The sequence below is a fragment of the Teleopsis dalmanni genome, chromosome X (assembly GCF_002237135.1).
Source record: "Teleopsis dalmanni isolate 2A chromosome X, ASM223713v2, whole genome shotgun sequence".
In the NCBI taxonomy this organism is placed as follows: Eukaryota; Metazoa; Arthropoda; class Insecta; order Diptera; family Diopsidae; genus Teleopsis; species Teleopsis dalmanni.
This window is the reverse complement of record NC_051848.1, coordinates 7,659,454-7,791,893: the sequence shown is the minus strand read 5'-3', so window position 1 is coordinate 7,791,893 and position 132,440 is coordinate 7,659,454. Positions and strand designations below refer to the sequence as shown.

The 132,440-nt window shown below is 29.9% G+C and overlaps 9 protein-coding genes and 2 long non-coding RNA genes across 11 annotated transcripts; 7 read left to right on the top strand and 4 right to left on the bottom strand.

Annotated features, from left to right (window-relative positions):
• Positions 1-18,971: 18,971 nt before the first annotated feature.
• Positions 18,972-21,999, top strand: LOC119662638 (nuclear valosin-containing protein-like). The gene is made up of 4 exons (XM_038072300.1): positions 18,972-20,956; positions 21,158-21,490; positions 21,562-21,783; positions 21,846-21,999. Exons 1-4 carry the CDS (start codon positions 19,034-19,036, stop codon positions 21,918-21,920), a joined length of 2,553 nt encoding a protein of 850 aa, XP_037928228.1. The 5' UTR covers positions 18,972-19,033; the 3' UTR covers positions 21,921-21,999.
• Positions 22,000-45,504: 23,505 nt separating this feature from the next.
• LOC119687501 (transcription initiation factor IIB-like) lies at positions 45,505-46,336 on the top strand. The gene is made up of 5 exons (XM_038101835.1): positions 45,505-45,512; positions 45,566-45,668; positions 45,741-45,969; positions 46,034-46,146; positions 46,202-46,336. Exons 1-5 carry the CDS (start codon positions 45,505-45,507, stop codon positions 46,334-46,336), a joined length of 588 nt encoding a protein of 195 aa, XP_037957763.1.
• Positions 46,337-52,742: 6,406 nt separating this feature from the next.
• Positions 52,743-53,495, top strand: LOC119690216 (40S ribosomal protein S19a-like). Its single transcript, XM_038105229.1, has 2 exons — positions 52,743-52,920; positions 52,995-53,495. The coding sequence occupies exons 1-2, from the start codon at positions 52,820-52,822 to the stop codon at positions 53,437-53,439; spliced, it is 546 nt and encodes a 181-aa protein (XP_037961157.1). The 5' UTR covers positions 52,743-52,819; the 3' UTR covers positions 53,440-53,495.
• A 3,208-nt stretch (positions 53,496-56,703) lies between these two features.
• Positions 56,704-59,648, top strand: LOC119687494. Its single transcript, XM_038101832.1, has 5 exons — positions 56,704-56,808; positions 57,313-57,600; positions 58,275-58,363; positions 58,879-59,260; positions 59,315-59,648. Exons 2-5 carry the CDS (start codon positions 57,509-57,511, stop codon positions 59,646-59,648), a joined length of 897 nt encoding a protein of 298 aa, XP_037957760.1. The 5' UTR covers positions 56,704-56,808; positions 57,313-57,508.
• On the top strand, positions 59,609-60,307 carry LOC119662701 (sentrin-specific protease 1-like). The gene has a single exon (XM_038072394.1). It carries the CDS (start codon positions 59,648-59,650, stop codon positions 60,209-60,211), a length of 564 nt encoding a protein of 187 aa, XP_037928322.1. The 5' UTR covers positions 59,609-59,647; the 3' UTR covers positions 60,212-60,307.
• Positions 60,308-76,039: 15,732 nt separating this feature from the next.
• On the top strand, positions 76,040-76,384 carry LOC119687493 (RING-box protein 1b-like). The gene has a single exon (XM_038101831.1). It carries the CDS (start codon positions 76,040-76,042, stop codon positions 76,382-76,384), a length of 345 nt encoding a protein of 114 aa, XP_037957759.1.
• Positions 76,385-84,591: 8,207 nt separating this feature from the next.
• Positions 84,592-87,583, top strand: LOC119662347 (cytosol aminopeptidase-like). The gene is made up of 8 exons (XM_038071947.1): positions 84,592-84,792; positions 84,858-84,973; positions 85,067-85,202; positions 85,904-86,409; positions 86,474-86,693; positions 86,765-87,014; positions 87,073-87,146; positions 87,249-87,583. Exons 1-8 carry the CDS (start codon positions 84,676-84,678, stop codon positions 87,414-87,416), a joined length of 1,587 nt encoding a protein of 528 aa, XP_037927875.1. The 5' UTR covers positions 84,592-84,675; the 3' UTR covers positions 87,417-87,583.
• A 2,364-nt stretch (positions 87,584-89,947) lies between these two features.
• On the bottom strand, positions 89,948-91,700 carry LOC119687491. Its single transcript, XM_038101825.1, has 3 exons — positions 91,566-91,700; positions 90,028-90,482; positions 89,948-89,965 (listed from the first exon to the last, which is right to left on the bottom strand). The coding sequence occupies exons 1-3, from the start codon at positions 91,639-91,641 to the stop codon at positions 89,948-89,950; spliced, it is 549 nt and encodes a 182-aa protein (XP_037957753.1). The 5' UTR covers positions 91,642-91,700.
• A 12,916-nt stretch (positions 91,701-104,616) lies between these two features.
• LOC119689993 lies at positions 104,617-107,039 on the bottom strand. Its single transcript, XR_005253529.1, has 3 exons — positions 106,969-107,039; positions 105,018-105,522; positions 104,617-104,942 (listed from the first exon to the last, which is right to left on the bottom strand). It is a non-coding gene; the product is annotated as an uncharacterized LOC119689993 (long non-coding RNA).
• A 735-nt stretch (positions 107,040-107,774) lies between these two features.
• On the bottom strand, positions 107,775-108,846 carry LOC119687490 (calmodulin-like). The gene is made up of 2 exons (XM_038101824.1): positions 108,426-108,846; positions 107,775-107,857 (listed from the first exon to the last, which is right to left on the bottom strand). The coding sequence occupies exons 1-2, from the start codon at positions 108,844-108,846 to the stop codon at positions 107,775-107,777; spliced, it is 504 nt and encodes a 167-aa protein (XP_037957752.1).
• A 1,240-nt stretch (positions 108,847-110,086) lies between these two features.
• Positions 110,087-111,235, bottom strand: LOC119689817. The gene is made up of 6 exons (XR_005253496.1): positions 110,769-111,235; positions 110,622-110,696; positions 110,497-110,555; positions 110,369-110,441; positions 110,219-110,296; positions 110,087-110,143 (listed from the first exon to the last, which is right to left on the bottom strand). It is a non-coding gene; the product is annotated as an uncharacterized LOC119689817 (long non-coding RNA).
• Between the last annotated feature and the right edge of the window lie 21,205 nt (positions 111,236-132,440).

Here is a 132,440-nt window from a genome sequence, read left to right as displayed (position 1 = left end):
CTGTTTATTTCACAATAGCAGGACGAGCGATCATCTCAAAATGCTTTTCACACAATGTTAGCATGGATATAGTGTATAAGAAATACTCAACTTACTAGTTTAACGAATGTCTAGTCTATGGTATTAAATTCGAGTGACAAACTGAACATTTTTACTGAAGGTCATCTTAATTGTTAAAAGATGGTATCTCTCATAATAGACATAAAAGATCGGAACAAAAATATTTGGACAACTACTAGCTGATGTAGTTGAAATTGCAAATATTTAACACACGTTCTGAATTTTAAATATCTTTCACAATATCTTTTACTTGTATCATACCAATCGTATACGTAACTATCTATAATACATATGTATGTTTTGTAGCCAAGTGAACAATTCTATTTACATACATTTCGATCAAATGTAATGCTCTTAATGCTTTCTAATAAAGGAAGGCAAACGCTTTACTCTGACTTATAAACAACGAACGCTAGATAAAATCTACTCAAGTTCTGATTACCTTTGCGCGTCACTATTGAATAACTATATCATCCTTTTAGTGCTGTACCTGCACATTAACATTTGCTTGATTTAATGATATTAAATGGAATTGTTGCGTCAGTACACGCTTCCATACCAGGCATACTGCAAATTACAACCAATAGTTAAACAACAAATTGAATTTGTAACTAACCACTTCTTGCTAAGAACGAATGTATAAACACGAGTGCGTAAGTGCATAAGGACTCTAAAGCCAACAACATCTATGAAGTATCTATTGTATTGAATGGAGTACAAAACAGAGTGGGATACATCCTAGCTGCAGCTCACTATACATCCACAAATTTATCACTATTTGGGAGCTTCCAATCACGTTAAGTTGTTTACAGGTTGCAAGCTTAAAACTTAATAAACCTTAATAGTAATATTAATTGAGTGTAATAATATAATTATAGATAATTCAGTAATTATTTATGTAACCACTATTATTATCTTAATCGAATTCTAATAATTATAAGGCATAAATATATTTCTTTAAAAATATTTAAGATATTCGAACTTATGTATTTGATATTCAAATACATGCGTATATATCATTATCAATCTTAGGGTTTCTGTAAAACATTGTTCTGAGAGGCCATACTATAACACGTAACATTTGTTAGAGTTCTCGATATTTCTGATTTACGCAAAACCAAAAGCAGCTTTAATTAATCCGGCTTTTATGTCTGTTTTGAAGGCAACGTCTTTAGCTATTATACTGCTGAAATATGAAAATGAATCTGTCAATTTAACGCGTTAATTCTTTATTATGAGGTCATCAGACACTACTGACATCAATTTTCAATAAGTTTTATCTATATTTTGCAGTATGACCATGCTTAGTTGTTTCTTGAACCAAATCGTTTAGTTTGTCCTTCTCGTCGTTATTAGGAAAAACGGTAAATAGACATCATCAGCATAATCGACATCTTCCACCGTTTCTTGGAGAATATAATCGTTGATAATAAAAAACAGGTCGCTAATAACTGACAAACGTAACATATTCCAAAACTTAGAGAGATGCTCAGTTAGAGATTTTTATGAAGAGGCCTTCATTATATTAAGAGTCCTCATAATGTGCCTTTATGAGTCTTATCCCTTCTTGCGAAACTCTTTTATATTTATTAATGAACGTATAAGCATATACATGCAATAAATAGGGTTAATTAATTTATTAACAATGATTGTCTTTTAATGTATACATATGAACTAGGTCGTAAATACTAGTGATAGCTCCTGTAAATTACGAGACTGACTCAAAATAATATAAAGATTTGAAATATTGTTACTTCATGAAAATCATATGGGTTTGTTCGTACTGATTTCATATATCCATACGTAATGCTACAAATTTATAAAGTGACATAATATATGGGATATACACTTAACAAAAGATGAAGAAGCATGAAAAATGAAAACTTCCTGCATTTGTCTTTCAAGGATATAACCTAATAATTATATAAAGAAATCATAATGGCTAAAATTAAAAATAAATAGCTTTTATATACACCGCGAGTGTGTCAAGTGGTCTATTGTGCTATCCTTGGTGAAAGATTAAAAACCTTTGACGGTTCAATATTGTGAGATGAACAAGTTAGCTGCTACTCAGTTAAGAGCATTACTGCATTCAGCTGTTTAAAGCCTTATTTTATTAAAATGGTTGTTTAATAGATCCCGTCCAGAAGTCCACTGAGTATTTTGATGTCCTCTCTACTCAGCGTAACGAGTCTATTGCAGACTGCTTTAGATGGGTTTATAAATCTTTAAGCCAGTTTTTAACATTTACAGTTCATTTAGTAGTTTTCAATTTAAAAATTTTCCAGTATCTTAGTTTGTCTATTAAATGCTCTCTTTTTGGAGTACAGAATAATTCACGTCCAATTAATTGAAGTTGAGTTTCTCAATTATCAAAACAGTCAATTCTGTTGTTGTGTTTTTGTTGTACAAACCCTTGGGTTCCATATAAAGTAAAGTTGTTCTTTACCTTAGTTCATTAGGGAATGTTAAAGACTTGTCCATCACATCTACTTGAATTTTGAAAGAATTTCTGGACTGTTATATCGCGAACCTGTAGTTTTGTTATTTGGTAATCAATTTATATCTCTCTTCAGATGAGTTATAAATTAAAAAAAAAAATTAAAATTATTCAGAAAAAGTATACTAATGCCATCTATTAACAATTTTTATGTTTAATTAATACAAATATGATAAGCAATTATGATGTATACCTTGGCATTAATTTTCTTTTCGCTATTTGTGCTTGTACTCTAGGTCTTACTGGGGAGTCGAAATATAGGCGAAAAATAAAAAAAATTTATTTACATATAACAAACTAAATTCAATTATCAAAGGAAACCCTTAAAGTAACATCTTTTATACTGTGACAAAATCAGATTTTATTTATAAGTAAACAAACTGCATATTTTCTATTTGCTTATTTACTTCATCAAAATTATTTTTCTTCCGAAATCCAAAAAAAAACTCAACAAATTTTAATCATTTCTGTTCTTTTCCAAATTCCAGGAAATAAAAATAAAAGCACTGCAAATTACAATACCTTTTCTTTCTTAAACTTGGGTGAAAAATGAAAAAAAGCAATTTAATAGAGTAATTTACAGTGAATTTTCAGTTCTACCACACAGAAGCACTTTTCAAAATTGGTTTTAAGCTAATTTTGGCACTATAAGGCGTAGAAAGTGAAAAAGTGAAAAAGTGTAGCACAAAAAACCTTCAGAATTATATTTTGCACTTAAAAGTCCTTAATACATACACTTAAGTATGGAATAAGGGGGGCATAATAAGAAAAAAATTAGTAATTGAAAACTTTTCACAAAAAAGTAACATTTTCCATAGTCTTTTCATTGATTGTAAAATAACAGTAAAGTACAAAGGGATATAAACAGATATAAACAGATATAAATAGATATATATGTCGACGCTTTGGTGTAAACTACTCTTTGAGTTTGAGTATAGTCGCTATGCACTGCTAGAGGGCGCTGGTTAAGAATTGATAATTAGCATTATTGTCTTGGAGAATAGTTCATGACTTGGCAGCACAGTTCTGTCAAGGTATGTAAAAACGTGGAGACAACAGCGCAGTCGTGTTCAGTTAGTTAATGTAGAGAGAACACGGAAAAGTTGAAAGGATAAGTCGTGTACGCGAATTTACTGACACCACGGCAATGGCATACGATAAGCCACCGCCGACATCAGAAGTGGGATTCTAACTCACAATTACCAACTTCAAAATAAAAATAAAACAAAACGAAAATTTTAGTGAGTTAATAAAAGTTATGCAGTCATCGGGTGCGAATTCTCAGAATAGCACAAATGTTACTTTGCCGAAATTCAATCCAGATTGCCGTAGCGCTGATGTGTCAGCATGGTACACAACCGCTGATATTATATTAAGTGAAAACCCTTTAGAAGGAAGTGTTCTAGTTATGGCGTTGAGTAAAGCCTTAGACGGCAGTGCCTCAAATAGAAATAAAAACATATGGAATAAAATGCAAATTATACATGCATAAGAATAGCAACGAGGATGGATAATAACAACACATAACAACAATGTAAGGAAGTGAAGTTTATGATGTAATAATGTGAACGGGAAGACGCAAGAGGAATAGTTGGCGTTATTTTAGTCCTATAGCGGGTGGAATAGAATGCTGGGAGCTGTGGGAAGATGAGTGTAATTAAACTGGACAGTAATATAGAGGGGTGGTTCAGCAAGATAAGTATGAATCATAACATAAATTTGTGACACAAAAATTCATGATAATAAGTAAATATGGAAGATAGTTCATAGAATTGTAGAGGCTGAGTCAGGATTTTAATGTTGTTGTTGACTCAGACAAATTTGAAATCGTTAAAACTAAGACGGTTAATGTATGTTCTATTTCTGAACATTGTGTGAAAATTTGTGATGTTGATACTGAACTGGTTGGTGATGACAAAGATGAATTAATTACTTTGTTACAAAATTATTCTCAGGTATTTATCGAACGAATTCCACGAACACGCGTTTTCACTGGCGAAATTAAAATTTGTCTAGTCGAAAAAACTGTTCAAAGGCGTCCATATATACTCAGCCCAGTTGAAAGAGATGTATTTAGTGGCAAAATAAAAGATTTAATAGAAAGTAATATTATTAGACTTGGTTGTTCTCCATATGCCAGTCTAATGAGTAAACCCCATGTGGTGGAATATTTAAGTAGGAGAACTTCGCCAGCGGAGTCAAGATATCACTCATATGAGTTAGAGACATTGGCAGTGGTAAACTCTGTAAAGCATTTTCGACATTATCTCCAAGGTCGAGAGTTCTTAGTGGTTACAGATTGCAATTCCTTTTACTTCTTTTACTAAGATTAATCTAACACCTAGGGTACACCGTTGGTGGTCATATTTACAATCACTTAATTTCAACATTCAGTATAGAGAAGGGAAGCGTATGGCTCATGTAGACTTTCTATCAAGAAATCCTCTCCCTTCGGAACCAAATTTGGTTACTAATAAAATCCCCGAAAAACGAATTAATTTAGCTGAAATTTCGAATAACTGGCTTCTTGCTAAACAGGAACAGGATCCAGATCTTTGTAATATTTTTTCTAGATTAAATACAGGTGATATTTGTGAGAATCTGGCAAAATCATATGAATTGAGGGCAGGTGTACTTTATCGTAAAATACAAAGGAATGGTAAAACACGATGCTTACCAATTGTACCGCGCTCCTTCAGATGGTCAGTGATTAATCAGGTACATGAGTCTATTATGCATTTAGGATGGGAGAAAACACTTGATAAGGTTTATGAACATTACTGGTTTGACGACATGTCAAAGTATGTCAGAAAGTTTGTAGAAAATTGTATGACGTGTAAATTGGTGAAACCTCTTTCGGGTAAAGTTCAAATTAGATTACATCCTATTCCCAAGGTCAATATACCTTGGCATACTGTTCACATTGATATAACCGGAAAGTTAAGTGGTAAGAGTGACCTCAAAGAATACGTTATTGTTCAAATAGATGCTTTCACTAAATATGTTTTCTTACATCATACTCTTAAAATCAATTCAGAAAGCTGTATAAATGCTTTGAAATCGTCAATAGCTCTGTTTGGGGTACCTAATCGTATAATAGCCGATCAAGGAAGGTGCTTTGCCGGCAAGGCTTTCCGTGAATTTTGCTCTTCGCAGAAAATAGACTTTCATTTGATTGCAACAGGAGCGAGCCGCGCAAACGGTCAAGTTGAACGTGTCATGAGCACATTAAAAAGTTTATTGTCTGCTGTTGAAACGGGTCAGCAAACATGGCAAGATGCTTTAGGTGAGGTACAACTAGCTTTAAATTGTACAATGAATCGTGTTACCAAAGCAAGTCCCTTAGAGATGTTGATTGGTAAGGAGGCGCGGCCGATGGGCCTAGTTTCTCCAGCCGATACGGAGAGTGAAGTTGATATTCGTAAGGTCAGAGCTCAGGCTAGTAAAAATATGATAAGTGCAGCTTATTACGACGAGTCAAGATTTAATAGAAACAGGGCAAAGGTTGTTAAGCACAAAGTAGGCGACTTTGTTTTACTTAAGAATGAAGAGAGAAATCAAACTAAGTTGGATACTAAGTTTAAAGGACCATTCGTGGTTATAGAGCAGTTAGATGGAGATAGGTATACCTTGAAGTCGCTGTCTACAAATAGGTTGTATAAGTATCCGCATGAGTATGTAAGAAAGTTGCCAAATGGGCAGGTTTTTGATGATCTGGACATGAATAATAAAAATTCATGCGTGAATGAAAATGATGAAAACGTTGAAACAGACGTTAGGAATGAAAATGATGGAGACGTTGAAACAGACGTTAATATCAAAAATGTAGAAAACGTTGAAATAGACGTTAATATTAAAGATGATGGAGACGTTGAAACAGACGTTAATATCAAAAATGTAGAAAACGTTGAAATAGACGTTAACATTGAAGATGATGGAGACGTTGAAATAGACGTTAATATCGAAAATGTGGAAAGCGTTGAGATAGACGCTAGCGAAGTAGAGAAATACTAAGTAACAAGTTCTACACGCATCATAGTACAAGCACAAGTGCAAAACTCAGGTTTTGATCATGGCGTGTGGGGTGCTTGGTGGTGTAGTGGAAACTTGGGTGGTGACGGAATGGTATTCGAATTGTGAAACGAAACTTGTATAACGAATGAATGAATGAATATGATTTGTGATGAATGTGATTGAAAGGCGGCGATGCCAATGGCTAGAACTAGAACATGAAAATTTAGTCGAACAATCTTATTTATGTTACATTCTGTAGGAAGCCATCAGCTAGAAACTTAGGTATAAAGTCTTGTAATAAAGGGAAATAAAGATGATTTCCCAAGAAAAGGGATAAAATGTAAATGTAAAATTGCTATAAGAAGAAAAGACTAGATAAAAATAATTCGAAATGTGTTATAGCTTGTAAGAAAATAAAAATTAAACTGTAAACTTTGTAAAAAGAAACGACGATAAAGTTGTATGATAGATTAAACTTTGGTAGTTGAAAGTTACACGAGGACGTGTTAAAGTCAGAATGGCCGTGTCGACGCTTTGGTGTAAACTACTCTTTGAGTTTGAGTATAGTCGCTATGCACTGCTAGAGGGCGCTGGTTAAGAATTGATAATTAGCATTATTGTCTTGGAGAATAGTTCATGACTTGGCAGCACAGTTCTGTCAAGGTATGTAAAAACGTGGAGACAACAGCGCAGTCGTGTTCAGTTAGTTAATGTAGAGAGAACACGGAAAAGTTGAAAGGATAAGTCGTGTACGCGAATTTACTGACACCACGGCAATGGCATACGATAAGCCTCCTCCGACATATATATATAATATAATATCTAAGTAAATAATTCCAGTATTACATACATGATATTTTTTAAGTTTAAATTAGAATTGAGTTTTTACAGTTCGACAATATATAAAATATCTTTACTGATACTTTCTATACAACTCATAACCCATCTAATATATCCATAAAAACACTTCTAAATTTTTTGATTTTTCACACCAAGGATGGAAAGGGTATTGATCTACAACAAAATGCAATAATTATATTAAAAATAATTCTTCAAATTCGATTTAGATATGACACACGCCTGCATTTATATACTTTTTCCAGTAAATTGTAAAAAGTGCTACCGCAGCACTTTTAAATATACCAGAAAATGTGATCAATTAAGTATTAAGCAGAGTGATAAGCTGTGAACCAATCACCCCGTGGGGATATAGTTCCGCTTTGATATTGTTTATTACGAATATATGTATATAAAGATTAGTCGATGAGTAATGAGTTTAAAGATTATGGTTACTTTTTTTCATTAAGAGTTCTAGAAGAGTTATGTGTTCTCACTTACTTTCTGAGACGCTATGATATTCCAAAAGCCATTTAGACTAGGTGGTCGCGTTCCCTCCTCCTGTTTCAACCGGGCCAGAGACCGGCTACAGCAGAGTTGAAATATACAGTATGTGAGTATTTTATATAAATTTGATTATTTCTTAAGTGTCACTTAATATTTCTGTATTTAAATCTACACTCAAAACAATGAAATTAAATTAAGCTCAATAATCGCACTACAGTGGATAAACGTTAATTACAATAGCTCTCTTATCAATCAAGTTATTTGTTTTAAAAAAAAAAACTTATTAAATAATTTATAATTACAATGTGACATTAACATTAAATGAATAAATTAATTTGTAATTATTTATAAGTATTCTTTTATATATTATATGAATTAAAATTTACAAAATGCTAAATAAGTAATGCAAATAACTACGCATGAGATACTTAAACATAATTATTAAAAATAATATCTCTAAAAATTAATGATTTAATATTTTTAAATTATTCTACATATTTCAGATACATTTCAGTATTTCTAAAAAAAATATTTTCAATAAAATAAACTATACACCAGGGTGCACGCATCGTTTTCAAGTTGTTAATATGAAACGTAACTTGCGAACGGTTGAAATTTTATAGCGAAAAGTAAGATTAGATTAAAGATAAAAACTCTCGCTATATAAGGTTCCATTCTGATCGTTCTGTTTTATTTTAGGCAGAGATATATTTTATAATAGAGTGTGTATACGAAAAAATTTACTTTTATGTCATCGCAAGTTTTGATTTGAATTTTCAAATTAATCCCACACGCATATTTTTAAGGCGATAAAGAAAATTGCCTTATGCGAAATTTCCTAAACAACAAAAGATAAAAGCAAAGCATTTCTAAGAACTAATAAAATTACCAATGCCAGTACATCAAAGTATGCCAAAGTATGGAATTACAAAAACAGCTACCTTGTATGAGAAATGCATTTTATATTTTCGTTTCAAAAATATTCGGCAGGCCAGCGGCATTTATTCATGATTTTTATATTTATAAAGCGAAAATAACAGTTACTTGTGCGTTTTAAAAAAAAGCAGAAATTTAAGAGTTATTTCTGCGCGAAAAAAATAAAAGGCACACAAAATAATTATTTTTGAGGAATAAAATATGAAGCAAATTTAATTATTATTTTATGAATTTTATTTGAAAATGTTCATATACAAAAAGCATGCATTTTATTAATGATAAAAGTTGTTAAAATGATAACTATATATTTAAACATGAGTTTAGACAACTTTTTGTTGCTGCTTTTTTCCATAAAAAAATTTGAAATAACTGTTATTTTCGGTTCCTGCAACAAGATGCTTCAGGACCTCACTCGAAACACCTAAGTAATCTGCGCATATCGCTAATATCACGTAAACTGTTACTGAGTTCTTTCTGTGCTGAAATTTTTAAAAAAAGATTGGAAGACTCAATGATATGTAGGCATCTGTATGCAATCTGGTCACGTTCCGATAAAAGGCAATCCAAAATTCTCATTGAGATACCCCGTAGAGATATCGGTGTTTCGGTAGGTTTACTTACAGGTCAGTATAAACTACCATGCTAGAAGATTTGGTGGCAGCTGTGGAGAAGAGAATGAGAGCGTCTCTCATCTACTACGTTTTTACGCAACTCATATACGGCGGCGACTAAACACTTTAGGAGCCCTCTGTCTTGAAGATCTTAATCAATTATAAGACCTGACACTAAATAGACTTCGCCAAAGGTTCTAGGTGGTTTTAAACCCTGAGTTTTTCCTATATATGCGATAACACCATGGGTCAATAGGTCTAAGTGGATTCACCAGGGATCGCCGGTATGACCTAACCTAACCTAACATCAAATTTGATTCTTATATCTACATACTAATTTAACAGCAGTATTATATACTTATATTAAATTTTGTGTTAGAAAGACATTTGAAATGTTACTGAAATAACTGTACTTTTATATTGACCAAATGCAATCCAAAATACAAAAGCAAACAATTTTTATGTGTAAGAATGATAACATTATATATAATTCTTTTAAAGTTATGCACTTATTAATGCATGTTTTAACAGAATTATATATAAAGTACCATAATTTATTGTTAATATGCGATTTACGAATAGTATTGTTAAAAAAACTGCAAATTTAGATATACCAAAATTTTTAAAGAAAAGAAATTGTAAAACATATCATTCGTGTTTTTCATCCATCTGCAATTCTAGAAAAAGACGCTATGTGCCCGTTATTGAAGCCAGGTCTAGGGTGCACTTAATTTGTTTGCGTCTTCAAATTTTCGAACTTCTATGGAAGAATCGATTTATGTAACAAGAGCCTTCTGTCTTCGCCAAAATGTTTACTATTTAATGCTTTTCATGGAATAATTGTTTAGGATGTCCTTTACTCGTTGCCAAGTAATATTGGCTTACCAATTCACATTAATACCAGTACTTCCGTATGAGGTTAAGATATAGCAATTCACCTAAGTGGCATTATTCTCATGCAACGTCAGGATTTAGCAATTCACATAAATGCCAGTACTCTCATACAAGGTTAGGATTCAGCAATTCACATAAATGCCAGTACTCTCATATAAGGTCAGAATTTAGCAATTCACCTAAATGGCAGTACTCTCATGCAACGTTAGGATATAGCAATTCACATAAATGGCAGTACTCTCATACAAGGTTACGATTCAGCAATTCACATAAACGCCAGTACTCTCATATGAGGTCAGAATTCAGCAATTTACATAAACGCCAGTACTCTCATATAAGGTCAGAATTCAGCAATTCACCTAAATGGCAGTACTCTCATGCAACGTTAGGATATAGCAATTCACATAAATGGCAGTACTCTCATATAAAGTTAGGATTCAGCAATTCACTCTCATATAAATACTCTCATATAAAGTTAGGATTCAACAATTCACATAAACGCCAGTACTCTCATATAAGGTCAGAATTCAGCAATTCACTTAAATGCCAGTACTTTCATGCAACGTTAGGATATAGCTATCCACATAAATGGCAGTACTCTCATACAAGGTTAGGTTTAAGCAATTCACATAAATGGCAGTACTCACATATTAGATTAGGATTCAGCAATTCACATAAACGCCAGTACTCTCATATAAGGTTACGATTCAGCAATTCGCATAAACGCCAATACTCTCATATAAGGTCAGAATTCAGCAATTCACCTAAATGGCAGTACTCTCATGCAACGTTAGGATTTAGCAATTCACCTAAATGCCAGCACTCTCATACAAGATTAGGATTTTTAAGAAAAAAGGTGGTTCTAACGATATACTATACACAATCATTCTTAAGTCCAAACCTTACAAAAAAATTTGTTAGCGAAAATAACGATTTAGATCCTTAAAATGTTGAACCCTTGAGGTGTCACTAAATCCACGAGTTACATATGATGATTTTATAGTGCTATTTTTATGGTATCCTAGTAAGTATTGCAACGGTGTTTGTGGTAGGTTTGTTCCAGTAGTTCTTTCCAGTAGGGCGTTCCGGTATCTTGCTGCGGCGGCAGGTTTCAATGGAACTGCTTGTGGTACACACTGTTTGTTATATAGTTTCTCTAATTTGTAGAAGCCTCCGGATGACATGATTTAGAAATTTCTTTAAAAATGATGTTTGATGAAAGGCCTAAAGTTTTGTAGTAAAATTTATATGTAAATTATAATTTTGTTTATTTATGTTATTCGAAATTTTCTGAATTCAAATATACTTTAATGTTTACTAAGAAATACTGATATACATTTTTTATATTACTGACTTAAACAAGTAGTTTTTAATTATTAGTTTTTCAAGTAAAAGTTTATCAAAGTAATTGCATGCGATCCTATAAAGTACATGAATTTCATTTCTAGATCCATTAGACAAGATAAATATTATCAATGATATATGTACGTCTGTCAGTCCGTCTAGCTTTTTCTTTTTTCATTACATTTGTATTAGCGTAAACTATTTACTTTACCTGCCTTTTTAAACATACGTACCAAAATAAATAGCTTATTGAAAAAAATTATGCCGGTCGCAATTGAATTTATATGTTCAGATATAATTTCTTCCTTGTTGAAGAACAAAACAGTTCTTTAAGTCACAGTAACCGCTTGAGAAAATGCAATTCCATATAGCGTAAAAGCATAAATGCAAACCTTTTCAATGCGGTCTTTAGATGTTAACCGCAGCCACCACGACACTCCCTTGCAAAGTTAACCCAATATCTAGGACAATCGTAGTTATGGGCACCTGAATATTGTAGTATTAGGTAGACACGTTGGTGTCACAAGTAAAACCCATTTGTCAGTTTCACTCCAAAGCAGTAAGTTGTTTCTTAGTGGATTATTGTTGACTTCAATGGCAGGTCTGTCTGATACCGAAAGGCTTGTCTGACACCATTTCCTGTCAGTTTCACTCCAAAGCAGTAAGTTGTTTCTCAGTGGATTATTGTTGACTTTAATGGCAGGCCTATCTGACATCGGAAACATTCTAAACCCTACACAGAAAGAGAGTCTTAACTCTTGTTGTGTAAAAATTATATATGGACAAAATTAAACCTATAGACCACATATGTTAAAAGTTTGGTAGTCTCAGAAACCGGTGTTTGACCAACACAAAAAAGATGCTTTAATTAAAAATAACACTTTTGAATTCGAAATTTTTTTAATTCCTATTTTAATCACCTCCTATTCTTATAACCTCCTATAATTGAAATCAATTTATTTATTTATGAAAAAAACTTGAATTGATTAAGAAGAACCAACTTATATTTTCTATTAGATTTAAGTTTAAAGTTAACAGAATCTCGACTGGAGGACTACATATAACAGCAATTCTGTTGAAGTTACTTGATACTTGATTGCTTGCATAAGCAACTGTTGCACACAGACTCTAGTAAATTATTATAAATTCATTAAATTTACTCTTGCTCGAGTACGTGAACCATTGTGCTCCTGGAATACATCATATTAGCAAGGACTTCTGTGCCAGTTCTGCTGGTGCTCCTGCTGCTGTTCCTGCTGGTGTTCCTGCTGGTGTGTTGCATGTAAGAAGTGAAGTACACATATTTGAAGTGCACACATGGAATTTCAGTTTATTTTATTTCAATTTATTTGAAATATTTTACCTGAGTTAGTTTGAATTTATTTGGCGACAGTAGTAAAAATGGAAGCAGTTCCATTTGGGATTTCAATGTTTCGGTAAATGCTGAAATTTAAAAAAGATATGTATGTACATATACAAAATTAATTTAAAATGAAAATAAAAATTTAAAAATTAACACAAAAATTACTTTAAATTCAGTTTTGTTAACATTTATTTCGAGCGTTAATATTTTTAGTATATTTCTATACGCATTTCGGCAAATTCGTTTTTGCCCTCATCAGGAGAATATTCAATATTCCTAATATTTAATATTTAATTGGGCAAAAATTCCTAAATAAGTTAGGTTTATCTTACAACTTAACGTACTTCAGATTTTTTCATAAATGGTAACATAATCTTTAATGAAAATGTCAATAATTACTAGATATAGTATAGCTGTATAATACGATTTTCCTAATAGTAATTAACTTAGTCATCACATAATAATTATCTACATAAATTTAAAAATAAAAATTTTTTTTATGTTTTTTAAGTGGTAATTTAAAAAAGTTCTTTCCCGAAACTGTGCTGATTCTGCGGTTATGCAATATTTATCTTTTCCCACCACAATGTACGTTAAATGTGTAGATACCAGTCACAATATTGAGATACTCGCACATTTATGCTAACCATACATCAACATTTAGGCACTGAACGACCAATTTGACTGTTGATCCAAAACGCCTTTATTTACGTTTCAATTGCCCTGCTCCTGTTCTGCTCCTGTTTCTGCTTCAGCTCCTGGTAATCTAAAACATTACGTTTTTCCCAAAGGAGTAATAACATTAGAAGCCAATATTCGTGATTTATTTGCGATATTTGAGCGAATAACGATATTTATTGCTTTGCCAGTGTGCGGAAGTAAAGCATTAACTTATAAGCTTTAAAGTTTTCAAACTGATAAAGATGAAGATTTCTGAGAAGAAGTTTTTTTATATTTTTGAAAAGTATCTTCTTTACTAAATGCAATCAAAATGTGACTTTGGCGTGAACATAAAAGTAGCTTTAATATGCGACATGCGTAACCTTAATTTATAAAGTGTCCTGTGACTGTTGAATCTGTGTACGATGGCGGTTTTCCTGGAGATGTATCTACATATGCAGCAATACATACATACCATATACTCGCGTACAGATGAACTCATCTTATCCACAGTTTTGATTGGTATTTGTATGTACAATGTATTTGTTTGTGGTCGTGTGTGTTATGACACTTGCAAAAACGTGTGGCAAAATTTAAATATTCATGGAAAATACAAATAAAAAATATTTTTTTTAAAAGATTTATGTATCTATCTGGTAAAATACTCAAGCACCTGTAGTTGCCTAAGAACTTGAATTATGCGACATACTCACGAAAAATGAATATTTTTAAGTAGTAGCATCTTACTACCCTTATTGTATCTGCTGCATTCGATATTTATTTATTTTTGAAATATTGAATTTATTTTGAAATATATAAACATATTGTCATTTATCTTTAGTAGAAAATTAAATAATAATTAAGTGCTACTACAAATTAATAAGCCTCGAAGCAGCAAACACATGAAAGTGCGAAAACATTTTAGGTATGTTATATGCGATATATTTAAACCAGCTGTCAGTAACACTCTTAGTTATGCTAACAATCCGTGAGATACTGCATACAAATAGATACATCTACTCGTATGCGCTCACATGTACATTCGGTATCCGGAATACAGAAAAGCATTAGATATGTCTGACATTTTGACGGAATTAAATTAATGTTAATCATGCAATGAATAAAGCATTGTAACGCTCAAATGCACACACATACTAATTCATCTGCCACTGCCTAATTCGGTAATGGAAAACTTCTATGCATTTTGGTTTGCTTCATAATTCTCTGCCCGCCCGCCTCGTACTTCGCGCTTCCCGAAGTGATAATTACTTAAAGCTTAAATTTGAACGTGCAGGAATGCTACTGATTTAAGCTATGGGTTTCATTATTTTAACATTTATTTTGAACGTTGTTAGTTCATGATAGAAACTTTTTTCCGTACTATGAATCGCTAAAATATAGAATTGTTTTTTGTTGACGAACTATTCAAGATATTATTCAAGATTTTTAATTTTTTTTTCTTTTCTTTTAGGTAACAATAAGATTGTTTTCACAAACATTTAAGTTACTTATTTTGTGACTGTGATTTTGGCAGCCCTCTTAACGTGAAATATGTCAAACAGAACTGTTCTGTTACCATTTACCATTTTACAATAGCTCTGTTCCACGAGCTACTCGTAGTAACTTTTAGTAACACTGTGTATACACAAGTGCGTTCCACCAGCAAATTTTCAAGTAACTAAGAGCAACTGAGAAAGCGTAACATCCCTGTCGAACACAGACTTTACTTGTACATTTCATTTCAAGTGAAATTTGTGTTGATGTGTGAATCAGCTGTTTTGGTTTGAATTTGAATTTTTGTAGCGTTTATTTGCGATGCACTGGTATTCTTACCAGACTTTATACAAAACTGTTCCATGAAAATGAAAATCTGTGTAATCTGTGCGTAATTTATAACTTTTTTATGTTACGCTCTTAGTTTGTACTTTTCTTGTGTTTTACTTGAGTTTTACTACCAGTAGCTCGTGAAACGGACCTAATATGAATCGATTAATATTCGCTGAGTGCAGCAGAATTATAAAAACTTACTAAAACGGATCACTTTATGCATTAAGCGTGTATTACACATCAGATTTGGTTGTACAACTTATCTGAAATTGGATGTGTAATAGCTGTGTTGACAACAAGTTGGATGGATATCAAAATATTTTGATTTTTCGTCAAAATTGGTAGTGTTTTTTGGTTTACCGTCGGATTTTATCGACTTACATGCAAAATTTCATAAATTTTAAGGAATAGATGCGAAAATATCGTTTCATTGCGCAAGTAATCTCGTTAGCAGACGATGTAATTAAAAAAACAGGGTTCAAAACGGGTTCACTCCTTTGCAACTATAAATGAATTATATCCGAACTTAAGATATAATACTTTATATTGTAATTATCAATTTCTTTGTTTTAAAAATAGGTTTAAAAATCATAACCAAAATTTAATATATTAATAACCTTATGCTAACAAAAATAAGTAGATTATCACACATCTTAAAATACAATGAATCCTTTATTTTAAATATAATTTGTATTGTCTGTCTAGAGAAAATTTCTTAATTATTAACAGATACCATCAAGAAGATTTCAAATATTAATTTAAATATAATAAGTAAAAATAAATATAAATCTATATATTAAAATTATAAATTAAATATAATTTTAAAACAATCGCCTGATGAGCAAAAAATGTTTGTATATTTTCCTGAAAGTATGTTCAAAATAATCTCGACTGTGTTCATCTGGATAAGAAAGCGACGTCAGATAAGTTGTACAACCAAATCTGGTGTGTAATACTCGCTTTGCTTTACAAAAAGATTATGATTATATTCTATTTTGCATTTGAGTTTGTATCACCAATGTTATAAAATTCAACTTACACAAGAACTGAAATAAGCTCTGATCATGCAATCTCTAAAAAATACGTTGATTGGGTACTCGAACAACAGGGTTTGGACGACGAAGAAATTTCTCACATGGAGTTTTCTTCAGTGTTAAAGGTTATTTTTTTGTTCACCAACAAATCAAATCATCACATTAGACACAATAAAAATCCACAATTGTCTGTAGACCATATTCATCAAATGAATATTCATTATGGCCAAACCATTATCAACTCTATAGAAAATTATATTAAATTACCTGAATGATGTTATGTAGTGCAAACAATTTATTGAAATAAAAACAACGTTCACTTTCGATACTAGAAAATCTATATCAATTCACTTTATTAAATCACATATCCTCTACTTTGATATAATAGCCATATTTCTGAGATGAGAAAAATTTTGTTTATTGCTGGCAATTCGAATAATCTAGCATTTTGGACATCCACCCTTATAGTGCAGGTCTTACTGCCCCAACATTTTTGTGAAGATCGGAATAAGTGATAATATATGCTAGATCTGAATATGGTGAGAGCGGTATGACAAGCTATTTGACTATTTAAAAACCTGTACAAAGTCCCAAATTATCTTGTTAGAACACTATACCTCTCCAGTTGTTGTGAAGTTGAATGCCGCTTGATCGGCGCTGACGACGAGTGGCTCTGGGACATAGACCCGGCCGTTTTGGGAATTACAATAAGATTGATCATTTAGCGCGGTGTTACCTTGTAGAAACTAAAACAAAAATTTATTTCCTCGAAATCCAAAGTTTTTTAATGTATATATTGGCTTTTGAGGTGCTTCCATCCGGTAATCCTTGATCTCTAGCTTTAAGTATAGCTTTAGATAACCCGATACAACTCAATAATTTATCATCTTTAATATTTGAAAGCAAATCACAGATGTCAATTTGACGCAACAAATGTTTATTTCGGAGAACTCTTGTGTAACATATGTCAAGATTTGATACTATCAAGCATAAAGAAAAACAATAGATTATCAAACATTAATGATAACGTAATCATTAATGTTTGAATTCGATAAATAGCATATTTTATTGATCTCACGAATTGTTATAAGCAAATTGTTTGTATCTACTTCAGTTGGCTTCTCAGAATGTAAGAAAAATTTAAATAAAAACTTTTGTTGGCAAAAAACGAAATCACTTTCTGAATAATTCAATACAATAAATCTATCTTTCTGTACATTTAAAATTTTATCTCAGAAAAAATTCAAGTTTTTCGTAAGGAATATAATAAGCTAATGTAATTGCACTTTAACAGTACTAAAGAACATTCTTAAGACTTTTCCTTTTAATTCGATTTCATTTCTGTTTAATTCATTTTCTCTTCGTATGGAGTTCGTAAGTAATCCCTCCAATGTTCATTGTCTTTATACTAACTTGCAGCTCCAAGAAATTGCTCTCCATCTATAGTTCCTTCCAATTAAATGTAAAGAAGAATGGAATAAGTTTTCTTATTATTGTCAATTATCAAATCATTTGCACAAATTGCTTACTAATACTATTTTTATATTTGTGCACATAAAACGCACTTAAACTTGATTCGCTATCGATTATTTGTATGCCAGCTTAATTCATCGGCTTATGATATTCATTAGTGCCACTGGCTAATCTAAATTCCAAGCGATACAACAAAAGCATAATTAATAAAAAGCAAATTGAATTAGCCTGATTAGGGTTAATATCCCTTATACGGGACTTAACTGAAACGCAGGCGGCTCAATCCAATCGTATCCTGTTGACTTGCAGGCATAAAACGTTCGTCACACATGCTGCTTCTTGCCTCTCGTTTTGTGCTGTTAATTATTTTTCGTTATGTCTTTGCACATAAGCGCAATTATACGTCAAAATAATCAAGGAGGAAGGCACGAAGGTAATCGTGACCAAAATAAAAATAAATGGAAGAAATATCCTGCAGCGAAATTCCTTAGGAACACAATAAATTTGGCGAATATATTCAAAGGACTCACCAACATAGTTAAGTTCCTATTTTTTTTTTTTTTTGAAGTTATTTAGTTAGTTAGTGTTTCAGTTAACACTTATATTTTAAAAATATTAAAGAAATCTATATACCCACAGTAAGTATATATATGTAATAAAACAATTGGTTAAATATATGCTAAATATAAACCAAATATTTTGTGAAACATAATTATCAGTTTTGTTAAAATTAAAACCAACTCCAATATTAATGTTTATTGGTAGTAAAAAGGCATTTTACAAAATGTTTGATTTGTTAAATTTAGAAATCTGGCACCGCTGGTTCAAACAAACTGTCAAACTGACAGTTTGACAGTTTAGATAAGTTGGAAGTAGATAAGTTGTAAGTAGATAAGTTGTGAAGTACAGATAAACTTCCGCTTTCTTGAGAGTGAACACGTACATAGCTTGTGTTGACTGCAGAGTTTTTATAATGGATCAAATATTTATCGATAGAGTACGAAAGTATTTACGTGATAACGTTGAAAAGACCTACATAAATCCAACAATAATAAGTAAGTATCTACAAGACAAATTTTCTGAATATTCTTCAGTAGAGGTCGAACGTTTGCGTATATCAGTTAAAGAAGCTTATCGTATCATATCTGAAAACTTCGATTTGTATGATGAGTTTGTAAAAGTTGGTTGGAATTACTCAGAAAGTGATAGTGCATTGAATAACGAATTGTACTCAAAAAACTCTACACAGCCTGCAAAAAAAATAAAAGTTGATGCTGACTTTGTAGCGAATGATGCCGACTTTGTAGCGAATGATGCCGACTTTGTAGCGAATGATGCTGACTTTGGAGCGAATGATGCTGACTCTGTAGCGAATGATACTGTCTTTGGAGCGAATGATGCTGCATTAAAAATGAAGCAAAAAGTGCGTAAATATAACAAAAACGTTATATTGGATCAGTCAACCCAAAATTTCAACACTCTTTGTGGTATGGAAAATACTTTAAAAAAGTTATGTGAGACTTTTTTATATCTCAAAACACCAAAAATTTATAATACAGTAGGTTTGGATACACCAAGTGGAATTTTACTACATGGCCCTAGAGGTTGTGGCAAAACGCATCTTGCATATGCTATAGCCGGGGAATTTCATTTGAATATTATTAAATTACATGGGAGAGAACTTATATCAGATACTTTAGAAGAAACTCAAACAGTAATTTCTGATGTTTTCGATCAGGCTCTATTTTGTGCACCATGTGTACTTTTTATTGATGAAATTGATGGTATATGTGGGAATAGTTCAAAGGCACAAAAGGTTATGGAGCGACTAGTAGTTTTAAAACTGATATCTTGTCTTACTGAGTTAAACGAATCTGAGAACGGTCATAAAGTTTTAGTTATTGCAGCTACTTCTCGACCAAATGAATTGGATCCAGATTTGTATCAAGACGGATGCTTTCTTGTCGATATCGCGTTACCATTACCAAATCGACGTAATCGCAAAGAGATGTTAAGTGTTATCTGTAAAAGTCAAACTTTAAAGAAGAACTTTGATTTTAATAAAATAGCTGAGTTAACACCCGGTTATTCTGGAGGTGATTTATCCAATTTAATATCATGTGCAGCTACAATTGCAGTAAAAAAGAAATGTTCAGAACAAATTCGTAAGCTCCGAGAACGAAAACAAGAAAACATAACGATTGTGAATTTGGATAACAAAGAGAATGAAGAAACTGAGAAAGCAAATAAATCTGAAAAAGAAGCTAAAAACTCAGTTGAAAAAACAGCAACAGAAAAAGAAAAAGAAACATTAAAAGAAGAAAAGAACGGAATAGAATCAAAAAATACTGAGAATAAGAAGACTGTTGATGTGGAGAAAACTGCTATGGACAAAATGAAAACTAATGAAGAACAGGCGAAAGAAGAAAAAATTAATGCTAAAACTAATATAATAAAAGCAAATGACGATGATTCAGAAAAAAAATGTATTAAAAAAGAAAACATTCCAGAACTATCTTTATTAGAAATGAGGAATTTGCTTATTAATCCATCTGAAGAAATAATGATGCCAGATAAGTTTTATATAACGCATGACGACTTTTTAGATGCTATAAAATTAATAAAACCTACTGCTAAACGTGAGGGTTTCATAACTATTCCTGATGCGACATGGGAAGATATTGGGGCTTTACATGAAATACGTGATGAGTTAAACTTAGCCATTTTAGCACCTCTCAAATTCCCAGAAAACTTAGAAACACTTGGTTTATCTGCACCCTCAGGTGTTTTGTTATGCGGACCGCCTGGTTGTGGCAAAACTCTTCTGGCTAAAGCAATTGCTAATGAGGCTGGCATTAATTTTATATCCGTACAGGGACCAGAACTAATGAACATGGTTAGTATGATCATTAATAAAAATAAAAAATAAACAGTAGCAGTTAAAAATAGTATAAATTCATTAAAAATATTAATGTATAATATATATAATATAATGTGTATGTTATAATATAATGTATATACTACAACATAATATATATAATATGATATATTTAATAAAAACATATTTTTTATTATATCTTCTATTACTTAATTATAGTATGTTGGTGAGAGTGAACGTGTAGTACGCGCAAGTTTCCAACGTGCAAGGCACTCAGCACCTTGTGTACTTTTCTTCGACGAATTTGATTTACTCTGTCCAAAACGCTCAGAAACTAACGCAGTTAACGGATCACGTACAAGAATAGTGAATCAATTTTTAACCGAAATGGATGGTGTTAAAGATCGTCAAGGTGTTTACATTATAGCTGCAACTAATCGCCCTGATATTATTGATCCTGCTATATTACGTCTTGGCCGTTTAGACACAATATTGTATGTAGGTTTACCAAACGAAAGCGATCGTGTAGAAATTCTTAAAGCAATAACAAAGGTGAAAACATAACACTAACATATATGTATATATGTATATCTTTACGCAATTAATTATGATTTTAATTATAGAATCGTACACGACCCTTGTTGTCAGAGGAGGTCGATTTTGTTGAAATAGCAAAAAAGACTGATGGATTCACAGGAGCTGATTTGGCAGGTTTGATGCGGCAAGCCGCTATGCTAGTACTTAAACAATGTTTAAGTACCAAATTAAGAGGAGAAAATATGTGTGTGGGAAATAAACATATTGAAGTAGCACTTAAAATGTTACGTCCATCGATAACAGAGAAGGTATATACTGCATGTTTATTACTTTGAATAATGTTTTAATGATTTTTGTTTTTGATTGATAGGATCGAAAAATTTACGAAACTTGGCGTTTCAAGTATGCTGCTCCTCGTGTTCCAGATTTAATAGAAACTGATTAGATTAACTGATTAAATAATGTCTTTGAGATAAGCGAACTTTTGTTAATCTCAAATTGAAACAGAACAGAATTAATTTTAAATAACCATTTTTATTATTGTTGCTGTGTATATATATACAATGTATATATATACAAACATGACAATAATACATATGTTATAAATTTTTGATACATATTAAATTAAATGCAAATTTTCACTTTTCAAAATTATAATACTTATTCTCACAACACTATAATAATAAAAAAAAATTTTGTGGTAAACCACATACGGGAATTACAATTTGTATTCTTTTCGAAATCATATAGATAAGAAATTAACTTAGAAGTGATATACCAATCTCAAGTAAAAGGAAAAATATTTAGCGTTAATCTTATAACCGCTTTGAAAGCTTCAAATAAAATTGCAAGTTCTACAAAGAGACCGAGAAGACCGAAGTTTATGCTGGAGAGCTGCACTGAAAGAAGGGCTTAAATATTTAACATAACATATGGTGATGGAATAGGATTGAGTGAGTCACTTTAATATATCTAAAGATCGCGATGCAATATCCTCTGTTCATAATAAGAATGACAATAAGAGTTATATTCACAAAAACTGTTTTGTTAAGAAATTTGAAAAAAAAATTGTTGGTTTTTTTTTTCGAATTGCTTATGGTTTTATAAACTCAACGATATCTTCAGTATTAGCATTGGCCAGACTCTCGCTTTTATAAATGCTTCTAACTGGTTCTATTTCGATCTTCTTCTTATACCCATTAATACGACTAAAGAAGAAAAATTTGCGTGCCATATTCCGCTTTTCTTTTGCTGAAAAATCATGTGTAGGTGTTTGATGCGATGTGAAGGATAAATTAATTTTTTTGAAGTAATTTTAAGGACAATATCGTCCTGAAATTTTTGAGTTCGATATAGAATTTTATTACTAATCGAAATCAATATAAATATTATATAAAAATATTTATAGTATATTCTTTGATTCATGGAAACTCATTCAGTGGAAATATAGTACGCATGTGCTTGATGTGTTTTGCGGGAGAAAAAAAAATTTAAAAAAATAATGCCGTTCTAAAAATTTTTACTTGGCTGTAAAATTTAAAACTATCTAAATAAAATATAAAAAATTAAAACTATTTTGGAAATGTTTTGAAAAATTTTTGTATATTTGTATGCAAATATAAACAATCTTAACAATCTCTTGAAAATTCAATAAATTATCTTTAAAAGGCAGCAAGTTTCATTGTTCTACCATTTATAGAATCTGAGCTTTAACGTTTCGAAAATGTGTCTACAATGTCAATTCTTAAAACCCCACGGGTTTTTATCTCCTAGGAAAAAAATTACAAGATACGGGTCTATTTATTTTATGAAAGGAGTACATAAAAAATTTTAGACAAATCGAAGATCATGAGGTCAAAAAGGTGTCCGATTTGTAAAAGAATGACCCATATAATAGCTTCAGTTCCTTTCACATATCAAAAGACAACAAATTGGACAATATGTGCGAAATTCTGATGTTAATATATTATAGAGACAATTCTGTAAAACATGTTATGAGCTGGATATCACAAATGTATTGTAGATATATCTATATTTCTACATTAAAAAAATTACTACATATTGGTTCTGTCTGCTTCTAAAATTTCTATATCATTCTTACTTTCTTAAAAGTAACTAAAGAGAAATTGTGTTAATAAAGGAGAATTTGCGTTTCCTTGTTCAGTCAAGGAAAAGCAATTCTGTTAGAGAATCATATTGTGATATCTCTGCATCTATTCTGAACACTTCTTATACTTACTTTTAAGTAGTTGCTAACTAATTTTAGATTAGTGCGTTTATATTATCTTTCTGATTTTATTTTAAATATTTTTTTGTTTTAAAATTTCTTCTCAATATGTTATGTGAACAAAAATTACGTTTTCGTTTCGTACATTAATTGAAATTTTTTTTAAAAATTTACATATAAGTTTTTAAGCTTGTATAAGACATTGAAATGTGAATTTTTACGAGTATATCTAAGAAAGAAACACATTCAAATACATAAAAATACTTTTTGTAAAAGTTCCGTAAAATGCTTATAGGCATTACATTGCGCAAGTTGCTTGCAAGTTGCTCACTGGCGTATGGCAATTTTGTTAAAATATCTGAAAATTGCATGTTTATTTCTTGTTTCATAATTCCTTTCATACTCAAAGATTGCCTAAAGTATATTAACAATCGCTGCTGGTTTTAATTAGAGCAAAGTTAAATGCTTCACAAAAAGTTTTCAATGCACTGAAGATGAAATCCGCAAATAACTTCCGGCAGTTTATGTATGTCTAAGTTCGAAGAAATGCTGAAAATAAACTGTTTTTTTTTTATTTTTTTATTAAAAATTAAAAATATATATTTATAATTTTTTCATATTTTTATTTTTATTTTTTAATTAAGACAATAATTATTATTATAGTACTTATTTTATTTATTTTTATTGCATTGAATAAAACTTCAATAAGTATTATTAACAACCTGTTCACTTGCTCTAACCAGCTCTACCTTAAATACTTTTAAGCACAATTGTAAGTTGAAATATCTCACATCCATCGTGTACTCAAATACATCTGCAAAAGAGTCCATAATAGAATTACTGATTTCTAAAGAATTCTATTATTCCCAAATATTAATTTTAATTAAATACACGAATTTTGCATTTCTCACAGATAATTAAACTACACATTTTAAAAGCAGCTTAAGTGATTATTTCTGTTCTTTCATATTTTTCTGTTATTCTCATGATTTTGGTGAATTTTAAATTAATTTTCAACTTTACATAAATATAAAAATAAAATTCTTGAATTAATTAAAATACTAAAATCACTAATAAAGCAGATTAAATTTTATAATAAAATTTTCTCATTTATTTAGGAATAATAAATGTTCTTGCTTCCAGCTTCTTGCTTGTTATAACAATTGAATTAATATGATATCATGTCTTATTTTATATATGTAATGTACTTCTTATTATTACGATTTTTAATGCTGAATTATTAAATAAAATAAATGACATTTTTCTATAAAAATCAACTGAAAAAATGTTTGAATTATGTATGTAAAAGCATAAAAAATTAAAATTTCTCTTATCAGAAGGACAAAATGGTGAAAGAATTTGCCATGTGTAGAATGTATTAAAGCAGATTAAATTCTGACACATATTCTGACATTTTAGAGACTTAATGAAATGAGAATAAAAGCTAAAACATAACGAAATATTAAATTAAATTCTTATAAACTTATAAAATCTCAATTAAATGACAGATATATGATCTTTTTTCTACTACTACCATGCATATGTAAAAAAGTATCTCAACAGATGAAAGTATAATGGAAAAGTGATTCATCCATTTTAACTTTAATTTTACATACGAAATCATGCGTAGATAACTAAAATGAAAATAATAAAACTCCAGAAAAATGTGCGAACACAAAAAGTCAAATACGGCTTTGGGTCAATTGGTTAAGGTGCGCTGACTCTGAGCTTCAAATTTGGCAGGGCACAAGTTTTATTCCTAGTACTTGCAGTCTCAAAAAAATATTTACAAATACTTAAATACAAGAATTATTTCCAAGACCACTGATGATGGGTATTTGGCAATATTCGAAACAATTGTATGTCCAGCCAAAAATTCAATTAATTAAAATAATACAAAATGAGTTTTTGTTGTTGTATTACATTAGTGTTCGAAAAAAAAAAGCTTTTTATAAGCTCAAAATATAAATAATGAATATGTATGTTATTTGAGAAGTTAACTTAACAGCTTTAATGTTTTATTCGAAGACACTTGTTTTTAAGCTTTGCAGATACTTCAAAGATAGAATGTAGAAACCTATCTGCCAGTAGATATCAGAATGAATTGATTTTCTATATATTGTGTATTAACTAAAGTGAATAAAGAACCATATATTCATATTAAGGCCAAACCATGCTAATTAAATTTTGTATGATAATTAATCTCAAAGGAAACCCATATCTTGCATCATTAAGTTGATTTAAAAACTTTAATCAATTTGATTTTTAACACTTAAAATATGGAATCTACTTAAATAATGCTTTCTGCAAGGAGTAAGAAGATGAGGTCATCCCATAACCACTTGGCGGAAAACAGTGGCAACCGCAACGTCCAAATCTTTAAGAAGCTACGGTTTGTATGCTAGAAACAGAGACATATGAAAAAATTATGTAATAACTATCTGTGAATAGATTAAATTCTAAATCTAATTTTTAAAAATGAAAAATATGTAAAAGTAATAATAATACTTTCTCCGAGAAAACACAAGTATTGATGGAACGAAATAGAACATTTACAGCTCAGTTTCGGTTTTTCATCTATACCGCAGTGTATAGGTAGCAAAATTTTATCACTTTATATAATTAGTTTATCTCTACTTCAAATAAAGTTATTTTGTAATACCTACACTCAGAAAAATAATTTCTTTGATTCAACTAGATTTTAACTAAATCGCAGGTTAAAATAATCTTGCTCGACGCATCGTGTCACTAGTCTCAAACGCGCGTATGCGCTTTAAACCTATCCCCTTTACCGTCACCCTAATCCCCTAATTTACGCCCCTGCTTACTGGCTTAGATGAACCAAGCTCGCTAGGTATTAAGCCTATATGGTAACATCTCTCTCCCCTGTGGAAATCTTCACCATTCATTCCTAAGTGGTGGCTCAGTGGCGGTGGTGGAGTTCAAGTCTCACACTGTGACTTTCTATGCTTTCCACTTACTGCAAAAAAAAAAAAATTACTATCTAAGCATTTGGGTCCAATTTGAGTAGAAGAAAGTAAACGAAAGTAAACGTTTTTTTGGAAGAACCTTGTGAACAAACACATATAAATCAGTTGAAATTAAACACTTTTAAACGCAACTAAATTTTGCTAATATTTTAATTTAAAAAAAATTTACAAATTTTACAATTTGCTGTAGTAAAACAAAATACTCAATTTTTAATTCCAAAGAAACTTGAAATTATTTTCAAATTATCAAAGTAAAAATTATTTTCGCCCGCTTCTCCTCGTACCAAATTAACAATTTAAAACTTTTTGCATTATTTTTGCAACTTTGCGGATTTTTTTCATTTTTCTTCTATTTTGTTGAAATAAAATTTTCGTAGTTTTGTAGTTTTATTTAATTTCTTTTTTCGTTCCATTATTATAGAAATTTCTTTGTAATATTTGTTGTAGTTTTTCTTGCTTCTATTGTTCATTTATTTTAGATTTCATTCAGGACGGACTCAGGACTCTGCCACAATTTGAAGACCGAAAAGCGACCGTAAGAAAGTTCAGCGCAAACGTCAACTTCCTAAATGAGGTCAATGCTGTTAGGATCCAGAAAGTTTTCTGTGGCACATTAATGCCAACCCAAAGTGGAACAACAAAAAGTGTTGAGAGTGAAATCGTAATTTTGAAGAATAAAAAGTGAAAAGTGAAAAATGGAAAATGAAAAACAAATTTAAATTATCGGAGATAGAATTCGTTATATTCATTTGAGCAATATTTACGCTTTGTTTAGCTTAACTGGGAGCACATACGAGTACGACTCGATAAGTTAAATTACCTCAACATAACTCATATAAAATTTTACGACTATAGTGCCACTGTTCCTTATTTTCAATCTCAATGTTCGAAACCAGAGTTTTCAGAGTTTTCCGAGTTTTCCGAGTTTTTATTTTAGAATTTTGCATATTGCATTTTGCAAAGTAAACGATTTTATGGCGAAGACCTTAAAAAAGTATTTACTTTTATGATTTACTTAAATTGTATGCGATATATTTTGTAGCTTTTAGTGCTTTATGTGCTTATGACTTTTCGGGATTTTTGTTTTAAAACATCCACACCAAACTGCTCCTACCTACCGTTCGGTTAAATTGCAAATAATATACGGATATATGGAAAGAAATTTTTTTTTCACGTTTAAGTGTGAAATTGTAGCTGCTATGGATGTACACACCTAAGCCCTGTGTTTATCATCACCACTTCTGAGTAAAACATTTCAACATTTCAACATCAAGGGTGGTCTCTAGTACGTAGTATTCACGCTACTTTTGTGTGTTCCATGGAGGAGGGCGCACATCTTCTAAGCTACGCGTAAGTAGTTTTAACTTTGTGAAGCATTGACTTTTGAGCATTTATTTGAAAAGCATATGAATTCATAGATATTCGTGCATGCAACCGCACTCGCATTCGCATTCGTATTACAATATTAAATTATCATATTTTATATTCATATCAGACACCAAATATGAGTGAATAAAAAACAATTGAAAATATCCTTTAATATCCTTAAACGCTATGCGAGCACAGCCATTTAAGTGAGCCAATGGTATTAGGCTTTTAAATAGCTTATTTTGTAAAAGGGAAATTTTAAATTTATGTTGGTTTACATGCTGAGCCCCTCTCTTTCGAATACATTCACGTATTTATGTGAATCGGTTGGATATGCAAAGAAATTTACATAATTTTTTGCATAAATACACTTAAAATATTTTTTGCAACTTTATATTTTTTATATATCTATTGGTTAAGTTAACCTTCATTTGTTATTAAAGATCATCAACGATTTGTTTGAAATTTATTTACTAATAGAATTCACTCAAAAGAAAATAGAATAGAATTTAATAGAATTTACAATAACAACACTGCAATCCATTGATTAACACAACTTCGATTTCCCGACATATCTATTTGACAACGGATTTTAGTGAAGTCAACTATAAATTGGAAGAGTAGAGATTTTGGCCTATCCATAAATATCAAAAAAATCAAATACATGATTATCAGTAAAAAACGACTACCACATAACGATGCAACTATCAAAATTGGAACTTAAGCTATTGAACAAGTAGCTAAGTTTAAATACCTTGCTTGCTGGCTAAATGAAGAGTGGACATCAGATCAAGAAATCAAACGTCGAATAGAGATGATTTATAACTCTTTCCACTAATTCGAAAAAGTGGTATACAATAGTAACATCAGCATCAACTTACGTATGCGCTACATTAAATGCTATGTCTGGTCCATTCTACTCTATGGCTTGATATCTTGAACTTTGAAAATCCTAACAATGAACAAACTCGAAGCGTTTGAAATGTGGTGCTACAGATGTATTTTGAAGATTCCTTGGACGGACAAAGTTTCAAATGAGGAAGTTCTAACAAGATTAAGAAAAGATAGAAAACTCCGAAAAATTATCCAAAGTCCAAAATATGAATTGCTGAAACTGATTGTAGAAGACAGAATCGAAGGCAATGAGAACGATTAAGAACGATTGGAGACTTGATACATACTGCTAAAGACAGAGAGAAAAAGATTATTTCTAACATATATTGTAATTTATATAATTGTATAACATTCAATTTTTGAATAAACAATTAAAGAAGTGTTCTATATAAATTATATTTCGCTGCGCTACCTAATTAATCTAATGATTGACACTAAACCGAAATTTCTGAACAACGTTTTCCAATACGCTATATCTTGATACAACTTAGTATTTATGATATCGGGCTTAAATCTAAAATTTCTACATGGAAACCACTGACACATCTGGTCATCGCCTTGTTGTAAGATGGAGCTGTGTAATATATTTGAATAATGCAAATTAATTCGTTATATAAATTACAGATCATGCCAACTTTGAATTAAAAAAAAATAAATGTTAATAAATAATGTTACTTTTATATAATATATACGGTAAACCGCAACTAACCGCAATAATTTTCAAACTGGTGGCAACAGTGCATTTCCAAACTTGTCTTAGAAATGAAATTGTCCGATTTTCTGAACATTTACTCTTTGGTTTACACAAGCAAAACCCGTACTCTCCTTGATACTCGTTCCTTTCAATCAGCGTAATACAATCAAAAATTTTGAGCACTATACATTCGTCCAAGACAAATATTAAAAAAATTGAATAATTTAAACTAATAAGTACCGAAAAGACAAAGCCGTAGTAAAAGTTCACCTAAACCAATATTATTATGTTAAATACTTAAATAAATATTCTCAGTGTATCTTTTACCTAATAGAGCAAAAGACTTTTTAAGCTTTTTATTTATAAATTTATATATGTATATATTTTTTATTTTTTTTCATATGTATTCTTTGATTTTTTCAAAATCTGTTATTCCAAGTTACGCGCTCTTTTATGACGCCAAGTCATCGAAAATTTATTTATTCACTTTTTGTGTGAGTTCCACATCCTTTCGACAACTTTATACTTATGTGGAGAAAGTATAATGATGCCATTGCCACACTTTCCATGGCACTTTCATTGCCATGGTATGCCGCATCATCGATGTATATTTCATAGTGTGTGAGCCAGTGGATAGATGGAGTATTGTTCAATTTATTCATGCCAAAGACGTGCGCAACATCAACAAATATGAGCAATCAATCTGACATGTGAGTAACTTTCTAATTTTTTTTCAACAATTTTTGTTCAACATTCTTGAATTTTTTGAAAACTTTCCTTTGCTTCCTCCTATATGTTACTAGTGAAAGGCATTTAATATTATTTGCTACTTTTTATTACTGAGCTTACTTTTAGACTGCATCCTTTTCTGTTCAAAAATCCTTTAAGCTGCTGGCAATGTAAACGGATTAACTGATTTAGTTTTTGTATTAAAAAACAGCACATCGAAGTGAAAAGATATTCAAAGTAATTGAATCCCTTCTCATATATGGTATATTCGTCGGAGGGTATAGTACAATATTAATTATTAAAATATTTGTCAAGTATAGAGAAAGATAATATTAAAAACTAAAAGTGAAATTATTTCATTTTTAATAGATAGAAAGCCAATACGTATTTCAATACATAAGCTAAATTATAATTGTATTTAATAATCAATCAATTAATAATCAATTAATAATTAATTGTCCTGTACATGAATTGAAAAAGGATGCCTGAAAGCATTTAACATTTCTATTTTATGTTCTGAAAATAAATAAAATAGATACAAATTTTTGTTAAAGATAATAAAAAAATGTTATTAAGCTTATTATATGAACAAACTAGCCAGAAAAGGAGCAGCCACACCAATGATGGGGCCGGAACCTTTTTGTGGACTAGGACATACTACGCTTCTTTCTCTCATAAATATAAAGGAGAACCAGCATAAAAAGTATTACTGGGATAATATACCAGGATCACCACAATCCAAATCATTTATTGGTATCCATATCAATAAGAGATATCAGGATTGTATGAACCTATCAAAAGAAAAACTTAGAATCATCACAGGAATCCTAACTGTTAACTAAAATAACAGCTTATAAGAGTGAGTATACTTACGAATGCAAACTGGAGATTCTGTAAAGAGAATAAGAAATCGGCCACACATGTGCTGTTAGAATGCCCTGCGATAATGCACATACGGAATAGGCTCTTGGAAATGTATATTCTTACGGAAGATGCAATAAAACTCTGTAAAGTAGGCTCTATACCAGTATCTATTGTTGCAACAGGGCTTAGAGGCACAATAGACCCAACGGTTTATAATAATAATAGACCGTTTAAACCGTCATTTGAAATTGTATTTGGCCAAAATACTTTAACAATTTTGCGTAATGACTGATTTACGAAAACTTATAGTGCATTGATGCTGTTTGCCGCAGTATTTCAGGATTGACATCTATATAGAAGGCAAGATTTTATGTTCGAGTTAAATATTCGTATTTTAGTCCGGCGTGATAACTGAGATGATCGCCAAACTTTATTTAAGCGACCAAACGCTTGTTTTGCCTTCTTGATACGGTTCTCGATGTAAGCACTGGATCCACCCATTTGTTGATATGATGCTTCATTAGTTAAGTCATTCATTAAGTCATTAGTCAGCTTAAATTGACATTATAATTTAAGACGTATCGTTTGCAGGTTGCAGGCATAGCTTATTCAAAATTACATAAGTTACTTGAAGTCCGGATTGACATAGTTACTTCATGATTTCACAAGTAACTTTGAGTTGATTGATCTTGAGGTTTATCGAATAATTTGATATAATATATATAAGCAAGAAGTAAAGCTAAAAGCTAAAAATGAGAATATTTTTTCTTACTGCTTCACCCCAAAAATTTAAGTACTTTTTTAATTTCTTGTTTTGTATGTTTACTCTTAGCTATTTATACATATTTCTTTCTACAATATTCTATAATAGAAAGAACAATGAAATAGATCATTTAGAGCATTTATTTGTTTCTTAAGTAGAATTTCATTTTAACTGACAATCAAATTTTACAAATGTCACTCACACGTCTGCAGCCTATGATGCCGCTGTCACTCATAATTCGCATATTCATAAGTAAATGGTTTTTGCGTTTACACTTGACAGAAGTCGTTTGATAAAAAAAGAATTTATTTAAGAATTTTAAAATTAAAATATCGAACTTTTCATTAATTATTCAGAGGATGACAAGCGTGTTTCTTCAACACTTTTAACTACTAACTGTTAATTCGACATTTTCGCTTAGAATTCTTAATATTTAATATTTGCATAAAAATCCCATGGAACCAAGTTTGTGTTTGAGAGAAGTAGTAACTAAATTTAACTAAAAACTTTCTAATACATTCCGTTAATGATATAAGATACATGATTGACAAATCCGCACACACATTATATGTGTACTTCCGTCGAAATCCCATTAGTCACACAGGCATTATCGACTTTAATGAATTTGGCTTCCGCTCACGGATGTTTAGGAAGATGCATAACATCGTTAGATGGATTAGAAAAATTTCAGCGTTAACGAGCGACACTTGGCTACAATCATTAAGCAAGAAAAGGCACTTTCTTTGCCTGCGGTTGGTATATTTCATCTTCAAATTAGCTGAAGCACATACGGAAATTATTTAAGTGCGTTTGACAATGGCAATAGCACAGGCACAGACACAGACACAGACACAGGCAGAGGCACTTGTGCCTCCACAGCCTATTTGTCAATGAAATGTAGCATCTCACCGCAAGAGCGGGTTCACCTTTTGTATTTGCATTTGATTCATGCTGACAGCTTTCACAGGATGTGTGAATAAATTCGTTATATACTTATATGATACTGTAGAGTATAGGAAGAAAATGTGAAACAGAGTTGACTGAAGTTAACTGAAGTGACATAAAGTGAAGAACGAGTAGCGGCAGTATGGGTTCCTTTATATCGGAGACTGTAGTTGACATCTTTTATTTGTTGTTGTTGTTGTTGTTTTTATATCTGTAAACTCTTGACTTGTGTGTGGAATATAAACAAAAAATGATGCCATCATATATCTAAACTGTGAAAGAGCACACAATCACAAAACGATTTCCACCAACAATTTGTATTGTTGTTGGAGTGATAAGTTGAGTGACAACGCAGCTGTCATTTTGTCTAAAATTTCATTACGAAAATCATATCAAGCGAACTCATTACATTTAATCGCATGCATGTTTCACAAAACGTGCTAAATACGTACTCTTCTATATGATTACGGCTCATTCGCCAAGTGTGAAGTAAAAGTATCTGGTAGATTATGAGATTTACAAGAGTTAAGAGTTACGAGTTACGAATGGGTACGACTTGCTCCATTAACGTTTGATGCTATGTCAAGTAAAACGTCGCTGTTACTAATTTGCGGTAAACGAAAGGAGCAATCCATTCACTTGTGCCACATAATGTGCTCACCTTGTAAGCTAGGAGCTTTACACAATAAAATCACTTTTTACTTTTATTATATTAAATGAGTGAGCCTATTTGTTTCAATTTTAAAGAAAAAAAAATTAATTACAAGTGCAAAATAAATTTTTAAAAAAAATTAATATATAAAATTTAAGCAACAGTAAAAAAAAAAAATAAAAATTCTTATTTTCGTTCCAGTAAACAATCTTATAAAAATAGTTATAAAATACAAACTCTTTTTTTCATAACTATTTTACAAGAAACATAAGGTGCAAATCTTACAACTTAAACCTGCATAAGGGAGACCATGATACGTAATTGTTTATTCCATACAACTTTTAAAGAACTTATTGTGTCGACAAGAAACCACCATCGATTTCTGATTTACCAGTTTTATTAAAAGCTATGCTCCTCTGCATCGGGCACTACGTCAGATATTAGCAATCCAGCTATTTTTACCTGTTATTACTTCAGTGTTGAGGTAATTCTGATTGAAAAATTCTACAAAGTTTATTATTATAAAAGCTTGAGAAGCTAAAGGTACACTTACCACCCAGCAAAACAGTATCGCGTAGAAAACCTTAGAAAGCCGCCAAATTTTAATTGATTACTTGTTGCTTATAGTTTGTAGATGTAAAAAAAATTATTCTTGTAGTTGCTCTTGTTTGTATATATAAAATTTACACGAAAATTATTCATCCAACAGTAATTAAAGAAGGCATAAGAATGTAGCTAATAGAATATATAATGACAAGAAAACAATTAAGACACCATGTCTTAAGAGGCATGTTATGTAGACAGTCATATGGGTTCTGACCTAAAAGAAATCGGAAATTTTTCGTATTTACTACTACTACTTTCTTACACTACTTGCTTCTTTGTTTTTTGCTTAAATTGGAGAGGTATTTGTGTGAATATGGCTACATATCCAAATTTGACGGCCCTAAGCTTAGCGATCTAAATGAGCTCTTGACATGTTACAAGACAAGTATTGTGGAGTGCACTAACCGCCGGATACTGTAGTAATTTTGGCGCTATCTTAAAATGGTTCAATAAAAAAAGTTCACAGGAAACTTATGCTTTCGATTGCATTACACGATGTCACACAAAAAATGTAGTGATAGAGGTAATGATTCTAACCAGGGCATTGAACCGGAATTTTTTCCGTTCCGGTTACCGTTTCTGTTCAAGACAATAAAAAAAATGTCGATGCCCTGATTCTAACTATGATAGTGATAATAATGATATTCATAATCATAATGACTATGACACTGACACTCATAATGACAGCGATAGAGATACAGCAATAGTAATTATGATTGTGATTTGGATGATGATAATAGTAGTAATAGTGTTAGTAATACAGTAAAGCTCACTATCAATAATGATGGTGATAGTGATCGTGGTAATAGTAATAATTTTGGTTACGATAATAGTATTCATAGTGATACTGATAAAATTTGAATCTCATGGCGGGGATATTGTGTTGGTTGTAAATACTGTGATAGTCATAATTTCTAATTCGTGAATTTCTTATTTGTATTTTTGTTTCATTACTTAATTAATATTTTTAATAAAATTTTAAAATTCAAATGAAGCCATTTTATTTGTTATTTTACCTCATGTTTTTCTATGCGGATGGGACTGGATGGGAAGAATGTACCAACCGTTATTACAGAAGTTTTAAGCTCATCGAATTAAAGACTCAAAATTCACAAAACAAAGTTAACTTTTATGTAACCATCAACTCGGGGGTATTGAATTTATATTACAGTTACTCTCTGAAAAGAAATTTTACTTATGCATTCCAAAGCGTCGCACAATAAATTTAGTGAACTTGTCACAACTGCTGTTGGCGTATCCTTGCAGCGCAGAAATTTATTTAAAAGCAATAAATATTTAAATCGATTTGGAAACATTTTATGCTCAATTGCAATAAAAATCAACATTTCACACTACTCAACGGTTAAATATGAAATGCGCTCCAGAGGAAAGAAGTTGAGGCGGTAGAAATAACAAAAAAAGGAGACAGAAGAGGTTAGACGAAAAACGAAAAGAGAAAGTAGTTATAACTTCGCCCACAATTTATAACGTTCAACACCACTAAGTGCAATAAAAGTAATTCTCTAATGCAATTACAACAACACTAGCACCTGTGCTACTCGTACTGTAGTGTGTAGCAACCACATAGCACAGCACAGCTCAGCACAGCACACCACAGCAACGGTACAACCAACAACATACACCGGTGGCAGAGGGAACACATGCTACGCGACTTCATTGTGCTGCTATAATAATTTAGAAACCATCATTAAACTCCTTAGAGCAATAACAGTAATAACAACAACAACAATAATAATAATAACAACAACATTTGAAAAAGTAAGTAAGTAGTATTACAGTGGCGTCATCGTAGGCAGCAGCTACATAAAGCATTCGGGCACTATTGTACAAGAAGCAATGCTTGCAGCGGCACGAAAGAACTTAAATTTATGAATGAAGTGTAAAATGTTGTAAACCACATGCCACAAACTGCAGTTCACGATTTCACACAAATGTACCCACACAACACACACACACACAAAACACACATACACACACACAAAACACGCATCCACTTATGTATATATATAAACGCAAATATTTTTATTTTAAGTTTATAGCCATGGCTGCAGCACAAACACAAATATAAGCAAACACTCATATATGTGTATGTGTGTATATGTGTATTCGGAAACGCAAATGTACAACGTCGGCAGCAAGCAGTGAAATGAGTGCAATGCACTTGCTCCTTAGCGCAAAATACTTAAGTTTACTGACTGACATACACAAAAAAAGGGTGAAGCGCCAAAACACAAATAAAACAAAAAACGTTAAAAAGAGAAAAAGACAAAAAGAAAAAAAGAAAAAAAAAACAAACAAACAAACCCAAAGAAAAAAAACTTTATTTGGAATAAAAGAAAATTTATTGTTTGTTGCCCGCACTCGTCATACTCGAAGCATTGCCAGCGTTGCGAGCATTGCGAGCATTGCCAGCATTGTGAGTACAATTGAAAATGTTCCGAACTTACGCTGTAATAAAAATAATGTACACAATTGTTACTTCTTTGGAAAGCGCAATACATCACACGCTTCACTCCTTAATGATAAAATATACACTAAATTAAATTGCAAATGGATGAGAAAAGCGATGCACACCTAACACCTAAATTTTTGGTGTTAAATAAATGAAGTTGAAATTTATGATGAGAAATTCAAAATTCCCATTTTAGATCGAAAAAAAAAACACCACCAAGCACGAATATTAAATATTGGTTGTGTCTTTAAATTTTAACATTGTATATTGAAAGCTAGATGAACTACACTGATGCTAGTGTATATGAACCCAGAACACCAGAATTTTAGAGACTTTTAAGCTGAAATTCACGCAATCAACTTATGCGTAAGAATCAATATCATCCAAAAAAACTATCTGGCTCAAAAATTGTTATTTACTCTGACAGCCAGGCTGCTCTTAAAGCTCTGTCTTCTTGGACTTTCAAGTCGAGACAGGTCCTTAAGTGTTATGAGCTCCTACAGTTACTTGTAGCTCGAAATAAAGTAAGTCTTTACTGGGTTCCAGATTACAGGGAAGTTTTGGAAAATGAACAAGCTGATGAGCTAGCCAGGATCAAAAAAGAAATCAAAAAAGAAACAATAAGAAATTATAACTTAATTTAGAAATTAAGTTATTTTTAAGTAATTGTATAATGTCTATAAGTTATACATATAATTATCGAGCACAATCGAACTCGATAATCTGAATTAGCATAAGCACATAATGAATTTTGTATATTATTATTTACATATAATAGATCACAAATAAATTCTATACTATAGGTATAGATATACGGACCTATTCTGTGCACTTGACAGAAGTACCTAGGTATTTCAAAGCTCAAGTACCTAGTACTTCTATGGAGTAAAGGGTTTTGTATAGAAAACCGTTCGTAATTGTTCGTAAAAAATGCTTGTAAAGAGCATATATTTTAAGTTGTCAAAAGCATTTTTCATGCATTCAAATAACAATAAAGAATATGCTTGTAAAGAGCATATATTTTAGTTAAGAATATTTGTCATGCATGCAAATAATAAAAAATGCTTAAAAAGAGCATATTTTTATAGTTGTCAGCAGCATTGTTCATAAATTTTTATAAAACAACTGAAATTTTCACAGTAATTGCACAGATTGGACGTATCTTAATTTAGTTCATTAATTTAGTTTAATTTAATACAAAAATAGTACAAGTAAATATATTTGTGATCGCCTAAGCCGTGAGAAGTTTGTTATTCTATCGATATATTCAGAAGTTCAGAAGTTTCCTCATTAAAGAAGCTAATAGGCCAAATGTGCTGCAAATAAATAAATTATAATTTATTTAAACGAATTAATAAACAAAATGATTAAATTCAATTTAAAAACATATTCCGGAAGATTTCATTTTATTACTATATATCTAAATTTTTTTTATACTATAGAATTATATATACTATCGGACCTATTCTGTGCACTTGACAGATTTGTCAAATTCTTTAATAAAATTTTTGATTTTTATGAAGCAGAAAGCTTTTTGGTATTCTTAATTTTTATTGTACTGGTCACAAAAGTATCTTAAATTAATTAATTAAATTAAAAAAAAAAATTTTCATTTTTATTGTAGTGTATACAAAAGTATCTCGAAGTCATTAATTAAATTAATAAAAAATATTTTAATTCTTATTATTCTGTACACAAAAAATATCTCAAATTATTAAATTGAATTAAATACAAACAGAATAGTATTGAAATTTATTAATTAAAAATAAAAATATAATTAATTAATTCAATTATTCTACAGCTGATTTATGATTTCGTTCTATTATAAACACATCCAGTGAATTTGTTAGTAAAACTTTCACAGCAAATTAACAAAACACCAGAAAAATTTGTGATTATAAAAGTCTTTGGGTCAGTTGACTAATGAACGCGGACTCTGAGCTTCAAATTTGGCAGGGCACGGCTTGGCTTCGATTCCTGGTACGTATAATTAAATGCCAGAATTATTTTCAAGACCACTGATGATGGGTATTTGGTAATATTGGAAACAGCTGTATGGTCAGCCGAAAATTCAATTAATTAAAATAATATAAAATAAGAATTTTTGTTGTTGTAGTGCACTACTTTTCGAAAACCGCTTTAAATTAAATGAATAAAAAAATTAATTTTTATTGTACTGTACACACAAATATCTCAAATCAATAAATTAAATTAATGAAAAAAAATTTCATTTCCATTGTGCTGTTCATAAAAATGACTTAAATTAATTAATCAAATTAGTAAGAAATTTTCATTTTTATTGTACTGTACACAAAAGTATCCTAGAAAGTAGTTAACAGTGTTTTTATACCAATGATTTAAAAGAGATTCAAAATAGCTATTTAATGTTAAATAAAAAAAAAATTTTGTGCTTCTCTTTTTTGATTTTGTTCAATAAAAAATTCTCGAAAAAAAATCTTTTAAAAATTCAAAAAAAAGAACTAACAGGAACTCCGTATGTGCATACATTTTACTTAAAAATATTGACTGAAAATCTAAACGGAATAATGTTTGTACACTTCTTCGAGCATCTATGTTTGCTCTCTGGTGTAAGTATATTTGCTTTTTGCAGTGTACGCCTTACACAGTATTGGATTTGCTAGGAAAGAAAAAACCTGATTTTCTCATAGATTCCTATTTAAAGCATTTTACTTTAATATATTCCACATCCTTTTTTTTGGGATAGAATTTACGCTTTTAAGTCAAATTTGACACCGCCAACACATTTGTTTGAGAGCTCATGACACTGTTCGGAGCAAAGTTTTCGTAGTTAATGGTTCAAATAAATGATTCGTGTTCCTAACTGCACATACAATATAAGCTAATGTCAAACAAATCTTTTTTTAATACCTTAAGAAAAGACAGAAATACTTAAGTACAACCAATGTACACATAAGCTACAGAAAAAGGATAATAATAAATGGCCAGCGACTGGCTTTACAATCCTCCGACTAACATACATAATTTATTTGATTTTATTTGTATGAGATTTTGACGTATTGACGGATAACTCTGAATGTATGCTTTGGGCAGCTCGACGAGCAAATGTCAACCTACTCCATCAGATATGTCTACAATTCTGAAGTGTTTTGATCCTTGTTGACGGTAGCTACTATATCGAATAGCATTAATTTAAATGTTTTACGCTCATGACATTAATGTGACAATCAAACAAACATTTATATCTTTTTGTGATATTTCTTTCTCTCTACACATGAATATTTATAGAGTATATAATTTAAGTCGTCTAGAAAACATATTTGCCAAATTTAAAACATCGCTTTGATATACAGAGTGAAAGGAGTAATGCGACAAATGCTGTAACAGTCAATATTGATTGATATATGTACATCACTGAATTTAAAAATAATATTTTGTGATACATTAAGGTGGGTTCAAAGAGTGTGATATACATATTATTTATTTTTATTTCATTATTTCTAAAATCATTGTATAAAAACAAGGATTTTGTTTTTAAATGTTTTTAACTAGCAATACAAAAATGTGTTATTATTTATAAGACTAAGATCTAATCACAGATTCAATTCAATTAACAATATCCCTTAAGTTTTAATAATGATTAACAATAAACATTTTATAAGAAAAGCTTTGAAAACTACATTAAAACATTTCCAAAAATACACGTAAGAATGGGAGATATGGGAATCCTTCCAGCTTTAAATATCTTGGCATCACGTTGAACAAACAATTCACATGGCATCCTCAGGGACCACAAGATTGATCCGATCAAAAAACACAAAAAATACATAAAGGATAGAGTCCTGAAATTATTTACGAAAACTGACAGAGTTACCAACACCGCGTTATCGAATGGTTACATTCTCAGAATGGTTACAGGCTCCTCGGGGAGGTATGCAGATCTGAGGTGAATTATTGCTTAGTCTGATGAGGTTTTAAAAACTATTTGAATAAATCTTTATTGAGCTATTGAAATTTTTAATTAATATTTTTTGGTTTTTTGAAAATTAACGAGAGGTATGCAATAAATACCCTGTATAAATTTATTCACACTACTGCAATCTAAATTACCTATTCAGTCCAGTTCTCTTATTAATTGTTTAAAAGCATGGTTTCACAGAATGAGTTTTACTCATAGTTAAATGAAGTAGTTAAATGAAGTATGCATTTGCATGAGAAATGAAATCAGCTAACAGGATCAACTCTTTAGGATGAATTGGTTAGTATTTCCTACAACTACACATTTTCACAATGGTGCACATTTTTTCATAGTCTGGTCATAGCATACGGCAACAATAAGCACCAAAAAAAAAGGGTACGAAATTAGAATTTTATTTGTTTGGGTCAAAGTACCCAAGTTCATATTCGGCTATTAGCTTTCACAGACGTTCAGAGAAAGGATATGTGCAGCACTAGTAGGATTTGATAACTACACCACCATGTGATTTTACACAAAAACCGAAATGTCAACGTAATACTAAAAGCTGCTGTCAGTACTTATACAGGATATTGTGTCCTTCGTTCTTTTATTTCATTTTGAAATATTTCTCTTTAAATATATTCATCTTTTGCTTTAATTTCTAGATTAAGCAATCTAAAATGGATTAAATTTGCATATTTGAATACATACAAATATAGTAGTACGTGTGTATTTCATGCCTGAATCCTTTGATGTGAGTTTTCACTTATGTGTCGTTAGCCTTTTGTATATTTGAGTGTGAAATCAGTTAGTTTAAAGTATCATATATAAAGAATATTAAATGTTTTTTTTTCTACACATTCATAGAAAAGGAGCAGATACCTCTTCCATAACTTAACTTATACAAAAATTTTAAAGGATTACTTTTATTATTATTTTTTGAATTATTTAGTTTCATATGTAAATCTAAATTGCCGTTGTTCCTGAAATAATTTATAGCTGAGTAAATTGCGGAACTAAATTTTTTCGTTTTGGTGTTGGCATACATTTTTAAAATTTGTTAACTTCAATTTTTAAAACTTCCTCAAACCATACTACTACTTCAGCTCGTACTACTTCAGCTAACAGGCAGTATCTAGAAGTTAGTTGTAATTGCCGTTTATGTTCGCATGCTCTCATCCAAAGAGTAGTAAATTCTGTTGTACAGCAAATTGTTTGTTGCTCCTGTGTTTTCCTTTTCCTAAATCTTCCTTTCTTTTATGCCTCCATCGGAGATTTGCATTTGTTATGTAAAATGACAAAAGTTGTTAACTTATTTGCATACTAACAATTTTCAGTAATATTAAGAGTTTTCCTTTACTTATGTACTCCCATCATGTACAATGTTTTCTCCTGGTTTTCCTCGGAATTGACAATTATAAATTGTTTGATTGCAATTTCATCATAAAGTTTTCAAGTTCGACGTTTGGAGTACATGAACTTACGAACGCCATAGTTTACCTAGAATGTGTAACTTAAACATTCAACTGACTCAATATACAACTGACTCAATTGTGATGTATTGTCACACCAACTTCAATTTTTATAGTTTTTGGTACCATATGGAAGTACATATTCTGTACATATTCGTACATGGAAAATTTTTTACATCTCAATACATTGTCTTATTCCCATCAGGTTGGCTTCATTTGAAATTCCAGCTGAAGAGTAGATATTGTAGGAGTGACATTATCATTAAAGTTCTTAGTTAAAATTTTTATCATCACCAGTTGATTTTAATTTTTACATATACAACATTATTTGTCAACAAATAGTCAATTTTGAAGCCGCGAGAAAAAAACACTTCAGCTTCAATAAAACAGATTATTGGGGCTGCGTTCAGGTTAGATTACTTAAATAATTTCAGCTTAATTCATTTTAGACAATTGTGAATGATGACTCGAAGAGAATGTCCTAACACAGAGTTTGGTTGACATTATCTTGATAAATGGTATTATCCAAGCTGTTGACCCTATTGAAAGAGATTCATTTTGAAGATCAATTGTATAATTTTATTATCTGTTGTAGCTTCTCTTTTAGTAAAATTATAAAAAACCATTTTCTATTGAAAGTAAATCCCTACAGTTTATTTAAGTTGACTGGTAGAAAATTCCTTATTAAGGAATTTTGACAACATCAGAATTTCTAAGTTACAAAATCCATTGAAAGGGACTCAATGTAAAGATTTATAACAATATTTAATTTGTTTAAGTTACATATATTGATTTTTTTGTACTGATGTTACAAAGGCCGCTCATAGAAAACAGCTATCTGTTCAATATAACTCCTTATGGCCGCTTGTTTATTGTTAGTCAAAGAGAATGTCTTGATGCACTACCCTAACGATATCTTTTATTGTTCATGTTTTACCAGTTCTTACCCCTATTGAAAAACTCTTTAAATTTTGATGTATTAAAAGTTTTAATTAAATCTATTGATCCTGCTTACTGATAGTATAGAGGCTTTTTATAATAATTAAACCTATATCCATAAGGTTCCGAATTGATACGTTATATCTATACGGTACATATTGAATATATATTCAATTTTCTTAGATTGTTTAAATGCATTAGTAAATGCTATAAATTTATTTTACCATTCTTAATCATTAAAACATAATCTCACAATAATTAAATTAAAAATATTAACAAGACACCGTTGTCATTATTGAATACGTTTATATAATTTAATATTTTTATATTGAACTTTTGTCTAGATGATTTAGTTATTATTTTTACACACTGTAGTAAAATCATGTTTAAATTTTATATAATTTTATGCCAAAAAAGTTTAGGCTAATTAATTCTAAATTTTCAAACAACCAATTTTAGCAAAAATATTTATTTATTTAAATATATATTTTTTATTACGTCATTTTTGACCAATTCAAAATGGCCACTTATTTGCTGTAGTGTTGCCAACATTTTTGAATAACGTGATTTTGTAAATAAAAAAAGAATTGTCACTAACGGACTATATATATATTACGAGTATATCCAAACTTTCAACTATCGAAACTCTTTAGCAAATTTTTATAAATTTTGTTATATGTTAAGCCCTTTCCGAGTTAGTGCAACTGGACACTTTTACTCTATGTTAGCTGGGGGGATTCTGCAGAGTCCCGTCCATCTCACTGACTAATTTGAGTATTCCTGATAATCTTCGTGAATATTCAATGATTGATTTAAGATCTGCATACCGCCCCATGCGGTTAGTGATTGCTCTGAGATTAGATAGTGCTAGGTAGGGCAGCCAGTCGGTTTTCGCATATAGCTTCAGAGTTCTGTCCCTTATACATTTTTTGTATGAATATTTAATCAAAAGTATATCTGATAATAGCACATGAGTCGAATTACTTAGGATAGTGTATACGCTATGTGTACTTTTCTTATTGAGCACTGAATTAAAATTATGGAAATGAAATTCCATAATTGGAAATTCATTAAATTTTGATTTTTTTTTTTTTTTAAATTCAATCTTTAAAATTTTTTGGTAGAAAACATCTTTTACAGTATCCTATTTTACGTTGTTCTTCTAATTGGTTGTTTTTGCTTTTTGTGGAAAGAAAAAATTATATATTACTAAGTTTTCTTCCGTTTCACTTTTCCTTGTATTCAAAAAGACAGACATATATTCTGTCTTTTTATATTTTACTATGTATTAAAAAGTCAAGTAAACTATTTTGTTGTCAGTTTTGATATATTGAGGTTTCAACATTTGGATATTGAATATTTTCAGTACAATTTTTTTTGTATTCTATCATTTTGTTCAGAGGGAAAAATTAAAAAATCGGCTAACATTCTTCGTTTCCCATAAGATGCCTTTTATATCTTGAATGAAGTTAATCAATATAACCCTTTAAGGCGATTATTTAATATATGTTGATTCGAAGAGAATGTATTGATAAGGAATTTAAACGAGATAATGTTTCTACCACATTGTTTTCAACAATATTTGTTTAGAAATCGTGAAATACGCGATGTTAAATTTATCTATTTTATTTATAGTAACTAGATACATTCTTTATGAAATGCATTTTCCACAATATTTAAAATAATCTCCTAATTTGCATAGTAATTAGAGTGGTTAATTGAAAACAAAAATCGTACTTATGGTACATATAAGGTATTATCGATTTATTATCATACTATATGTTGAGCTAACCGTATGCATTCTTTTCCATATAGCTATTCATGCTGAAAATTTCGATTTATTATTACAATATAATAATATGTCAAGTAATCCAAAAAGTGTTTGATATTGGCATTAAAGTTTAAAAAATCACATAAAGAACACTTTATTGTCAAATTGACACTTGAGTATCTTAAATGAATAAATCTATTCAATATCGATCTGTACAGAAACCAATTTCTTGTATATAAAAACCAAATTGGATTTGTTTATAATGCGTTCAGGGCAAAATTCAAATGCAGTCCTGCATTATTGACTACAACATCAATTGCATCACATTAATTATATTAATATAAACATAAACTACTGTTATAGTTTTAATATATAGTGTATATGAAGATTTGTTAACCTCACTTTATTATAACAGTACGTTCACACTATCACACCATTAAAGCATCATATAATCAGCATTAAGTGTCATATATCATAACAAATCTAAACCAAATTCACACAAAGTATGCTTATCAAATCTAGCAATTTTATGTGTCAACGTCGCCTTATCAAATAGTTTATATGATGTCTAGATATACTTTATTTAAAAATCCATAGGTGACAACCCTCATATCTTACATATATCAAATTTGAATTTCACATCTTTTGCAAACGTCGTTATTATTAACTTGAATTGTATATTAACAATTGAGTCAACATTTCAAAATGAACAAGTAAACTTCAGAAAATTCCTAAAAACTATTTAATAAGTAACAATTTTTTTCAGGACAAAAGCCTTAATAACTGGTAAAAATTGGATAAAAAAAATTGCTAGGGAGTTGAACTCACCAGAAGCTGTTGTGAATTCAAGTTTCTCGGCCTTGATTAAGGTAATAAAATAATATATACATATATTTAACTTTGATATTATCTGAAATAAATATTATAAAAACATCTTTTAGTTAATTCATCTGAACTTGTATGGAGTGAAGACAAAGCTAATTGCCGCTGCGATTGTCTTCTATTGCCATCGTTCAAAAAACGTTCCTATATCATTTAAGGAAGCAGCAGAAAAATGCAAACTCAATAAAAAGCACCTAAGACTTCGTTACAACAAGATTTGCTCAGTTTTAGGGGAACAAACATTTGTTGAACCCATTGACTACATTCCACGTTTCTGCGAGGCCTTAGGTAAGTTAATATTGAAACTAAATTGAAACTAATTTTTTTCAATTTTTAACAAAATCATATTAAGGCTTGACCCAAGCTGATACTGTTGCAGCTTCTAAACTGTGCGTAAGAGCGAAAGATGTTATGGACCAATCACAAACAGTTAGAGCAGCTGTATCTATATGGGCGATCATAGAAGTTTGTATAATGGATAGAAATATAACACTTTTTATGAATTCATTGTGTATTGCAGAAAAATGAAATCCAAGTTCTGCTGGAAGATGTTAGTAAAGTTTGTGGTGTTAGTGTAAAAAACTTGACAAAGCACTACAACCTCTTGTACCCAACGTTTGAACATTTATTCAATACTCCACAGACTATTGAATAATTATTATAAACAAACAAGATAATATTAAATATACCAATAATAGTAATAGTAAATAACATAATAAATAGAAACAATACATAAAAACATAATATATAAAAACATAATACATAAATAAATAATAAATAAAAAAATAATCTAATACATGATAAGAGAAACCTACCATTACCAACAATTTGAGTACACAGGTAAGTAAAAGACTCGTAATTACTTCTTATTCGATATATATGATAATTTAGTTATTATTTAATTAATAAAATATATATAAGTAATTTATATATATATATAAGAAATATGTGAATAATATAAAAAGAAAGTTAATGATAAATAATACACAAAACAATATAATTTTTTTGTGACTTAATAATGCGAAATATGTGTTGCGCTAAGTTTGTTGATAAGAACTGTCCTTTGCAACATGTTTATAAGCTACCTATAAACATTTTCCTTAAAAAGTGGAACAATGTCTCCCCTTAAAGTTGGGGAAATATTGTATATAGTGTTTTGTCAAAGAAAAATTAAAAATATATGCCAAAATGACTTATAATTGACTTATTTATAACTTATAAAATTAAACTTAGACATATCTTTTATATAAAAATTTATTCTAATGCTTAACTTATAAACATGGATGTTCTTATAGGATAGCATATGTTACGACCTTAAAATTTTACCGGATTTAAATTTTCTAATATTTTATGACATACTTATACCTAGATTTATATTTATTTCCATACCTTGCTATTAGATCAATGGCGAAAATATAATTAAAACCAGGTTTCCCGATTTGATGGCCTTTTAAAAAATGATAGAATAATATTATAATAGATATTGTCAGACGTTCACATTATTTCATTTGCGTGCCATTAGCCTCCCCCTCCCCCCCACACTTTCTCGCTTCGTGACTATGCCAAAGCATAGAAGTTCAATATTTTTTAAATTTATTAGGTTTATCTAGTTATTAAATTTGATAAATGTACTTTACCAAAAAATTAGTAGATTAAAGCCGTATTGTGAATATAACTTGTTCACAATTAAAAACTTTGATTAACGATCAGTTCAGTCAAACATTTTTTAGGTGTAGTTTAAAATTTTAGATAACGTTCTAGCTAGTCTAAAGAACTAACTATTTTGTCTGTTAATGTAGAGGCAACAACCTGCATACACGGTTGCCACTTATGGTACTTTAGTACCAAAATTGGTACTTTTTTTTCCGTTTGGTACTCTGGTACTCATGTTCAAAAAATGGTACATTTTCGGCGACCCAACTTTATTGTGGATATTTTCAATTAATTTTTTATAAATGTAACTTGTATTGTTTTATACTTTTTGTACATTTTATATAAATTGTATTTTCTTATAAAAAGACAATAGAAAAATTTTGGACCTTTTTTTACAGAAATGGTACCTTTTTAAACCAATTTTGGTACGGAAAAAAATTTTCAAGTGGCAACCGTGCCTGCATATATGGTTTTTCAAGAAACCAGTAGTTTGTTACGAATTATTGAGGTTTTCGGTTTATCGGAGTACGAATCATCGCGATTCGATTGTATATAAATGTAATTTTAAATTAATAAATTTTTTTTTGAACTATCTGGTTTTGATTGCAGATATTGTGAGGTTCTCCTTTATATTTATATATAGTCCGATTGAAAGTATTTATGAGTATTTATAAAAGTATTTTCAAATTGAACTACTAATTATGTTAATTTATAATAATATAGTAGAACTATATATTTATACGTATGTATGTATGTATTATGTGTATATATACTATCAAATATAATGAATTAAACATGAAATAAATTATTATGCCGTAAAAGAGTTTAAAGATTTTTAATTGGCTGTCAATAAACATGGTTTAGATTATATAAGAGTATATGACTAACTTTATAAATATTTTTATTTTAAGTTAAATAATAGATCTTTTCTATTTTTGATTGCAGCTGGTTTTTATTTATAAATAATCATCCAAATGGCCAAATGAGCATCACTGAATGGAATTGCTAAGCAGCAGAAACCAGTACACTTACAATATCAATTACTGGGATCAACTATTAAATTTAGCTGGCTGTGGTGTTATTATATTTGCATCGTTTGAGTTCATCATTAATCTTAACAACATATAGCAAAAGCATGCAGACAACAACTTCAACTTGCATTATTACCAATCCAGAGAGAAGAGAAGTCCACTTTTTAATAATTCTAGACTACTTAAACTACTTAAACAACCAGCAATAACCACAGCAATTATGCAAAACACAATTCTTGACTTCATTTCATTGTTAATAATATTAACAGTTGACAGCTTATTTAACAGTTGATTAGTTCTGAATAGTTCTGAGAACATTCGACAATTTTTATAATCATAGTTAGAATCATAATATAAATAAACTTACAACACCTGATTGCTATGGCACTTTTCAAAATTTACTCCTTTAAGATAAGTCCTTTAATTAAGTAAATAAGTCATTTTACATTTTTTTAATATTAATTTTTTAAAATTTTTTAATAATTCTTATAAATCATAAAAATATGACTAAGTTAATTAACATTAATTAATTATTGTCTTTTTCTTTAAACCCAATTTATTGCTTCAACGCAAATCTAACAAAAAATTTCTTGCAAAGACAAGTTTCTGCAAGCAAAGCTACAATTTACTTCTTAAGCAATTCAATTTTATTTAATTCAGAAAGGAAAATATTTTAAAAATTTTAAATTTAAATCAAATTGTATAAAATCAAAATTTTATTACTCACCATTAAAACTAATTTAAATAAAATGAGAAATGCACCATTAGAATGGAGATTTCTGAAGTTTCGCTACAGGCCATTTTAACAGGGCAGACAATAGAGTTAACTGAATGGTGACACTGACATAACATAACCATAAGCAATAATAAAGAAGACAGTCCAAGGATAGTACAACACATCTTCCAGAAGGCAAAAATAAATAAAAGGAAGATAGCAGGGAAATGTGTTATGACTATGCCATCATTACTTGAAATCTATAGAGCTACTCTGCGAGTAACAGGAATAGAGCAACTGTATCAGTTCAAGTATTCACAGATATTTATTAATTGCTTTTTGCAAATAGAAATTTTCAAATTAAAACACAAAAAAGAGTTAATTTGCAAATATTGCGAAAAAAAATTTCGTTACCATATATACCGTGTCATATCAAATCGTGTTTATACGGACACAACTTAGCAGTTCTCATAGTTCCCATTTCTTTTATAATAACATTTTACCGTGTATTGCTAAAAAGTTTCGATAGATTTTAAGAAGACGTTCATACGTACGTGATTTAATGGCCGTAATAAAATTATGATATATATAATAATAAAAAATAATTAAATGTAATAAAATGATAAATAAATTCATTTTCACAACTATAAGGGAATTTGCACTTGTTAAATCTTTTTCCCGTTGTATATTCCTTATCTACTTACTATCTTTTTAAAATATTTACGTATAACATATGATATATGACATATATCATTTATATATATATATGACATCTACATATGATAATATATGTCATCATATTTATTTGTTTGAACTTTAAAGATATTTTGCTTTGAATTTACATATCAATGCATCTCTATGAAAATATAAGTATTTAGTGAATGCTACTAAAAACTTTAGCAACTACCCTACACCCATAAAGACAATAAAAAAGAAAAATGGCACAATAAAATGGTTAAGGGAAGTGTGGCCAAAAAGTGGTTAGCGCTAAATTATTTAGGCTAGAAATGTTGTTTGGTTGATTGCTGTTGTTTGGTGGCTTTGTTGGTTTAAGTAGGAAATCCGTCCAAAACTAATCAATGGAAGGCACTAAATTAAAATACATATGAATATATAATAAAAAAACAGAAGGAACACCATTTAAATAAGCTTTTTCTTAAAATCCTTTTTAATTTCGCTTTAATCCTCACTACTGCTGTATTCACTTTTCATTTTTATTGATTATTGTAAATATTACTTAAGTTTATATTTATTTTAGTTTATATTTATAAAGAAACAAGAAACTTAGTTGAGCGATGTACTGGAATTTAAAAAATTAGACTTTGGTGGCTAACAAATGAAAGGATTCTGCTAAAGTAAAGAAAATTAAATTAAAGAAACCAAACATGTTAATACTACTAGTACTAGTACTGGAACCGAGAGAAGAAATCTTGCGTATTCGTACATATGTTTTCTCAGATGATCACATTGCATGTTGCGGTTACATTGCTTGCGAATTGACAATTCTGTTTTGTTTGTTTTGAGAGCAAAATTGATAGTTCAGATGAAATATATTTAACAGAAAATTCATTATCAAGGTTTTTTTTTATTTTAAAAAACAAAAGATCAATTTCGGTGCATGTTTTTTATTCTTCAAGGAATAAATATAGAGATTTTGTCCATTTCTCAAATAAAGAAATTAGCAAATCGTAATCCCTTTCCTGAAGAAGTGTATGATTTCAAATTTTCAAAAAATTACGTGAAAACAACACATTTCATTATTTACATATTTGGTTTTTCACGAAGGCATGAAATTCAAACAAAATATTTTGTTTAATCAAATATTCGCATGAGTAAGACAAGACGTCGTGCGAATAATTCTCAGCAACTTTAACCACTCACATAGGATTACATACATACGATTTGTTCGTGCGAACACGCAAGACAAAATTCGCATGCAATATTACCGCAGCCTAAATCAATAAATGCATGTTAAATAATTAATATTTACAACAGATATTTAAAAGTATTTTTATTAATATTAAAGTGGTAATACAGAAGTATCACAGATGTAATAGTTTGACTCTATCACTACTGATTCTTCAGAAAAAGCTTTCGTTGCAAAAAAAAATTGACAACCAATAGATGCAATACTCTAACTTTGACATTATAATAAATATTTATAATAATTAATTTTATGATTCTAAAGTATAGAATTCCATATTATGAAGATATTTTTTTTATTTATGTGTTTTATGGTGAAAAATCTTTCTTACTTATTCACCATACCAAAATTGTCAAATATTAAAATCAGTGTGGTTTATAACCTGAATGTTTACTACTTCTGTGATTACTTATTAGTATGTTGTCATTTCTTCTAATAAGAAGAAATAGTATAATTATTGTTATTGGGAAATCCATTGTGTATATTAATTTCATTGTAATAAGTAAATATAGGTATGAATTTTAAATTTATTTTATAAATCAAATATAAAATAAAAAACAACCCAACTAAAATCAGTAGTGCTTTAATTATTATTCATAATGTAAATATATATAATTACCATGAAAATGTTATAACGAATTGTAAAAAATGTATAGCATTTGTTAAAATGAAAGTAATTTTCAAAAAGGTTAGACGATTTCCAAAAGGTTGGACTAAACAAGTCAGCAGTGTTGTTGTTTCACATGTTACTTTTAAAATAAGCAGTTGTTCTTTTGTGATATGCTTACAAAAGAAAAGGCCTATTATAGAATATTCTAACGATAGCAAAATTTGGAAACTTGTGTTATAAGAACTGAAAAAAATTATAAAAGTATAAAATAAATTTTTTTAATGTAATAAAAATTATATTTATGTTGAGCAATAGCATTTTACAAGAAAGTGTAAACTGCGGTGAGAAATAAGTTTTTCGACCCACAGTCCAATGACTGATGATCACCCATAACAGCTGTTTCGTTCCTTTAATATAGGCTTTGTGGGATTTTTATTATTTTAGTTGAAATGCTCTTTTTCATAGCTTTTAAGAATTTGTTTTTCGAATTAATGGTGTCAAGTAATACCTTGACACCAAAAAAAAAAAACGAATGTAAACAAGTGCTTTTTATTTCCTTTGCCGAAAATTTTAAAAAAAAAAATTGCGGTAAATTATGTAGTAGTCATTTTGAAGTCGTGACTGATATATACTTAACATGTTAATATTTTTTAACAAATATGTTAAGATTGCCAAAATGATAAAAGTGAAGGTTTTCTTTGCAGTATATGTATATTTATATATTATATTACCCTAAACTTAATTTTATCATACCGCTGGCTAAATTATCTAGAACTAAATTGCTGTAGTTAGCTTTTAATGTGTATATTTGTAATTAAGTTATTAAAGACTATTTCCTACTCTAACTAATAAAATTATAATTTTTTGAATTACTGTTAAAGTATAAACTAGAATTTTTCAGGATGAATATACGCACAATATCATATAATATATATACATGTAATGCATGTATATATATATAACTTTCCATATTAACTTTTACTTAAATTTTTTTTTGTGTATACCAAATGAACTGCGACAATGTAATTTTGATGGCATTGAGTGCTGTAAAAGTATTCCAGAATTTCCGAACATTTTTAAATTTAGATGACAGGCATATATTCAGAAGTCAGCAACTAACTTCACGAGAGTCCCTTTTTCTTTTTCACATTCTAGTCTTCGTGTACGGTCGTGTTTCCGCTGCGCTCTGAAAGGAACTTAGAAAAATGGGTAAAAAACGTTACACTGTATCGAAAGCAGTTTCGGTTTTGATGACTGATGTCGATCAACACGCGGTTACTTCATCGTTGGCCGTTATGTTAAAAAAGTAAGTATATATACCTTTATATAATCAGTAAAATAAATAAATAGTAATATTTCGTCTATATAAATTTTTTACAGAAATGGCAAAGTTAAGGTGCCAACGGATATTGAATTCTTTAAGACTGGCATGTTCAAGGAAATTGGACCAGATGATGCCGATTGGTTTTATGCGCGATGTGCTTCAATTTTGCGTCATTTGTACAAGCGGCGCCCTCTTGGCGTTGGTAGGCTTTGCAAAATTTATGGCGGTCGCCTCCGTCGTGGTAATCGTCCTGGACGCTTTTGCAAAGCTTCTGGTGGTGTTATGCGCAGAGCCTTAAAAGCTTTAGAGGATGGGAAAATGGTGATTCGTAAGCCGAATGGCAGTCGTGTATTGACACCTACTCTGCAACGTGACATGGATCGGCTTGCGCAAGTGATTATTAAAATAGACAGGGAGGTCTTGGCATTGCAGCAGAAACTCAAAAAAATACGCAAACCAGTTTCTAATAGGATGTATAAGATTAAAATTAGAAACACATAAATTTAATTGTATGAAAATTACAAAAATAAAATATAAATATATGTAATTTATATATATATGTGGCTTTTAGTGTCAGACAGCTTAAAAATGATTTGCTTTGCTATATATAAGTGTTCTCAGCACAAGACAGAGTATTTACAAGACAGACTAAGCGTTTGAAGCCAATATACTTAATAATTCCAACTGTGTCGGAACACTTGCAAATTAAAAACTTTAATTTAGTTTATGTGAATTTTGTTAAAGGTGACTATATTTACCGTTTTAAACGGTACTGTTCAGTTATTTCGAAAATATTTTAATTATTTAAAAAATTGTAGAAAACACCATGTTGATATAGTAGCTATTTAGATCGACATGCCTTTGATAATAACTGGACAATTTATCTTTCTGATATGTTTTCAAAGGAGTTACAGTCTGATTTATATATTCTTTTACGTTGGTTTCTTAAAAAGTTAGTATCAGATATCAGATACAACTCAGCTTTCAATAGATTCTTAGTTTTGAAATTACTCTGATATAGCCACCTATTAAGTTTCAGATACTAGTTAGTTAGTGATTTTATTGTTTAATATATTAACTTAAGCAATTACATAGAATTTTAATTACTGCAAAATAGGTGCAAATCATTACGTCATTGCCTTCCTGTGTGCACAATTGCATTTGTTATACTTAAAGACACTATGATAGTCTCATATTTATACTATGGAGAAATCAAGGCTTTAAGCGACTCACTTTTTCAAGCAATTCAGCCTATATTACTTTACTGCGTCCCATAGTGATCAAGTTTTCAATTCGGAACCATTCAACAACTGTAAAGATAGTGTCACCTGTCAGCCTTGTTGACGTTCTATTATTTAAAAAAGGGAGACTTTCAGACAGGCTACCCTAGATCCCTATCGGTTATGTAGTGGTGACTGTTATGAAAATATAAATTAACACCGCTATTATTATTGTTTTCATTCGATTTAAATAACATTTGTAATTTTAAATTTCGATTTTAATATTTATAAATTTACACACATATGTACATTATTTTAATTGTGTTATCTTAAATTGGTGCATTCCCCCGATTCGTAGGCTTCAAAATGCACATCTTTCGGTATAACGCAATGCACATCGACTAGAAAGACGCCTATTTCTAGTAGATAGGAGTCCCAAATCATCCAGGACATATAAGCACTCACGTTGTAAGATTTCCGAAGCAAAAGCGCTTATTAAAACCACTTCAAACGAATCTAGTCAAAGTAAACTTGGCAACGGTGCACACTGTGTTATAAACAAATACAATTTAAAGAATTTTAGGTTATGTTTTTCTTATTATTTGCGATATCCATTATAAATTAAAATAATAATATTAGATAGTAATATTTATTAAGTCATAACCAATTAAATTGAAAATATTTTGTTTATGTTGCTTAAATAATGACATTAAAATGTGTTCCTTCACATTGTTCCACAATATCATTCATTCCATAGAAAAGAATCAGTGCACTGTACCAGAAAAGGGAGCAAAGAGAATTGAAAATTTTCTTTAACTTCGTTGAGTCTCACTTCATATATCTAATAATTCTCTTTGAACAGGCCACAGCAATAGAAGGTGGGGGAAGGGGAAATTTTATTTCTTGTTGTATTTTAGAAGAATTGACATAGATATAAAGAATCGAATGCAATAATATAAGAAATTATAAAGACACTGCATACAAAAAACTTTTTCTCATTATCTTTTAAAGATGACAATATCTTTTAATATATCAATAACAACATCCAATCGTAGTATAATTGAAAATATTAATATTGCTTTAGGATTTTTCCATCTTCATAATTATTATTATATTATGGAAAAGGGTTTAGAAATAATATTTTAATCACTGTATTATACTACTCTCAAAGCCCTAAATTAATAACTGACATGCGCAAATAATGAATTAATTAAAAATTAGTTGGTACCCAGTAGTTCTTTGGGAGACAATTGTCGCTAGGCACTAGTACACGAAGTAGCCCAAAGGAATTAGTGAAATGAGTGGTCCGCGGGGATGAGTTAAGTCGCCACTTAGAATATATAAATTTCTCAATACTTTTTTTGGACAAAATTTAATAGTGCATTATATTATTTTTGAACAAGAAAAAACCAAAAATATAGTTATTTATTTTGGAACTGGTGCATATGTTATGTTGACCTCTAGTAATACAACGATTCACCACTTGAAACAAAAATCCATTGTTTATGCTTGTTGTGCATAAACAAATTGAGAGCAATATGCATCGTTCTCTTGTTTTTAATATTATGCCTCTTTCATAATAGAGCTTTGACTGAAAGTGGTTAGTGGACTGTGAACCTATGAATGAAGAAGATCAAATAATATCTACATATATAGTATATATATATATATGCTAGTGCCGCGTTGTGTGGGGACAATTGACACCATTCTACTGCTTATAACTAGTAAAAAAACCTAGTGCCGCTATCAATGGTACGGAGGCAATTCTAACTCTTATGAACTAGTGCCGAGGTATATCACACGGAGACAATTGACACCGGCAATGACAAGTCAATGTAAAATTCACCAGTTGAGCCCACGTTAAGTGAATTATGAAGCGACTAGTACTATAAACCTGGAGACTAGTGAATTCACTAGTTCAGAACTAGTCGCCGGCGCTGCTGGGTAGTTTATTATGTACATATGTATACTACTTTGGTACACGTCTTAATTTCTAATTTCCTTTTTTTCTACAACAATAAATTGTATTATTTTTAGTTAATGACTTAACTTCGATAATTTTTCGTTTCATCTGTAAAAACATTTTAATTAATAATTTGTATATTTTGTAAAATAATTTAATTCCGTTTTAATTTTTTTATTCGTATGTAATCAATCGAAACGGACTTTTAATGTCAAAAATCAAAACAAACAACGAAATTTCTTAGAAAGTGTTCTTATTTTAGCAAACATCGTGGTGAGTAGAAACCGAGTGGGCAAAATAGCAAGACCGGGTGGGGAAAATGATCATGCGTCATTGTGTAGCATTAGGGTTTTTGTACTGCATGATATTTTCACCTCATTACACAACATTTTGAATATTATTTGAATAATCCAAAAAACTTCATACACAATTTTTCGTGTAACTCTTAGTTTCTTTTCTTTATCTTCTTTGAACCAGACATTCGATTTTTAGAATTATCGAAACAGTGCTGACAACTTTTGATTCGAGAAATACAAAAGTCAGCAATCGTTTCGGCGACTCTTTCTTATTGGAAAGTCATTTGTTGAGTGTAGTTGAAGTTTGAAGACGTTGAAAGGTTTAATAGTTATTTTATTCTATAAATATACAATTTTGTACAATCTGATTGAAATTGGTACTTATAAAGGCGTAAGTATGCTTTATAACAATATTTCGATTATTTCTAGTGAAATCTTTATTGAATTATCGTGTTAAGAAAATCATATTTCATACGTGCAAAAAATAAACCAAAAAAAAAAAAATGGCGGGATTTTGCGGTTGATGAATTTCATTTAACTAAGCAAACTGACGGCGGTATTTCAGTATTAAGTATAAATAATAAAAGCTTCTTAGAGGATTTATCTAATTAGGATTTGAACATAAATGCAAATATTACTTTCTCAGAAAAAGAAGATAGATATATTGATTTAATTGATGTACGGAATGTAAGAAATGGAGGAGCGTCGCCTGCAATTTTCACCGCGTCGCGGTTTTTAAAGCGACATCAAAACGGGTTTTCAGACTATTATAATTTAATTTTGAACCATTCTAAAATAAAAATTTAATAGGTGCTGCGCAAAAGATAAAATTAAACTTTTATTTTCTTAATAATTAAATATCGAAAAAATATGATAAAACCATTTAATTTTTTAGAAAATTGAACAAACGCTACAGTCTCACTACGAATTTTTTTCCAAAGTAGTAGACAAACGTGAAGTCCGCCAATTACCGGATCTTTAATCTTGTAGCGAAGTCAGCTGGAACGGCAGTGTAGTTAGTGGCTACAGTAACTGAAATATAAATAGATATTTTAGACAAACGTGTTTATAAATACGGTGAAAGTGTCCAAATGGCTCTTAATATTTTTAATAAACTCAAGAAGTTTTTCGGAAGTGGTTTGAGCAATAATAATGATGATCTGGATAGATCACGTAAGCGTAGGTAAGTATTCTTATGAAGTATTAAATCATTAAAGTATATATAATTATAAAGTGGAATTTTAATCATTAAAGTATATTATTTCTACATAAAAGTTAATATTTTATAAATATAAATAAATCTAATGGCATTATGATTGGTAAATCTGTTAAATTTTTTTGCCCAATCCAAAATTTTTAGAGTAATCTAACATATTTGTAGTAGTATTAGTAGACATTTATATTTTTCATAAATACATATATCGAGTCAAATCACTTATATCGAATCAAAAGCATATAAAACAATCTAGATACTCTAGCAAAATATCTAGAGTTTTATAAAAGTATCTCGAGTGTTGTACATTTTGTTCCGGATTTAATAATTGAAAATGAAGGTACACTAAAATTGCATTAAAAGAGCATCTCGATTGAAAACATTACCGCAGATTTACTAATCCAAAACGCCATAAATAAAGTTGGCTATATTTTAATTCCGATAAGAAAAAAATTAATTAAATGTAGAGATGAAATTGTTTATGAGAAAGTGCGACTATTCAATTTATAATCAAATAATGTTGTTAAAAATTAATTTATAAGCAAAATAATGGCCGTTACAGTTTCAATTTTTTGTAGAAATATTAATCATTTAAACCCTACATATTTCGATATAATAAAATAGTTTTGTGGTTTCCTTTTCAGCTCAGACAGTCCAGTCACAGGTGCTAGTCTCGTGAAATATAGGATGGTTAATAATACAAATTCAGAATTTGTGAGTGATACATCTGACGGTGAGTAGCATTTATAAAATGTAACAATAATCTATTCTTTCATTCATCATGTTACCACAAATTATATTGAATTGAGATCTAATAAAAAAAAAGTTTTCAAATTTTTCAAAAGTTGTCCATTACTCAACGCAGTGAAATGTCCCAGCGGTTGCTATAGCAAACATTTGATATGTTAATAAAAAAAGAATTCTATACTTTTTACTCCTCAGCCTATGCCTCACAAAGTTGTCAAATATACACAAAATTGTAATATAAAAAACCTATTAGAAGAAGAACGAAAATGTTTACCAAACCAATCTTTGTCATTATTTGAAATGGCTCCATTAGGATTAGCGTAATTAAATACAGTTCAAAGACCCATCTATTCTCAAACACTAATTTATAGTGCTATGAATACACGCAAACGTTTGGACCATAATAGTTCTTTTAATCACGCTTTTGCAAACCATACCAATTCTACAAACATTAAAAAAAAACCATATTTAAAGTACTTAAATTATTTCACTTATTAGCAGGCATTGAACAGGATTTGTCAACAAATACTGAAACGGTCTCTCCCCTGCCGTCATCATCATTTAATCACCGTGAAAAATATGCGGAATTACTGCAGACGTTAGCAATTAATTGCGATACATCACAGTATGCGCCATCTACATCGAAGAATGTTAATTGTAGTTCTCAAAAAGCACCACAACATAGTCTCTGTTCGGAGAGAGTCAACACTACAGCACACTACAACGCTCCACTTTCAGATTGTTCAGTAGATCTTGATGAAGGCAGTGATGAATGCAAAGTACTAACAAAGTCTGAACAAGCGGTTATATCACAAAGCAATGAAATAAAGGAAGTTGATGAAATTTGTTTGAATGATAATAGCTCTGCAGATGAAATGGAATTGTAAGAAGCTATTAATATCTCATCTCACATAAATTTTCATATGGTTCATTACAGGCCAAAGGTTACACCAGTTAAATCGCTAATGGAGCGTTTTGGACTTTCATGCTACCTTAACAAAGATTGGTTAAAAGATTTTGACATCACCTATTGGAAAAAAAAGGACAACGAAGTTAAGTCAACAGTTGAGGAAAAAATTGTCATTGATGAAAACAAAATGTTTGAATTGAATGATCAGCACCACGAACTGATTAAGCGAGTTTTGGAATCACCACCAGATCAGGTATATTCAATAAACTTATTTAGCTTTATATCATTTCAATACCGAAATTTTAGGTGCATATTAACAAATTCAATCTTAACGTTACAACTAGAGACTTGCGCACCTTAATGACCGACAGGTGGGTGAATGATGAGGTAATCAATTTTTACATGAATTTATTGATGGAGCGCAGTGAAAAAAAGAATAATGTGCCCGTTCTAAAAATCTACAGCATGAACACATTTTTTATTCCTCGCCTATTAAAACACGGCTTTATTGGTGTCAGACGATGGACGCTTAAAGTGGACATCTTAGAAAAAGACATAATAGTTGTTCCCGTCCATGTAAGCGGTGTTCATTGGTGTATGGCTATAATTCACCTTAAGAATAAGTCTATAAAGTATTATGATTCAATGGGAATACCTAATCCAAAAGTGTTAAGTGCATTGGAGGAGTACCTTAAGGAAGAGTCGCTCGATAAAAAAAAAATTGCGTTTGATACCTCTGGATTCCTTATTGAATCAGTAAACGATGTGCCGCGACAAATGAATTCTACCGACTGCGGTGTTTTCAGCTGCATGTTCGCCGAGTACATTACGCGTGATAAGGCAATCACCTTTAGCCAAGAGCATATGGAATATTTTCGTCAAAAAATGATTGTTGAAATTGTGGGAGGAGAGCTCTTGCAGTAAATTTCCCTAGATATATAACCATTCACATTAATAATATAAGAAACTGTTTAAAGTCACCTTTAATTACTTATATCACTTAGTTGAAAAAACTGTAATCCGGAAATCTTTAATTTTAAATTATCGTTGAGTTATTTCAAATATTTACAATTAATGAAAAAAAATAGAACAGAAGAAAAGGGAAAAAGTAATAAAATACATATTAATTTTTTTTTGCTTTATAAGTTAGTTCAAATAGTAATGAAAAGACAATAATAAAAATTTTTGTCAATTTATTGATAACTATTTATTGATATGATAGTTATACATACATAAAATTAAAAATCATTAAAATGGTTAATTAAAAAGTTCCGGAATAACTAAATTTTAAAAATAAATTATATTTTCATATAATTTACACATGATAATCACACATTCATACTCTTTGTGATTAAGTTATGGTATTACAAATAGCATAGATATGTTTGATATTATCAATTGCAAACTGGTTAAGATTTATTTTAAAGTTTGCATTTTAAAAATTAAAAAAAAATATATATTATGTGTATTCAAATGATGTAGTGAATAAAAGTAGTAGTACAAGCCTTGAAGACGATCTTGATAAGTAATGTTCAAAAACTACATCAACAACACTACATCGTCTTAAAAGTATAGAATATGATTTTACAAGATTGTTAAAGAATAAAAATATATTAAATGTAAGCTCCAACCATTTTATTAGACATAATAAACAATATTGTAGTACTCGGAACAGCTGTATGGTCAGCTAAAAGTGGAATTAATTAAAATAATGTAAAATAATTTTTGTTATTATAGTTCACTACTGTGAGAGACTTCTCTGTTTATAATTATTTTCAATAAAAAGAAATTTTTTTTTTATACTCGTATGTATATTGTTAGAAAATAAAATAAGTAAAAGAAAGAATAATTGATTTGTAATAATAACTACCTGTCTAAGAATATTTAAGCCGGAGACATATGAAAAGCTAACCCTTATTCTAAATTATTGTTAATTATATATTAATTAAATGTTAATGTTAAAATAACACAAAATTTTCATTTATGTATTTTTTTTATAATTATTCTCCCTATTTGACGTTCTTAGAAATGTTCAGATCGGAAAATAGGCGTTCTATTTCAAATTGGTAATAAAGAGAATTTCTCATAAAACATCATAATGTGTTATGAAGTTAATTTGGCTTTTAATTAGATTAAAATCTTAAAAAAGCAACACTTAAGTTGCACAAATACACAAACAACAAATGAGCAGAAGTCACTGAAATGTAAAAAATTTTAATTTATCTCATCCCAAGTTTAAATGACATTTACCCAAGTGTTGTTATGATTGTTGTTGTTGTTGTTGTTGTGATGGTTTGTCAAATGAATTTAAGGCTCATTATTTTTTGGCAACTTCTCTGCAACTCAAAGCGATTTTCCCTCAACACTGAAATGTTTTATTCAGGAAGGAATATAGAAGGAAGCTGGCATTAAGAAAAATTTCATTTGTAATTTCTTTAACAAAAGTGTTACCCCCGAACTCTAAGGGTTGAATCAAATCAATGCGGGCGCAAGTCTGAAGGTCTTTGCTGTCTAACTTCACTTTGACATTCATATTTTATTCATTTTGTATGCTCAAATTAATGTTGATTTAAATTTTCACAGAAGTGTTATCAAAAGACGGAAGAAGTCTTGAAATTTTAATTCTGGTGTAGTGAGGAACTCATTTTACACAAAGTACTCGTATAATTGGCACATCCTTTACGTGTATACAATATATAAAAAAATTGATTTCGGTTGAAGTTCATTTAATGGTTTTTGGATTAGTTAAAATCTTGTATTCAATAATTAAATATATTATGAGTATTATTTCTTGAATTCTCTAATACCCAATTTCGTTCAAAAGTGAATTTCATTCCACAAATTACTTCAACTGCTTCCAATAATAAAATCAAGTCTTTAAGAAATGATACCACAAAATTTATGAATTCTTTAAAAATCTAAATTAACAAAAAAAAAACAAAAAAAAAATCACAATATTTAAGTTGATGAAACCATTTCCTCATGTTTCCATACAAAATGTGCAAACGCACTGCCTTGGCAATAATTTCTGTACTCGAAAAAGGAAATCACATCAAGGCAACTGTGATTACTTATTAAGCACTTTCAATTTATGTTAACAAGCGGTTAATGTGATATGGTTCTCAAGTAGCACACAACTTGGCATATCATCATCCGAAAATATGAAGCATGAAATATGAAATATGAAAATAACAACGAAAATTGTCAATATCGAATCTATTTATGGATACGAGTGCGTCCTATGAATTTTGTGCCAATAAAATTGTATGAATTTTTGGGTGATATTCCGGCATGAATATGAAAATTGCGTGGTTGAAGTCTTTATTTGCTTGCTGAATTTAATGAAAAATTGTCATGACAAAAGTCGATCATGAGCACAGCAAATAATGAGCTATTGTTCAGAATTTTTTCCCATGTTTATTGGTACTTACTCACATAATGCATAAGGGTCTCTATTATATGGTTTATCTGTTAATTTCAAATGGATTACACTTGCTGCTTATTGACGTGGGTAAGTAAAAAGTTTCCGAAAAGTATTGAACTACAACAACAAAAATTCATTTTTATATTATTTTAATAAATTGAATTTTTGCTGACCATACATCTATTTCGAGTATTGCCAAATACCCATCATCAGTGGACTTGGAAATAATTCTTGTATTTAATTATTCGTAAATAATTTTTTAAGACTGTAGGTACCAGGAATCGAAATTTAATATCAAAGTGTTCGAATTAAAAAGGTGATAATGGCGAGAAAATTCTCAAAATTAAAATTATATATATTATTAAGTGATCTTTTGGACTGACAAAAAAGCTGTTTCAAAGATCGCCAAATAATCATCTTCTGTAGTCAAATGTTTAATTTTTTCCTTTCTTATATTGCTTCTTTGTGCAAATGCCAGTCGCTGGCAGCGTAGTTTAAAGTAAATAAAATAACTTCCCATGCTACTCTTAACGATTAAATTGAATTTGACAATGAAATTTGTACATCAAGCTCTCCTACAGTTGACGATAGTATTGAAAACAATTCTAAACGCAATGGAAAGTAATGATGAGGGGATGAGAAAATATAAGACTCATTTGAAATTCAGAATTTATATTTGCATCGAATGATATTACAAGTGATGATCACTATATTAGTATGAATAGAGTGGAATCTCTTTTTATTGAAAATAAGAAAAAAATCCTGAAGTCCCAAACCCTGATTTCTGAATATTTTACTTCACTTTAACTGTTGTGCTTTATTTGATTGATAAAAAAAAATAAATAAAAAATTCTCTAACTCGACGTGTCCATAAGTCGAACCTTTTCTTTGTAGAATCAGACCACGAGTTATCGAAGTTTGACTGTAATTTGAAAAATATTGATCATTTTTTTATGCACATAAGGTTTTCTGAATTAAGTTGAATTTTTCGCACTTCGATTATTTTGGACGCAATGGGAACTTGAAAAATTGTCAAGTGACATATCGAAAACAAATTATGTGTTAACTGCCAATAAATCTTACACATTAAATACTGACGGCAGTATGTGGATAGTACATTTATTAAAATTAAAATTAATTAAATTAATTAAAATTAATTAAATTAAAAATGTGAGTTCTTAACTAGAAAAACATGAAAAATTACTCTATGATTCATTACACTTGAGAATATATAAAATATCATTACTGATACTTTCTATACAACTCTTAATCCAGCTAATATATCCAAAAAAAATACTTCTTAATTTTTAAATTTTTTATACCAAGGAAGGATGGGGTTTTGATCTATAACAAAAAGCTATGATTATATTAAAAATAATGCTTTAAATTCGATTTAAATATGATACACGCCTGCATTTATATACTTATTTCCAGAAAATTGTAAAAAGTGCTACTGCAGCACTTTTAAATACACCAAAAATTGTGACCTATTATTATTGTATATATATATTTTACTTTAAAGACTTAGTATAATTAATCATTTTATTTAATACTTATAGGCGATTCCCAATACAGGTTTTGTTTTAAGTTATAATATGAAAAGGTTATGTTAATCATGTTCAATTTTACTATATATATTATGAAAAATTAATAATACATTAGGTATTCCTTTTTTATATAATTTGTAGGTCTTTATAGTGTTACCAAACAACTGGATTTCTTAAGCTTATGTATTAATACAAATTCCGAAAAATTCACAATCCGTTAATAGTTCCATAATGTTTGCAAATAGACCTTCTGGGTACACTGCACAAACATCAACACTTGTTTTATTTTATTAAAATTTTAATTATAAATTTGACTTACTCCAAGTTCATCACTTCTAATCTAGCAAAAGTAAAGAAATTATTGTGCAATTTTTCTGACTATTAATCTGTGCCTATCGGGAAGGTGTAGTATTAATGAGGAAATGTTGAAAAAAATTGTTTGTAATCAAGTTAATTCTTGGATTACACTAGTTTACAAATAATTAAAAGTTTTGTGTGGCAAAGACGAGACCTATATATATTTTCTTTTCCTGTGTAACGTTTTCGAGTTATTTGCAAAAAACCGTTATTTTGACTTTTCTCAAAACATCACATTGCATATGCCCCCATAACTGTATTTCTGAATTTACCTCATACAGTATTGTACATATGCTTCTTCCACCTAATCTAACTTTAGCTCGACTAAACTGCATTATTTACTTCGTTTTCTGTGCTAAATTATTTCTACTAATATTATTTGCAGTATTCGTAAGTGAAGCATTTTGTATATAAAATTTTTAACTTTGGTATATTTTATTAATATTGACAATTATTTGCTACTTACAATATTGATTTGATTTTCCATTTTTGACTTCCTTTCACTTAACGACAGCTTGAGATTGATTTATTTATTTTTTGTTTTTTTGTCTGAAATATGTAATCAAAAATTGATATATTTTTATTTATACCAATGCACTTCCCTTCTAACAAGAAGATACTTATGCTGTTTTCAAGTGTTGCGTCTCTTGTTTAGATTTTTATTATATTTTCCTTTTACGGAATATCATAAAAGTAATGAAATATGACTTTGACGCCGCACAACATAATCCAAGATTTTAAAATGTTACCTTGAATTTATATATTCCGCATACTATGTACGTACAGACTTCTATATAGAATGTTATACAAATGTATAAAGATAATATAAATCGATTTATATGGAAGTCAACAATGTTTGCATTGAGGGAATAACCTTGTCATTTAAACGAAATTCAATAAAAAATAAGAAATACGCAGATATTCTGTTTATGAAGATAAATAAAACGAAGTCAAAATTATATATCGCCGGTACTCCCGCTCAATAGTACGCAATATAGACACGCATAATCGCACCCAAGCGTGCCAATAGCTACCGCAGTCACCACCGTTACTACCCATCAAATCATCATCATCATCATCAACAGCATCATCATCGCCGTTCTCATCGTCGTCGTCGTCGTCATCGTCATCGTCATCATATGCCATGTACCAATTTATTTCGACACATTTCGATTGTGTTCAAGGATAATAACTTTAACAAAAACAACAACGAGGGGAAAAATTGTAGGCAAGAAAAAATTTGTTAAAATATAAAACTGAAATGATTTTTATCAATATGCATAAAGACGATAATGGGTGTAGTGGTATTGGGGTGTTGGAGTATTGGGGTGTTGAGATGGATGGGTGTAGTGGTGTCGTGGTGCAGTGATGTTGTGCGTGTGACTGTTGATTAGTATGGTTGGGTGCTTGTCCTTGCTGAAGTTTGTGTTGTGTTTTTATTTAAAATACACAAAACACAAAAGTTAGTTTGTGTATGTTTTGCAATTGACACAGACCTACGCCAGGAAGCAATCAAACTTCTGTCTCTGCCAAACAATCGCGCATTTAACATGCTCCATTAACGCTCACGGATGTCAAATGATGAAAGCCGAGCAGGAATTTGAATACGCAAACGGAAACTGAAATCATTAATTTATTGCTGCTAAAAATATAACAACAAAACAGAAGCTGAAGAAGAAACAGAAACAAAAACAAAAACAAAACAAAGTGCAAAATGAAAACAAAAATTTACACACTGGCTGACACATTATTCAAATTGTTAACGTTTCCTCTTTTTTTTTGGTTTCTCTTTTTATTTGTTATTAAAAATAAATAATCGAAAAATGCTTTGCTAACTTCAAGCAGAAAAAAAAGCAAAAAAACACTCATACGCCGTGTTGTGCTCTGGCGTGCGTTTTTTTTCGTACGCACATTTCGTACGTACGGGTGCCAATGTATAAGACTGGGAACATGGGTGTCTGCGATCAGACAAATAACTTCCATGTTGCGTATGTTTTCCTTTTATTTCATGTGCTGTTAAGCATAAATTTCCAATTATTATTTATGCCTGCCTGCCAAAAAATAACTGCCTGTCTCTGTGCCTGTTTCAATTAGTGTTTACGTGTGCCAATGCATTTTATGTTTGTGTTACGTTTTCGAGCATTTGAACCTGTAATTGATGGCTCATTTACATCAAGCGTTAGTAGGGAGTAACTCCTTTCGCAAATGTTATTTAGCCTTAAATGAATTTGAAAGATTAATACTTCAATTTGTAGACACATTAGAAGTCATACGAGCTTGTTGTGTGAATAACGCTAAAATTAGAATAAATGTTACTATACATTGAGTACAAAAAGACCTAACATCATAAACAGAAGAATTGATTATACTTCATTCATATAAATACTTGTTTTAGATTTCAAAACAATCTTTGTGTTCCACGTATGAATGGTATATGACAAATCAGCACACTTCTTTATAAAGAGTCTTTTTTATTGTATAAATAAATGTGCTGAACGGTAATGTTCTTAAATTTCGCGTAAGACAATAATTATTTTGTTGTTTCGTGTAAATTTCAAAACTTAAACAATGTCAAGTAATTTCAGGTGATCTGAACTGGGAACAACATGGGCAGAATGTTCCTATGCCCCAAAGCGGGCAGATGATTTGATCCATCTAGGTACTTTCTAAGGTATATCTCAAGGGGTAACGGTTAATGTTCTCCTGGAGATTGTTAAGATTGTCTTTACCTCAATTTTCTCCAGCTTGCCAATAATAAATGGAAAACACTTAGGTCATGTATAACTTTCCCGCTAAAATAACCTTCTTACAACAAGACTAGAACTAGGGAACTCATCAAAAAGAACCGAGTTAATACTGCAAGCTTCACTGCAGTACTGCAGTATCTCTCTGGTCACTGATGTATAGAAAACAACGCAGATAAACCACGCATTTATTTAAATACTTCTTGTAAAAGTTATGAAAACTTGCTGGAAAAAGAAATTTTTAAACATTTTTTCTATAAATTCTAGTCTCTGGCGTGCAGAAAAAACAAGTTTTTAGGAAAGTTCTTCTTCGAAAGCTTGGTAGTCTTCTCATCGGTAATGATTATTTAATTATCTGAATTCGACGGAATGGATTTAGTCTGTTCTTTCACGTCGTAAGTGGTGGCAAAATAGTGAAAAATCGCTAATTGAGACCACTAGAAAGCTATCTACTGACCTGCCACTGCAAATAACCAACAAACTATAATTTATAAGAGCTTTATTAAGATTTCATATTACTAAAATATTTCCGACACATTGCAGCATTGATCGATTATGAGCACTCCACTTTGAATCCACATTTTTTTTTATTCTCTTGGTAAATGTGTTGCTTTGTTAGATTAAAACTTTAGAATGTTAAACACCTTGCTTTTTTGATAATACTAAGATAAAATTTTGATAAATAGAATCTCAAGAAATTTTTTTGATGTGTGGTAATTAATGAAGTCATTTAATTAAAAATTCACCACATTGACCCTATATTACTATTAATACAATTTCAAATAGCATCTCTTTACACAAGGGTTTAAATGTTACGGTATTAAAGTAAATGATATATTAACTACCCATAGTATCTGTGATCAATTGGGTGATTCAGTGTAACAATATCTTCGTTGAATTCTCATAATAAGTTATTCAAGTGAATTTACAAAAGTATAGTTTCAAGCCCAGCAGATCTTTCTGACGGAGCATATAGCGCATTTGATTTAAGGAGCTGCAATTCTGAATTATTGTGAACATCCATAGAATCAAACAATTTCTGTGTTTTGTCTTTCATATGATATACAATAGATATAAAATATCTATATTTATACAATAGATATTTGTGATATACGTCTTAATGCAATATTTTAATATGGATGTTAAAAAGTTAATACTCTCCATAGTAAAGTCCAAACTAAAGATTCGCTAATCTTCAAATCTTTACAAATCTTTTTTTTTTCACATAGTATATGCATATTCCGTAGAGTTGTGGTATCAATGATAAGTCATTGAGAAGGTAATAATCACAATATTGAAATTGTAGACTAATTGAAATTGAAATCAGGAAACACCACCTCCTGTTAAAAAGGAAATTTACTCACAATAATGTAATAACACTCTTCCATCACTTAACCATTTAAATCGTTTCAAATGAAACGAACTAATGAAATGAAAATTTTTTGTTTGACAGTGCAACATTAACTAGACAAAATTGTAATTTTGCCACAATTTCAGCTGTCGCCTCCAGGACCTCGAAAGCATAAAGTAGTATAATTGACATTTTCGATTACGTGCACTACTCAATGCTCAGTGCTGACGAAAGCAGAACCACAAATTATAAAACAAGCAGCATTTAAAGCTTTTAATGGCAAATTATTCATACCACCCCAACGACCAAGAGCCATCAACACAGTTTGTATGTCGTCAAGGAACGCGCAGAAATATTGTGTGCTAACCGCAGTCAGAAGCTCGCTTAGTTTATTTGCATATTTTTTGCATCCATAATGGAGCTGTCAGGTGCCAACTTTGCAACATTGATTCTTTCCGTGTCATTTTGCGATACGATAAACGTAGCCCAAGTTTTTGTAACGTGCCTAAAAATGGCAGCGCAACTGCCAGGAACTGCCAGAAATTTAACAAAAAAAGGACGAAACGTGATTGCTTTACAGACGTTTACCACTTGCTTTTGGCAAATAGTACGAATAGTGCAAAAATCAATCAGATAATGCGTACGTAATGAGCTGCAATACTGAATAATCAGTTAAATGCATTCGGCATCAACTGTCATGCTAAAGTGAATACATTTGCTCGGTGCCATTTGCCAGCGAATTTTGTATACTTGGAGGATTGCATTAAAAACAGAAGCAACTTTTTGATGATTTCGTCTTTCATGTATGCAAATGAAAAGATGCCAAGATACTCATATAAAAGCATTTTCAATTATTCGTAATATTTAAATTATATTCACTTATATCCGTATTGACTACTAAATCATGTACGAGACTATCATGCTCAGGTCCCTAGTATATTTATTTATTTATTTGTGAGTTAACACCAAAACTCATTTTAATGTTAACTAAGAATAAGGAAATAGACTAATAGGTCCCTCGCCCTGTGCACAGTATATGTTATATTAATATGTGAAATTCGCGAAGACTTTGTAGAAGACTTTAGTGCACCAGACGACAGTTACAAACAGTGAATCTTTAAATTATAATATAATTCCATAAAATTCTTCATGGTTAATGAAAACTATTAGCGGTTGCCATATATGTGAACTAACAAAAAAAGTTGGCTTTAACGTAACCAAAGCCTGACCATAGAAGAGCAACACTTTTTTGTCGAAGTTAATAACAACTGACGATTAAATAATAGTGAACTACAACAACAAAAATTCATTTTATATTATTTTAATTAACTGAATTTTTGGCTGACCATGTTTCGAATATTGCCAAATACCCATCATCAGTGGTCTTAGAAATAATACTTGCGTTTAATCATTCGTAAATAATTTTTTGAGATTGCAAGTACCAGGAATCGAACTCGTGCCCTGCCAAATTTGAAGCTCAAAGTCAGCGCACCTTGACCAAAAAACCCAAAGCCGTACTTAACTTTTTATGTTCGCACATTTTTCTGGAGTTCTGGAGTTACTTTGCTGTGAAAGTTTTATTAACAAATTCACTTGCTGTGTTTATATTAGAATGAAATCATAAATCAGCTGTATAATAATTGAATTAATTAAACATATTTTTACTTTTAATTGTTAAATTTTTAGAATTTTGAAATTTTAAGAATTTCATTAGCGCAAAACAAAATAATCCAACTACTTTTCTGTTGCGCTTCTTCACATGCCAAGTATGTGACCAAAGATATACTACAATACATCAAAAACTCGCTAACCGAAACGATGTTATATATGACAGCATATAGACTTATTTCTCTAAATGAAACCGGTTTTATAATACCTTACAATCATCAAAGTCATTTTTGAAGGACTTGCTGTACTGGAACGAAATGCAAACTTGAAGTCCTAACAGGGCACTGTAAAGTAAAGATACAGTCATCTTACTTGACTGTGAAGAGAATGAGGGTCGGCCACATATGTGTTGTTAGAATGTCCTGCGCTAATGCACATACGGAATATGCTCATGGGAATGTACATTCTTACGGAAGAGGCAATAAAACTCTGTAAAGTAGGTTCTAAGCTACTTTTTATTGTTGCAACATGGCTTAGAGATTTACTCTAAACCGAGAAGGGGGCACAATAGACCCGACTATCGCAGTGTCACATTCCCTAATAATAATAAATAAATACTTGAAGTCACAAAAGGAGCGTATAATATTTGAAACTATACTTTGTATATTTATGCATTTGCCTCGTTCCTTATGCATTTTTAATGCATCCTTAAAAGCCACTTCAAATATTTAGTAATAGAAACCACGAATCACATCGAACGGATATGCATTCCCACATTTCAGGTTTGTTAGTCGTGTCAACTACAAAAACATTAATAAAAACTAAAAATTCGTTGAAAAAAACCGCATATACGTGATAAACTTGAAATTAAATAATTTTCCCATGCCCGGAGTAGCAACAATAAATTTTATTTTATGTAAAGAAAATGTCACAAAATTATTTCATTTCATAATTTATGTTGCAATTATTGTACGTGTAAACAATTTGTTAACACTTTGGGGCCCCATAAATTCATTATTTGCTGCAATATTGAAACGACACTAATTTCGTTAAAATTTATTGTTCTGTATAAAAAAAACGTAAATAAATGGAAAATAAAAATAGTCATTTAAAATTTTAAATATGCAACAAATTAATTAACAAATTAGTTAATTATAATTTCAAAAAAAAATTATTATAATTCCGATGTAATCTATTTCCGCTGAACTTTTATTTGGAGTTCCATAATCAGAGTAATTCATTATTAAGCTGTGAACTATGCTTCATAGAACTTGATACTGACATTATTGGTAACTCCTAACACCAAGTAACCAAACGCTTTTTTAATGAGAAAAAAAAAACTGTGAAGTTAAGTAATGTATATAAAAATAGGTTTCAAGTCAAGTGGATTATACTGTTCTTTAACAGATACTTATTAAGCAGAAGGTATTTAGCTTGCTTGCTTAAGTAACGCTAGAATTTTAAAGGCTGAAGTACAATTAGAAATGAGTTTAACGAGTTATAATGCAAGTAGTAATAAAAAAAGCAACAAACAATTTGGAAGACCTACAAATTACTCAGGTTTTTTATACAAAAATGGGTACTGGAAAGTTTTTTTTTTTGCTTTCCTACGGTTCCAGATTCCAGGAAAGCAACTGAATAATATCTGTTTGAACTTTCCACTTGGTTTGCTCGTTAAAAAATTCTTGAAAGTACACTTTAAAAAACTATCCTCTATAAGAAAAATATTAGTAGATTTGATTTCCCAACTTTGGCCTAATTTCCAATTTCCCAAAATGTTTTAATTTCATACATTGGCACATGAATTTATTACATGAAATATATTAGTGCAAAATCAAATTATAACAGCCATGATTCTACCAATAAAATCAACGTCACCTAATTTAAATATTCTCATAAAAAAATATATAGTTGGGGCCGATATTACAATTTTATTACGATATTACGATATTGAAAAAAAAATGTTTACAAAAAAGATATTTAAAAACGTTATTGAAAAACAATTCAAAATACGTAATTAACGAAACATAATATGAAAAAAAAAATTTGAAAAAATTAAATTTATTAAAATCGTGTTAAATTATTTGTTTAAACTGCCAACGACTATTTGAACTCCCTCGAAAACATTGGGCATGTATCCGGGCAAAGGGAATTATTATGAAGAACCTGAAGGACAATCATGAATTTTTGGTAATTCGATTAGAACCAGAGGTACGCCAGCTGTAATTTAAAATATAAATAAATTATCATTTGATTAAGAATAAATAATATAAATAATAATATTTTGAGATATGTAAATCACTTAAATAATGCACACCAATTTGTGCATCTAATTTTCAATCAGATATTTGATTTAAACTATTAAAGTTTTTGAATCAATTTAAATAGATTAAATCAAGGATAATGATTAAGGATAACAGATAAATTATAAGGTATTTTAAATAATGTTTCTATTTATAGTAACTTTTGTTGTAATATATTATTATTGCATTTATATTATATTTTCAATGTAACAGATTTTATATATTTTTAATTTTGACTACTGAACGGTTTATTTGTTACATGCTTTGGTGTTATATTAAATATACATAATTTTTTTAATCATACTATAGCTTATATTTATAAGAAAAACAATGAAAGTTAAAAATAATAATGTACAGAATGATATTTAATGCTACTTTTATGTAGAATAAAAAGCTTTGCTTCAACACATGGGAATTGAGATTAACAGTTTAGCAAGAGAATAATACATAATAAAAATATATAATAAAAATATATAATAAAAATATATAATAAAAGTATGCGATAAAAATAAATAATAAAAATATATAATAGAAATATATAATAAAAATATATAATAAAAATATATAATAAAAATATATAATAAAAATATATAATAAAAATATATAATAAAAATATATAATAAAAATACATATAAATAAAAAGTATTATATAAAATATATAATATAATATATATACAAATATATAATAAAAATAAATGATAAAAATATATAATGAAAGTTTATGTGATATAACATAAATAATAAAAATATATAATAAAATATATAATAAAATATATTAATATTAAAATAAAAAAAAACCCATATAATAAATACATATAAAAATATAATAATAAATATATAATTAAATATAATTAAAATATTATAATAAAAATATATAATAAAAATATATAATAAATATATAATAAAAAATATATAATAAAATATCATAAAAATATATAAATAAAAAATATATAATAAAAATATATTAATAAAAAATATAATAAAAATATATAATAAAAATATATAATAAAAATATATAATAAAAATATATAATAAAAATATATAATAAAAATATATAATAAAAATAAATAATAAAAATGTATGATGAGAACACATAATATGAATGCATAGTATAAATTTGATCACGATCATCCACTGAAACGTATACTACAGAACTCCGGTGAATTTTTTATTTTTAACATAAATATAATACAATTTTTTTATTTACTGTTTAAGTTTCTTTATAGAGAATTACCTGAGCCAGCAGGATTAATATGATCCTCTCTGCGTAAACTCAAATTTTGGCGCCTTATTTCCTTCTGTTCCTCCTTCCAGTTAGGCTTAACATAACAGTGTTCATCTGCGACTACATATGGCTTCGGTATGTTATTACCTTGATTCAGTTTCCTCAGTGTTAATGAGCCACTTCGTTTTTTCACAGTATTATGTTTGGAATAACATGTACCTCGGTGTGTAATCAGGCGCACATCAATTTCAAATTCTTTAACTTTAATTATAGTTCGTAATTCATGCTATATAATAACAAATGATATTAACACCAAAATATGAATAAATCTCGGAAATGTAATATTGTAATAATATAATAATATTTATTTAGGTTAATTCTACTAACTTTCTCGTATCATCCACCGATGAATATAAGCTTTCTCTTTGACGTGGCAACTTTTTTCACCGTTTTTGTGCTTTCTTCTTATCAGTATTCATTTTTTTGTTTGTTGCTTTGTTCATTTTACGTAAAAAAAAATATTTATTTTGAGCAATTTATATTTGCATTCAAATCATCTACGATATTCTGTTTATATTTCATTGCCACTCCCACTTTTTATATTTTCCAAAATTGTTAATGTCCTGATCTTCACCATAGCTATTGGAAAGATACAACAATATTGCTTTAAGTTTTTGCAGTTAATGGCTAGTATCATAGTTCTTTGTTGAAATACTTTCGGGTTATGCCGAAAATGAAAATTTCATTTCTCGGAAATGTAATATTGTAATAATATAATAATATTTATTTAGGTTAATTCTACTAACTTTCTCGTATCATCCACCGATGAATATAAGCTTTCTCTTTGACGTGGCAACTTTTTTCACCGTTTTTGTGCTTTCTTCTTATCAGTATTCATTTTTTTGTTTGTTGCTTTGTTCATTTTACGTAAAAAAAAATATTTATATTGGATAAAAACCCTATTTTCTTCACAAAAAAAAAAAAAACTACAAATACTGCTACACTTCAAAAAACCACAATTAAAGCGAATGTGTTTTTCCGCTTATCTTCCTTACGTATTCATAAAAGGAGTGAGTAAACTACTGCGTTTAATCTTTACTCATAAATACAGTTGGAAAGAGACAACAATATTGCTTTAAGTTTTTGCAGTTTCTAAGAAAGATATAGCAAGCATGATTCTAAGCAGCATACGTCTATATTTATTAATTTTATCCACATAGTAACAAATTGAATCATATATGTATTGTATATCATATTTTATTATATTTCACATCATTATATATAATATATTGTATTATATCATATAATATTATGTTGCATTACATATCACATTTTATACTATATCATATATTTAATTACATATCATCTTATATTATGTCACATATCATATTATATTATACAATCTTTAAACCATATGTTTAAGGTATGTGTAGACTTAAGCTTTTCTTATCCGTTTAATTATTACGCCTAGTAACGCATGGTTTTTGTATGGTAAATGTCATTAAATCCTATATCGAGATTATCCAAAAAAAAAGATTTAAGTACGATGGTCTAAACACAGCATATTAGTGCTTAGCTAATTTTTCGAAGTTTTAAAACACTCTTCAATCTTCAAGTTAGATAACAGAATTGAGTTGATTATTTCTAATTTTTTGGATAAATGACATAGTGACTATAATAATTTAGTCACAAATGACATAGTGACTAGATACCTATATAGCCCATTTGATACAAATAAGAATTGCACACATAAATAAATTATTAGCATTTTAAGCACAAAAGGTCACACAATTTTACTATGAACTCATGTTAGAATACCAGAAATTTTAGTAGAAAATTTTATATATAGTCTAATCTGTGCAATATTTCTGGTAAGGTTCATCTACTTATAAATACTGTTTAATAAATACACAATTGTGAACCCATCCTGCTACTACTAATTGTGTCTTCACACCATAATGCATCCTTTATTCGTTACGTATTCAAAACAAAATAATTGAAAAGTGATTTTGAAAGAAAAAGATAGCTAGCTGTAATTGAGTGTATGAAGAGTCAAGAATTATAATTTCTCTTTTATATTTGTCATTCTGTTCAGATAGACGACATATTAAAAAATTTTAGTTGTATTAAAAACTTAAAAGAAAAATATAAAAAATGTCGGAAAATATTAAAAAAACATTGATTAATCCAAATATGGAAGAAGAATCATCGTCATCAGATGAGGAGTCTAGCAATGATTCAAACGTTTCTGGATGTGAGACCAACAATGGCCAAATGTTTTCTTTGAAGTCGGTAAATTTAGTCGCAGCGTGGTCTAACACCTCAGAGTTTTGCGCAATATGCCATGAACCATTAGAAACGAAATGCATTAAATGCATCGTAAACAACATTAATGGTGATGAAATCGTCGACTGTGACATTGGTTGGAGCAGCAATTGCGATCATGCATACCATGTACATTGCATAAATCAGTGGATAGGCATTAAAAATGTGTGCCCACTTGATTCTTTGGAATGGAAGGGATACCAACAAAAATAAAGAAATCACCGATAATTATTTTTGTGATGTGAGGCTAGACAACAAACAACAACAAATAAATTTTTCATCTTCAATGTTCAATAAATCTTATGCATTTATATTAAAAAAAAATTATATTACAATGAATTTTTTGAGTAAATTAGGAGTGTTATGCATCAGCGTAGTTAAAGCTTAAAAAAGCTTAAAGCCAAAATCTGGCTTAAGGGTTCTAAACGCTTGCGTCGTTTTCGATACCCTGTGCTGAATGTCTTGCCAACTGCCGCCGTTGTTCGAAATGTAGCTTCCCAGATACCACAAACTTTGTACATCTTCGATGTAGGCGCCATCTAGCTGGAAATTCGTTGAGCAGTTTGAATTCAAGACAGTTTGAATTGAAGACTTGCTTTTGCTGATATTGATTGACAGACCAGCGGCCAGTGCACGCTTTGCGATGTTAACGATACTTGTATCAGGAAAAAGTTATGTGTTAGCAAACAGAAGTCATCCGCATATTCAAGGTCGGTGAGTTTGTTTTGGAGGCCGAATGAGATGCTATGATCTGCGCTCATAGCTTCCGACATAGCCACATCTAAGACTATATTAAATAGAATAGGTAAAAGGATACAGCCTTGTCGAACGCCAGACTTAATATGAATTCGTCTATCCACTTGGAGCATTCCATCAGGTTACCATTCTTTAGTAGATTAATAATGATAAATTAGAGTGTACTAATTCGTACTAATAACTTTTTTACACAACTGTTGCTTATACACAAATATGTTATAATATATTAAAACATATAATATATTATAGTTGCTTATACACAAATGTATATACATATGATATATAATACATATAATATATTAAAACATATATTATATGATAACATGTATATTATAACATGTTATAAATTCTTACAAGTGACATAACTTTTTGAATTTTAAAAGTATTATACAGAAGAGTTAATATTTTAATAGTATTTATATATGTAAGTATTTATTATAATATTTATATATATGTATATATATTGTCAGCTGAATCTATTAAAATATTGAATCTGTAAATATAAATATATATGCATATGCTATGAAAACTTTATTAATAGGAAACTTATTAAAAAAAAAGTGCGCACATTTATTTTAAATACCCTACATACAAAAAAAATTATGACAACATATCGGCAATATGATACTTGTCACGTTTTACGCTAATCTTGTCATGTCATGATAGAAGCTAGAACTAAAAGAAATCCGAACTTTTAGCTTCATTTCCCCAGGCTACGACTAACTAAATTCGGATCTTATTATACGAAATACATGACGTACAATATAATGCAGCATTAACCAAGGCAATAATGCTTCGACAAAGGTTAGTATCCCACTCCGAAAAACCAAAAATCCACAAATTAAACTCCAAAGCTCGGAAATGTACGGAAAAATTTATTGACGATTGTCAACTTTCACATGCAGAAAGAAATAGGAATATGGAACCTACGGATTTTAATTGAAACTTCGCGCCTGGCTACGATTTGTCTGTTTAACGATAATGAATTCGTTTGAATTATGTATATAAGGGTCCGACTTCATCACCAATCATATTTTAAATTTCACAATTGACTTTAATTTAGTATAAATTAAACCAACAATATTGATCGCTTTAGCACCACTTTAATCAGTATTGACACATACTTCATGACTGTAAAATCAGCCCTTAAAAGAGCAAAGAGCAAAGATGGTATGTACTGTACTGTAACTTCATTTCGTAGAAAAAATAAAATATCTTTGGAAAATCCATAAACAGTCTATAGTAAGCAATTATTTTGCATTGCATATATATTTTTTATTGTTATATTAGCATATAACCTTCATGATGTCTGCTAAATGTCTTCATCTTTAGCTTAGACATGAAGTGCAATTTCATTAAAGCTTTACTTTTTATGGAGAAAAACTTTGCTTGTACAAATCCCTCTTCTTTCTTTTTCTTCTTATTCTGAGTGCCTTACCTACTTAAAACCTTGGATAACATAGCTTGGAGAGAAGCAAACTTCTACTTTTATTTAAGCACTATTATAAATTTTTAAACCATTAACAAGACAACCACGTCCTTCATCAATAATGCCCTTAATTCTTTCTTTAATTCTGCCTCAATTTTTCCTTTAATTCTGTCTTCAATTCTTCCTTTAATTCTGCTTTTAATTCATCCCTTAATTCTGACTTTATTTCTGCCTTTAATTCATTCTTTAAGTTTGTCTTTAATTCCTTCTTTAATTCTTCCTTCAATTCTGTCTTTAATTTTTCCTTCAGTTTTGCCTTTATTTCTTCAATAATCTACTAAATATTTCGTATTTTTTTTGGTAGACTTCAGATATTACCGAAGTATTTCATATTTAACCATTTCACTAACTCCAATATTTTTATTTACAAATCCAAAATAAGGCAAATAATAAAAAGAAAATTCCATAAACAAATGCAGTGCAATCGATGTTTAGTTATAAATGTTAAGTATCTGAAGGAAAAAATATAGTCAAAAGATGATTAATACTTTCGGGTTGAAGCTAGTACGTTGTATGGGAATGTATACCCTTACGGAAGAGGTAATAAAACTCTGTAAAGTAAGTTCTATACTACTTTTTATCAAAGCAACAAACCTTACGAGACTTACTTTAAGCCCAGAAGAGGGGACAATAGACCCGACGATCTCAGTACCACATCCCATATCAACAATATAATATATATATAATATATATATAATACATATGTATTATATATATAATATATATATAATATATATATAATATATATATAATATATATATAATATATATATAATATATAGTATTGTAGTACTGTTCTTAGAAACATTGAAACTTCAATGAAAGCGGCAAGCAACTTTTGATAGTTTCGCCCAGAACTTATATCCTGCTACATCTATTATCGAGGTGCTTAACTAGTGCAAAGCAATGTCTATATTGTGTAGAGGTTTGGTTCGTAGGGTGTTCTAATACAAACTCGACTTCCGCTATTTGCGTGTCACATTTAATAAAACAAAAATCTTGTTTGTACAAAAAGTTTTTGCATTGTATACTTTATCGCTAGAGATTTATGATTTGTTATATAAAAGTTTTAGAATTTCATGTGATTTTTATAGTGCACAGCAAAAAATCCTTACAAAAATAAATTTTAATTGATTTATTAACTTTTTCCCAAAAATGTCACAGTGAAAACTTTGATGGAAAATCGTTTTTTGATATGCTATGTTTAAAGCTATTTTGGCATAAAACAAATGGTAGTGTACAGCGAATATCCCTTCAATATTTTATGATGCAGTATACCAACAAAGTTTAAAATTTCTTATCCAGAGAGAAATGTTTGATTTAGAATTTTCAAAAATGTGTTTTTTTCTTTTTTTGGGGGGGAGGGGGTTTGGAAAATATACTCGTATATAGTATACATTTTAAGTCACGAAGCAGTGAAATATAGAAGGATACATAGTAATGAAATAAAATGGAATTGCATGCAATTTCATTGCATTTGTTTGTAATTAATTACATTATTATGTTAATACTAGCTGCTATATGGCATTCGTTTGTAAAAATTGTGTGTATATAAAAAGGGATCATATTATTATATATCTACACATGTATTCGTATATATTTAAATTGCTTGTAGTCAGCGTTGGCATAGCACATCTCGCACTGCCTTTTTGCCTTCATCTTGCACAGAATACTCGTACAAACTGATGTGCATCATCATATGCTGTTTAATGTTTTTATGCTCTGTTTCGAAACATTTCATTACATTGACTTTTTGGGGAATACTTATAAAAAATTTATACTACAGAGCAGCAGATACAACAGGAAGAAATGACAAAGAAAGTCAAAATACGCAAATGCAATGTACAAATTGAGATCAAAAGTTGTTTGCACAGAGTTCTACATTACACAGCAACGCACAAAAAACTTTTAATTAAATTTCACATCATCTTTTTTACCCAAGTGGTAAATTACTATAGTATTTAAAAATTAAAAATACAAAAAAGAAAAAAAAAACGTTACAGAAAATAAATAAAATTATGTAAATAAAACTTTAAGTGAAAAATAAAGATAAAGTAAGGAAAAAATAATTTCATTTAACCTAGTTATAAAGTAGGCCCACCATGGTAAACCCTTCAGACTTAAGGAGTATATAATAGCAATATTTTCAAAAAAATATAGTGCACTTTCTGAATAATCTTCTATTATTATACTTATTTGGAAAGTATAAGAAATATCCCCACACAATATTTAGGGGAAAAGACCCGACAGTCGCAATGCCACATTCCCTAATAATAGCAATTCATATACATAAAACAACTTCAAAGCTAGAGAGCGATTGATAGCACTAATCTATCACATATTAAGGCAACGAAGAAGAAAACATACCAAAAAAAAAGAAAAACTTTCAGAAGTTCAACAAAGGCTAGGATTAAACTTCTTACATCCAGTATTATATGAGTTGTAGCTTGGAAGGTATTAATCGCGTATTACACATCAGATTTAGTCGTACAACTTGTCTGTTGTGCTAAATCTGATGTGTAATAGCAATATTTGATGGTCTGACAAGAAATCGGATGAAAATCAAAATTTTTTAATTTTTTAGTCAAAATTGTTTGTTTTTTCGTATACAATCGGATTTTTAACTGCTTACATACAAAACTTCATTCTATTGTAAGGAATAGAAGCGAAAACATGGGTTAAATGCATATATGATTTTCTTTTGTAGTACATTTGTTGTTGTTTTTGATGGGGACGTGTTCAAAATTATGTCGACTGTGTCTAATGTATAATAGCAAGCGACGTCAAACAAGATATATGACCAAATCTAATGCGTAATACGCGCTTTAGAGAACTGCAATGAGTACTCAACACTCGACTCATACTCGAATCATTGACTGAGTTTTATTTATATGCTTTCTGACTGTCTTTTTTGTATATGCGACTCCGCCTGATTCAAACATACAGCTGCCAGCACTTATAATAACTTATACTCTGCTCATATGATACTCATAAACACCGACATTCGACACAAAAGTCACACAAATGATTTATGATTCATTCATGAATATTACAACACAATCGGCAGAAAATTGCCTATGGTTGTATACGTTGTATACATTGTGACCGAAAGGTTTTCGGAGGTTCTCATTTAAAATTCGCGCGCTGTATATTTTTCGATATTTTAAGTTTATGTAGTTTGGCAGCACTGTCCTTAATTACTATGCCCAAAAATGAGCCGCGATCTGTCGGACAGTTCGTTTACGGCAGCTGTTGAAACCAGTTCACCTCAGTAGTGCGTTGCGAAAAAAACAATGGAAAAAAATATTGAACAAAGAGTTTGCATCAAATTTTGTTTTTCGAACGAAATTTCGTGTGCAGAATCGTTGCGAATGCTACAAAAGGCTTATGGGGAATCAGTTTTATCGAAAACTCAAGTTTATGAGTGGTACAAAGCCTTTCAGGACTGTCGTACGACCGTCGAAGACATGCCGCGTTCTGGACGACCTTCGACCTCTACCACCGACGAAAACATTGAAAAGGCAAAGGAAATCGTGTTCAAAAATCCTCATGTGAGTGTTAGAGAGATAGCACGAGAGCTAGGCATCGGTCGTGAGATGGCTCGTTTGATTTTGGTGGACAATTTGTGTATGCGACGTGTCAACGCCCGGCTTGTTCCGATTCACCTCAATTTGTTCAACATTATCAACGATTTTAAGGCCAAACATTCAATAAATACCATCGAACAGCCACCGTATTCACCTGATCTTGCACCGTGTGACTTTTTCCTGTTTCCCAACCTCAAATTACCACTCAGAGGAACGCGTTTTGAATCCATAGAAGACGTAAAACAGAATTCGCAGAGGGAACTCAAAGCCATACCGGAAAGCGCCTATAAAAAATGTTTTGATGATTGGAAGAAACGTTGGCATTTGTGTATCGCTTCTAATGGAGCATATTTTGAAGGAGATAAAATAAATATTGATGAAGATTAAGAATTTTGCGTTTTATTTAAAATTTCCGGAAGCTTTTCGGTCACAATGTAAACAACCTCTAGTTTAATGCACACATAATATTTAAGAACACAAACAAAATACATGCATTTACGATGCTAACAACAACAACACACACCAAAAGCATCAAACTAAAAGCACACAGAAAATTTTTCTCAGCAAACAACAGCGCTCACATTAAATTTCTACGAATGCCACAACTAATAGAGTCATTCATTTTCGATGCGTATATTCATACTCATATGCATACTCACATGAGTATATTCATACTCACATAAGTATATTCCTACTAACATGAGTATATTCATACCCACATGAGTACATTCATACTCACATGAGTATATTCATAGTCACCTGAGTATTTGCTGTAATTCATAAATCATTTGCCATTTAAATTACTTTATTTAGAAAAAATTGTATTTATCATAAATATAATATAAATATTATTTAATTGTTCATTAAATCAATTTTTCAATAACTCACATGAAAATCTTAAATTTACAATTTGGTAGTTCCGTGATACCTCACAAGATTAAAATATTGAAAGATATTAAACTATTAGAGAAGTAATAATACGTTAATAAAATAATATAATGTATTATTACTATTATATATAGAGGGGAAAAATGTGAAGAAAAAATCGTAGAATCATGAATTAAATATAATTCACTTAAAAGTAATATAGAATTTTTTCTTATTATAGTTTTGCTAATCAAATAAATTTATTTATTTTTTACAAAATATTGCGCTTCAGTAACATTTCATATATTATAATATCAAATAGGTCTGGCAATGCTTAAGTACAACTATTACAATAAACAACTAAGCAAGGCATTATTAATTATATTTCAAGTATGCAACATCCATAAAAGTCAAAATTTTTCATTTCAAATTGAAATAAAAAGTCATCAGCCATAGGTTTTTTGGTACGGGAACTAAAAAAGTTTAAACTGCTAAAAGGTGGGTGTTATAAAATATTTATGTTAATGTATATTTTTTAATTTCTCATTTCAACTCCTGTTTTTTGAAGTACTTAATTAATAACAGGTAATAATCTTTTTCTTTTCATTTTAGGTGATTTGATCCACATATCTTACTTAGAAATATTCCACTACTCTGCAATGACTCACGTTATTCTCCTGGTTCAAAATACTAGCGATGAAAGTAGCCGCAGTTTTTCTGACTATGAAAGCATTAATGATTGTGTTGAAGATATATGCACTGTATATGCGAAACATCTTCATAAGTCTTCTCGAAAAAGGAAGACGCTAACATACGATATAAGGGCTCTTTTCAATTATATCGATAGCTTATACGAAATGACTGCTCTCTTGAACCAGAAGACTAAAAACATCTATTCCTCACGTGACAAGAAATGGATTAAGGATAGGATTTATGTTTACATGCGTCAAAAGGCTGAAAACAATGGTTCAATATGCTCAGCTTATTTTGAAATTAAATAAAGGCTGTGAAGTTATTGAAATTTAGTTTGTAAAGACTTTGCAGAAAAATATTAAATAAAATCGAACAAGTATTCTTTCTCTCTTAAACCAACAAGTTTAAGTTCTAAGTTTCTTAATGTATGTTTGGGTGAAGGTCAGTAAATATGGTACTTAAAGCGTGAAAGACTTTTTCAACTCTGCATATTTGTGCAATATAGTGAAATGTATAACTCCCATAGCTACAGTAAGTTTTCTAATAACAATCACCCTACTTTCTTGCTTTGTAAGCTAGCTCAGCTTACGTCCATATTTGAAGTTATCAACTCACTAGCAACTCTCTCCTTTTCCACAAACATTTGAAGTCGGCCAATGAAAAAAATTATTAAAAATTATTTAGACAGTAAAAGCTGGTAAAAATCTCAATATTGACATTTTTAAAGTATTATAGATAATAAAGAAATATAATTTTCGTCAATAAGCAAACGCCTTCATGTTTAGGCACAATATATTTATAACATTCTACATAGCAATATTAATAAAGTATATTATTGAATTTATGTATTGTTATATTACTTATTATTATAACATATATTTATCACTATATTAAGATTATGAATTTCGACTGAATTTAACTATACGAAAAGGTTTCAAAGAATTTAGTTATCATTGACATTTTCAAATAAATTTGTTCGATAAATTAAATCAAATATAAAAAGAGAAATTTTTATTTTTGTCATTTTGCGTTTACAGATTTTGTAGATAGGATCAATTGATTAGTATATTTTATAAAATCAATTGAAAGTACGATTTTCGATATTTTTCTATAATGGCTTTACCACTCAAACCACAAATTACTAAAATTTTGGAACAAGACGTTTGTAAGTTGACACATCTTTGTATGTGGAAAAAATTCGCATCTGGATCGACTGATAATAATATGATTGTAAGTAGAACCATACATAAGATTATTGCAAAATTTTATAATTATTTTTTCGAATAAATAATTAGAAAGGGTTAGTTTTGGGTGTATATACTGGCGAAGGTGAGCAGGAACCTAAGTTAAGTGTTACTGCCGAGAAGTTTAATGATCGGGTCAATGGTAAAATTGTACAGCTAGTGCGAGAGTAAGTAAAATATTGACTATATAAAAAATTATATACATATATATATAAAAATATATAAATAATGACACGTACCATTTCTGTATATTTGCAAAGATGGAACATAACGGGTGATGTAGGTAAAGGAAAAGTGTTTAATAATATAGATCCAGAATTTAGATCTATTGCAGTCGTTGGTGTAGGTGAACAAAACGTTGGCTTTAATGAAATGGAAATAATTGACGAGGGGATGGTGAGTAACAGTGATATCTTTAAAAATCGGCATAAAAGTATTTTTTTATTGTGAAAAAAAAAATTTATCAATATGACAAAATTTTTTGACATAAATATCAATTTTCGAAGGCAAAGATTTAAATTTACTAAAATTCATTTTATTAGCTCAGACAAATGGAATTTTTTTAGAAATAAAAGTGAGTCCATCCAATATCTATCATTGTTTTTTACAAATTTTATTTTGGAGCAAAAATTTTTCTAGTACTTTGCGGTACAAAAACTCAGTCAAATATAAGCGTTTCAATTTCCCACGGTGCATTTCAGTGAATATAATTTTTCTTATATTGCACTTCAAAATTTCTTTATAAACTCGTACCTATTTGATAGCCTGATAGCCGGTTGTCTTTGGCTAAATAAAAAACAAAAACAGGGAATGAAGAATGTGGGTTCGAGTGATGTTAAAATAATAATTGATGTTTTCTGGAACAACAATTTACATAAATTTCGACTTTGACACCACAATAAACGTAAGCCTAGCAAATGTAGATGTCAAATTGTACTACAAGGACAGCAAACTTTATAAGTATGGACATTAAAGTGTAGTACAAATGGAGCTCCGTAATATCTGTAGTAAAAATCCGCGTTTTTCTAGGCTGTTATACACCATATAATAATTTGTCATTATAAAACGTGAAGTAATTTGTTTCACAAATTTTTTAGGAGAATGTTCGTATAGCAGCAGGTGTAGGTGCACGTAGCTTACAATATCACGGATGTTCTCATATATACATTGACGACCTTGAATATCCTGAACAAGCAGCGGAAGGGGCTTCATTGGCTATTTACCGCTATAATGAATATAAGTTGGAAAAACATCGCACACTTTCGCCACTTCTACACCTATACGACTCATCAGATGTCGATGCATGGACTCGTGGTTTATTTAAGGCAGAAGCACAGAACTTGGCTCGCCGCCTTACCGACACACCAGCAAATCGAATGACGCCAATGCACTTTGCACAGTCGGCTGTTGACGCCCTCTGCCCCTGCGGTGTGACAGTCGATGTGCAAAGCATGGAATGGATCGAGCTGCAGCGCCTTAACTCATTTTTAATGATAGCGAAGGGCTCCTGCGAACCACCAGTCTTGTTAGAAATCAATTATTGCGGCACATCACCAGAGGATAAGCCCATACTATTGTTTGGTAAAGGTATTACATTTAATAGGTAATATCATAGTAAAGTCGTATTGTATTATTATTATTCAAAATTTATGTATTCTGAACTTTAGTGGTGGTCTTTGCCTACGTAGTAGACGTGGTATGGCTGAGTACAGAGGTTCGATGGCTGGTGCAGCAGTTGTTGTAGCTACCATCCGAGCCGCAGCAGCCCTGTCTCTTCCCATCAACGTTACGGGTGTTATACCACTTTGTGAAAATACACCATCCGGTATGGCAGCCAAACCTGGTGATGTCGTCGCATTACTGAATAGGAAAACATTATCTATGCGTGTACGTAATATTTAAAAAGAACATATCTTAATTAAACTATTAAATAACTTAACTATGGTTTTAACAAATAGGATGCTGACAAGGCTGGTGTTGTTGTTATGGCGGATCCAATTCTTTACGCGCAGGCTGCTTATAAGCCACGTCTAGTTGTTGATATAGCCACTTTAAGTAAGGGAGTGGGGCAGGCTTTAGGTGGCTCAGCAACTGGGCTGTTCACTAATTCTAATTTCATCTGGAAGCAGTTCCAAAAAGCTGGAACTATAACAGGTGACAGAATGTGGCGTTTGCCGTTGTGGAACTATTTCAAGAAGCTTGTGACAAGTATATTTAAAAGGTTATATGATATTTATAGATCTCTACTAAAACGTATATTTTTCAGATAACAAGAGCTTCGATGTGAGCAACGATGGAACAGGCCCGGCTTCTGCCTGTCTTGCAGCTGCTATATTGCATGTAAGCGTTTTTTAATATTATTTTCATTCTTTCGCAAATTTTTTATTTATTATCTACTTTTATACCCCAAATATTTATACTATTGTGTTTATCGTTATATAGGAATTCGTGCCTTGTCTTGATTGGGTGCATCTTGACATACGTGGTGTGGGAATGCTCACAAAGTTTGGAACTATGCCCTACTTGTTGAAGGACAGAATGACTGGACGTCCCACTAGGACAGTTATACAATTTCTGTTTCAGATGGCCTGTCCTGATACAAAAAAGTGAAACCCTTTACAAGCAACCACACACAATTAATAAAAATTCTCCCTGTCGACACAACTGTTTTTAATGGAAAATCGTCGCAGGGCAGTAAACATCCGTATGATGTTTCAAACATGGGCAAAGAAACATTCAAAACTTTCAAAAATCTTCAAATACGGACAAAAAAATTTTTTCGTTATGAATCAAATTGTAAATATTCTAATTATAAAAATACTCTGCATGCATAACGTTTATTGGATCCTCTAAAGAATGTAGTCGACCTTCACAAAGATGAAGATGATTTTAGAAAAAAAATTTGCTGTTAATTTGGAGTAATTGAAAATAAAGTATACAGAGTTTATCGAAGTAAAATTAAGTAATGAGAAGTTCCTAAGAGCTCTTAGGAACTCCTTAATATATATTAAAAATGACGAGGACAAAAGAACAACATGGGCTAAACTTTTGAAAATTTTTGAATTGAAAATCGTTTTATAATGATATATTATATATATATACAGAATTATTTATTATATGCTAAACTAGAAAACGTATTTGATGTATACTTAAATTCGTCGTTACTAAGACGAAAGCCTAAGGAAATAAAAAAAAGACATCAAATAAACAAAACGGTTTTTAATTTTGGAGGAAATTTTTTTCGCCTTTGTCAAATTAGGTAATGACATTATTTGTCATGCATGTCCATAATAGAAAGACACTCATAGTGCAACTCACTTGAAATTTTATGCAAAAAACAGTGGTGAAGTGTCTTACCTCATGGTTTTTTCGCAGTAAGCTGTATTCGCATACGAAACAAAATTAATGCTACTTCAAAGGTAAACATGGGGACTAACTGAGTAGTCCATACAACCTTATCAACAGAGTTAAGATAAGTTATATTTTCAGTGTACTAAATAATTAAGTTCTCATAATTTTATAGTGCAATAGATTATTTAGTTCAATATCGCTGAGGAACATAACCTGACTAATTTGATTAGGCAGTTCCGTTCAGTAGTTCATCTGAAATCAAAAAATTGGTGTCACATTTTATTAAAAATATATATTTTATATCAAAATTATTGATATTACTTTTCTTTATATTCTTGATTTACTTAATTTTTAAAATTATTGTATAAATATCTTACTAAAACTAAATGAACAAAATAATATATTAATTTCAAGAACTATCCAACTAAATGAGAACACCACTTATATAAATTTTATCTATCAATTTCTACTAAAATCAAACACTAGATGTGTTAAGTGCCAAGGTATTGTCCGGAATATTAAGATCATCTTATTATGAGGATGTGGAGTTACTTACAGCACAGACATGTTAAGGCACTAATATTGATTGTTCCAGAAATTAGCAGATAGAACTTCGGGCGATGTAGATTTATATGCATGTATTTTATTACTTCTATAATACTATTATTCGTTCATTCCAATCAGAACAGTGAGTTGCACTGTATTTTACTATCATCCCAATCATTCTCCTTATCGTTCTCCTTCTCCTTATCGTTGTCTACTTCCTTAAGAATCATTATAGCTTCAAACTATAATTTCCCTTATATTTCTTTCTGCTAAATATCAAATTGATAGACCTAAAACGTATTTACTATTCTTCGAAGTAGGACCAGATTTTTGTTAAGATTTGCTTTATAATATAATTCGTTCTGATATCATATGAATTGACTGCAATATTTTTGTTGCCGAAGTGATTAAAACTGATGACACACATAAAAATCACATTAAACCTCATAATTCTAGAACAAGAGAATAATGGTTGTAACTTTAAAATGAATGCATCAGGTCGAAAGAAACTATTTTTGAAGAGCCCAATTTAGACCAAAAATTGAATGAGTCGAATACGTTTTGCAAAGCTTAGTAGTTACCAAAATAATAAAAAGTAGTATTTGAAAAAGGATGATAACTGGAATGAAGTTCACCACGGATAAGGGGTTTCTGCTGTAACCAGTTCGTGACAGTATTAAGAAAAGAAAAATTTTAAAGTTCCTGATTTTTAAAAGTTACTGTTTAATAATTAACCAAAAAGTCGAACTATATATTCTCAGAAATGTGATATATTGTGATGATATTGAAGCCAACTATGTATATTATTTACTTTCAGTTGAAAGTCTTTATAATGAAAAAGAAGTTGACTTTAAATTCTAAACCCTTATTTTCCTTGAATGCAATTAAGATGGAAAATAATTATTTTTAACAGAATAGGTAATACAGGATGTTCTATCGCCTCTTCTAATAATATATGAAAACAAATTTCTCAAGAATTACTCAATTAATTTAAAAAGAGAGAGCGGTTGAAGTTGAAATAAATGAATAGATTTACATACAGGCAAAAAGATTCACGTGAATCGTACAACCCTTTCGGAAAGTTAATCTGATTAGAAATATATGTTAATTTAAGCTATAAAATTTCCCTTCTATTTACCAAAAAAGTCAATGTCGATCATTATTAGCTGTTATTGTTATCAATTTATTCTCTATTGTTTGTGGTACAGATTATTTTAATTACTAAGTGTTTATATTGCCAGAAGTTAGTTAGAGATTGTGTTCTAAAAAAAAATTAATTGATTAACATATAAAATTTTTAATATAAGATTTATTAGAAACTTACTTTCAGTTCCTTCGCTTCTCTTGCACTTTTAATTTTGTTTGCACTAAGTTCAGCATTTCTTTTTCTGAATTCTGGATAATTGTGCGGTGGAGGTAACTCATGAGGAACTGGTTTTTTCTCATCTAAACGAACTACCAATTCTTCAGTTTCAGCATTTGCAGCTTTTCTAGATGTCCGTTTAGCTGTTCTCGTAGCGCAAAAGTTCTTATCTGATGTTTTTATCGGTTTCCTAGGCAATTTCGTTTTTACCGCTGGTTCTTCATTCAAGTTCTTCTGCCTAGATTTTCTGTCTGCGTCAACTGCGTATTTTTCTAAATTTTTACTCAATTTCTTAAAACGATCATCGTTTTGATTTTTCCAATCAAAGTGATTTTCAGTAATCAGAACGGCATTTTTTTTAGGCATCCGTCTGGCCGTTTCCGCTGCGAGACTTAGGTTTTCGACATTACGTTTCTCTTTAGAAAAAATATTATGAATAAGTAATATGATATAGTAGAATTGAACCAGATAACGAATCAGATAGATAAGAATTATTATATTTAAATTATGTTTAAACAGACATACTATATTTATATACAAAATAAGCTTTTATATCGAAAGTAAATTCGTATGAGTTTAAATTAATACCCTGTATTTTGGTTATATGCTTTACTACTTGGGTAATATATATGTATTTATATGTCTGGTTTGAATCTTACTTTATTTGTAAATTTTAGAATGACAATATTTGGCAAAAACTATATTTGGCAAATACTATAAATCTTGCAGATTTTCAAAACATTTGATGCAATATTGCATGAAAATTTTGATGATACATACAATTTCATAGAGTCATCAGATAGAATATGTTTAAGGTTGCTAGAATGAATATTGTGTTCAATCTTCACACTTGAAGATTGCTCTAGCAATCCTGCTCTCGCAATCCTGCTCTAGCAAGAAACTATGATAATATGATCTATGATAATACAAGTGAATCTTTGGGAAATGCCGACTAGAATGAAGAAATGGTGTATTAAATTTGATGAATCCAAATTGTTTTGTACTTATAAATTAAAATACAATTAGTCTTCCTATTGCATTTAATAACAATCCCAATCCCCAACCAGATTAGGTTGGGGATATGTTGGAAAAGGAACATATCTCGCCCGCCGATTAACGTTGTAAAAGGATATCTCAGTAAAGAGAAAACAATTAGGTTTAAAGGTGTTAAATATGTGCTGGATGTTTGGTCAAGAATCAAGGGTGTGCTTAGCAGACAAAACAATGATGTACAAATCAATTCTGAAGCCTCATTAATCTAATTGTTGAGTTTAACTAGAAACTAAAATATTAATATCAACCAAAAACTTGAAACAAAAGCACTAAATATACTATGCGTTCCAAGTAATGATACAAAACAGTCGTATCCTTGCCAAATAACTTGTGAACAACGAAAGCAAACTTAGGAAACCTAAGAGAACTACTCCAACCGCCAAATAGAAGTTAATTACACAGAATTTATAATATCAATATGCATAAAATGTCGAAAAGGTACTTACCTCGTGCCCCGGGATTTTCAGCATGCATCTCCTTAACTGCTTCGGCAATGCTGAATAATTTCTGTTTATAACTCATTTTGAAAACGTAAAAATTTGGAGAAGCCAAAGTTTTGGATGGTGAAAGTTTTTGTTGTTATTAGATGAAAATTTTGATATAAGAATATATAAAATTTGATTCAATATCAAATTAAATATTGTTAAAGCTCACCTACTTTGATTAAAAACCAAATAATTTTAAGGCGAGTATGCTAATTCATACTCGCTATATGCACAACATTTGTATTCCAGAAAATTGATACAATATCTTGATTTTTTTTTGGGTTATAAACAACATGGAGTTCTATAATATTTCTCAGAATCGTAGAACTATAATTTGTTAATTGTCATTTGCGTTACTTTTATGAAATTTACCGCTAAGTGATTTATCTACTTTTTTCTAGTCTAATCAGTGTAAAAAGTTTACACTGACTCTAGGACTCGATATCTAAAGAACCAATGTGAAGCGATATATTGCGCAGTAAGAAGCTTTATTTTAAAAGGCAAATTTTAAAAAAATTCAATATTAAGTAACTGGCCGACAACAGACATAATAAAATATATATAATATATATATATGATTTTTCATTCGCATTGTTACATATCTTTCATCATAATTATATCATAATATTTTTTATTATTAACTGTGGCTTCTGTTAGCTACAGAACTGTTTCTAATATAGACCAACTATTGCAATTTTGTACCGAATCAATTTTGTACCGAAGCCATTGAATTTATGAATATATGTATGAGTAAGATTGAACCAAACCACGTATCAAGACATTATAGTTTTGCGGATTCTGTATAGAATCGTTTGTCTGAACCCGTACTTTCGACTTTTAAATGTAGTTGGACCCAACTATGAAGTGAGCAACAGAAGTTTTGCTCATTTTGCGCGGAAGAGTTGGTTAAGAATAATGGAAAAGGTTTTAAAACTTAAATAAAAGTTCAAAATATTGAACAGCTAAACCGAGCTTCTATAAAATTATTCGGAGTTCACAGTCCTGTCTTGAGGTTATGAAGATAAATAGGTTATGTCTGTTGAAAAGTACACTGTTAAAAAAAGTTCATGTTAAATCGGCGGGTGTAAAACGCTTGGTTTTGTGTAGCTAATTGAAAACATAAATATTCAGTTTATACGGTAAGAGGGACAAAAAATGTTGTCCTTTTCATTCTTCTGTACAAATATGTATAAAAAATGGTTGTTCTCGTTTGTTCGACTTTTATGATTGTTTTCTTATAAGAAAAACTTCCTGAAATTTATGAAAAACTGCAGATTTTATTGATTTCAATACAGTCATTGGTAAACGAACATGTGCATTAAATAAGAAATATTTTATAAAATTTTTCCGAACTCCACAAATTAAAAGTGGAAAAGGTTTTACTTGGCTACGCTGCCTCAAGTTGTAGTGTCGAGAATCGCCAGTGTCAAAGTATACGAGGTCCTGCATGAGCAAAAATAAAATTTATATATTTTTCAGAATTTTTGTCTGTTAAGTTCACGAGAAAAGGATATTTTTAGATTTGACTTGATTTATATCTGTGTTACGTGGCTTAGTTGGTGGCTAACTTTGCTTGGCATTTAAATTCGCATGCAACCCACAAAGTAGCGACTGAAGGGCGACAGTTCTTTGCTGCGACAATAGAAACACAAGCGAACGTGGGACCAAAAATAAAAATACTCTGCGAAAGAGTTCTATTTATGACAAAAAAAGTTATTGAATTTTTATTTAATATATAATAAAGAATTTTACCATTAAAAACAAGCCTGAAATAAATATTTTACGAATAAGCCAAGAACAAAAAAAAAGTGTTACAAAATATGTTTCCCGAAATTAAAAATAAATTTTTTAAAAGAAACGTAGTTGCTTTGTCGTGACTTATGGACAGTGGTGTTTACACTGAGGTAACTTAATTATCGAACAAAGAAACAAAACACGGAAAAGAAATTACATTATTTTTATATCAAAATATCTAAAGAGTTATTTCAGTTCGAAGAAAAGTGTTAATGTCATAACTCAGATGTGTTTGTGTTATGGAACAATAGGGCAACGTTATGAGATGTAGAGCTGTAGTATGGCTGCATAAGAGAAATATATGGATTAATTTGTGTTACTACATTTAAAAGGTCAGTATTTGGCTTAATCTAGATCTAAATTGGACAAGAAATTATCTTTTTGCACAAAGAAGTTATTTATCTTTTATGGAAATGTGAGTGGGGATCTATAGAGAACGTAGTTGCAATGCATAAAGAGGCTTGAAAAATAGAAGTTGAAGAGGCTTGAGTTAGAAGGGTCGATGAACGTCGATAATATTTGTTTTAATTGATACTTCGTTTATTGTGATAGTTTTGGGTGAATGCAGAAGTAACGACAGGGTCGAACAGATGTCTCGCAGAGAGAAGGAAATATTGATTAACACTTGAATTAATTTGTGATAAGGGACTGTTAAATTTCCAGTTAAATAATGATCCAGTTTGAGCAAGAACATCTCTTACTTGATGCTTAATCTAATGTAAAAATCTTTGATATATGCAAAAATAAAAACAAGTATCGACATACACACTACACTAGTTCATGCAGAAAAGAATTGCTTAAATAGCAGGTAATTGTTATATTTAAAAAGAAGCTTTCTAAACTCCGATCGAAGCTTACCGCGTTAGGATCCGCTGACATGCCTAAATATTATGTAAACGGGTATAGAACACAAGAAGAATCGACCACTCTTGTAGGCAATTAAGCTGTCAATTTTTAAATTAATCGATATTGACTTCGACAAAATTTTTTTTGAACCCTGGTAAGTCATGTTGATAATTTTATAAAATCGGTTAACTACCTAGATGTCATACAAAACTACTGAAAAAAATAAGTTTATGTTTATTAATACATATCTGCAACTAAGGCCCTATATATAACTCGTAAACACAGGTAAAATTCACTGAGAGTGAGAGTTGGTGACATTGCTATAAATTGGGGGACAGCCTCAAATACCCGGGTATCAAGTTTGATAAGCGGTTCACTTGGAACAAGCACATACAAGACAAAAGAAGTAGTTGTGCGAAAATACTGCAGTGCTTACGATCACTGTTTAAACACAATAACATAAGCGCTAAGAACAGAAGGTTGATCTACAGCCAGATAATCAGACCGGCACTTCTTTACGGACGTGTGGTGTATAGCAAAGCCGTCAACTCTTATGGTATATCCGCAAGCAATAATTTGGTCAAAGTTAGGCAATCCGAAGATTCTTCAAATTGCTATGGTATATCCACACGAATGACATACTAAGATACTTCAGAATAAAGCTATACTGCTAAAGCTATACTGACACACTGCCCTATATAGCACTATTTAATTTCAGAGCAATCACTAGCCGCATGGAGCAGTAGGCAGATCTTAAATCAGTCAGCAAATAATTCACAAAGGTTGTGAGGAATATATAAATTAATTAAAGAGAAGGATTGAACTTTGTAAAAAACTCCAGCTAAGGAAGAATAAATGTGCCCAGTTGCACTAACTCAGAAAAACCTCAACATAAGATAAATATTATATATATATTATATTTTCTGAAAATCAGAAGTAAATCATTTTTTCATATTTTTAGTTATATATGATTATCAAAAAAAAAAAAAAAAATGGTTTAACTTCTATAATAAAATTAATAAGATTTATTTTAAATTTGTAACAGTATTTGTTCACTACTATTTTTTGATTGCATGACTTAAACTTCTAAGATATTGCTTTCAAGTCTTATATCTTTCTATACAAAATATTGTCCGCTGTAACGAGATCTTCGGAGTGTGGCGATAACAATCTGAATGTCTTTAATAAATATATGTAGAAAGTATTAAGCTGCTTGAAGACTTCTTCATATCAGTGCTTTAGAAGTTAGGGAGCTTGGTGTGTATACCAGATGTTCAATAAATGTCAAAGAAAATCGAAACAAAGTTTTTATAAAACACTCGGGTGTGTCAAAATCAAAAACATGATCACATAAAAATACCTACAATTATAGATGTGATCGGAATGCGTACGGAATTATTTACGTTGGGTCTTCATGGTCATTTAAATCAATTTGCTGAAAACTTTCTTTTATTTCTAAAGAGGCAAGTATTGATACATTTATAATTAATTATCTTTAAATAAATTTTCGATTTTAAACTTAAAGAAGTCAATATAGAAAAAAAGTTGTCAGTGCTTCAATTTGGAAACATGAAAGTAGTAAATAAACAAATTTATTTTACAAAGTAATTTCATGTGAATAATTTTACCGCAAATTATTCAACTATTTTAACATAAACCTGATTAGTTAGTTCTTTAGCATTGTATCTCTTGAACTATGTAGAAATTTTGTTGCTGCCAACAATTGCATGCAGCAAATAACACAATAAATAAATTGATGTGGCTTACGGAAAATACTTTTGCAGAAACTTTATATGTGGTTTAAAAGAATGTCTCAGTTGTAAGCGTCTCTGTACTTCTGTGGTGTGGTATTTCTGTATCTTGATTGCACTAAAAACAATAGCAAATGTAATTGCAACAAACCACGAATTCCATGGATACTAATTCCTTACAAAATTTTGTCTTGGAACTTCTCTGCAAATACACCGATATGCTTAACCCCTTCTCAGACTTTTACAAATTTGTTGTTCCAATTGTTGTTGTAGTAGTTGTATTGTGCAATAATTCCCAGCCCCCAGACCCCAGCCGCCATACTCCACCTTCAGCCATTTACCCACAACAGTTGTAATTTGTTAACTTCGCCCGTTCACTATTTACCTTACGCAAGTGTTAAATTGCAATTAATGCTCGGTAAAAAGGAGTAAACTTGCGGTTTTGTGGCTCCTATGCTTTCCTTTTGAAGTTAAGAAAATATGTTTGGTTAATTTTTTTTTTTTTTTGTATTACTTTCTATATTCTGTTTGTTTTCTTGTTTGTTTTGTAATAGTTCTAGGATTTGTATCTCTATCTTATGTGCAATAAAAATGCAAGTTGTGCTCCCATGTATCCACTCACCATTTCTCTTACAGTACTCACACTTTCAAAAAGTTATAAATCAATGAAACTGTTATATCCGTTCTTGTTATTGTTGTTGCTGTTGTTTTGTTGTTGTTTTGTTGTTGATGCTGTTATTTCAGTTTATGAATCCTTTCCATGTTGAATACGCGTACTATCCGGTAACATTTTGTTTAAATATTTGTGTTGCACTTGTGCTTAACCCTCGAGATATAAAACTAAACCAAAACATTCCAATTCTTATTTACTTCTCTACTTTCACATGTTCAGCTTAAATGTTTGATGTGAGTTTGTAATACATTGTACTCACAGTGGGCTAATAAGAAATTAAGCCTTTATTAAACAAAAGACAAAAGATATTTTTTTAAACAAATATTTATAGACTTTTCTCTGCTGTTATCGAAAAAACAGAAATCCTAAAAATACGTTCAACCCTTAAAAAGTCGAACTTTAAAATTGGATAAAATAACCAAAAAAATGTTACTAATTCACAAAACTGCTGAAGATAAAGAACTCAGAATTTGAAGAATATTAACCATGTTTGTTGCAAATAAATCTGTAGGATCAATAACAACACTGGCAGCGCCTCTAATAAAAATCCATGTAAATTTTAGAAATTTTACGAATGATTGCTCTTAAAATTTCATGATATCTGAAAAAACATTTATTTAGTTACAACTGTTTTTGTTAAATCGAGACGTACAAATACCGCCGACCGACAGATTTGGCGATTACTATATAAAAACTCATCGCCGAAATTGAGGCTTATTTTGAGGCTAAAAATGAATCATTCTACAAGAGTGGTATCGATAAAATATTCGAAATATTAGAGAAGCGCTAAAATGATTGTGGTACTCGTAAGGAAGACTAAATCGATGAATACAGTCGAATTTTGTCAAACAATTGTTGTTTAATTGATTATCCTAAGGACTTAAAAGCCAATGTGTGTTACATCGCAATATCTCATCCTGTAAGGGTTTAAATGTATAGGTAGGTAATACCGATTTGCCGAGCTAATATAAAGATTTGATAGTTGCATAGTGATGTCAGATTAGAGTCATTAAAGACAGTTACAATATACTGCAGAAAGTTCTAGTACATAGTTGAATTTACATCGTAACATCTTCCAGCAAAATTTGTCTTAATTGTAGTATTACTGGCTTATAAAGACTCATCATAGGTCTCATCATCCTTATGGGTCTTACACCTTATAGGTAGCGATAGAAGATAAGAGGCTTTAAAGGAAGTTAGTGATAGTACTCATTGTTTTAAACGTGAGTATCATTTGTGAATTCAACGAGACGAGATCGCTCAAAATAATTTTTTTTGAGTTTTGAAAAAATCTGACAGAAACAGAAGACATGATTCAGGGTTTTTTTGATGCCCGATTCTTTACATTTTGTGTTGTCTTGATATTTAACAATAATTGAATACTATGCATTAATAAACTTTTACTGGAGGAGAAAAAGAAATTATTTTTTAATAAAGAGAGAGAGAGAATAAATGTGGTTAAAAGCAAAAGTATTATATATATAAAATTTTTTTATAAAAAAATATTTCTGACTGCAAGGTCAACAAAAAAAGATACTATAATTATTAAACGTAATTGAATTATATACAGATTATGTTTAATGCAGCGGATCTGTTCTCTATTTTTGCAGATACCTTACAAGAAATTCCAATGCATTCATGTGGGTTTTCAATGAAACTAAATGAAATTAAAATTAAAAAAAGTAAAACAAGGCAATACTTTGATTTTACTTTAATGAAGTTAAATGAGATTCGGGTTCTTAAAGCATATGATGTCTCTTCACATTAGATTATAACTTTCTTTTAAGTCCAAAAGTTTTAGTTAAACTTAAAGATGATTTTTTTCAGTATTCAACTGAAATCCTTTGATGACACCCTGCAACTCAATATTACATGGTGTTAAAAAAGTCTATCCAACAAAAACTATGTGTCATAAAATTCATAAATATTATTTTAAGAACTGTTCACCCAAAAACCCTTAATTCAATTAACCCATTACCGCCCAACTTTCGATTAATTGAACAGCAAATTTTATCACCTTTTAGGGATTTTTTGTTTATATTAGAAAAACTGAAGAATTTATATATGTCATTACTTTGATTGTATGAAGCTTCTGCTTTACAAAAATATTTGTGACCTCACTACCGCTCCCCACCTCCATACTAATCAAGCTTTAAACAAAACATTTTGACCAAAAACCCAAAAAAAAAAAAAAAATAACTTGAGCGGATATGAGTTTACAGTTTGTGGTCCTTTTTTTAGTCCCTATTTTTTTTATATAAATATTTAAATTATATTTTTTTACTTGAAGGGATTCGGCAATTATGATAGTTTTATATGTACTTTTATTGACCAAATTTTTTATAAAATCATAACCATTTTTGTTTTCACATTAATGCACAAATTTTAATTAAACACTCATACGCACTGTAGTCCCGCAATTCCAGTTGGAAGCCCTTCAGTGAAATATGCAAATAACAATTTTTTCTTTGTTGAGAGAATTTGTTTCACTGTGAAATCAAGTGCGTTCATATTGTTCTCAACTCATGTTTATGGCTCAATATACTTTTTGACATGAAAAGGATTTAGTGGTACATGTAATATCGTCTTTAAAACGTACTTACTTAGATTTTATTAAATATAAAGTTTTAATACTTACAAAAGCATTATTAGACACAATTACTTTTCTTTTATGTTTGAAATGAGTTTCAATTTAAACAAGTGATGCCATGCATACTCGTAACACACGTGTCTTTAAAAAATTTATCGACTTTATTATAATAAAGTTTCCTAAACATATTGCTTGTAGTAGAAATTAGTTCTCTGCATACTTAAAGACTATACAAAATTTAATATTTATGTTATTAGAAATTTTGTAGAGCAACTGAAGTCTTTTGTATTTTTGAGATATGCAAAGTTGCCAACAATACCTTTTGTTCTCGTCCCTGCTGGCAGCAGGATTGCCAAGCAGCTAACTGCAACTGCGAACTGCGAAAATATGAAGGTAGCAGCAACATAATTTATACAAAATAGTTATATATTGTGTATGCAACAATCTAACAAGTTGCATCATTTAAGTAAACTGCAGATTGCACGACATAAGTGCATGTAAGACGCAAAACTCGTACAAGCATCTTAAACCACTTGCAGCTTCTTATGCTCGTTTGTGCTATGCATAAAGGCAGTCGCTGGGATCCTGCTTCCTTGCCAGGTGCATATTTGTTGAACTCGTTAAAATGCAGCAAGGAAGGACGGCATAAAGAAATAAAAATATTTCTCTTCGCCTTTAATATAGACATAAGTTTATTGTGTATTTTTATGAAATATAGTGCGTCCTAAGAATAAAGAATAATAATAATATTAAATGCATATATGTGCGTGTTATTGTGTTGAAGTTATGAGATTGCAGTACTTTAAGCAAGTGCTATTTAGTATAATATTTTAAATAATTTTAAGGAGGTAGCTTTAAGTGGGTCATAGTAAATTTGATTGGCTTTCAAGTTTTCATATGTCACTTTACTTTAATACATGCTGTTACTATATTTCTCATTTCGTTCATTATTATTATTACATAAATACTTTTATCTTTATAAATATACTTAGGAGATGTTATGTTAAACCTTTTCCGAATTAGTGCATCTGGGCACTTTTACTCTATGATAGCTATGATAGGGGTTCTGCAGCGTCTCGCCCATCTCACTGACTAATTTGAGTATTTCTGATAATCTTTGTGATTATTCAATGGTTGATCTAAGATCTGCGTACCGTCCCGTGCGGTTAGTGATTACTCTGAGATTAGATAGTGATATAAGTACAAAGTATAATATAAAACTATTATTACAACAAAAAAAAAATCAACTTACTAATCTACTGAAAGCTTACTACTCTACTGAAAGCTTACTACTCTACTCAGACAAGTAGTCTGGAAGAGGTTTCAGTTTCACCAAGCTCCGAAAGAAATCGAATGACTATATTTAAAAATATTTATTTTAATATATAATGAAGGTGATTGCTAAAGTGAACTTCTGGCTACAGATCTGCTACTCCTTTCTTATTTTTGTTTTTTAACCTTAATCCTTACTCATTTCAATGTATTATGTATAATACTTAATACATTTTCTTTAGAATGCCCGGCTATGGCGTCCAGAAGATGTAGGTTCTTAGAAAGTAACTGCTTTGATAGTTTATCAGACTGTTCATCGGTGAAGGCGAAAGATCTATTAAGTTATCTTAATTCGATGGAATGGATTTATACAAGGGTTTTATTTATTCTATACAAGGGTTCTGGCGAGGAATGTGGTAGCAAAACAGCGAAAAATTGCTAATTGAGGTACATGGAAGTTATCTAATGGCATGCCACTGCAACCAATTAACCAATCGACTATGTCATCACTATCATCAATAGTTACTACTGTCTCATGTGTGTGCCCTTTATTTGAGGTCAATAGTTGTTGCATTTCCATTGATGAAGTCTTCATATTTGATATTCTGTTTTTGTCATAAATATTTCAATAGCTATTCCGAATATAACGATTTTCCGGCGATTAATAAAAAATCCTTCATTGAGATACTCGTAGTAAAAACGTACTGACGGCAAATAATTGCTCATGCATAAATTTAAATAATTTATATTATTCGATATAATTTGATGTGTATGTTGTGCAAATATTTATGCACAGTTTATGCAAACATACACTTGTTAGCTAAATTTTATTACGGCAACAACAAGAGTAGAACAAAAAAATCACTTAATGAGTGTAATTTTTCACATAATTTCCACATGCAGATAAAATTTATTTGCCTGCCTCAGTGAACAATAAAAACACACCATACGAAGGCCGTACGACAACTGAAATGGCAACAAGGACGAAGAGCATGGACAAATAACCACAATCAAGATACAAATATGATAAACATTTGGCATACAATGGCTTAAATTGTAGCGCAAATAGACGTATCCATAGCCAATAGACAACACAAACACCCAGCGAAATCTCTGATAAGTAAGATGCATTTTGTACGCGAGTACGTGTCAGTGACGAGTATAGATACTTTTTCGCTATTTACTAACAGGACGAGTACGTGAAGCGCACAGCGCGGAGCGGATGACAAACAAACAAAAAAAAATTGTATATTTATTGAAGCGTTGTTGGGATGTCTATTGCTGGATACAAACAACAAAGATACAAATAATAGAAGAAAATATTTATTTTTGCGTTTATGTTTTTTGCACATGAAGAAAAAGACCGACAACTGACAGGAAATGTGCAAACAAAGTTATTAGCTATAAAAAATGTTTGATCCAATCAAAATTTTATGTTTTCTTTTTATTGCCAGCGAACGAGCAAAGTGAAGTTGTACAAGTATTTTGCGATTCGTTTGTGTATTTATAGATACATTTGCGTAATAATTTGTGGAATCAGCGGTTTCTTCTCTAACAAACAATGGATTGCCTGGAAAGTTCACATAAATGACACAAAGCTGGTGGTACATAGTTCGAAAGCAATAAAAGGGCAGATACACTTGAATGCCAAAAAAAATGTCACATACTTTTACGGTTTTGCTGAGCTTCATTCTCAGGATAAAATGACAATTCTTTAAAGTAGCTTAAAGTAAGAACTAAGCACGATTTAGTATTTTGTTTGTTACCATTCCAGCCTTTGATATGTAGCTCTTATTGGTATCGCTTGTTAGGTCTTATTAGGGCTAGATAAGAGTGCAACTGGTCATAAGGAATTTCGTTGGTGTGTTAGATTTCTATTATATCGTTATTGTATAATACAAGATGTAGAAAATGTGCAAACTTCCAGCGGAATAAATTCAACAGGTGATTCGCAAATTTAACATATGATAAAATCCATATGGATAAGGGCAGTTAAAACATGAAATGCGATGAGATATATTGAGGCATAAAAATTACAAAATAATCCAATCAAATACTTTATGTCACATAGAAATTTGTAAACATTAAATATGATTTAAATACATTTTAATAAGTATTTTTTTTTTTAATTTTATCAAAATTAAAATTTTTTGTGATGATCTCACATATCCGTATTTAAAGAGAAATAAAGGAATAATGTTTATTATAATAAATTTAGTGCACTACAGAAAATATTCTTCAGTTTATACTACATCCTCTTAGAATTATATGTATATTGTACATAATAAACTTTTTTATTTATTCAACTCAATAATCTTATACCTACTAAAATATTGAATTATTTCTGAAAACTTCATGGTAAGTAGGCAACAGTGAAGTCCATAAGAACTTCATTCAAATCTAGTCTAAAATTATACAACAACATCATTGCCTCTGGTAAATATGCAAGATATCAATGCATATTTCCCATTCGAAAGCAAAAAAGAAAAAAGTGTCATTACATTTTAAGTACCACAAGTATTAATTGTATGTATTGCAAATATTAAAAACAGAATCATATCAATACGAATACTATTGTCTCGAAACTAAACTTCAAATACAAAATAGTTTTAAAAACTACTTGAAAAAAGATAACCTAAATTCATTTATCTGTTTCCAAAGCAACCAAACTTCTACTGGAAATATCCAAACTTGTGGAATAAAAAGAGCTAATTCAGGCAGATTCAATCATTCTGTCATTTTGCAAAATATATAATTTTCTAAATTTTCTTTTAGGAAGTCTAATTTGAAAAATTGATTCCTAATGGAATGGAATCTACAACACAAGATACTACAGAAAAACCTCGTTATATAAGGTAGATGCATATTTCAAAAAATTTTGTTATACATGATAAATCCATTATTTTTTAAACATTTTTGAAAAAAACTTGTGCGTTTGACGATAGTAAACTGTTGAAGATTCCCTTGTCTTGTCTTTCTATAAAAAGAAATAATCTCAGAGTACTAATCGGTGGGTTATTATAGCGCATAACATAGGCGGACTCTACAACGTCGCGGTAGGTTTCATTATAGACCCAACATGTCAATATATTTTAGAAACTGCATTTGCAAGAAACTGATTGAGATTGTTAGAGTATGTTAGAGTATTTGCTCTTTACCTCTCTATTTGATCCCTTTAAAAGTTTTAAGAAAACTAAGAAATCGAAGGTACTGTGACTGGTTCTCTTCTCTATAAATTCTTAAACAATTGGATTTAGGCACAATATTCAACTGACTCATTACGCTGATTTCATCCAGTCTTCAACTGAAGAAAAAATATATTGTGTGAAAATATTTAACATTAAATAAAATTATGACATTTCGTTGCAAAAAGTAGAAATTCAATTTTAAATACTCACCTTAGGTAAAAATTTCAATCAGGTCAAATTTCAATTTATATTGGATAATTCCGGCAGACGGCTAAAATGCCATAGCTGTAAGCTTGATATGTATAATATAATTGTTATTGAATTTGTAATAGAACAAATTTAATATGAAGTAAAAATAAAGCTAATAATACTATTGGATAATTACAAATCAGAATGTATGAAAGGAATTATGTGACGAAGTGGAATACTATATGATTGCGTTGAAGCACAACAATTTTGAAAGTTTCGATATAACATTAACTATTGAAACAGGGCAGACTCTAACGTATTCTAAACACCTTACAAATAACACCTTTTGGGTAACAGCTGCACATATCAAAATCGATCGTAAAAGTGATATATAGTTTTTTTTATTATCTTTTGTTGTCAGGAGAGAAGATAACATGGTGAAGAACATAGTGAGATAACATAAAAAAGAGCAGAAATTTGTTCAAGAGTGAATTTGGAGGCTTTTCAAATCACTAGAAATATAGCCTAAATAACTTACTTATACTTGTACTTCTTATACTTTATGAAATGATTATTAATAGTAATACAATATTATTATATAAAATATAATAATATGATATATGATATAAAGTAATATAAACAATATAAGTTTTTGTTGTAAATAATATTGAATTCCTTAATCAAGAGAGAGAGAGAAAAAAAAGAACGGTTAAAATGAAAAAAGATATATATTATTTTGAAATAGCGAGTCTATATCACATGTTTTATACTGTAGCTTTGGTTAATTTTAAAATACATTGACTGAAATCAAATTTCAAAACAAATGAGAATAATATGAAATATGTTATTGCATTAGTTTTTTCCATTGTTGAGAATGTCAAGTTGAAATTAATGCTGAAGAATATGTATAGCATGGCCCGACATCCATTTGTCATTTTGTTTATTTTGTTCGCAATTTAACGACATCAACACGAAACTTAAACAAGCGTAGAAGCCTAGAACAGGAACGTGAACGCAAAATAGATGTTTTATATGCTAAATAGAAAAATATTTAAATAAAAAAAAAATCGAAAATAATAAGTATTGAAATATGTTAAATAACTGACTTACAATTTTAATTCGCAACCACATCTGAACAGTTATGAGAACATTTCCCGCTTCAATTTGTGTTCACTCTGCTCCATTGCTTTTATAGCCGCGCTCACTTCTTTTCTCAGGCTAAGTGTTTCAAGTACTTCCTCTGTGACGGCAGCGAATGATTCCTTTATTTCCACATCGTCCTCTAAGAGCTGTAATACACAGTCGCCATGAGGATGACGAAGTTTCTTCTTCAAAGCATCGACCACCTTAACTTTGGTAGTGTCGTACCACTTCTTATACTTCCTTTGAAGACGCGTATTTGCACGTGATGGTGCTGCGGACATGGCCTCTTCTGCTTCTGTATTCTTCGTATTTTCCATATTGTCGGAACAGTTTATTGTATAATGATTTTTATTGAATCATACAAAATACTGTGTTATGTTTTTGTAACAATTTATGGAAAATAAAGGCTATTGCTAAGTATACTTCATAGGCGAATTTGGGGGAGCAGAATTTAGATTGTGAGATTGAAAACCTGTAATTTTAAAATATTTTAGTCATTAATTTTTTTTTTTTTATTTATGAAATTGTAGTTATTGAAATTAATTTATTTTTAATAAATAAATATTGTATATTTATTTTTTATCATATGGAACTGAATTTGTAAACAGATTTCAGTATAAATAATCGCTTTATATGTTTCCAAGAGCATCTTTGGGATCAGAAACATAAAATAGTCGCAGAAAATTTTCTCAAATGCAGTCCTTTTTTGTTTCTAATCGATGTCAAAACTGTACATCAGCTCTGAATAACATTTGTCGGCAACCGTTTTATCATTTTCAAAGTAATCGCTATAAATGTTACCGCTTGCATATCAAAATTGTCGCATGATTCTTCATCTCCACATTCTTTGATTGACCTTCATCTGGAGTTGTCCATTGTTTTGACTGCCCATTGGGCCCTTTGGTGTGTTGTGATGAATACATATTCCCAACTGTTAAACATGGCTTAATATTCGATTGAAGTCACACAGTTGCGTTTTTGGTGAAAAGTGAAAATGCGTTACATTGAACTTTTGTGTATTGAATTTAATTCTATATATTTATATAAAATGTGATATTCCCGCTCATATGAGGTTGAGATGCCCACACCCAAGCAATCCCTCATTAGTTGAGCGTCTAGCAGTATTTTAGATTTCGATCGAAGATTTCTAACATGATTACTTGTGCTGATACGACTACAACGGAACATATTGAACCATTTTTAACCATTAAAGTTGATGGAGCAGGTCAACATAGTGTTCGTCAAGTCCTTTTCTTAATCACGATGATGATTTTTTACGCAAAACATTAATTCTTGATAAGCACATGAAATTCAATTAGTTTCACTTTCGTTGAAATTCACAGGAATGCTTGCTTTCATTGATGGGCAAAAACATATAACATCACGCAAAACTTTACAGTAGTCTATTTAAACAGGGAAGTTGACTTCAAAGCGACAAAGTGTATTCTTTTAAAGAGGTAAGGTTCTAGGTTCGGACAAAAATAAAAAGAAAGTACAGGCGTTTTGATAGGAAAACCTGTAAAAGCATATACTATATCTCAGAATCGTATTGTATCGTATATAATGGCACTACAGAAGGTTTTTCAAAAGCGAATTTTTTTGATAAAACTTTTTAGTTTAGCTTTATAAAACATATTGCAATGACAGCAATTCTTGAGAATAATCCTTTTCAAGGCACAAGAAGACACTCATAAAATCTATTATAATCTTCCTTAGGGCGTCTGGAAGAGAGATTCAATTTAGGAAACGTAACAACATTAAATATAACTAAAATAGGTGGGACAACTTCTTTTTACCACGACCACGAACTAATTTTCAATTATATGGTATCTTATATATATAAGATAATATAAGATTATATAATATAGTTATAATTCATTTAATAATTACCATAAAAACTATTTTTAGTGGCACTTACCCAGTCTAATAAATACGGAAAATTTGGTGGAAATTTTCTTTGATGAAATTTATTCGAAATAAAAAAAAAGAAAATTATTTAACGTCAAAAATTTTAAAAAGCATTCTCTGTTAAAATGAAAATATTTAAATTTTTATTTTTTCAATAATGAACATTCTTCGATGTTAATGTCAGCGAAAATAAAATTTGAATAATTATAAAGAAAAGTTGAACTGACGATTGTTGTCCTTATTGGTTTGCAAGGATAATAATCTATATATTGCAGCATTTTGCATATTTTTTGAAGTTTTTTAATAAAAACTCTTTTTTTTCTCAACGAGTTTAATTAAAACATTTAATTAACCTCACTACTTGAGTGTTTAAAAGCAGTGTTTGTATCTGCAAACTGACCATAACATTTTATATAAAACGACACACATAATAAAGTGAAATTAGTTTATAAAACTCAAACTAAAATATATCCATTTCTGAAATGCAATATAAGCTTTGTGTACCTTAACACTATATTTTGATATCTTAATTTTTTTATTAATAAATATTGTTTAAAACCCAAGGTAAAACCATTTTATAAATTATAGCAATTTTAAGCAATATTCTCGGTCGGTAATGATATACATTCTGCAGATATTTTTTTTTTCTTCTCATCAATTGCAATAATAGTAAGTTTAACATTATTAGTGATTACAAGAACCCTTATCGGACCTTAACCCTCTTACGCACTCTCCTCCAATTACTTTTGTCTCCTGCTGTTGCCCAATCGTTGGGTTTGTTAAATTGTTTGGTCCATTATCTGCTATATTGTCCTTTCATCTTGCTCGTAGTTCTTCTCGTTTCTTGTTCTCCACTATCACATTTTCAGTATTTTGTTGAATATATTCGTCATATCGCTCTGAGTATATGTCTTGCTTATTTTAATTAAGATATCAAATTTGAATTACACTATCTGCTTTCCCGTATAACTAACCATTTTGTCTAATATAAGATTAATGCCTCTTGGAGAGCAGTTTGTTTTTGAATATCTTGCTAAAGTCGTAATAAGTACGTTAAGCAGACAAGAGAATCTTATTAATATCATCATATATGCTATTACCGTTCATCGTTTTATAATAGATGTCTACGAAATTTGTCAAGCATTTGTGAAGCTTGAAACCGAGAGACTGACTTGGCGATAAAACAGAACAGATTGCCTTATAGCATTTACCTGAATGTGTACTATAAGCCCATCGGTAAATTGAGTTTTCATTCTTACAGTAAAAAATAAATTGAATTAAGTTCTTAACGCAATAAGAATATTTTTAACGAATTCTAATTTTTATTCCAGAACTTAAATGTAACAATAAAAATTTGCGAATCCTCAAACAAACGAGTAGATAAAGCTCGTTTTTCGTAAACTTATAAAACAATTGTTTATTCAGTTTTTAAGCTCCAAATTGCAATAAATTCATTAACATTTATACGGCCGTCACCATCTGAATCGACTATTTGCATAAGGACAGCAATTTCTTCATCAGTACAAGTCTCACCAGTTTCCAATATTATTTGTTTCAGTTCTTCAGCTGTTATAAAACCGTCATTATCCGTGTCAATGCAACGAAAAACTTCTCTCAAATCTTCGTTCGAACATTCATCCGTGAACAACTTGGGTCCAATAATCTTAACAAAACTAGCGAAATCAATTTTATCTTTATCTTCCGCGCCAAACTCATCAATCAACGCTTGCATTTCAGCATCTGTTATATGTTGATTTATGCGTTGATATACTAAACGCGTGATTGTAAAGAATTCATTGGTTGAAATATAGCCGTCCTTATCTTTATCGGCAGCAGCGAACATTTGTCTCAAATGCGAAACGTTTTCCTCGCTTAGGTCGTCTGCCATTATAGGTGTATATACAGACCTATTAATAATGTGTTATTAAAATTTAATCAAAATTTAAAATTTCCAAAAAAATAAAAATTTGACTTTTCTTTTATTTTTTTTAAGAGAGAAATTTTGATTCGTTTCTTTAGATATTTTTTTTAATAATGAAAAATGTATTCAATTAATAGTATATTTAAAACTGCAAGGCACACTAAGATACAATATATTATTATTATAAACATTTTTGTTGTATACTGCATATATTGGATTAAAACTATAATATATATGAGGGGACTTTTAAAAGTTTGCTTAAGTTATAATTTATAGCTTTAATCACAATCACATAGGTCCACTTTCTAGAATAGTCGCTCTTAAAGACCAGTTCTTTTAATTTTTTTTTTATTTCAGAAAACAATATAAATTAGACTAAGCCAGGTTTGAGGATAATGGCGCTTGTAGAAATCGCTTGTGCTTGCTCTTATGTATAGCTGTGATTCTTTTTCCAAAAAAATTTTTTGCCCACAAAGGTAAATACATTTCCGTATACTATTCAGCAGTTAAGATCTGCTCAGTGTTCTTGAACTTCAGTAAAAATTCGGGATCCATTCTATCGTGTTGATTTCTGCATATATATTTATATGGTGCTTAATATTCGCTGTACGATCATGACATTTTGGACTTCAGCAAAGTGATGCTCGCTCACATCATCAGTCGAAGGTTTTATGCAATCCCATAAGATTCATCCACCATAGACAAATGTGTATACAACATAAAATGTTATTTTTACAAAATAAAGAATACATTTAATATTGTGTTAATCTTATTTAATAGTAATTTTTATTCCGTTCACTTCATCTACTTTGGTTTTATACATTTAACCCATCGTAGTTTCCAGTTTGAGAAACACTATAATATCAACCACTTACGATTTGACTTATTTTCGTTTTCGGATTTCGCCGTTATCGCATAGGTTATTGAACGTCCATGAATTTTGAAAATAACGATCATCATGTCATATCATATCATGTCATCATATACGTGTATTAGAATTAGGTTAAGTATCTAAATACAAAATTAATTTTGCTAGAGTTTAAAATGAAACTCAAAAGGTTTGTTGGGGGAATATTTTATTGATTTTTACTGACAAATGTTCACGTTACGGCTCATTAATTATTATTTACTTATTTTGGCTTATTAATTACAAAAATTAATATAAAAAATAAATTTTTCGTTTCGTTTCGTTGTGGTTTTTTTTTTCTTATAAGGTTTTGTTGTCCAAAACATTGTGGCTCCATACAATGTTTTATAAGGGGACCTGAAATCACAAGTTAACCTATTTAATTAAGTTTTGATCAATTTACATCAAAATATATTTAAACATTAAATTTACATTTTATTTTAATTAAACATTTTTTTTCTTGAAATAAATATTTTGGGTACTTCTATCTTACAATGTTTGAGGAAATGTCTTAACATATATGAAAAAAAAAATATATTAAAAATGATTTTTACATTCTTAACTTATCTTGAGAAAACATACTTTTTGGTTTTTGGCTGGCACATAAAAATAAGGATCCTTTAGGTTGCACGTTACACATTTAGCTATCATCCACCTAAATCATATCTAAATTAAATTTTTTGCTTAGTACGTTAAATCTGAATTATTACCTTGAGAGTTATTTAGCTTTTGCCTGGTAAATGGTGAATATGTAGCATCAAGATATGTGCTGCAAACAGTTTATACAAAATGATCAATTTATCAATATAATCTAATACAAAAAAAGCACTCCTACGATTTTTAGTGGTGGTGCTGGTGGTGGTGGTGGTGGTACAGACTGGAAGCATTAGATCTTATTTTCCACCATTTCCTGTATAGTTAGTAAATAAAACTTAGTAAGCATAGCTGTCAAAATGACTAATTTACTTTAAATAATATTTACTTTTACTTCCAGTATTAATTGTTGATTGTTATCAGCAGATTTTCTTGCGCGTCGTGCAAACCTTGCGCTTCACGCAGACCTTGCGCTTTGGCTTACGCTTCTTCCCTTTACGACCCGCATTTGTTTTCTTTTTCTGTCCACAGCCCTTTTTCTTCTTTTTCGCGCAGGCGGCCTTTTTTGTTGTTTTCTTACAGGGGCCGCAATCCGCACCTGCGTTCCCGGGACTCTCGTCGACGATACGGTAAACCAATTTTTCTTGGGCAGTCAAAGAGTCCCAGGTAGCGCGACCAATCCTAGCAGTTTGAACTAGCGTTAGGTGCGAATTCCAGCTCCTGAACTGCTGTAGAAAGGTTAAGAAACTATTATTGCTTCCCCTGGTTTTCATATTCGTTACCAATGCTTTGATAGAATTAAAAATTTTTAAACAAAGTTTTAATGAAACGAATTTTGTAGTTAACTCTATGTAAAAAAAATATGAAATGATAATATGAAATTTTCAAAAAGCAAATAATTTTTTGAAATCAATATGAGAACGTGATTTAAATTAAAAATTATACGAGAAGCAAAGTATTCATTCTAAATACTTTTTGTGTATATTACCATATGAGAAAGTTATATATACGTCGAGTTTTAAGTGTCCGTCCGTATGCAATACCTTTACCTTTAAGATATGTTATAGATTCGTATGCGGTTATGATTTCTGGATGATGGACACTGCTGATGACAGAAACCCTTAAATAAATGTTAACATTCATTGTATATGAATACGTTTTACCTCCGCCTTGTCTACTTCATTTTGAATTAATTGCATTTCGATTTAAATTTTAGTTTCAATGGAACTTTGAAGAACAATTAAATGATTAACCACTAAAGCTTATTTTATTGGTTTTTGTTAAAATCCTACTAAGGAGCAAACTATCATATGACCATTTATGTACGTAAAGAACACTTTAACATTCATCTAATCTCTTATTTTTCCATCTATGAAGTTTATTTTACTTGGTAACTTAGTACCAATCCGTCATGATTTATTTCGTTTTATTGCATATTCGTCCATCCAACTTCTAATGAGTCTAATGACCAGAAAGGACCTATTAGAGGCAGGTATCAAGTGCACGTACATAATTATTTATCCTGTCTACATATGTCGTCCTTTAAGCAAAGTGATGATAATGAAAATAATAAAATGAATTATCACAGAAAAGAGTAATGAAGGGAGTACACTCGTTCGAAGTGTATGGTAATGGGTTCTTACATGCCCAATAACCTTAATTCAAGTCTTAAATGTTAGTTTGGTCAACGGTTAGAAGGGGTAGAAGGGGAGAGAAATAAATAGCTTCTTCTTGAGATTTGTTGCGCAGAAACTAATTTTATCACAGTAGTTGGTATGCAACATGAAGTCGTGACATATTTTAAGTGCCAAGAGCAGTTCACATTCAGTTCAAAACTTATTTTGTGTAATTTAACGGAATAGAAAAAGTTTCCCTAAGTAAAGGAAAATAAATGAACAAATTTTTTTTCTGGCAATGTGAGAGTAGAACTTTTGTTTATTAGTAAAATATTTAGAAAATATAGAGCCATATAGATAAAAATAATTTTTTTAAATAAATATACACATTTAGTTAAAGATCATTTTTAACAAAAAGGGAGAATAAATAATACGTTTTTATTTTATAAATCGAATAGGACACATTGTTAAAGAAACAAAAGTTAATTAACTGCAATTTAATTGTAAAAAATTTATTTATTTTATCTAAATAAAAAATAATTAACTGAATTCTTTTAAAAAAATGTGTCAAAAAACTTTTACCCATGATAAAGTTGATACGTGTATTATTCCAAAAAATTTTTAGCCTAACCATACCATTATTCAACAATAAAGAAGGTTAAGAAATCAAGAATAAAGAAAATCTACTGCTGGTTCATTAGAATCAATTTCAAGTGCCATCGAGATTATTAACTTTATTAAAAATATGTGTACATTAAACTAGACTTGTATCTAACAAGTCTATATAATTTGTTTCGTTCGGAAAAATACCGAGATGTTATGGCTAAGTACCTATCTAACCTACCTACCTACCTAAACACGTTTTTTGAAAAAAATATTTAAAAAACAACTGCAGTTCAATAGTTCAGTAGTGTATACTATTTTTGAATACATTATATGGCAATGTTCAATGTTATATGAAAATATTTCAAAGAATTCAATATTTTAAAGTTCAATTTTGGACTGAAAATATTTTTTTACATTTAAAAAAAAATTAAATAAATTTAACATATAAATTATTCTTAATAATATTCTTCTGTAACTTAATACACTTTTGATAAATAACCTGTATAAGGTTATTAGTATTGTTACCATATAATAAGACCTTAACTTTTTCTTTGCACAGAAGTCATTAGATCCGTCCTAGCATTTGCGACAAAGAAATCGTTTGTATAAAGTTATAATATTGTGTAGTAATTTAAAATCCATACTCCGAATACTGGTTATTGAAAGACCCAGTTCTATATGTTCCCAATCTTTGGCCCAATATATGACTTTGTCAATTGTAAGTTCAGCTGGTATTGAAGAAAGCCTTGTGGAGGGAGATTAAGACTTTTTCTTACTTAGCTGAAACATGTTTTCACTGTGTCTATATACTGCGTTGGTAAACCCGTTTTTAAGTGGAGCATATAGTTTGTAGTGCTAGCGCAAAGAAATAGTATCTTTTTTATAAAAAAAAACTAAAGAGTTTTTACACTTGATCATCGTGTTTGTAACTCCAAACTTGGGCACCGTAGGGTATAATTGAAGCTATTATTAGATTAGAAAGTTGTTTAAGGATTAGAAAGTTATTTAAGGATTAGATAAGTGTTCTGCCCACGTGGAGTTAATTGCACTTTTACCTAATGAAAGTTTAGAGGTCAAATGTTTATTGTAAGAGAGTTTATACGTAATTAATATACCGAGGTATTTATATACATTGATATACTAAATACACAAAATCGTACAAACAACAAAAGATTCTATCATACTTAAAATATTTTGTATGTTGCACATTCATTTACATTTGGTGCTTTCCCTTCAACTCTTACTCTCGCAGCCTCCGAATAATTTCACACCGAATAATAATCGCAAATCCGGATATTCGAAGACTCCGGATTTTCAAAAAATTCGATTTTATTTTCAAAGCCGGAGACTTCGTTGCTATCCTATTAATCGATTAATCGAATAATCGGATAATCGTATAACTTCGGTATTTAAAATATCCGAATAATACGAACAGCACTAGTATTTGCAGTGCTACTCCGTAAAGATAAAATGCTAGTCTGATACCCAAACTCTGACACAACTCAGCATCTGCATTTTGTGCATTGCACATATGTGATTATTTGTTAAATTAAATAAACAAAATACATTATTTTCAACGGGAATATATTATTTGCTGTTTAAATTGCATGTTTCGAAATTTTGGTTAATATTCAAAATACTCGACTTTAAGTGAAGTGTGAAGCTATGCAGTTTGTATAGATTTTGTCAAAAATGAAAACAAATTTACAATATTTATGCAAATATCCGCGCAATTTGTACTGCAAGTACTTGAGCGGGCTCGACACATCTCTGGCAGTCGACAGCCAGCAGCGCAACATGAGAGAAATTAAAATGATTAAATTAAATTGTTTCAAATTTATACCCGCGTTCATTGTCGTCCTTAATGCGCGTTCTGCTCAAATCCCAATGTACTGCCTTTCCCCGACACCATTTCTGCACATTTAATTTAATTTACAATTTTTAATTAAATTTCTTTAAAGTATGGCATTGCAGGCAGCAACAAACAATTTATGTCCGCCCATCCCCATTAAAAAGTGCATCTAATGAGTTGGATTATAAATTGTTTGCCTACGATTTGTGTCATTACAAGATTTTATGCGACTTAATAATATAAAAACTTTATAAACCTTTTAGTTTGTATGAAAAACAATAAAGATTACATACATTAGATATGGGCTTGAGTTTAGCAAGTGAACTGCAATTACCTGTTCGTGGGTTCGTGTCTGGTTCGTGTCTTTTTGTTCATAGCTCTCCTCAAACGACTCAATTGTTGTCTGCACAGCTTTTACTCAATTCATAATAGATAATAGTACTCTGATCCCATCAAACACATGACTTAAAAACCAAGCACATAAAACCATGACAACATTTGCTCAATGAGAAATAAACAATGGGCGAATGATGCGGCGTAAGATAAAGATATGGTAAACCGGTGTAGCTGAAAATCGTTTTCAGGTCCCAAGATTCATATGGTCCGAATTACACTAAATTCATCCTATTCAGATTTTTGAACTAAAGCCGATTCAAATCAGTACTAAGGTATTAGTGGCAGACTTATGCATATTAGAAAGATATACAGTAACACTTGTTCTATCCTTTAACGACTTTTGTTGCAATCGTGGTTTTGTGCACGAGGAGAAAACTATACTCCATCTCAAGTATCAGTGTGCATTATTGGTTAGGGGGAGACTCAAAATCTTTGGGACCCTTTTTAAAGCTGACCTGATAGACCTGCCATCCTTTAAAATAAGAATCATAGTGAAATTTTTAATCTTGTCTATTTAGTAACTTTTCATTTAAATGGAGAAATCGTGCTTTTTCGAAAGGATGTTCAAAGGAATGTTTGGGAATTGTCTTACAAACTATATTATAACTATCTATCTTATAAACTGTCTCATCTGTGGTATTACAACGAGTCATTATTTTTGCTTCTATGAGCTAGGGTGCACAAGATTATCACTCTAACTTAACCTATCCTAATATACAATGCTTAACCTCAATGTAAGTTTTCACACCTTATTACAACAAAGTAAAAATGAAGGAAACCTCTTTTGTTCACGAAGTAAAGAGGGTGGCTAAAAATTTAACGGGAAATAAGCTAAAGTAATCAGTTACTTCTGTTGGAGGTACTCGTATATATTGAACTTCTTGTTAGTGAATTGTTGGAAGATGGATGGACATTAAAGAAATATTGTTTTTATATAAGAGATTATTATTAAAAAAAATATTATTGCTATTATTTATGTAAATAATATTCCAAATTTTGTTTATATAGACTAAAAAGGTGTTCGTTTGATAGATCTTTGATTGTTTGAAAATAGAACACAAATTTTTCGTCACTTGTAACTCTAACCTTAATTCGTCAATTTCAAACCGTCGGCAGTTCAGTTGCTGTTTCTTTTCCTTAGGAATCTTCTTGATCTATTTTTAATGATATGTTTCATCTCATTATATTTAGTAGCTTCAGGACAGTGTTGCAAAGTTGTGACTGTTAGTGTTGGAATACATTGGAATTAAGTTGCTAATAAAAAATATTTGAAAAAGTACTGCCTTCAATTGCTTACATCTTGTTTCTTACCTGGCTTTTCCTGGCACTGTAGGGTAATTTACAGTTTATCGCGCCTTGCACTTCCGTCCTTACTTTATTAACTTTGATTGAGTCCTTGTTTATTATAGATGCTGCTTCATAATTCCTATCATAACATTGTTTTGCTATTCCATCTAATCTATTTTCCAGATTTAAGATAATTTCAAACGATGCTGTAGTTGTTTGTTTTAATAAATTCCGTCAATAAATTTTTTGTTAAGTTTTATTATAATCTCTTAAAATTTTTCTCAATATCAATAACAGCATTTAAAATTCCATATATCAAAAACTTCTTTATAACAGTTTAATCTTAAAATTGATTTTGCATAAAAAAATAAATAAAAAATTGAATAACTTTAAATAGAATTTTGAGCATGCATTGTGCATTTTCGGCTTAAGTAACTTTGAAAACATTTGAGCTTGCACTTGCACTTCAAACAGTTTCAGATACTGACGTGCACATGAAGTTTATTATGAAGTCAATACAGAGTATTACGTACTGCATTGCAGTACGTACGCTCGATACTTTCACGCACTCATATTTGCTATTGGTTGGTTAAGTAAATTTTCATTTTCATTTTAAGTAAGCGTCGTGCTTTGGTAATATCCTGTTGCCTTGGGTGATATCTCTTCTATTAAAGGTGTCGACACTGTGGTTTGAAATTTGAATTCTTAAACTTAAATCGCAAAACTTTTATGACAATTTTTATCAAACACCTAGGTGTGCTTACTGAGCTTAAAGTCTGTTAAAATCAGTTTAGAAGTGCTGAACAAAGTATATTGCTCGTTAATGAGTTGTATGGTGAGCTTCAGAGCTGCTCACAGAACAGAAATCCAACCAACACAGTCTCAAGAAAACTTCTTGCATTGGGCTGAAGAGATATTATATGTTAAGGTACTATACCAATATTTGCCGTTTCTTTGAAATAGACCTTTAAACGTCTAAGTACATTTTTTATGGCAGCGCATAACTGAATAGCTGCGGGTTTGTACAACTTTGGGATCAAGTGATTACCTCTAATAGCATATGAAACAAAACATAACCAACCACTTACACTGTGCTTACACTTTAAGTCATAAGAGTTCGTTAAGACAACTATGGTTATCATAATATATGACCTGAGTCCCGATGCATGGAATTCCCCAGATTCTCTCAGGTTACAGTATTAATCACCTAATCAACTAATTGACAACTAATTGACGTGATTCCAAACACTTATAAGACTTCTGATCTTTGCTGGCAAAAAACTAACCAAAGCCATACCCGATGTACTTGTATTTGAAGTAGAGGTTTTACTTTACTATAGAAGTGAAAACAATTTATTATTTACAGGAGCCAGGTCTGAAGAATATGGTCGATGTAGCAATATATCCTATAGAAGTTGTAAAAGCTTTTAGCAAGTTGCAAAACTTTTATGATTTATAAAACAATCTTTTGTGTTATAACAATTATTGCATTTTAACAAATAAATTATATGTGCGGACCACTGTGCGGTGCTAGCTTCGCTCATGCCGCCATGCAAGTACTCATATGCAAATGCTGGTAGCTGCTGCAACATATCTGAGACAAAGTATTTTCGCAAAAGTAAATAAGCAACAAATAGCATTGCTGTTATTCAATTTTATACCAAAAGATTGAATTAAATATCTATGTGGAGATGACATATCATGGCAACTACATTAAACCCAAGTAAGCACCACAAGATAACTAACCAACGTGCTTGCAGTGATACTGTCCAATGTTTGGTTTGCAGGTTTGCAGGTTTGCATCTTATAATACTAGTTGCAGTTAAGAGATTGTCATCCGTATGAAGAAATTAATTTAATTAAAATGAAGCTCAGTACACCATGTTAAGAACCAGCATCTGCTCTGTTTGCTGGCTTATGTGGGAATTTTTATTTTTTGAATTATTAGTTTAAAAAAATGTTACAATTTTAGGAGAAAGTGAATTTTAATTAATTTATTTCAAAAATTTGTAAATATTAGCAGAAGCATAAAAAAACCGGTACTTGGTTGGGCAAGTGAACAATAGCAATTCAAAAATTATTTTAAATTAGAAAAGCAGCTTGCAGTTACATGGCAGTATTACGTTTGAAGCTGTAACCGAAAATGGTTCTTCATTTTGTGTCACAGAATTTCATTATTATTTCATTCCCTGAAGGAATGGCCTTTTCTGATCATATATACGTAAATATTTTATGGCTGCATAGTCATCTGCATAGTTTTGAGTGCTAAAACTTATTCAGTTAACACTTCTGAGAAACCTCTTTATTACTATAATATACAATAAAAATGACAATACTCCACTTACAGACAAACTTATTTAATTCTTGTGGTTGAACGATGTTCACTATTTATATTATGACTTTAACAATAATACGTCTGTAATAATAAAAAAAAAATTTTAGTCTGTTTTTGTAAATGGTTCTATAGTCTTCTAAAATATTCTTCTCATACATCTGACATATTACAAATTTTAATTAATTTTCACACAACACAATATTTCTAATACTACAACTGATTTTGTACCTCCCTCACACCCTTTTATCCCTGCCCCCTATAGCTATACATTTGTTGTGCACTTGCAAGGGATGCGGCTTCATTGCCAAAATGAAAGTAAAATTTATCTAAGCATCATTTATAATTTTTACATTTTTTCTCATAATATAACCGGATTTTTGAGAGAAGATTTCAAGATCAATCAAGGATATGCTTGTCCCTCTTTTGACTAAAAGACCATACATCTTCGTAGGATTCATGTCTTGTAAAGACTAACTATTTTAATAAAACAGTAATAATATTTCCTAACATATTGGTACAATTTAATTAATCAATTTATTTTCGAAATATTCGAAGTAATCATTACAGTTTAGAGACCCCTCAATTCGTTCAACTGTTCGATAGTATGTAAGTCCAGGTTCCCTTAAACATATTTCGATGTCATATATTTCTAACCAAAAAATTCTATTCAAAATTTTTTTTAAACTCGTGTTATTATTAACACCTTATCTATGCTTCTTTATGAGAATGAAAATCGGGTTCAAGGGTTGTTGATAATGAATTGAAAGTTTCTGAAGATAACTTATTTTGAATGCAAAGTATAATTGAAATTTTCTAAAACCTTTTGATTTACCTTTATAATTTCGCTATTTAGTGCGGATATGATTGCCTATTATAATAAGAGCTGTTATTTGAGAATCTTCATATAACAAATTATAGTCCTTAAAAGTGGTTTAGTTTGAACATTTATTCTTATACTACTGACCAGTAGTATAGTGGTATAATTTTCTATAGTTCTGTTGGCATAGATTAAATAGAATTAAAACGAAAGATCTCAATAGTTCATATGCTTACTGGAATATAAACGGAACACTGTACTTTTACACTTATGCTGTGTAGGGACTATGTAGGGATTGCCATGTTGAGGAGCAAGTGAAATCTGTTAATCAATTTTTATGTCTCTGGCCTGAATTGTAGAGAAAGTGGCTCTAATCTGCAAAGGACCGTTTCCTTGTTGACTTGACAGTGTAAGTAGAAGCACATTCTTCGCATTTCCTTAACTTAGTCTTGAAAAGCAAATAATTGAACAAGCATAACACAGAGTCATTTTGCGAACAATGGTTAATATAACTCGCCTTCTCCTGACAACTTTAAGGGTTTCATAATGGGTAAATTTGTCTCTCTGAGAGAAAGTGTGGATGATTTGCGCCTTTTAAATCCAAAGTATAGTTGCGTCTAAAATGTAAAATTATTATTATTAACATTATAATAACGTGAGAAATACTAAGTTCCGTGTCTCAGATGATCTACTGTCGTAACTCTTGTTGTCTTAACCGATCCTTAGTTCTTATATTTATTGATATAAATGATATATATTATAATGTTTGATTTTGTTCATATACTAGTGTAATTATTTAATAAAAAATTGAATTCTGTCTGCATTTCATTACTTGTATTAGCTATTAGCTATTAGCTATTTTAGTATAAATCGTAGATCATATGAAAATATTTTTATGCAAAATTTCTGGCATGTTTCAATAAAAAAATCAGAGCAACGATAAAAGCAAATAAAGATTTTTATGTTTAACAATATGAAATATATAAAAGTGTCATTTAAATTCGTCATGAATAATGTAAATGCAAAATTGTATGAACGTACAAGTATCTGGAATTGAACAAACACAGTTCAAAATAATATAAATAATAATGAAAGTACAAGAACAAAAAAAAAAAAAAAACAGAAAAATAACAAAATGAAGTGGAAGTAATGCACACTGTATCTATATCTGCGCTCCTTTTTTTACTCGATACAAATACAGAGCATGACAGCTGCTGCCACTAACACGTATGTGCACTTCTGACACTTTGACAGATTGAAATTAATGATAATCAACCAAAGTGAAGCATAAAAAATTATGTATCTCTGTATCTTTGTTTCACTGCTAGTCTCACTGTTAGTCCTATCATTTCTATTACAGCTATTTGCATGCACAAATGTATCTAAGTATCTACGTATCTACTATCTACATATTTTGTCTGCCTCTTCTGTTCAATCGTTTGTCTGTCTGCATTTATATGCTTTTTGCTGACAAAAAAAAACAGGAAAAGTAAAAAATGTTCATAGACAGAAAAAAAAAATAAAAAAATAAATAAATAGAAAAAAATTAATAGAAAGCAGATTCTTTGAAAAATCTCAAATAAAAGAGTGACTTACACTAATGCAAGCATTTGTCTTATTTTCAATTGTACGCCTGCCTCAGAGCGTGTTGAGCAGCAGGTTCAGCGTATTTTAAGAGATTTATTTTCATAACATTAAATACAATTTATTTAAATTATCATTCCGAAAAGTTGTGCTCTACTTTTGTATCTGTCCCACAAAAGACTACTCACAACTCACTACCGATTACTGCCTGCTGCCTGGTGCCTGCTGACTGATGCCTGGTACGTACAATAATATACATACATGACACAAATAACTAGAAAAATATATAAAAATAAGAACAATAAAGTAGTTAAAACCAACTTCAAATCGTTCTAAATTAAATTGTTCTATTATTTATGCGCTTTTTAAGTTCTCAAACAAAATTTTAAGATACAGCATAAATATTTTAGGTATAAAATAGCAATATTTTGTATTATCAACAAATATGCAAAGTACATTTAACTTTAAGTAAAATCAAACTCATCTCAAGTTTCCAGATTTATTCTGTTAATTTAACGCAACTTTCAAGGATATTTTAGTTATGATATGGTTATGATAAACTTGCTATCTTTAAAGAAATAAGTGTGTTTAAGTATTTCCTTTGAGCTCCTTTTTAAGTTGTTTTCAAACTTTAAAAGTCTTAAATCTGCTTATGCTCATTAAAGTAAAGCAACAAGCTTTTGCTAAGAAGATTTATTTGTTAATTTTCATTAATTAACATTAACGACAATGAAAAATAACTTATTTACTTCTTTACTAAAATAAACTTAAACAAAAAGATAATTTAGAACAAAGACTGAATTATGCTTGAGGCAATTCGAGGAGAAGAAAGGACCTTAAAAAAAATTAATGTGTGACTTATAGATATATTATAGATATATTATATCAAAAACGATTTTGTGATCTAATAGAAGAAAATGTACTTAATATATAACAGAATATGGTATGTTTTTGGCATATGTTTCTCTTCGCGTATTCTCAACTGCATTCTATATATTGTTCTGCGTAATTTTATAAGACATACTGATTTAGTATTTACAAATTTTAATAGTTTTAAGTAAGAAAAAGCAAAGAAAAATGTTAAAATGTAAATTAAGACTCATAAATGTAAAATATAAGAAATATAAGGAATATATAAAGCATAGGTAATATTTATTTAATTATTTATTTATTTAGCTTACAAATTATAATAGTTTAAACATCAGAATCCCAACCTTTTTGTTCGATTAGATGAATATCCGATATTTTGTAACTCCTCATGTCTCTCTCGATATTTTTCGTAGTTGGCGTTTTCTTGACGTACGATTTCTCCCTCAGTGGCTTTATCACAAGGGCGTATAGCAACCAACTCATCCTTTTCGGTAGGATATGGTCCATCATCACATATATCACATATTTGATAAGAAGTGGTTTTTGCGCGATTAAACAATTTGTTGCACCAATTGTTAGTCTTAATGATAAACTCTTCATCATCAGAACTTTCGGGAGAAAAGTATCTGACGTTTCCAGTCATTTCCAGATTGTAAGATAGAAAGATATCTGATAACATTAAAAGGAAATCAAATGTGAAATAATTAGATTCTGAGATATTTTAAAATAAATGTATAACTAACAATTTAACTAATGTTAGACACACCACATGATATAACTAAACACATTAAATATGCAAACTCAATTCGAACTTAAGGATATTAGACTTAACATTTTCATGCTTCAATGTTCTTCAAAGGTGGAAGGAATGTTGTGATTTAAAGATAACAGTAGATACTTTTTACGACATAAGAATTAAAAACGTAATTTTTGTTATTAATAAAGTAAAATTGAAAGTTTTTTGATGACGAATGCGATTGTGTATTAGACAACAAACCAGAGTTCGTATCTGCGTACCCATGAGCGGCTCATTTTGGCTCACGGCTCATGAGCTGGCAAAAAACTCTTTTTATACGATGGCTCACGCTCACGAGCGAGCCCAACTAAAGAGCTCACACTCACGAGCAAGAGCCGCCAATAAGTTATAAATGGGCTCACGCTCGTGAGCAAGAGTATGAGCTGCGGCTCATGAGATCTCATGCGCCCAATTTAAGATTTTATTATTTTTTTTTTGTGAAAACATGTCATTATAAAATATTTAAAATATTAATAATCTTAACCTAACTATAATATGGAAATAATAAAAGTTCTTAAAATAAACAATAAATATATTTGTATTGTTTATTTATGGAAAATAATAATATTTTATAAATTTGTTTTTCAAATTCAAATTATTGTTTCATAGTTAATATTATAATAACTTGTTATCGGGCTAATTGGTCAAATTTAAATAGAAATAAATAAGACACTAATTTATTATTTATATTTAAAAATCATTTATACTTTTTTAAAAATAATTCTTCCGATATTTCGACTATCTTCGATAGTCATCTTTAGGGAAAACTGATAATCTTCATCTTCATTGTTAATATAAATAATAATAATCTAAGTTAATTTCAAATTATATCACATGTAACGTTTATAAAAATTAATAAAGCAAATAAACTAATAAATCGCTTTTTATTAAACAGGTGAGATCTCGGCTCGTGAGGCCTCATAAGCAGCTCTTCAATATGAGCAACTTGAAGGCTCACGCTGGTGAGCAGCTCTTCAATATGAGCCAATTTTGGGCTCACATAAGAATTGGCTCTTGCTCATGAGCCTGAGCTGCTCATGTGTAATCAAATACGAACCCTGCAACAAACACAATAAAACGTTCACCTGTTTTAATCTCGTGCTAGTCCTAAATTTTTCGGAGAGGTCACTATTTTTATATGCTTTGTTTCTTTCTTACCTTACTTTATTTAAGCATTTTTAAATCTATAAACTAAATGGTCTGAATAGCTTTCCTGCAGTGTGTTAGTTTCTAGATATATGTAGTATATTTAATTTACTAATTTAATTTACTTAATAAAAATATTTAATTTTTGGATTAAACTAACATATATGGGTTTTATATTATATGTAAAAGATTTATTTTGTAATCATGGATTATACTAACTACAATTTTGAAAAATGTTAGTTTTTTGATAAAAATAAAATAGATATTAGTAAGATTTAATTAAACTTAATTTATACTCGTGTCACAAAAAATTATCTAGCACTTCATATAACATAATTGTTGATGTGGTGAAGTAACTGAAAAGTTACATGAAACATGACTTCTTCATACACATTTTAAACATTTTAATTTTAAAATCCCTACAAATTTGATAAATTACCACTTGTCGTATGGGATTTTAATTATTAAAACTTTTTGTTTACAGAAATAACAAAATTCAATAAATATGATTTTAATGGGTCAGAGCTTCGCGTATGAGAGCAACCAACAGGATTCAGGATTTAATATATTCTGTCACTATTTATAAATTTTCGTGGTCAACAATCAGCAGCATAATAAAATAATTTTATTATTATAAAGTTTGTTAATAAAATGTTTTAACGATAATACTGACTGACCGACGGGGAAAAATAATAAATAAAATAACATGCATAAGTTGTTAATAAAGCGCAAATATACATTAAGGATAAGTTGAGCGCATAATTCTGAATTAAAAAAAACGCAATCCGTGCAGGACATGCACGCACACCCACATTCGTGTCCGGAAAATACTCATAAGTAAACTTAATTTCTGACAAAATTCCGTAAATTCAATAAATCGCCACAATGACTTTTTAATGGCGCAAAAATATCATTATTGACATGTACTTAATTATATTTTATTCCGAATACGGCTGCTTTCACATTCTTGCCTATACTGTATACAAAACCAATTATATATAAAATAATATAAACCACACTTGATTTAAGGCACTTGATATGTTAACAGCCAAAGCCAATAGTTTTGCTCATATAAAATATATCAGAAAAGCATTTTTAATAGAAAATATGGTCAACCAAAAACTCACTTAATTAAAACTAATAAAATTTAATGTTGTTGCGATTTTCCATTAAAAGCAATGGTTTTTATTAAGAACTATTACGCTAGAACTCAATATATACGGATTATAAACTAATTAAGAAATCTGACTAGTTTCTAAGACAATTGATGATGAGCACTTGGCAACACTCGAAACAGCGTTGTATGATCAGCCAAATTTCAATAAATTAACTAAAATTGTTGTGTTCGTTCTTTCATTCTTTGCTATTCGAAACCCTCTAAATTTTTGTAAAATATTTAGTCTGAAAAATAGACGATTGCAATAGAAAGAAATTAAACCATATATTTCTAGTAGTGCGTACCACTGCAGGCAGTTGACTGTCAATCTTGTAATACTGATATCAATTTGGAATCCCTTAACAGATAGATAATTTGATATATGCAACAGAAGAGAAAAACATATGATCTGTTTAAGAAAACAAGCTTAATGGGAAAAGTTCTACAGTAATTAATAGTAAAAAATTTATAAAATTTATAAACCACATAGATAATATTAATAGCAAAAAAAGAAGAAAAAAGATAAGTTATGATATACGTACAGAGATGTATTCCTTGATTTTCTTTTCTAGTTGAATTGGTATAACACGTAGAGCAGCTGTTTCCTCAAATCAGTGAATCTGGTATATATTAAACTGCAACTGATTTGAAATCATGGACCGCAAAGTTTTTAATGCACTTATCCTTTGGAACAAAATAAGCACAATTTATCTGACAAATAATTGCATATATTCAAAAGTTATTATTAGTCTAAAATAAGATAAAAAAATACATATAATAAAATATAATGTAATTCTACATCTACCATAAATAGATCTTTAATATTGAAATAACATGTTTTTAAATTAATTGAAGCAATTTCGTTGGTATTTCTATTTGATGTTTACAATTATTCCTGCAATCATTTGAGTTGATCCTCACAGTCAAAGTGTTTATTTTAAATAACTATTTAGTATTAGATATTAGTTACTAATATATATGCTATTTTTTCAATTATTTGACTTACACAATCAAATAGAATTTTAAATGATTTTAAAATTGAACAGTGATCACTGCAGTATGGCTATAAATACCAACATCGTGGTCATTTTATTGAAACGATATTGTTGTTGTACCCCACCAGGGTCAAACAAACACATATATGCTTTTGTGACCTGTGACCCCTTTGTGGGATGTTGAACGGCGCTTGGTCGTCTTCGACGAGTGGCTCTGAGACGTAGACCCAGCCGTTCTTGGTATCTATTGAAATGATCGTACTGCTTGTATTGTAAGAAATTGTCACTCTTATTATCGTCATCCTCATTCTTATAACACGAGAAAAGCACGACACGTCTCTATTGGACACAATCTTGTTGAAATAAATCAGTCTATGTAATTTTACAGTTTCTAATAGTGATTGGTAATAGGTCTTAGAACCACTTACAATTCTTAACAAATAGTGCAGCTTATCACCTTCATGGACTTTAAAAATTTGCAAAAAGTATAACTCCAACAGAAATACAGATTCATGTGCCAGTCCTGTATTTTTATTTCAAAAATATAGCCAAAAGTGCTAATTTATTGTTCCGATATTAGCTTTAGTAGTATCATTATGCTGAGTACAGTTGAACCTCTGACATTCTTAAATAAATATTAACAAATATATATTGACATACATATGTATATGTATGTAATTTTTCTATATTTTAAGTTTAATGAGCATGTACAGTTATTTGACGTTTTAAGTAACTATGTTTATACCTTTCCACAAATAGCGACTATATAAAGGCTCCAGCCACACTAATAATTGTACAGTAAAGGATATCGTCTGTTTATATATTGCATCTATGGTTAAAATACAATCACTGTAGAAGCACCCATATTTGACATTGTGGTCTTCTATACACAATTTGCAGTCAAATTTGTTTTAATTTTTAGTTTTTACTTTGGAAATATTTAAATTATAGAATTATATGCATATATGTATATATAATATGTAATTTTATTCCTACAATTCAATACTTCACTTGCATTTTCTTGGTAATATCAACTATAGGAAAAAAAATTATGTGAAAACCGCTTCAATGAAAGTTATTTGAAGGAAATTTGGCAACAACGCGAATTATGACGAAAACAAGATTTCGAAGTAACAGCATATTATATACATTATTCATATTATATATATACTATATATGTATATAATATGCACTTAAAATTATATTTTATTACTTACATTTATTTAGTAATAACAAATAACACTGCAAATAGATATTTTCGTTTTGTTACTTAGAGCACAACTGTAAAATTTATTTAGCTCTACTTTATACACTCGATCGGCAAAGAATCAGTGAAAAAAAATGGAAAAATGCGAGAAACATAATCGCAAATTTTTTTTTAACATCGCGGGGTTTTGCTTCATTTGTCCGCTTATTCTTTTCGATCAACTCCGGCGTCAGAAATAGCTTAAAGAAACGATACAAAATAAAGTTTTTTTGTTGTTTTCTAGAAGGATGGACATGGGATCAAAAAAACCACATGTAAAAAATTAAAGAAAGCAAGACAAAAGAAAGAAGAAAAAAAAACAATTGCAAAGCAAACCAAAAAAAAAAAATTTGTTCAGTACATCTTGTAATTATTCATTTTAATTAAATGATTAATTAAATGTGTCTTAATTAAATAAATAATATAATATAAAAATATTTAAAAGTAAATAAAATTTTCAAACTATTTAGTGAATTGGAATGACTCAATAAGAAGCCGTGAAAAATTATAAAAACACAGAGTTGTATTTTTATACTTGTACGTATATAACTATTACTGATATTGTTACTGATATGAGGTGAATAAAATTTGTCTATGAGGTGATTTTAGTACGTTTCCAATATAGTTTTCGATGCTTTCCACCTATCGAAGAAATAAAAAATGTGTAGTTGAAATTGCAATACAGATATAAATGGTTGAAGATGTATCAATACTTTTGACACTAACTGTTACAAATGTAGGAAAGCAAAGCGAAAATATTAATATTTTTTTATTTAAAAAAAAGTGTTGTCACCAGTTTTAGTTTATTTAAAAATTAAAAAAAAAAAAAGATCTTTTCAAATAATTTGTTTTACATATAGTCTTAAATTTATTGAAATGCATTTTCTATCATTCTTTCGGAAGCCCATGTAAAAAAGAGTGAGTGATGGGGAAATGTGCGTGATACTTCGAGATGCTAACCAAGAAGAAAAAAAGAAAGAAATAAAAAATGTGGGTTATTTTTGATTTTGCTAACCATTGTTTCTTTCAGCTTTTTCTTTTTATGGCATGATCCTCTAAATTATGACAGCAAAATCGAATTTTTTTTTTTGTCACTTTTTGTTTGCTATTCTTTTCTTTATTCTTTAGCAGAATATTTATTGGTTATTATTTTATTGGTTATTTTAATTATTTTTTGCTAAAAAACGGGTCAGAAACTAATGGATCTCCACAGTTGGTGGATGGCTTTAATATCGAATTTGGATGGTGTGGAAGCTTTGGTGGTAGTTTTGTTTAATTGGTTTTACAAATATCTAACCATCAGACTTTTTGAGGAAAAGTAACACTTTAACTGTGAACATATATACATAAATCTGACATCTCAGTTCTAATTTAACACGAACGATTTTCAAATTTTCAAGTTAATTTTGGCACATGGACTTGATGGAAAGCCTTAATAAATATTTGCCTCACATATGTAGATTGACTGGTTTTATGACTGGAATGTAAATCGCATAACACTTCTTGCTATTTTTAAAGGATATTTTGTTTGAAACTCAGTATAGATATGTATGTATGCTTCCTACGAATTTTCTTTGGCAATGTGTGAAATTGTATTTAAATCCATTAATGTTTGGATTAATATACTACCTTTAATACAGTAGCTGGATGGAGTAATTGCGTTAAGAAATATACTTTCTATTGTTAATTTATTTTTATTTTCTAGAAACTAAAATTATATCCAATATCACCACTAAAGCTTTACCGGTTCGGATTTATTGCCTCTATAAAAACTTGTGATTTTTAAATTAAGCACTTCTATATCTATGTATATCGGAATAAAAGTGTAATGGAAAAAAGTTGCTCAAAATAGGTGTATCCCCTTATAATCAGTTGTGAAATGAGCAATCCCGGGAAATTAGTGTTGTGGACTTTTTTAACTTGTCCCATATTTACTTCGCAAGATATCCTGGTTTAAAGTTTAAAAAATTATATTTGCCAATTATACTATTGCAGTTTTTTTGTTCTTAAACACAGAAGCTCAACTAGAAGTAATATTCACTGATTGTTGTATGTGGTGTTCACATATAAAAATGTTTAAACTCGAAGCTCAATAACTCTTTTACCAAGCTATATTTACTGCCATATACGGAAAGTCGGAATCCTTTCAAGAATTATCTCAAGTTTTTATTAATATGGTGTTGTTGTGTTTTTTTGGGTGCTAACCAAAATTTTTATGCTCTTTCCAGTTCATTTAGCACATATTTTAGTTATTATAGAGTTGAATTTTCTGCAGGAAAGCTATTTACAACGCTTAAAGTGCAATGATCTAAAGCCCACAAATAATTTAATAAAACTTGTCAATTTATTTAATGCAACAAAGGGGACAGATTTAATATTATTAATAATTAATATGCTACATCATTATTGGATAGATTTAATTTTAAAATATTTTCACGACTCTATTCGTTGTTATTAATTTATGCTTGCAATTAAACGATACAAAATATTATTTCATTAATTAATTCGTATTTTAATTATGCCATAATAAATGCACATAAAAGACTTCTGACGTAATGGCTTTTACGTATCTCTCCACTTACTCTCATTACTTATAATTAAGCATTTTAAATTACATTTATGTTTTAAAAAAGTATCTGATACGTTGACAGATGGAAATTTGTGAGCGCTGCAAAACTCATGAATTGCACTTAAATTATTAAATCTTTCGAAAAAACAATATAATTTTTTCATAAAGAATTTTAATTTTTTAAATAAGTAATTATTAAACGTATAACATACTTACATTATAGTTATAGTACATTATAGTATTATTTATATTTATCTCATGAAAAATGTATTTATTTAATTCACAAATCACATTAATTTTTTATTTTTATACTATTAATAATTCTATGAATGCAAGTCCGTTGGTCCGTTGTGGTCTCATTTTTAGAGGCTTGAAAATTATATATAGTACATAGTTTGAAACTTTAACACAAAGAGGTTTAATATCTTAATGCAGTTTGTTTAATTAAATAAATAAATAAAAAATATTGTGTAGTTACAAAAACCATAAGCAAAATTTTATATTAAAATTAACTACTTAAAAAATTACTTGTTTCAGTCAATCAAAAAAAAAAAAAAATTTTATATCGAAATATATCGGTAAACATTGAATTATATATCAATTCAGAGAATTTCAACTAACATAAATAAAAATCATCTAAAATCATATAAATTATACTACAAAACTTTAGGCCTTTCATCAGACTAAATTTTTAAAGAAATTCCTGAATCATGTCATTCGGAGGGTTAAGTTTCTTACAAAAGCTATATAACAAACAGTGCGTACCGGAGGCAGTTCTTTTGAAATCTACAAACGCAGCAAGATACCGGAACGCATTAGTGGAAAGAACTACTGGAACAAAACTACCACAAACACCGTTGCAATACTTAAACCTAATTCTAGTAGGCGAATACTGGCATTCATATGAATTGCTAAGCAACTATAAGTTAGCAACTGTTGAGGGGCAACCTAAAAAATTATTCCATGAAGAGTATAAAGCAGTAGACTCTTTGGCGGAGAGCGGAGGCTCTCGTTACTTAAATCAATTCCTTCATAGAAGTTCTAAACCTGAAGACGGAAACAATTTAAGTGCACCCAAAAGCTGACTTCATTAATGGACACATTGCATATTTTTTTGGGATTGCAGACGGATGAAAAATACGAATGATGTGTTCTGTAATTTTTTTTCTTTTTTTTTTATCAGTAATATAATAATGCATATATTTAAAAAAAATATAGTATTATTTTCCCGTATTAAAAATGTTTTCTTAATTATTTTTTATGGTATTAGGTTAATATTTTTATATAATTTTTTTTAGTAGCAATCCGGTTCACCAATAAAATTCTTAACACCGCTTGATATATCCACAAAAAAATTACGTAAACTGAGCCCAGTAGAGACAAGAATGAGAAACGAGATTTTAGAAACTTATGACGTCATAAATGTTCCAAATATGTGATATAAAATTATATTAATATATAAAAAATTAATATTTATTTCAACAATTCACAATTGGATAATTAACCAAAGAAGTGAAGAGTACTTAATGCGTTTTAAAAGACCAAACCTTTTATAGTACTAGAATTAAGTCCCCAAGAGGTAAACGAAAGGTAGTCCAAGACTTACCTGATATAAAACACTTCTCATAGAGATCGGAAAAAAATTAGTCAACTACAAGAAATAATACGGAACAGTTAGTTGTAAGTTGGAAGTTCTTTATTAATCAACTCTGCGAATAGCTATATTTATTGTACTCATAACATTGGTGGTGGAAATACTAATAAATTTTCCTAATATAAAATATAAACTTAAAATATTTAAATGAACGTACGTAAGATGGTAATCTGGTCTTAATGTAGTTGAAATTTTCAATCGAAAGCATGATTCAGATTCCAAGCAATGACCTGAAGAATTAAACGAAGATAGTATAGTTCCTTGACTTTGCTGATTTCAGAATGCGTTCTTTTGTTTTCATTGTTCATGTTCAGTTGCATACGCATTGGCATTTTTATATCTATTATAAACCCATCAATATGCTACAGCCGACTAAGGTAATTTCAGTTAGTCGCCTAGTGGTCGGTCGCAAAGTACTTAATTTTCATGAAAACCAAATTGTTATATTTACTTTTTGTATTTATTTGAACATTGCTTAAATAAATAAAATTAATATTAGCAAATTATTTTCAAAAATAATAGCATTTAACAACATTTTTTAAATGCTTTTTGATAAGTTATTGATACAGGTTGTACCAACAACTTATATTTTGCAGGTTATAGTAAAATACATAAATATTGCCGAATGTCATTATTTATAAAAAAACCAACTATAAAACTGAATGAATATAAACAGCAATTAAAAAATGCTTAATATTCGTATAAAACTCTATGAATATCTTTAATGGTTAAACTGTTTCATGTATCCGTAAACCGCTGTTGTTGTTTCGTGTTTGTTGAAATACATTGTTTTATCATTTTCAGTAATACATATCTCAAGAAGTGACAGCTTTTCCAAAAATGCAATAATATCGCCAACTTCGAACTCCACATCCAGATTTTTATTATTTAAATAAATTTGTGCAATATTAATGATGCTTTTCAATGCATCATTTATATTTTTAGCCGAAAATTGGTATTCAAGCTCATAGTTAACCTCAAGTCGTACATATGAAGGCCTGTAATGTCCATAAATAACATTTATTTATAAACAGTTATTTAGTTATTTGCTTACATTTTTTATAATTTAATTCAAGCCAAACAATTAGAATAACCAAAGCGTCAAATTACAGAACAGCAGAGGAAGATGAAAACT

What these genes read in the sequence shown, in the direction of transcription:
- LOC119687493 (XM_038101831.1), top strand. Translation starts at nt 76,040, where the DNA reads ATGGAAGAAGAATCATCGTCATCAGATGAGGAGTCTAGCAATGATTCA.
- LOC119662347 (XM_038071947.1), top strand. Translation starts at nt 84,676, where the DNA reads ATGGCTTTACCACTCAAACCACAAATTACTAAAATTTTGGAACAAGAC. An exon ending in CGACTGATAATAATATGATT is followed by an intron (nt 84,793 to 84,857) that starts GTAAGTAGAACC and finishes ATAAATAATTAG; the next exon opens with AAAGGGTTAGTTTTGGGTGT. An exon ending in ATTGTACAGCTAGTGCGAGA is followed by an intron (nt 84,974 to 85,066) that starts GTAAGTAAAATA and finishes ATATTTGCAAAG; the next exon opens with ATGGAACATAACGGGTGATG.
- LOC119662638 (XM_038072300.1), top strand. Translation starts at nt 19,034, where the DNA reads ATGGATCAAATATTTATCGATAGAGTACGAAAGTATTTACGTGATAAC. An exon ending in GACCAGAACTAATGAACATG is followed by an intron (nt 20,957 to 21,157) that starts GTTAGTATGATC and finishes ACTTAATTATAG; the next exon opens with TATGTTGGTGAGAGTGAACG. An exon ending in GTCCATCGATAACAGAGAAG is followed by an intron (nt 21,784 to 21,845) that starts GTATATACTGCA and finishes TTTGATTGATAG; the next exon opens with GATCGAAAAATTTACGAAAC.
- LOC119687490 (XM_038101824.1), bottom strand. Translation starts at nt 108,846, where the DNA reads ATGGCAGACGACCTAAGCGAGGAAAACGTTTCGCATTTGAGACAAATG. An exon ending in CGATTCAGATGGTGACGGCC is followed by an intron (nt 107,858 to 108,425) that starts GTATAAATGTTA and finishes ACATATACTCAG; the next exon opens with AGCGATATGACGAATATATT.
- LOC119687501 (XM_038101835.1), top strand. An exon ending in ACGTTTCTGCGAGGCCTTAG is followed by an intron (nt 45,970 to 46,033) that starts GTAAGTTAATAT and finishes AATCATATTAAG; the next exon opens with GCTTGACCCAAGCTGATACT. An exon ending in CTATATGGGCGATCATAGAA is followed by an intron (nt 46,147 to 46,201) that starts GTTTGTATAATG and finishes TGTGTATTGCAG; the next exon opens with AAAAATGAAATCCAAGTTCT.
- LOC119687491 (XM_038101825.1), bottom strand. Translation starts at nt 91,641, where the DNA reads ATGAGTTATAAACAGAAATTATTCAGCATTGCCGAAGCAGTTAAGGAG. An exon ending in TGAAAATCCCGGGGCACGAG is followed by an intron (nt 90,483 to 91,565) that starts GTAAGTACCTTT and finishes TTTTTTCTAAAG; the next exon opens with AGAAACGTAATGTCGAAAAC.
- LOC119662701 (XM_038072394.1), top strand. Translation starts at nt 59,648, where the DNA reads ATGACCGACAGGTGGGTGAATGATGAGGTAATCAATTTTTACATGAAT.
- LOC119687494 (XM_038101832.1), top strand. Translation starts at nt 57,509, where the DNA reads ATGGCTCTTAATATTTTTAATAAACTCAAGAAGTTTTTCGGAAGTGGT. An exon ending in GATAGATCACGTAAGCGTAG is followed by an intron (nt 57,601 to 58,274) that starts GTAAGTATTCTT and finishes TTTCCTTTTCAG; the next exon opens with CTCAGACAGTCCAGTCACAG. An exon ending in TCTGCAGATGAAATGGAATT is followed by an intron (nt 59,261 to 59,314) that starts GTAAGAAGCTAT and finishes GGTTCATTACAG; the next exon opens with GCCAAAGGTTACACCAGTTA.
- LOC119690216 (XM_038105229.1), top strand. Translation starts at nt 52,820, where the DNA reads ATGGGTAAAAAACGTTACACTGTATCGAAAGCAGTTTCGGTTTTGATG. An exon ending in TTGGCCGTTATGTTAAAAAA is followed by an intron (nt 52,921 to 52,994) that starts GTAAGTATATAT and finishes AATTTTTTACAG; the next exon opens with AAATGGCAAAGTTAAGGTGC.